General features: G+C 38.4%; 1 long non-coding RNA gene across 3 annotated transcripts; it reads right to left on the reverse strand.

The window, feature by feature from the left end:
- Positions 1–6,749: 6,749 nt before the first annotated feature.
- On the reverse strand, positions 6,750–97,453 carry LOC148114881 (uncharacterized). Of its 3 annotated transcripts, none has more exons than XR_015732898.1 (3): positions 97,350–97,453; positions 21,728–21,840; positions 6,750–6,908 (listed from the first exon to the last, which is right to left on the reverse strand). It is a non-coding gene; the product is annotated as an uncharacterized LOC148114881 (long non-coding RNA). The 3 variants fall into 3 exon arrangements; XR_015732897.1 differs by lacking the exon at positions 97,350–97,453 and adding an exon at positions 27,217–27,420; XR_015732899.1 differs by lacking the exons at positions 6,750–6,908; positions 97,350–97,453 and adding exons at positions 6,960–7,156; positions 27,217–27,420.
- Between the last annotated feature and the right edge of the window lie 46,726 nt (positions 97,454–144,179).

Genomic DNA, 144,179 nt, shown 5'->3' on the forward strand with positions numbered 1-144,179 from the left:
CTGGCATGAGATGATAGTTAACAAAAAGAATGTTTGATATAGTACTTATTAAAACCATAATGGGAGTTAAGAAGGCAACATTTTAAGTAGTGAACATTTCAATTATTAATCCAGTAGAATTGAGTGGCTGGCACACTGTGGTTATTAGGTCTAATTTTTGTCACCGACTAAGAACATATTTCCAATGTCACTGCAGTGTATTTTCCTACACTATGAAACTGAATTGTTTCACTCTCTACAGCCAATTTTATGGTTGACCTCCCTGCTACTTGTCTTCCACATCATTTATCATTTAATATACAGCAGTACAATCTCTCGCTTTCTTTCCTTCCTCTCCATCAAATTATTAAGGCAGAACTTCTGACACACCCTCACTTCACCAGTCAAGCAGCTCAACCGCCTGACAGGAGACAGATCGAGAGGGAGAAAAAAGAAAAACATTTTTTTCTCTCCAGCTTCAGAATCGCAATAGCTTCTGTGTCAACCCTTCAACTATAGGTGGAAAAAAAAATTTCAGATCAGCAAAGACACAGTAAAATAAAGTGGCATGAACAGTGGCAATCTCTTTGTAAAAGAGAAAATCTGTAAAAACCATGGATTAGGTATCTTGAAACTTTCCAGTTAAGCAAGACAATCAGATATTGTCTTTCATGCTCCATGCTTTCCCTATACAAATATGTGAAGAAAATTGGGAATGAAAATTTGCTGGGTTCACAAATCTTTGGATTTATACAATTCCTTATATGTCTTTATTTTGAAGCACTTTTGATTTTCCAGAGAGATAAAGGGTCTTGGAAGGAGTTCCGCAATGTGATACAGAGCATTGCAATAAGGTACAAAGTATGGAATGAAGACTTTACTGTCAGTATTCCTAGTTCAAGACTCCTGTCATGTACATGCAGGACCCTTAAAATATTTTAAAACTAGAACTCATACTTAACATATGCTGAAGTTTAATACTATAAATACTTTCATTTTAGTAATTTCATTAAGACATGACTGCAAATGCTAATTGTATATTGGGCAAAAGAGTGAGATAGTTACTGATAACATAACATGTTCCCTTCTTCACTGAATTTCACACAGAGAAAATTCCACTCCGAAAGATAATTAGCATTAAATAAAATACATATTCACAAAGAGAAAGATTTAATGTGATCATGAGCCGGGAAGGAAACCTTAAAGTCACATATTGCAATCTGGATTAAAATCCTGGGAATTAAAGCATGAGGTAAATATAAAATATATCAAATCTGAAAGATTGTTCAAAGCCATTTTAACAATTTTGTTTGCTGTTGTTATTGTATATCTTTAATGACACTTTTGTAAAAAAAACCATCTGTTTGCATAATGCTTATGTAACAGTCATTATGCACCTTGACAAAAACGTGGTGCGCTATACAATAAGGTATCATATCACTTCTTTGCTATATATGGAAACTAGTGCTGTTAGGAATTCTAGCATAAAGATTGCAAACTATATTACTTTCAAGCCTACATACCAATTACAATCTGGTTTTATAAAAGATATACAAATTTCAGGTAAAATTAGATACAATCAATAATAATGGCGTCATTGGATATGGAAAAAACCTTTTGATATGATGAAGATGGGGGGGCAGTTTGGTGTAGTGGTTATGGTGCCAGCTAGAAATCAGTATAATGTGAGTCCTAGCCCCACCGTAAGGACAAAGACAGCTGGGTGACCTTATGCCAGTCACTGTTTCTCAACCCTAGGAAGTGAGCAATGGCAATCCACTTCTGAAATCTTACCGAGAAAATTACAGGAACTAATCTAGACTGTTGCAAGGAGTCAATACTGACTTGAAGTCACAAACATATAATAAAAATGAGGCAGGTTTTTTAAAAAAAAAACTTGACAAAAATTGGATTTCTTTTGTTTTTATTAGAGTTTCTTGTCTAAGAGAAGAGAAAAGAAACAGACTGACAGGGAAAAAATTACATTTTCTTTTCAATACTGGCCTGCTTGTACATATTACTCTAGTCTTGAAAAGTCAGTGTTAGATGGATCCTCCCACCATTGGAAGAGAAGGAAATTAGGAAGATCCTATTGATTGATCTTTGTTCTCTTTGGTTGGATTTTTATGAAGTTCTGTTTTCTTTTTGTAGCTTGGACCAGAGTAGTTTGAAGAATAGACACTGGTACACTGTTGCTTTGCAGCTGATTTAGTGAACTAGGTTATAAAACTAGCACAGAAGAGCTGCTTCAGGGATCTAGAAAACAGTGTTTGCAAAAATCTAAGAAGAAACTATACTGGAAGAGTTCAGTACTGCTTTTGTAAGATCCATCAACTTCTTCACAGTTTTCACTAAAAGTCTAATTCAATGGAGGATCCTGGCAGGCTGCACCCATTTGAGGGTCATACTGATTAGGTTCAATTAAGCCTGGACTTAAAGTGTTCCGGGAGGACAGGCAACCCAGTCTGGAAGTGGCGCATTGCCCGTCATGGGCTGGATGCAGGCAGTGCAATCAGAGGCAGAGGTGAAGGCAAGCAGCCAGCAGTCACCCAAAGGTCCCACAGAAGCCGAGTGTGCCAGGCCCAAAAAGAGAGTGAGCCTCGCCATGTTCCCCCGAGGCGGCTCTTCAGCTGAGTGCAGCAGGTCTCCCTTCCCCACTGCCAGCATCAGCCTTACATCTGCCCGCCCTCCTGGGGCTGCCCATGACCCAGCGAGTTGCTTCCCACTGGGTCAGCAGGAAGCAACTCTCTCCAAAATAAAAGCTGGATTCCCGATGTGAGTAACAAGAAAATCTAATCAGTCCTTGGGTGGGATGGGGAGGGTTTCTCTTCCTTCCTCATGAATTAAAAACCCATGTTAAAGCTGCAGAGGAGGAGGAAGTGGGAGGCTTGCTGCAAAAAGCCCCAAAGGCCATGCAAAGTTGCAAACCTTGGGTGAGCTTGCAAAATGAATGCAATGAATCCCACAAGGAGGAGGAGAAAGTCATGGTCGCCTTGCCTTCCTCTTGCCGCTCTGAGCCCTGCCCAGCCTTGAAGCTGGTGGAGGAGAAGAGGAGGAGGGCTGTTTGGTGTGATGCCTGCATTCTCTCCCCCCCCCCCATTGCATGAGCAGTGAAGCCTTGAAGCCTTGGCCTTGAAGCCGCCATGGTCTGTTCCATGCAAGCCGCGGGCAGGTGCTAGAGGTGAGCAGAGCCATGGAGCAGTTTTGCAGAGTAGGTAGAATAGCATGGCAGCGGCTGTCCACACCCTGTTTCTTGCCAGCCAGACAGGAGAAAGGGGGGAGGAGGGAGGGAGGGGGTGTCTGGGTCTTCCTGACCTTTGCTGGTCTCTCTTCCCCCCTTCTGCTCCCCCAATCACTTCCAAAAGATGCGAGAGGCATTAGGCAAAGGTGGCAGTCGCTGCATCTCCCCCAAGGGCATGAGGGTTAGGGTTACCAACCTCGAAAGGCAAGCAGGCATGGGGGACCACCAGGAAGTCAGTGTGAAGGCAGGCATGCATGGCAGGGCTGTGGGGAAGGGAATAGGCTTCTAGCTCCCTTCCCCACAGCCCTGCCATGCTTGCCTGCCTTCCACGTGGCCTTCTGCTTGCCTGCCTTGGCAAGCTGGCCACAGGGATGCCAGGAAGGCTGTGTGGAAGGCAGGGAAGCATGGCAGGACTGTGGGCCATGGACCAGTTCGGGGGCATGGCCCGCAGTTGCTACCAGTTCAGCAAACCAGCCCCAATCTCCACTACCAGTTTGTCCAAACTGGTCTGAACCAGCAGCATTTTACCCCTAGTACAGACTAAATTATACACTTAAGCCAGTATATGTAAAATGTGTAACGACCATATGAAAAATTAGAAACTTTGAAAGTTTATTAGATTTCTCTACCGCCCTTCTCCCGAAGGACTCAGGGCAGTGTACAGCCATATTAAAAACACATAGATTTATAAAATTTAAAACCAATTAAGATCGAATATATAAAATTGGCCCTCAATTTAAAAACACACATACACCCATTTAAAATTCATATTAGGCCAGTCCGGCTTGCTGGAACAGAAGGGTCTTAAGGGCGTGGCAAAAAGTACGCAGGTCGGGGCTAAGATGAAGCTCTAGGGGCAGCTCATTCCAGAGGGCTTGTGCCCCCACAGAGAAGGCTCTCCCCCAGGGTGTAGCCAGTCGGCATTGTTTGGCTGACGGCACCCTGAGGAGCCCCTCTCTGTGGGAGCGTATTGGCCGGTGGGAGGTTGTTGATGGCAGAAGGTAGTCTCGTATATATCCATATATATCATGTCACCATGATCTTCCTATCACACAGATGGAGTGCATCCTTTCATATTTACTTTAGATATGAAAATGTCTTTTTGAAAGGAGATAGCTTTTTTAAACTGTTCTGCATTTCTGGGAACCCAGACAACCCTTCTGGCTGCTTTGCTTATAAGGTTCAATTGATAAAACTGCACTTGTCCTCCAAAAAATTAAAAGATGTCAGACAAGAGGGTGACAGGTGCTTTGATTGAGTCTAAGAAGCAGGCAACAGATGTCTATATGATCCAATTTCAAAATAAGCAGAAAATGAATATTCATCAGTGAAACTGCTGATTGAACAACTTCTTCAATCAGCCCACTTCTTCTAAAAAGGTATGCACTGCAGTGTGATAATTCACAAGATGAATGTGTATTTGTGGGGGTTATGTGTGTGTGTGTGTGTTTGCACAGAGAGAGAAAGAAAGAAAGAGGGAGGGCTTGTAAAGAACTATTATAATGGTTTTAACCGCAAAAAAGAAAATAATGATTTTGATTAGAAAAGAGCCACTTATATGAGAAATAAAGCATGTGAGTTTGAACAAGTTAGCTAAACTTCATCTGTCAGTCAACTTCCTTCCTGATTTTTCTTGTGAGTTATTAGATAGAGAGAAGTGCAAATCATCAGTTCTTACAATGAACACTTGAGGATTAGGGGTAATCCATCCAATTTTCATTTTGATATCACAAGTATTTTTGATTCTCAGAAGGGATATATTGCTGCTTTAGAATGATTTTCTATTAAAGTTGGGATTTAGCATTTATGATGAAGTTTCCATGATATTAAATAGGTTTATAACCTTATAATTCGCACCCTCTGGGTTATGAGCAAAGGCCTGTTCATCTAGGTCCTAAAATAACAGAGGTTAAAGTATTTTGGTCATTGCCTAGGAATACTCCTGTTTGTATTAGGCAATAATAGTCCTGAATCAGAACATGAGATCTTTCTCTTAATCTTTCTATTTTTCTCTCCATACATATGTCCTATTTAAGAATGGGTGCAGGGATGTGTATGGCTTAGTTCATATATAATTTTAAATTATCATGTAATTTAAAATTATTAGGCATTAGAGTTCACATTATATACAGTAACAGGTCAGACATTATAGCTTAGCATGAACCAGGCTGCATATTGATCAACAAGCTAGGTGTGATGACTCCCTCGGATGCTTCCCCAATTTTCTGTCCAGATGTCAGGTCAGGGGAAGATGAACCAGTTCCAGGCACATCTGGAAAGGAGTTGGCTAATGGCTCCAAGCAGTTGTCTGAGAGGGATTTGGCTAAAACATAGCTGCAGCAGTATAGCCCTGAGGCTTTAGATGGAGAAAGCATGCAGCTGGAGCCAGTCAGTGATGAGGAAGAGGAACTGCCTTCTGCACTGATCAAAGAGCATGTAGAGTAGAAAACCAGGAGCAGAGAAAGTCAGTCAGATTACCCGTGAAGAGAAAGACTCACCCTTCTTGATGGACTGCACTAGAAGTTGGCTATTTAGCACAGCAGAGAGAGAGAAGTGATGTTGGGAATTATGTGTTCTGCTGGTGGCTGGACAATTCATTTCATTGGGACAATTCTGGGATTTTGTGAAATGAGTTGCAGGGGAATATTAATAAACCCACTAAATGACAGTTACACATTTTTGTGTCCCACACTAGGGCTAAAACTCATGGGTTAATATTAGATATAAATATAGCCTAGGTATATTTGTGTATTAGAAATAATACTCAAACTTGTGAATAAGTTTGGTAATGGGTTTTATGAGTAAATCTAATGCCATCACTACAATAAGGAGACAGGCCAATTTTTGATCTTGACTGGTTAGTATTCCTTGCTTAATTTTACCCATGTGTATTATTATATTTAGAGCCATTTTTCACATTAAAATGGTCGTGAGAATTTACCCTTATTCTATTTCTCAGTAGCATTTTATGGTATTAATTTTTTAGCTTTTAATTCACTTCAGCCTCTACTATAGTCATTTATATTCTGAAAATGATGAAGGTCATACTGCAGAGGGAAATGAAGGGAAAAAACCAGTTTATGTCAACAAACTAAAATATCATGTACTTAGGAACAGAGCAAAAAAGAAAAGTTTTCCATCTTTTTTTATTTTGAAAGACTCTTTACATTATATCTGGAACATTAGGCAAGGCATTGAGAACCATTCAAATTAATTCCTCTTAACTTTTGCCAGATTTTGCACATTTAACAGATATCACTTCTTCAGAGTTTTCATCATCCATTTAAATAAGTTTAACCCACTGTCCCTGAAAAATATACCTCCTGGCTACATATGGTGTAGTAAATTATTTCATCCAAAGGGAAAATTGTTTTCATAGTCAACATCTTTTGTTGTTGTTGTTGTTGTTGTGGCTGTCACCTACAAAGCAAGAAAAGGTGAGTAGGGCAAACTATTTTCCAAGCCACCAAAAGGCAAAACAAGAAACAATAGATGGAAACTAACCAAGGGGAGAAGCCACCTAGAACTAAGGAGAAAATTCCTCATGTGAAAGCAATCAACCAATGGAATAGTTTGCCTTTCGAAGTTGTGAGTGTTCAATCACTGGAGGCTTTCAAAAAGACACTGGACAGTTTGAAATTCACTTCTGCTCTGAACTGAGCATCTCCCACTTCTTCAGTCACCAAATCTGTAATATTGGAATGAAGAGATGTCAGGATTGATGTAATCATAAGAGTGCTGGACCAGTGCAGCAGATGCTATGCAAAGTATGGTATGTTGTAGAGAAGTGAAGTCCTCTGATGTTTTGCTTTAAATGTTGAGCTCTACTTTTATGTGGTTATTGGAAGGGTGGCTTTTCCAAGTTGGGAATGAGGAGAAGAGTTGTTCCTTCACAATTCATTCAGTTCAGTGGGTGTTGTGACACTTCCTGTTCATCTAATCCAAAATAAATTGAGAAACAATGTTTTCCTTTCAGTCATCAGCACGCTTTCTAAGGAGACAACTGCAGTCTTCAAATGACTAAAATGGAAATTAATTGCACTACTTTGATTGACTAAAATGGAGATTAGTTGCAATAATTTATTTATTGAAATCAGATTAATGCTGGACTGTTGCCCTTTTTTTATCAATATAATTTATCCAATAGGTATTTTATTAGTCCCAACTGGCAAACTGATTTCCCATTCTTATCTGCCCTCCTAGATTGAGGAATTCACTCCCACTTCTTCAGTTGCTTGGATCAGTGGTAAAATTCTCCACGGGTTGCCATCGGTTCACTGCCCACGCATGCATGGTGCACGCCAAATGCATTCTGTGCATGCGCACATGCACAATGCATGTCAAAAACATGCTGCACACACATGTGCAGTGTGCACCAAATACACGCTGCATGCACACACATGCACAGTGCACACCAAACGCACACTTAACGCAGAAAAAGGAGGCTTAAGAAGGTAAGTAAAACAGTGAAGGGGGTGAAAACAGCTGTGCCGGGTGATTTAGATTCGTTAGAAAGCAGGATTTCCTGCTTTCTAGTGAATCTAAATCACCCGGCACAGCTGATTGTCGGAAATACTGGTTCAGACAAACCGGTAGCTTTTATTACTACCAGTTTGCCCGAATTGGTGCAAACCGGTAGCATTTCACCCAGTGGTGAAATCTAAAATTTATTACTACCGGTTCTGTGGGTGTGGCATGGTGGTGGTGGGGTAATGTAACTGGGTGGGCGTGGCCATTTTTTCTTTTTTTTTTACTTTTAAAACTATTTTTTCTACAACCTCTTCAGCGAAGAGGTTGTAAAGAAATGCTTTCAAAAGGCTCTGACGATCCCAGCTGAGTTGCCTGATCGGCAGAGGCTTTTTTTCTTTTAAAGGCTTTTTTTCTTTTCAAAGCCTTTGACGATCCCAGCTGAGCCGCACAATCATCAGAGGCTTTTTTTTTTTACTTTTAAAAGCATTTTTTCGGCCAAAGAGGTTGTAGAAAAAATGCTTTAAAAAGTAAAAAAAAAGCCTCTGATGATTGTGCTGCTCAGCTGGGCATGGAGTGGGGGAGGGATTTTTGCTAACGGTTCTCTGAACCACCTGCCTCCATTGCTACCGGATCGGACGATCCAGTCGGAACCAGGAACATTTCACGCCTGATTTCACCCCTGGTTTGGGTTGCCTTCAGTTTCATCCTCATCGTTCACAAATGAGGTGAGTTAAAGGAAAGTGAGCACTTCACCAATGGATGAGATGAAACATGTGAAGCCAGATTATCAGATTCTTTAAGTGCTAAAGCAAATCACTTCATCAAAACTGAGCTTTTAACTTCCAGTATTTCTTTTGACAGGAGATGCCTTTACTTGGTTATAAAGCATCCCTTGAGAAAATATGTATTTCAGTTTATCAAATTATTATTCACTTTAAGAGGCAGTGTGTAAATTCCTGTGTCACTCTCATGGGTTTGAAGCTTAGAGGTGAGAAGGACTCCCCCATCCCAATTCAATGTGTTTCATGTTTAATTAGTAACAGAAAATTAAAAAGATAGGAAGGTTGCACCTTCATCTTTGTGACAAATACTAAGGATCCATTCAGCAAAATGCTCAAGAGAACCATCAATATATCTAGCATTGCACACCTCATTTAACAGTACTGTAAGTTAGATGATATACTTTACCCTCAACTGTAAGTGATCTGCTCCCTGAATGTTAAATGCAGAATATAAAATTATGTAACTGAATGAAGGGGACAGGGGAGAAAAAATGAAACTAATTAAAGTTTTACTTTGGTGGTCAGATGTTTCTACAGTATACAGCCGTAATGATAATACTACTTATTATAAATATTTATGTACCATTTCATAATTTAAATCCCAAAGTGGTTTATAATGATGCTGAAATATGCAAGATGAAAATAGAATAAAATCAAATGCCAAATATTTTTTTTAAAAAAAATGTTTAAACAGTGTGAGAAAGGAATGAAAACACCCCAAAATATTGGTGTGTGGGGTTAACAGCTGAGGAAGGCCAACAGAAAAGATGATTTTTAAAAAAGTATCTAAAACTTATCAGTATTGGGGTTTGATGTATCATAAAAGGAAGGGCATTCTGTAGAGCAAATACAGAAAAGTGCTTTGCCCATATCACTATCAATACTACCCACATAAGTCAGCATGAGAACTTGGAAAGGATCTGTCAGTTTAGAGAGTGACTGGTATCTTATGTCTCTTTAAAAAAATCACCCTAGTGACTGAAAATGTCTATTCTTTTTGTTTTTGCTCTGCATATAAATAAAGATGGTGAAGTTCTGATGGTTGCTATTTGGGAGTCATGTGATGCATTGTGGGGATTTTCATTTGTACAAGAAGACATAGGCATGCTGTGTTTATCTCATGGTATCTCTAGCAGCTTCTACCCATATACTGTAGCTGTCTAACTCTACTTTCAGAAGTAAGAAAAATACATTAATTATTACATCTACATTGTTCACATGCTCTTCCGTAAGCCAGCTCCCCCACCCTGGGAGAGTCTGGGAGAACAAACAAGCCTTGAAGCTTGCCTGTAGTGTCAGCACATTCCAGGTTGATGAACAGAACAAACTCTAAAAGTTGAGAATCCCACACTGAGAATAACCCTCTGTGGGACCTTTTATGATTAAGCTAAAAAAGTTCCCAACACAAGTCTTTAGAAAGATCTTCACTGTCACAATATCCTACTTTCTAGGATTGATGTACAATCCCCTGTAGCCCAAGGAAGCCAAGTATTGTGCAGGAATGAAGGCATCAGATGTCAAATGGAAACTTATTCAGAAATAACGTTTGACACTACCCCTCCCCCCCAACCCTGTGGAATGGTTGGTGAAGATGATGGAGCTTGCAGAGATGGCTAAATTAACTTTCTGGATAGGAGAACAGATCATATCTGCATTTATGGGTGACTGGAAACCCTGTATAGACTTTTTGCAGGAAACAGAAGAAAAAAAACATACTCATGACTTGTAATTTTAAGAAATAGAAAAAAAAATAATAATAATAAAAGTCAGCTTGTTTGTAACCATAGAGTAGGACAGTGATAGCTAAACTTTTCCGGACTGAGTACCCAAAGTGCGCATGTGTGTGACCCTCAAAATGCAATGCACATGCCCCCCCTGCATGTCCCCCCGCATGCGTGCATGCCCCCACATGCCCCCTCCCCCCATGCATGCATGTGTGCCCCTACATGCCCCCTGCATGTGTGTGTGGCCCTGTGCATGCATGCCCCATGCGTGCATGTGCTACCCCTGCTCATGCACCCCGCCCCTCACGCATGCATGGCAGAGATCTGAAGACCAGGTTGCCGTCAGGAGACACACGTGCATGCGTGACAGAACTGAGCTAGGACCACAGCTCGCATGCCCACAGAGTGCCACCTCTGGAACACGTGCCATAGGTTCACCATCACTGGAGTAGAAGATAATTTTGTAATCATATTTCTTGCAGAGGAAATCAAATGTGTCTTTCTTTTTTTGTGTTCTTTCTCACTGCACTTTTGGTTTTTCTACCTTTTTCCGTCTCTCTTTCTTTGTTCTTTCTTTCTTTTTTTTTGTACAGGTAGTCCTCGACTTGCGACTACAATTGAGCCCCAAATGTATGTTCTTAAGTGACGCATTTGTTAAGTGAGTTTTGCCCCATTTTACAAGCTTTTTTGCCACAGTTCTTAAGTGAAGCGCCGCAGTTGATAAGTTAGTAACACGGTTGTTAAGCGAATCTGGTTTCCCATTGATTTTGCTTGTCAAAAGGTCATAAGTGGTGATCAGAAGACCCTGGAACACAGTAAGGGTCATAAATATGAACCAGTTGCCAAGCATCTGAATTTGGATCACGTGAGCATGGGGATGCTAAAAAGGTCATGAGTGTGAAAAACGGCCATGTCACCTTTTTCAGTGCTGCTGTAACTTTGAACGGTCACTAAATGAACTGTTGTAAGTCGAGGACTACTTGTATTCATTTGTATTAGTTCTTACGTTCTCTTCAAAACTTAATAATTGTTTTTTAAAAAGGAAACTGACTAAGGATTCAGAATATAGGCAAAACTATAATAAAACAATGATTGTTTTATTTAGCATGCGAACAGTCAATCAATCTAGGAAGTATCAGACTTGAGGTGGGAAAATATGTGTTCTGATTAGCTTTTGTTGTGTTTCTTTTTTCCCCCCAGCACTTTCTGAATTTTATAGCATCCATTGTTTAATGAAATAGCTGTCTTTTAGAGCCTTGCAATTCTATTTCCACATTTGTGTTGAAGAAACACACCTTTAGTTGTCACAACAGAATGACTGAGATTTCTAACATATGTGCTAATTCAGAACTACAAAAAGAATGCAGTTCACATGCATATAATGGCGCAATTTTCTGAATTAATAGGCATTGGAGAACTTAATTATAGGGCCGTGGAAATTACAGAGATTTTACTTACTGACAGTTCATTCATACATGCAGTTATATGAAAAGTATAGTGGGACATTCTGTCAAATAAACCTCCAGAGGGATTCGGTATTTCTGTTCAGAAATGGAAATTAAAGCATCAGAAGAATACTTAATTAGATATTAGGCTTCCTGGAAAATATGTTTCTTGCTTTACTGATTTCATGTCTGCTTAATGAAGTTTCTATATCTTAAGTATTACAGAAAAAGGAAAGAAAGAAAAGAAAATTTTATTGGGAAATAACATGGCTTTCATGAATATTATCCAAATATCTTTATACACACTGTTTATAAAGTTGTTTACTGTGCAGGTTTCAACGCCAAAAGGCCAAAACAAATGAAGCATTAACTCTTTTAATCTATTTATTTAATAAATAAATAAATAGCCAACATGATGAATAGTAAGGAATTGTTGGGGACCTCTGGACTGCCCAGAAAACTGCCTATCCTTGCACAAGTATTTTATTCACATAAGAATCTGATTCTTATGAATGAAAGTAATTTTGAATCTAATAGCACATATGAATATTGGAAGAAAAAATTGGAAGACATTCTGTACTACGGTAGTTGTACTGATTATCAGTGTGTATCTAGTTCTAATTAGAATGGTTGACTCTGATCTTTAAAGTTTTAAATTGAATGAATTTGAGCATTTATTAAAATTAATGTCAGATGTCCTTACTGATGATTTGATATTAGCAATCATAAGATTAATAAGAACAGGATTTTTTCCAGTTGTGACCCCTGCCCTATTCTGTCCAAATAGACTAATTCTAATCTAGTAACCAGCAATATTTTTGAAAGAGTTTCATTGAGATGTTACATTGGTACTGTGTCTGTCTCTGTCTCTGTCTTGTTGAGTCTGGTTTGGTTTTGCAACCTAACAAGACAGACACAGACTTCAAAGGATAATTAGAACTGCAGAAACAATTGCTACCAAGCTGCCTTCCATTGAGGACCTGTATACTGCACGAGTCAAAAAGAGGACTGTGAAAATATTTACAGACCCCTCACATCCTGGACATAAATCGTTTCAACTCCTACCCTCAAAACGACGCTATAGAGCACTGCACACGAGAACAAATAGACACAAGAACAGCTTTTTCCCAAACACCATCACTCTGCTAAACAAATAATTCCCTCAACACTGTCAAATTGTTTACTAAGTCTGCACTATTATTAATCTTCTCATCGTTCCCATCACCCATCTCCTTCCACTTATGACTGTATGACTGTAACCTTGTCGCTTGTATCCTTACAATTTATATATTTATACTGATATTGTTCCTGATTGCTTATTTGTACCCTGTGACTATTGTTGAGTGTTGTGCCTTATGATTCTTGGTGAATGTATCTTTTCTTTTGTGTACACTGAGAGCATATGCACCAAGACAAATTCCTTGTGTGTCCAATCACACTTGGCCAATAAAAGATTCTATTCTATTCTATTCCACTGAAGTGTCTGTATTATAGTTTAAGCTGGCAGGAGTAGCCTTGCAAAGCATTCAGGAATACATTCAAGAATGCAATTAGTCACCTAGAAAGCATCTTAGTTTTACAGTTTTAAGTGTATTCCTAAAAACAATAAATAACATTAGGTTACATTAAGGTGATAAATTATTACTGTACTACTGAGAGAAAACATTCCTATTCCTATTATTATTATTTCAGATATTGAAAAAAAAATCGTAGCTTAACAACAACTTTGGCTAAAATCTAGTATGGGAAATAGATAAAACATATTGTCTATTTATCATTGTCAGGTATTATAGATATACCGCCTCAGAAAGGAATACGAATTCTGAGAGAATTCTATTTCTTTCTATGGAAGTAGAATCTAGTACCGTTACTTTTTCAAAGAAGACAGAGAAGTAAATATTAAGGTCATTGTTCTCAGTTTTCCAATGGCATGCTGATCAGTTTTGTTTCCTTCCACCATATTATTTGGGACATGGCATTAAATTAAGCTTTGCTAGATGTTGGAGAGCTGTGGGGGAAAAGAATGTATCAAACTAGAAAGTGTTAAGAAAGAGCATTTTAAAAGTGTAAAAAGTGTATTAAAGGGAAGGGGATATTAAAACCAGAAAGGGGAAATAAGATACATTGCAACAAACAGAGCAGAATATGCAGCAAAAAGCAGAATGTTAGGCTGATAAAATAAGACAAAACTGCTGCTAAAATAAAACAAAGGAAAAATAACGCATCGTCCTTTATCCTATAAATATTACATGTTTATTTGTTCCATTCAGTATATTTAGCCTCACTTTTTCATAGGATTCTCTATCATCAACAGGCTTTGTGTGCATAGGATGAGGAGACTTGGCAAGGATGCTATCATCATGTGATCAAACCAAGTATATCACAGGTTGGTTCCCAGACAACCACTGGATTGAGTGTTTATCTGGAAACCAATATGTGGTTTAAAATGTTAATATAATCTATCTCTCTTTGCTGCTGTTTAATGGTCATCTGGATTTCTGCAGTTTAAACATGATTAGCTTATACAAATCTGTCCAAGGAAAGTAAAGTTGAGCTTGGTTTCTGGATATTTCATCCATATATCATACATTATGTAAATATTGCAAATAATCTTCCATTCTCATTCAATTTGATCATCACAGTAATTTGTTTAGAAATGTTTCCTAAGGACAAAGGATTTTGAAGACTTTCATGGGTGGATTGTAACACAGAGTTACAGAGTGGTCAATGACCTCACATACACTTTCAATAAGCATTCATTGCTCCAGCCGAGTTCACCTTCCACACTTTAGTCAAATGCTAAAAAAAGACATCAAGAGAGACCTTTTCCCACTAAAATATTTTATTGCTACAGGGGACTCCAAAGAAACCAACCCAATTTCTCTGCCCACAAATTTAGTGGGGGATTTGTAAGTACTTTTGTATCCAGCTCCAATATAAAAATACTACAACTCACTGCTCCAATGGGTAGCTTTTTAAGCCAGCAAGGCCTAATGAATATAAAAATAGACCTGGCAGGGACATAGGCCTCCTGTTCAAAATGCAATAATGAACAAGGGTGAAATGTCTGACAAAACAATACATATGTCAGCATTTTCCTCGCCCCTTTTCAATTCTTGCAGACCCCTATGAGTAGGAACATAACCTGACCAGTGATTGTTCTTTTCCCGCAAAAAGTCCACATTTTACTTTCTAAAATCAACAAGGTGACTGAAAGAACTCTTTCATATTTCTCTATGTTCAAAAAGCTAGGCAGGTTTGTAGCAGCATCAAGCTAATTACAGATTCTGCCCCAGCATTTAATAGAATGCAAATTAGTGAAATGATTCCTATCTAATACTATTGACACAGGCACACCCAAAGGGGCTTTAAAATGTCCAAATGGTTGCTGCTACCAAGTTATCAAAGCCCCGTGCCCATTTTTATGTATCATGCATGTAACACATGTAAAAAAGGGGTGCTACTTCAATTGTGCCATCTTGATTTTTTTGACAGCTCCCACCTGTGCACAACCCTGTACCCATGTGTGGTTCTTAGAAAGTATTTTGCTTACTAGCTTTTCAAGCTATAAAAGACCATCTACCCTTGCTAAGAAGAAATATGTATATTATGAGATAGTTTCAGTATAAATTCCTTTTTTTCCCTTTCTTCTACAGGTATCAATAAGCAAAGTGTGATGTGAATACCTTTATATTTTGGGAAGATAACATAACTGAAATGAATGAATGACAATAATTCATAATTTTTGTAGGAAAACTCTTAATAAACATAATTTTTGAAAAAGGAATGAATGGCGGTTCAACTCCCTAGAGAGGCTTACTACTGGGATTTTTGAATAAGAGAACATGACTGGAGTTGGCTATAAATTAAATATCAGCAAAAAAAAAGGCACATGAAATTGTAAGATGTATCAACATAAGCATGAATCTTAGTAATGAAAACCAATAAGTCCATGCAGTGGTGGGATTCAAATAATTTAATAACCGGTTCTCTGCCCTAATGATTTCTTCCAACAATCAGTTAACCAAACTGTTCAGAAAGTTAACAACCGGTTCTCCCGAAGTGGTACGAACTGGCTGAATCCCACCACTGACTCCACCATAGTATTTGTCCAAACCCATTCAAATGTTGTGTTCAAATCTGGGTGTCGAACTTTAAGAAGATTTCAGAGAATCTGGAATATGTTTGGGGAAGGAGCATCAGGAAACTACAAACTAATTCCTGTTAAGAGAGATGAAGGAAATGAGAATGTTTAAAGAAAACTGAGTGATATGGTGGCACACTTTAAGTTTGAAGTGATATCAAATAGAATAGGGCTGTCAAACTCAAGACCCACGGACCAGATGTATCACACACTAGCCATGCCCATGCCCAGTTTAGCAAAAAGGAAAAAAGTCACGATACGTCATGTGATGTCACCAAGATGACACGAGTTTGACACCCCTGAAATAGAAGGTCAAGAACTGTTCTTTTTCAATCCAGTGCCCATGACATAAAATAAAGGAACTAATTTATAAGAAAGCAGTTTCTAACTGAATGCTGATTAGGAGAATGGAGAACTTTCCTAGCACTAAGAGTAGCTTGACAAAATAACCAGTTACCCAAAAAGATGGTGCACTCCCCTTGATGGATGAGTTCAGATGGAGGCTAGGCACACATCTATCATGGACAGGTGCTTTAATTTCAATTCCTGAGCAGGGTGTGGCTTAAATATCCTCTGTGGACTAAGTCTAAATATTTATATTTCTTTTGTCTTAATTTCCAACAAACCTGAAATATTCAATGGGAATATGACATCAGCTGGACTCAAGTATACTGAGCTGAGCTTCTGGTTTCCGGGATGTGCATGCGTGTCGGCCAGCTGGTCTTTGTGACCCACTAGAAATTGGAAAACCAGGTGACTGGCATGCATGCACATGCTGAAAACCAGAAGCTCAGCTTCCCAGTGCACACATGCACACTAGGGAATTGCTCTTCCAGTTTCCGGTGCTCCTGCGCATGCATGCCAGGGAGCTGCTCTTCCAGTTCCTGGTGCTCCCCCACAAATGCATGCACGCTCCCATTTCAGCACTCAGTGCCAAAAAGGTTCACCAACACTGCATTAGTGTTTTAGTAGTATATACATGTTAACAATTACAAATGCCAAATTTTATGAATAAAATTAGGGAGAGCAAAAATGAGAATAGAGAACTATTCTATATGGTAACAATAATTGCAATGTTGTGGAGAAGAGGCAAAAGTGAAGGACTTCTCAATCCTCTTAGGTATGGTTGAATACCTATGATAATGGCGCTTTGCTATGACAATCTGTTCATTACTTTATGGAATTTATGGTTTCTTTTTTTAAGGGCCACAAAGGTGATTAACAACAAGCCAATCTTCCTTGAAAACATTACTTGCTCATCCACCTTTTAAAAGTTGCACTATTGTGCTTCTTCTTGTTGCTCCCCTGACTGTTGCTGATGTAGTCTAGACTAATGTATTGCACATTTGATGGTTTCAACACTTCATAACTTCATAGTTTGTACAATATTGCATAAAAAGAATTTGCAATGCTATGATTCTAAGAGAGTACAGGTTTAGAGGTTTGCTTAAAGCCTACTTGGGATTATCCTTTGGAATTATTATAGAAGTGATGAAAAGCGTATAATATGGTAAATAGATTAATAACACAAATAGGGAACCATATAAAACAAAACAATCCAGGTGTTTATATCAAACTGAAAATAAATTATATCTTAATATTAAAGTGAGACCAGTTCTTATTAAGAAGACAGGACATTCTATAATACAAAAGCAACATAATAAAAATATTTGAGTATCTTGCTAATAGGATGATGACCTCAAGAAAACATGTCATGCACATGTCCTTCTTTTACGAATAAAAGTGAGATTGAAGGATGTAATCTAAGTCAGCAGCTACATAATCATGTTTCAGCAATGGGAACAGTGGGAAAAGAACAGGAAAACCAGCAACGCTTTGCACAGTATTCTTACCATTCTTAAACTGGTTTTGTTTGAACAATTGCTCTAATTTACTTTACAGATGGGACTTAAATTCAAGTAGCAGAGTGTTGCAGAAGGCAGGCAAATCAGATCATTAATGGATTGTGTCTTAGACAGATGGAAAGGTAGAACCAATTGTGCAGTCTATATATCAAACTGTAACATCAGGGTGCTATTTTCAAAAGAAGCCAAGTAATTTAGAAACACATTTCAGAGAAGCTTTTGAAGAATTGCCCACAGGGACTATGTATCTTTTCAGAAAAGGCCAGCTTGAAATACTAACTTTGCCAAAAAGAAATGAACTTTCCATTCTCTCCTTTGCTGGAACTTTGTAGTATGAAAAAAAAAATTACTCAAAACCAATGTTGTCAGTTATTATACATTAGCCTTATTTGGGCATCATTCCTTCAAGCAATTTTTTTTATTTATTTTTTTTACAAAATGTTGTATAGGAGAAAATGAGAGGTATGCTCGGTGATCAGGTCGCAACTCTTGATGAAATTCCCACCCTTTGATTTATGGGATGAAGAAAGTAAGAAGACTAAAAGAGTTTTGGGATCTTTTTTTTTTTTAATTCCACCCTGAGAACAATAAGGAAGTATAGAGAGATCCAGGTATGATAAGCAGTCCAGCTTTCCCCTTACAGGAGGTTAATACAGTGAGGGAATAATATCTAAAGGGAGTTTTTGTAGAAGAATTATCAGAGCTAAGAGGCATGATAGATCATGAGTTTAGAGTTCCATCTAAACTCACACTCTATTTACAAAACAGCAAGCTAATGGCTTCAATGGAATTCATAATAATTACCCAAAGGGTAGTTATTTATGTGTGAATTTCTCTTTGACTATAGACTCCCTATTAGCTAACATAGTTAACAGGCCTTAATCAACATGGCCATATCAAACCTTTTTCTGCAGACCTTTTTCTACTTTATCAGATATTTTGTACATTACAGAGTTCTCAACTCTGTCTGTTTGTCTGACTGTCTGTTTGTCTAGCTAGCTAGCTATTACCTTCAGATGGAGAAAAAAAGACAGACCTTTCCCACTCCACTGACAAAGGGAGTTTGCAAACCTGAGCTGTCTTTTCTTCAATAGTCTTCTATGTGAGGAAGAGAAAAGAAAGAGGATAGAAAGAAAGGTCAGGGAGATTGTCCAAAACCCATAATAGGTGGCCACAGCAATTGCAGGGTTCAACTCCTCCATCATTAACATGAGGTACAATTCCTAGCAGATTATTCCTATAGGAATGTAGCCCTTTTAAAAAAAACCTGCTAGAAAATATTTATGCAGACTTTTAGAGGACAAAAGTATTCAGGAACAGTTATTTTATTCTTTTTCTTTGAAAAACAATCTTTTATGTTTGACCTCAGGTGGCAGAGTTTTTTCAAAATTTTGACAGCTAAAGAAATCTGTTTTGAAACTGGCAAAACTGTTATGTTGCCTTCCAATTTAAGCTATATTGCAGCCCTATATCTTTCACCCTACTCATCTTAAAATTGTGTAAAATTATCAAAGCTGAGCTTCAGGGAATCAGAATAAAATAGGTTCAAAGGGTTGCATCTTCACAAGCTTTTTGATGAAAGCAGTGGGAAAAAAAAGACTCCTGGATCATTTCTGCATCTTGAGAGTACATCAGTAAATTTCCTCTCTCCTAGTTGGTGGGAGCAGGCAACGAAATATGGATTTTCAAGAGAGTTTCGGGGGATTAGAGATACTAGACTACATAAAACATGGCCAGAATTTTACCTAAAATGATTATTATTATCATGATTAGCGTAGAATACTGCATATGGCAAGGATATGGCAAACTTATTCTTTCTTTATCTTAAGAAGGATAATGTGAAAGTCTCAACTGACCATCCTTGAGGGATGTAGAGATAACAACTCTCAGTGTATCTTGTGATGACTACAGTATGTGGAAGATTGCAAAGAGTAAACAGTAAAGAGCAGGAATTAATGAATGAATGAATTCAGTGATATTGTTAATCCAAGAAACTAAAGGGAAGTAGGAGACTGTATAAAACTGGAATGCAGACTGTCTAAACTTGTGGAGTGGAGACGAAAAATTTATAAAAGAAAGTGAGTGTTCAGGTTTAATTATGAATCAAAAACTGTATTTCAGAATGCATGAATCACTGTTCTCCAGGTGATTGTGAATGTATATGAAAACTAAAATCCGTATGCTGATAACTGGGGGATATTATGCTCAAGGGAATGAAAATAATGGTAGTGTTAGACAGGAGTTTTAGGGGAAATTGTGTGTTAACCATGGGAAAACAATTATTTTGCTAGGTATCCTTAACAGATTGGTAAAATTGATTAAATTAAACAGTCCACAAAATAGTAATTTAGAGACCTCAAAATCTATGCCAAAGACTATTTTTGTACATCAGCAAAACATTCTATTTGCCTCAAATGTGTATTTATGCATATTCACAGCAAATAAATGAATATAAATCAAATACACCTTTTTTTAAGAAGGACAGAGAGAACTAGTGAAAAAACGAAGAGGCAGGGCTTTGGGCGTGGAACAAGCCACTTGTTGATAGGATCAAGAAAGGTTGTTGAGAAAAATAGTAAAGGAAAGAAAAGAAGTGAAAGAAACAAAAGTGGAAGTAGAATGATTGCAAGAAGCAAAATCATAAGTCTTCTATGAAAAATAAGTTAAATTAATTTGCCAACAAAATTAAAGGAAAATTCATGTGGAAAATCCTTAGAACAGAGTAAAAGGAATACTTGATGGAATTTATGAAAAAGCTGTGGATGTAAGATAACATTTGCAGTAAAAAACAAGAATAGAGAAAATATATTCTATAATAATAGGTATATACAGACAGATTAGTAAAAAAAAAATAGTCAAGGAGAATAAGGAATGGTTAAGTTTAAAAGAGACAGAGAAATACACAACACTTTGGGTAGAATGAAAAAAAATATTACAGAAATACATGCAGGCAACTAAATAAAAAGCCTCCAGCAAAATAATTCAAATTAAGAATAAAAGTGATGAAATGCTTTGGGATGAACCAGAAGTGAGGAAATGCTGGAAGAAGTTTTTTACAGTTTTCTATCAGAATGATACTGATATGTTGATGAGTGGAATTCAAATGAATGTTACTGGATTTTTTTTTAGAAAAATGCATGAAAAGGCATAGCTGTGAGTTTGTTTTTTTAAAAAAAACTCCACAAATCTATATAATGTAAATAAAGAAATGTTAACATATGGATATGATTTAATTATGGAACATCTGTGAAACTTGTTTAATATGTGTGCACAAACTTCATGTGTACCTGAAAATTGGAAAACTCAACTGTTGCTCCCCATATAAAGAAAAGTGTGGTAGAAGTGAATACTAAAAAACACAAAAGTGACAATGAACAACATCTGGCAAGTGTGATAAGGTATTACAACTATAAATGGATATGCAGAAAAGATTTTAGCTCTTCAACAGGTCACCAAGAAATTTATGAATGTAAAAAAAAATAATATTGCCCATTTGTTGATTTAGAGAAAGGCTATAGGACTGAATGGAATATTTTGCATGAATCTGGAGTTGAAGTTGTTGCTGAGCATAGTGATGATGATAAAATTCAGAAGTAGATCACGTGTAGGTGGAATGGAAAGCTTGTAAAAGTTACAACACTAGGTAAGGAATAATATAAGGATTCTGCCTTGATTTCAGTGAAATGCTGTGGATATAACTTATTTGGACTTCAGTAAGGCATTTGACAAAGTAGACCATAATCTATTACTTGACAAGATAGAAAAATGTGGGTTAGACAGCATTGCTATCAGATGGAAGGCAGGATGAAAATCTAACCAAAACTAAAATATGATGCTACTTGGTTACTTGGCATATATGTATAAATGTACAAGGAATGTTTCTAACAATGGCACATGAGTGTAGCTTGGAGATAAGAGTGTACATGCAGTTTTATATTCAGATATGCCAAGCTGAGTACCTGAATGTTTTGTAGCAAATATTAGATAAAATGCATGATACTATGTGGAATATGCATCTGAAAATAAATGTTTAATGAGTGAATAGTTTAAGTTATATATCATGGGTATCAAACTCACCGTGTCATGTTGCCATCATGTGATGTTTCACAATGTTTTTCCCCTTCACAGAGCTGGGGTGGGCGTGGCCTGCATGTGAGGCATCCAGCTCTTGGGCCACCAGTTTGACATTGCTATTATATATTAATGGAAAAAAAGGTTAATTTATTTAATCAAAGCCATTATCTAATGTCATCAGCATCCATAATACTAAAAGAATACTGCTTAGCTATTGCTGTTGTCCCCTTGCAAAGATACTAGAACCAAAGGTCACCCAAACAAATTGAATCTTGAAGAATTAGTGTAGACAAACTGATATATTTATTTATTTATTTATTTATTTATTTGATTAATTTTTATACAACACATAATGAATGTTTGGAATTTGATATCATGGGATGTCAAGCTTAAAAAAAAAGGTTGGATAGATTCATGGAAGTCATGGGAACCAATGACTATTATTTTGATGGCAGCATGAGAGCCTTTGAAGGCCATCTGCTGGAAGACTATTGGGCTTCCTTGTGTAGTTAATTGGCCACCATGGGAACCCCACATTGGACTAAATGGGCTAGGGCACTGCTTATGTTCTTATGGGAGACAGCCAAGTTTTTAAGGCCTTCTGAAAGACATGATGTATGTTTGGTATGTGTGACCATATACTGGGCAAACGTTTATTGTCTTTAGCATTACATTTAGGTGCTGTGATGTTTATCAAGTTAGATTATAAACATAAAAGCAACTTTTCAGATTGCATTACAAATACTGTCAAAGTAAGTCATTTGACAAGGAGGAGCTGGAAGCAGAGCAATGGGCATTAGAACAGCTGTAGCTATTTTGCATTTTCAAAAAGCAGCTAAAGAAGGACTCTTGACACTTGTTCAAATGATCTGCACCTATTTGAAAGGTAGAAGAAAACATTGGTTGCTTTCTATCTTATATAAATGCACGTACTAAAATAAAGCTTTAGTGGTCAGAAGAATTTGTTAAGACATCAGGCTAAAAATCCCAATACTATGAGTTCTAATCCCACTTTAGGCATAAAGTCAGCTGGATGACCTTGGGCCAGGCAGTTTCTCTCAGCCCAAGGATGGAGGCAATGGCAAACACCTTTTGAAAAATCTGGCCAAGAAAACTGTAGTCTAGGTGGTCTCTGAAAATAGGACACAATTGAACAGAAAAAAGGAGAAGTGCTATGGGTTACAGAAAGACAAAATTATACCCTTTAATACACAGGCAATAAGTGCAGTTAAGGCAGTTACTTTTTTAAAAATAAACTAGTAAAGCATTAACAGATGCTAAGTTTTAAAATGTGTATTATGATACTTCCAGCACAATTGGGTTGTCATTATTATTTGATTTTTAATTATTTATTTTTATTATCTTAATTATTTATTATTTGATTTTGAATGTTTACTCAAGGCAGTATGCTTACCTAAAACTCCTGCTTTCTATTTTCCCCACAACAACAGCCCTGTGAAGTTGGTTGGGCTGACAGGACACAGGGTTAATCTGATTAGTTTATTTATTTATTGATTTGATTTGATTTGATTTGATTTGATTTGATTTGATTTGATTTGATTTGATTTGATTTGATTTGATTTGATTTGATTTGATTTGATTTGATTTGATTTGATTTTTATACCACCCTTCTCCAGCAGGACTCAGGGCGGTGAACAGCCAAGATAAAACAGGGCATGCAAAATTTAAAAAACAGTTTAAAAGGTAATTAAATAATTTCGGCCCACAATTTAAAACAACCCAATTAAAACCAATTTCAAATTAAAACCAAATGGATGGGATCAAGCCAGCCCGGCTAGATGAAATAAATGAGTTTTCAGGGCCCGACGAAAAGTCCGGAGGTCTGGTATCGTGCGTATCTCTGGGGGTAGGTCATTCCAGAGGGCGGGTGCCACCACAGAGAAAGCTCTGCCCCTGGGGGTTGCCAGCCAACATTGTCTGGTGGATAGCACCCTGAGGAGACCCTCTCTGTGCAAGAGTACTGGCCGGTGGGAGGCTATTGGCTGCAGAAGGCGGTCTCGTAGATACCCCGGCCCTAAGCCATGGAGCGCTTTAAAAGTGGTCACCAACACCTTGAAGCGCACCCGGAAGAACCACCGGGAGCCAGTGCAGCTCGCGCAGGAGAGGTGTCACATGGGAGTGCCCCATCGTTCCCATAATCCCCCGCACGGCCGCATTCTGGACCAGCTGGAGCCTCCGGATGCACCCCAAGGGGAGCCCCATGTAGAGAGCATTGCAGTAGTCCAGGCAGGAAGTGACGAGAGCCTGAGTGACTGTGCGTAGGGAGTCCCGATCCAGAAAGGGACGCAACTGGCATATCAGGCGGACCTGATAAAAAGCCCCCCTGGCCACAGCTGTCATATGCTCTTCTAAAGACAGCCGTGCATCCAGGAAGACGCCCAAGTTGCAAGCCCTCTCCGTGGGGGCCAGTGATTTGCCCCCAATAACCAGCGATGGCACCAGCTGGCTATATTGGGATGCCAGAAGCCACAGCCACTCGGTCTTGGAAGGGTTGAGTCGGAGCCTGTTTCTCCCCATCCAGGCCCGCACGGCCTCCAGGCACCAGGACATCACTTCAAGGGCATCGTTGGGGTGGCCTGGGGTGGAGATGTACAGCTGGGTGTCATCAGAGTACTGATGAAACTCCACCCCAAAGCCAAGGATGATCTCACCCAGCTTTACATAAATGTTGAACAGAAGGGGCGAGAGGACCGACTTTTGCGGTACCCCACAAACAAGGCGCCTCAGGGTTGACCGCTGCCTCCCTGTCAACACAGATTGCAACCCGTCAGAGAGGTAGGAGGAGAACCACCGCAAAACGGTGTCCCCCACCCCCAACCCCTCCAATCGGCGCAACATGATACCATGGTCAAAAGCCGCTGAGAGATCTAATAGGACCAGGATAGAGGAGCAACCTCTATCCTGAGCCCTCCAGAGATCATCCACCAACGCGACCAATGCCATTTCCGTGCTGTGCCCAGGCCTGAAGCCGGACTGGAGCAGATCTAGATAGACAGCTTCATCCAGGTACTGTGGCAGCTGCTGCACCACCACACTCTCAACAACCTTTGCAATAAAACGAAGGTTGGAGACTGGACGATAGTTAGCCAAAACAGCCAGATCCAGAGAGGGCTTCTTGAGGAGGGGCCTCACCACCGCTTCTTTCAAGGCGGCCGGTAGGACACCCTCACTCAAAGAAGCATTAATAATCCTCTGGAGCCAGCCTCATGTAACCTCCCGGGAAGCCAGCACCAACCAGGAGGGACACAGGTCCAATAAACATGTGGTTGTGTTCAGCCGTCCCAGAATCCTGTCCACGTCCTCGGGAGCCACAGAATCAAACTCCTCCCAGATAACACTCTCAAGACCTGCCTCAATCATCCCGTCTGGACTTACCCAGTCAGAGGCCAGACCTTCCCGAATCTGAGCGATTTTATCATACAGATACTGCACAAAGTCCTCAGCTCGACCCTGCAAGGGGTCATCCCACACTCCGAGATGGAGGAGGGAGCGGGTCACCCTAAACAGGGTGGCTGGGCGATTATCTGATGATGCAATAAGAGCAGAAAAATAGCTAGATTTTGCCGCTTTTATTGCCACTAGTAGGTCTTAATATGAGACCTCACCAGTGTTCGGTCAGATTCGGAACGGCTGGTCCTCCAACCGCTCTCCAGGTGTCTTTTCCGGCGCTTCATCTCCCTCAGCTCCTTGGAGAACCAAGGAGCTAGGTGAGTTCAGTGCCGGGTCAGAGGCCGCAAAGGCATGATGCAGTCCAAGGCCCTGGCGGCCACACTGTCCCAGGTGGCCACCAAGTCCTCAGCCGAGTCATGAGCCAGAGTCTCAGGAATTTACATACCCATTCAATAATAATTTCCCAAAGAGGCAGAATTCTATGAGAAATTCAATCAATCAATCAATAATAATAGACTGGAAGGGATCTTTGAGGTCTTCTAGTCCAACCCCCTGTTCAAGCAGGAGACCCTATACTATTTCAGAGAAGTGACTTTTCATTCTCTTTTTAAAAAGCTCCAGTGATGAAGCACCCACAACTTCTGATGGCAAGCTGTTCCACTTCTATCACTCTTATATCTTCTATCACACTTCTATCCACTTCTACTCCCCTTTCATTGCTCATCCTTTTGTGACATGATAGGTAGAGGAATAATGTAGTCTCACCTGAATGGTTTCATGGGTTATGCACAAGCATAAAATATACTCATGACATACCAATTTAGTAGAACACATTTTTCTTTGAAATGTTGAGAATCCAATCAAAGTTTGACAACCATTTATGTGTATTTTAAAACTGATTATGGTGAAAAACTGGTTTACTATTCATAAACCTCTTCCACAACATGCAGTGGCCTCTTCTCAACCTGAGCTCCCAGCAACTTTAAATTACCATATTTTTTCAGAGTATGAGATGCACTTCCCCCCCCTCTAAAAGACGCTGAAAATTTGGGTGTGTCTTATACTCTGAATGTAGCTTTTTCAAAGCTTTTTTTCAGCCCTAATGAGGCGCTAGCAAGTGAAGCAATCTTCCGTGCTTTGCCTGCTCCCTCTGAGGCTCAGCTGTGCTTTAGAGCTTTTTTCAGCCCTAATGAGGTGCTAGCAAGTGAAGTGATCTCCATGCTTTGCCTGCTTTTCTCATTGCTTCTCTCTCCAAAGATCAGCTGTGCTTGAGAGCTGTTTTTTATCCCCAAGGAGGGGATAAAAAATGTGCGTGCATGCTCAAAACTAGCAAACTAATGTGCTGAAGCTGACTAAACTAAGGACGCTAGTCAGATGAATACCTGGTAGGCAGATTCCCCCCCCCTATTTTCCTCCCCAAAAACTAAGCTGCATCTTATGCTCCAGTGCGTCTTATACTCTGAAAAATACGGTATATTTTTATGCACCCTAGGCCAAATCTTACTACTAGAATACACTCCTGATAGGATTCACTAAATGTTGAGAGACCCACAGCTCACAACATAGGCTGGATATGGACAATATTTTGTTGTTGTTTTTAACCAGGGTGTAATTGTTTTAGGAATAATATTAGTTATTGGAAGAGTAAAAGAATCTGGATGTGGTTGAGAACTCTTTTTCTAATATCTGGATTCACATGCATCAAAAGTTTTAGGATATCTCAAAAAGTTTCAACAACACTCTTAAGGATATTGTTGTGTTAACAACCAGCAGAGCATAGAGCACATGGAAACGGTGCTGAGAGCAACAATGAATAAAATACATATAAACTGGTTTATCAAAGTTTTTACTTTGTAGTGAAAAAACAATCTCATAGTCTTTAATCAATCCAAGTCTTAGCCAGTCATAATCAGTCCAGAGATACAAAATTCTTCTTACCAGTTCGTAGTAAAAGGATCAAACAGGAACAATATAAATAGTTCTTAAAAACAGAATAAATAAACCATGATCACATTAGACCATGTAAGAGATCAAGTAGAAATTACAAAACAGCAGTAGGTAATAAATAGTAGCAAGCTCACGCTGATAACAGGTCATGATGGTGGCATGTCCACAATGACTACATTCAAGCTCTCCTTAAATACAGTTACTACAGAGCTTATCCAATCAGGATACAATGACTCAGCATTACAATGACTCAGCAGTACTTCTTAAAGTCATAGAATACATATTCATCATGTTAGCTTATATATTGCCTGGACAACCTGTTAGGCATGCACCATATCCTAACATATACAATGGGTTCTTAATACATTATGTTTATTAATTGATATGGTATTGTAATATTTCTCACACGTAACCTGTATAAATACTCACCCTTCCCATCCTAATTGCACCTCAAAAAAGTTCAGTCCTACATTAGTTAAACCACTCTGTCAATCTGATAAACTGAACTGTAGTTCACAAAAGCTTAAATTAGTTAGTTAGAAAAGTTCCTATCAGACTCTTTCTGAAGTTCTGCTACCACAGACTAACATGGGGTGCCTCCTGCAATTTGCAACATTTCTTCCCCCACCCTTTTTGTCCTCATTCCCTTTCTCTGCATTCCTTTTTCATTTCTCCCTTCTTTTTCACATAATCTCAGGCTGTAGAGAAAGGACAGGTTGATCTCTCCCAAGATGTGAATTGATCTCTTGAGGAATTTAAAAATTAGTCCAAAGATCACTCACCGCATTAAAGTAGGATGTGTCAAAGCACAGTAGCATAAGGCAAAGTTTTATGTTTCTTTGCTTTATTCAGAAAAAAAAACCTTGCCTGCTACTTTTCCCCCCCAGATAACTCATAAACACAATGCAACCACATATTTTAAATCTGCTTGAAAATGTCAGCATCTGTGGTCACCAACCATAGGCATTTTTTAGAAGGAGGAACTTAGATGGGGGCCACAAATAATAGGTTATTATCTCCCTTCTTCAGAATAGGGCCTTCGATATTCACAGGTACCCATATGCTGGAAATTGGATTTTCAGTATAACTTTGGTATTTATTACTTTCAATTTCATTGTATAAAACACACACACACACATTTGTGACAGAGAAGGAGCTTTGACAAAGATATAAAAAATCAAATCAGTAGTTCTCTTGCAAAAAAGAGAACTGCTCTACTTGCTAAAATATAATAGAAAAAAAATCAATTGTTCTTTTATACTGTTTTTATTCCCACTCTCCATCCTTCATATGACAATAAAGCAGAAACAGCTGATACGTCTGGCACTTGAGCAGCAAGTTAACTTGTCTCTATATTAATTATGTTATTCCTAATCCAGCCAGGTTATTGTATCTTGATTCATGATTGCAAAGTCACAATGTTACCCTTTTTCAGTAGTAATAGTAAGAATAATAAAAACCCAAAGAATAGTTGTCCTTGACTGCCATTCTATATTTCCAATAATTAGAACTAAGCACCAGGAACAATGATTAAATAAACTTTACAGATTAAACCAGACTGTTTTTTTCAAACATACGTTCATTCTCACTGCTGAGTCTATTCAATTACTAATTTTCACAGATCTTTCATACTGTTATGCTGAAAAGTCATCACTCTGACATAATATTACTTGGTAAAGGTTCCCCTCGCACATATGTGCTAGTCGTTCCTGACTCTAGGGGGCAGTGCTCATCTCTGTTTCAAAGCCAAAGAGGCAGTGCTGTCGAAAGATGTCTCCATGGTCATGTGGCCAGCATGACTAAATGCCAAAGGCACACAGAACACTGTTACATTCCCACCAAAGTGGTCCCTATTTTTCTACTTGCATTTTTTAGGTGTTTTCGAACTGCTATGTTGGCAAAAGCTGGGATAAGTAACAGGAGCTCACCCCGTTACATGGCACTAGGGATTCGAACTGCTGAACTGCCAACTTTTTGATCGACAAGCTCAGCATTGTATTACTTGGTACATGCACATAATTCTGTTTCAAAAGTTCACTTGATATTACTCTTGAATGTGTGCACTTTGCTTTATATACTCACATGCCCTAACAAATTCATATACAAATGCAATATTTTTGAAGTCAGCCAGAAGGAAGATGAAATGCAGAATCTCTTGGGCTTGCATAGAGTGAAGGCTTTTGAGCAAGACATTTATCTTGTAGCCATTTATTGTTAATGATTCAGACTGTCTTCCCAATGGATCACTTTTTTTGCACAGATTTTTGCTGTTGAAAATAGCTTGACGGTAGCTTTCAGCTTGAATTGGCCATTTTTGCATGGTCAAAAGCTACAGTGTCTGCCAGAGGGGAGTTAAAAAAAGTGAAGGTGGTAATTGTGGCAGAGAAATCAGTGCTGTGCCCTTTTATAGATACATGCAACATTGACAGATATATGAAAGGAGTGGGGCTTCAGTCATATGTTATGAATGCCAACTTTTGAGGGCCCTGCAGACTCTACTGCTCACAAGCTCTGCTCAAGGACCATTTCAACCTAGCCTCGCAAGTAGAGTGGGTGACACAGGGGCTCAGCAGTTAAGACACTGGGATTGTCAACTGGAAAGCTGAGAGTCCACGTTCGAGACCCAAGCGACACACAATGGGGTACGCTTCCATCCTTGCCTCAGCTCCTGCCAACCTAGTAGTTCTAATGTGAGTAGATTAATAGGTACCACTTCAGTGGGAAGGTAACAGCACTCCACAATGTCATGCTGGCCACATGATAGCAGAAGCATCTTCAGACAGAGCTGGGTCAATGGCCTTGAAATGGAGATGAGCACCATCCCCTATAGGAGACAACAACTAACAGAGTAAAATCCACAGGGACTCCTTTACCTTTACTTTTAATTTGCAAGTAGAGTGGGGAAAATATATATAACATGTGCAATAGTGTGGACAGTAACAGTTTATATTCTCATGAACATTTTCAATGTTGGACTGGCAGAAGGACTAGTTTGAAAGACTATACAGAATCAGTGAATCCTGTGAAAACAGCACTGTATGCATGGAGTCATATCAAGAATTCAAGTCAAATATCACACACATCTTTGTGTCTTTTCTTTAAACTATGCAGATACTCAATTCATACGGCTATCATATGATTCTGGGAAAAGAGAGTAGCTCCTTTAAAGAGCTGCACATAAACCCTATGTTCAGGCCTCTGCTCACCCTAGAGCGCTCTTTGGCAACCAAAAGCATTGCATAGCCCTAATGTATAAATTTGAACAAAACATGATTTCCTTCTTTTTGTCAAGCTGGTCATATCTTACTTTTTTTAAAAAAAGTCATTGGTTATACAATTTCCCCTCTTTAGGCAAGACCTTGTTCTTTGGAAACAATGCTTGGGGCTGGGAACTCAAAACCAGTTTGAGGCTCTTTTTGTACTCAAATATACTGTAAATATTGAAACCTTTTTAAAGGCAAGTATATAGAAGCAGTCTTTAGGCAGAGGTATCATAGGTTATGTCCAAAAATGCCTTCATCTTTTTTCTTCAAAGAAAATCAAATTGTATTATCTACGGTTTAGAGATCTATGTGCATGAATTCTCTAGAAACCATGTAGTACACAAAGGCAAAATAAAATTTTCTGTCAAGCATCTGTGCTCTTCTTACATTCCATCTGGTCAGCAACCACTGAGCCATAGAGAGCAGATATAAAGAAACAGTGACCTTATACAAGATCTTTCGGGGAATTTCTCTTCTCAGTAACCACAATCACAATTACAATTTACTTACTGCTTTTGGCAGTAGAACTTTTTTTGTCTAACAGAATCACTATGAAGATAAGGATTTTGATCTTGCCAGATTTAGCAATCTGTCTGTATAAGAATATTGTCTACTATTGACAACTAATATCATTATTAGCTGTCAATAGTTTTCACTGGGGAGAATAGTTGTAAGCAGTTCCAACTCAAAGGCAGTAAAAAAAAATTGGCACAACTGTGTGTGGGGGGGGAGATAGTAGGGATAGAGCTTTGTGCAAATCAATTTACACATAGGGGACAATAGACAGACATTTGCCTCATCATCTACTTTTGTCATTTGCCCTTCTTTCCTTTCCCCCTCTGCCTCCCATCAATTTCCACAGCAAGTGGAGATGAGTATGTCTCATTTGAGGAGGGTCTGAAATATTCTTCAATGTCTCATGCAGCTCTTTACACACACACACCCCAAAAAATTGACTACTCCGAGCCAGTCTGCAGTCTAAGCACACAAACTGGGGTAAAGTCCCACTTAATCAATATTACCAGTAAACATAAATGAATCTTTGTACTTTCTTCCTTGAGAATAAAAAAATGTCAGTGAGACTTATTCCTGAACTAAATCAGATTGCATGTTGTTTAAACAGATCCAATAATTTCAAAGAACTCTTTAAAAACACCATGTTCTCATTTTTGATGCAACCAGAAATCATCTATCACTGAGCATTTCATCATCGCAAGAATCCTGTTGGAGATTTCTAAGCTAGGCATTCTCAAATGTTAGATATCCAACTGTATAACAGGGAAATGATCCCTCATATTGAAAATGAGGGAATCCAAGAATAAAAAGGTCCATTTGTATGTCTTGACTGATCATGTCAAGCAAAGGAGAAGAATGTTCTCATTCAAAAAATTCAATGAAGATTAACTATGAGGCAAAATGATATGAAGAATCTGGCTGAGATTTATTTTGTGATAGAAGTTTGTTGATGAAATAAATGAATGAATGAACAGGTTATTGAAAGCACGGCAGGAGTGTTTAGTGGTGAAAATAGATTTAGATTCTAAATGATTTATATAAGGGGGAGACAGAGATTAAAATCACACTGTCCTCAAATCTGAATACTTTACATCAGGGTTTAAAACTTGATTTCACTGATGGCCGCATCAGTGTTGCATTTGACTTTGGGGGGCGGAGTGGGTGTGGCCAGGATGGGCATGGCCTGATCAACATCACTCATGTCGGGAATACCTGTGGTGGCCCAAGCACTCTGCCAGAGAAAATGGGCTTCCGATGGCCTCCTGTAACCTTCTGTCAGCGAAAACGGAGCTCAGGAGGGCCATCGTTTTCAGCTGTGACAGCCTCCTACCATCCTCTGCCAGCAAAAATGGAGCTTGTGGCCCTCCCAAGCTCAGTATTGCTGGCAGAGGCACCGTGGGCCAGTCCTTTGCTGTTTCCAGGGCAACCCCATGGGCCAGATTTAAGCACCCCATGGGCCAGATTCAGCCCCTGGGCCTTGAGTTTCACACCCCTGCTTTACATTGTTATGTCAGTAGTATTTCCCAGGAAAAAGGGGAGGAAGCTAAATTCTTATTATAGTGACAAGAAGAAGAACATATAAGCTTTGTTATCAGGTACAAAAGATCAGGTCCACACATAAAGGTCCAGTTAACCTAATTTATTGGTAATCATGCCCATACATAAGAATCTTCTCAACTAACAGTTAACACCTGCCTGGGGTTAGATAAGGGTCCATAGAATTCAAGGGGGGGAATTGGACTTAAGTTCATTTGTGCCAATGTAAATTCCAGGTTAATCTCTCTTTTAATTCTGCCCCAGGTTCTGCCACTCCCTCTCCTGGATTTGTGTTACTAATACAACTTTATTTTATTCAATATTTTCAGTTCAGGGACCAAAGGAATTGCAAGGAGAGTGAAGGAAGGGAAGTGACAAAAGTAGCAACACAACATCACGATGCAAGGCCCACCTTTTGGGATATACATTGTGATATCACACACTTGTACAAAAGGGGGTGGAGGTTGTGTCATGATATTATGATATTTTTATTATCTTGATCCTGTGGCACTTCTGGAACTGAAATGAAAATAAACACTGTGTTGAATGGCCACAACTTGTCATGGTCACTCACTTTTTACATGGCTTCAGTAAGACGTCACCACAAAATAATTGCTATTTGGTGTTTCCCTGTTTTGATAGTATTACATTTTTGCAAAGAGTAGAGCACTTGTACAAAAGGCTATATCACACTTTGTGTTGGTCTTCCACTCTTGTAAAAAAAAAGTGTGTTTTTGACTCAGATTAGATAAAGGTTGCAGGTAAGTTTTTAATTGATACCCAAGGATATCAACTCAAGGTAAATCTGAGAATGAATCTCATTCTGGAAAAAAAAGAAAGAAGATGGAATTTTTGCTTGTCCAAACAAGGAATTAGGGCAAGTTATCAAGCATAGGTGATAAGAGTGGGCATAAAGTTTGTGGAGAGAAAAATACACATACCTACAGAATTTGAAGTGGAGCTTCTAGACCAGTGATGGCTAACCTTTTTGCCATTGCGTGCCAGGAGAGGGGGGGCGGGGGAGGGTCGCGCATGCATGTGCCAATGCGCATGTGTGTGCAACCCCCTCCCCCCTCCCCCCCCGCTCCTGGCACATGATGGCCTGGTAGGCCCGTTTTTCTTTCTTACCTGGTTCCAAATCCTCTCTGTGTATCTGGGAACAGCGAAAACAGCCTTTCCCACTCCCTTGGAGGCCCTACGGAGGCTGAAAGGGCCCATTTCCCAACTCCCGGTGGGACAGGAAGTGACATTTTTTGCTGTCCCCAGCCTCCAGAATCTCTCTAGGAGTCTGTAGGAGACTCTCTAGGAGTCTGTAGGAACCTCTCTAGGAGTCTCTGAAGGCTGGGGACAGGAAAAAAGTCACTTCCTGTCCTACCGGGAGTGGGGAAATGGGCCCTTTGAGCCTCTGTAGGGCCTCCAAGGGAGTGGGAAGATACACAGCCGTTCCCAGATACACAGAGAGGATCTGGAGCCAGGTAAGAAAGAAAAACAGGCCTTCCCCACCCACCCCCAGGCCCTCCAGAGGCAGGAAACAGCCTGTTTCCCTACTTCTGGTGGGCCCAGAAGGCCCGAAAATCAGCTGGCCGGCGTGCGCATGCGCCCCAGAGCTGAGCTGGCGTGCCCACTAATATGGCTCCGCGTGCCACCTGTGGCACGCGTGCCATAGGTTCGCCATCACGGTTCTAGACTGTAGATGCTACTAATAAGTGGACATGGAATGAGTTATTTAATATAAGAATTCCAGCCAGTGCCTTGAGTGTAGCTTGAGCAAACACTCTCAAAGTTGCCCCTAAACCAGGGGTCTCCAGCTCTGTTTATTGTCCGAAGTGCAATGCTCAGACATACCATTCAAAACCACAGCTAGTTTAAAAGAACTTCAGTATTGTTACTCTGATGAGCTAGAGAAAATATAGGGAGATGCAGGAGGCTTTGAACACAACTTTTATAAATTGGATAGGAGCTTATGGAGAATAAGCAAATAGAGAGTTCTTCAGTAGTCTTTCCAAGCTGAGTAAAGCCTGTTAAAGCTTAAGATCCCAGCTGATGGGTGTGAGTTTCTGGTCATTGAACGGGAAGGGATTTTGGAATCGGCAAGGATAACTCTGTGAACAGACTGAATTACTGCGTGATCACTAGAGAAAAAAAAATCTACATTAGGAATCATAAAGAAATGTTGCCATACAGTATTCTAGACAAAGCTGCAGCACTTGGAATTCTGTGTGCATCTTTGATCATTGGATTTTAAAAGACTATAGGAGAGCTGAAAAGGGTGAAGGAAAGGGCAAATAAAAGAAACTGTAGCTGCCATCTAAAGAACAATTTCAATAGTTGATGTTTTTTAGTAGAAAAAAGTCAAGCAAGAGGGGGGGAGCTAGAGGATTTTCTAACATTATGCAAACTATAGCAAAAAATGAAAAGAAAGCAATTTTCTGCTAAGCACATAATAACAGAACTTAGAATTAAACTGAATGGTGAGAGAGCATTAACAGGCGAAAGGAAACAGTTCTTCATGCTGCACACAATTAAAGTATGGCATTCACTAGCATAAGACGACCAACAACTTAAGTGGTTTAAACAGAGGATTATTTATACCAGTTAACGGGTCTTTACAAACTTTTTGGAGGAGCTCTTGATGTGTTAGGTGAAGTACTTCCACAATCTTCACTGCTTAGAGTGAAGTCTTTCCTCAAAGGCTTAGGGTGGCTACTTCAAGGACTCTTTCCACATATATTCATGTGCAGAAGGGACTTCCATCACTACTGAAGTGGCAGCTATTCTCACTGGGGCTGGAGAAATTCAAGCCTGGAACTACAGAAAGTTACTTTTAGTTGGTGGCCATATCTACATTACCAGACTACTCTTCAAGAATATCAGCTATCAACCATTGCTGAAGGGCAAAAATGGACATTGCACTCTACTACCTCACAGCCCATTGCAAAGGTTTTGTTGCTCCAAATTGAAAATAGTATTTTCCAGGTTGTGCTGGCTCAATATTTGCCTTTGCTTGTTGTTCTTCCTTTAAGGCAAAGCTCTACACATTAGGTACTCTGCAGAGCCAGGAACCACTTCACCTACGATAATGACACTCATCCAGTATCTCTCTATGCTGTGCTACCATTGATATTGTAGAGAAATGCTGATTATAACTTGTCTGACCTGCAGAGGGCTATTATGCAATTCACGAGCACCGGCTCAAGGTTGACTCAGCCTTCCATCCTTCCGAGGTGGGTAAAATGAGGACCCAGATTGTTGGGGGCAATATGCTATTTAGTCTACTGTCTTTGGTGTAAGCTGCCCAGAGTCTTTGGAGAGTGGGCGGCACAGAAATATGACAAATAAATAAATAAATAAATAGGCTTGAAATGTATGATGGATGATGATGATAGAATGGAATGGAATGGAATGGAATGGAATGGAATGGAATGGAATGGAATAGAATAGAATAGAATAGAATAGAATAGAATAGAATAGAATAGAATAGAATAGAATAGAATAGAATAGAATAGAATAGAATAGAATAGAATAGAATTCTTTATTGGCCAAGTGTGATTGGACACACAAGGAATTTGTCTTTGGTGCATATGATGATGATGATGATGATGATGATGATGATGATGATGATGATGATATTATGTCTCTCCCTACTGTTTTTTTTTTTAAACGCATACTAAGTTCAGCAGTTCATTGTTTACTGGTGTAGGTTTTCAAGGTTGGCATTCTCTGAGTAGCACTGGGCTTCAGGATTTAGTGATGATGGTCTAGACAACAAATGTCCTGATGTGGTTTGTTAGGATATGGTATAAGCCTAACGAGTTGTCCAGGCAATTTATGTGTGTTATAACTTTAAATGAGTTCTGTAACTTTAAGATGTAATGCTGAATAATTGTACTGATGAGTCATTGTAATGACTAATGACTGCTGACTGACTGCTGACTGCAATTATTCTAATTGTACTATTGAGTCATTGCACTGCTGACTCCACTTATCTTAAATGGATAATTACTAGTGTAAACTATATATAAGGAGAGAGCCGAGCTATAGTCATTGTTGATCAGAATTGCTTGACTTATTGCTTGACTTGTTGGTTGGAACTGTTACCGTCGTGTGTGAAGAAGTGGATGGATCTGCTACCATTGTGATTTGTTACCAGTGTTGAATTGCTGTTTATTACCTACTGCTGTTTGTATGGTAAGAAGATATCTGTAACTTCAGACTGATTTGAATGGCTAAAGACTTGGATTGACTAAAAGACTATGCAATTGTTTTTCACTACGAAGTAAAAGCTTTGTTAAACCAGTTTGTATGTATTGTATTCATTGCTCTCAGTACCATTTCTCTGTGCACTTGCTCTGCTGGTTGGTTAACACAAAAATATCCTTAACATGGTTGGCATCTTCAGAGGCAAGATATCCTGCTAGGCATCTGATGCTTCTGTAGATGCAAGCCACAGTTACTGGCAAAACCTCAGGGAATCTATTCTCAATCAGCCTTCCTTTAAGATTTCTGGGAATCAGCTGGGAATACTTACATGCGCACCTATACTCTCATTTCATTATCAAAGCATATATGCCAGCAGCACCCTGTTTTACATTGCTTTCAGCATTTCAGAAGTACAACAGCAGTTCGGCAGAACAATTGTTCACACAATTTGCCATGTTTAAAACAGTGGCAAGAGGAAAGGTTGGCTTTCTTTTATCAAGACCTCTTGTCATTCTTCTCCTCCCTCAGCTCTCACATGCTCCAAGGAATACATGAAATCCGGTTCCCAACTTGACCCTTAACAAAGCAATGGGGCTGATGCACAGACATTCTCTCATCAGGGAATTCATACTTCACTTTTAATACCTCATGTTCCTTTCTCATCTCCAGGTACTATTGCTCTTTCTTTGGTCTTTCCCAACTCATCAGCTTTTTTTCTTCCTCTTTACTTTTATTTTTATATTTCTTTATCAAAAGAAAAGGAAAGAACAGCGCTAAGAACATTTTATGGCATTTCAAAGCGCAAATACATTATTTGTGTTTCTGTTTGGTGAAGGCTTTAAGGAAGCACAAATTAATATAATTACAACATTTATATAATGGGATTAATTTGTGCATATGTCCAGGAATGTGATGGGCTGGCCCCTTTAGTTCTCTCAAATCAAGTTCCTTAACCTCGTTCCTCACAATTCTAACTGTTATAAGGTAAAGGTAAAGGTTCCCCTCACACATATGTGCTAGCCGTTCCCGACTCTAGGGGGCAGTGCTCATCTCCATTTCAAAGCTGAAGAGCCAGCGCTGTCTGAAGAAGTTTCCGTGTTCAAGTGGCTGGCATGACTAAACGCCAAAGGCGCACAGAACATTGTTACCTTCCCACCAAAGGTAGTCCCTATTTTTCTACTTGCATTTTTTATGTTCTTTCGAACTGCTAAGTTGGCAGAAGCTGAGACAAGTAACAGGAGCTCACCCTGTTACTACGGCACTAGGAATTCGAACCGCTGAACTGGCGACCTTTCAATTGACAAGCTCAGAGTCTTAGCCATTGATTCACCCTGTCCCCCTGACTAACTGTTATTCTTCCCTATAATTTCGGAATCCTTTTCTATTACTTGTTTGGAACTTTCATTCTGCTAAACTAGCCCATGTTGGTGTATTGTCATATGCTTATTATTTAGATTTAACATAGCCTTCCAATTTAGTGGACTCTGGGCAGCTTACAAAATATACTAATTAAAACATCAACCACAAACAAAATGTAATAAGAGAGCGTAGATTAAAAATAAACATACCGTATTTTTCGGAGTATAAGATGCACCTTTTTACCCCCCAAAAGGGGGTGAAAATTTAGGTGGGTCTTATACACCTGCCCACCCACTGGGCCCCACCCTTTGGCCTGTGCCTCGCAGTAGTTACCTCCTTGCAATCAAAGAGCAAGAAAAAACAGCTCCTTTCAGCTTCAGCATAGGCTAATTAGCACAAGTTGATTAGATCGGCCTCCCGAATCTCAGCTGATTTGCTCTCAGCTGTTTTGTGCAGGGCTCTGCTGCTTGCTGCAAAGAGTGCTGGAGTAGATTTTTTCCTCCTTGTGCTAATCAAGCTATGCTGAAAAACGAAACTGAAAGTTTGCTGCAACATGGCAAAATGAGGCAGAGAGAGATTTCTTTTTCTTTTTCCTCACCAAAAAAGGTAGGTGCAAACAATGGGAAATTTATTTATTTATTTATTGGTTCGATTTATATGCCGCCCTTCTCCGGATGCTCAGGGAAGCTTACAATGCGTTAAGCAATAGCCTTCATACTTTTGTATATACCTGCTTAGTAGGGCTTTCGGCCCGCCCTAAGTGGTGTTCTTTTTTATACAAAGTCAGCTTATTGCCCCCACAATCTGGGTCCTCATTTTACCTACCTGCTATAATTAACCAATGTGAGGATGGATATAAAAATAGATGACAATGGGAAGGGGTATAATATAGAATAGAAGGGAAAAAATTGAATTTGATTAAGATTAGAGATGAGAATGAAGGGTAATATTGGTTTTTTTAAAAAAATAGATGAGGAATAAATATGGCAAAAAGGAAATATAGAAATTGTAAATTTAATTGAAATGACTAAACACTGTTTAAATTTGTGAACCAGCCAAATACTCTGTTCAAGGAAAATACATTGTATGTTTGTATGTGTGTTTGTCTAAAAATTAAAAAAAAACTTTTTTTAAAAAAAATCAACCAAAAAAGGTAGGTGCGTTTTATACTCCGGTCCGTCTTATACTCCGGTCCGTTTTATACTCCAAAAAATACGGTAATTTTTAAAAGAAATTGACCCTTCCAGCAATGCATTAAGCCTAGGCCTAGCACCAAAGATATAATTTAAAGGCTTTTTGGGACCTCAGATGAGATGGTACTGTCCAAATCCTTGGTAAAATCCAGAGGCAGGAGCTGCAACAGAGAAGGCACATTTCTGAGGTGCCAGAAGATGACAACTTGCATTAGAAGGAATCTGGAGCGCACTCCCTCTGCCCTTTACAGAGAAATGTCTTCTTGGCACCTTTATTCAGGAGAGTGGAATTGGAAATCTTTCAGTTTTTACTTTCATGAAATCTATAGAAAGTGGAGTAGCCAGGATGTATAGAAGTCTAAATTCCATATCAGAATGAGACCATCGATTTCAGAAGAACACATAGGTTTTTCTTATGTAGACTAAGATGAGGGAAGTAATGGAAAAATAAATAGGAGAAAGGAAAAGGAAAAAAAACAAGAATCCTACAGGCTTTACTTCGTGAAAATCTTCCAGATAAAAATACATTTCTTCACATACAAAGAGTACAAAATAGATCTATTTCTTTTCTAAAAAGACACAATTCATATCAATTCATATTATAAATATCTTAAAGCAATCCCAATTTAAATCTAGTTCTATTTTCACATGGCGGTTTCGGGCCTGACTATTTGAGGGACTACCTACCTGTTAGCCCTGCAAGGTAGTCCAGACAAGAGTCCAAGGGCTATTTTTATTGCAAGGTTGTATTAACAGAATCTTGCAAGACTTAAAGCATCTTTCCTTTCCTTTCCTTTCCTTTCCTTCCTTTCCTTTCCTTTCCTTTCCTTTCCTTTCCTTTCCTTTCCTTTCCTTTCCATTTTTAGAAAAGTTATTTGCCACTCATCTCATATCCAATGACTTTGGGCGGATTACAGCATAAAACATTAAAGAATAAAAGACATTTTTACTTTCTGAAAAACTAGAGAGAGTATCTTTTGAAAAGTTTCCCATATTCTTCCTTGTTCTTTGGGTTGAGATATCTTTTACAATCTGGTTGTCCCATTCATGGGTTTCCCTCCTGTCTTCCAAGGTCATTCCTTTATGCTGTTATACTGTCTCCAGTTATCTCTGCCCATCTGTTTCAGTCCAATGAGTGTGCCTCTACTCTGCTGTAGTTTCTGCTCCAGAATGACATTTGTGTAAATTTAACCCTTATTACATTCAGGAAACTACAGTATTGAAGATCTGGTTGTTCTCCCAAGCCTTAGAATAGTGTGATTGTGGTGTCCTCTTTTGTCCTTTTGCTTATTTGTTTTGGTCTTGTTTTGAATATTTATATATATAAATAAATGACTGCCCAGAATCATTTGGGGGAATCAGGTATTCTATAAATAATATGAAATGGAGAGGTAAATTTCCTTCTGATTCTCCAACCCTACTTTAAGTAGGGTTTCTTACATGATGGGAGTCAGATTGGGAAGCCAAAAGTCTTGTACAAAATAGGGCTGTGTCCTTTCTCTTTTGTCAGAGACGGGAAGGTTCTTTGCTTAAAGTAAAAGTTTTCTAAGTTTTGCTGGGCCCTGCAGATTATCCAGACTGGCAGATTTAGATTTGATTGATTAACATTTTTTTCCTAACTGAATCTCTTGGAATGTCTTCTCTTCTTCATAATAGTGCCTTTGGGAACGCAGACACAAATTCTACATGAGCTCAGTCATGAATGGTAGGTATTGCTTTGTTAGAAACAAAAACCTTCAGGCAGATTGAATATTCCTAATAAAGATTTCTGAGCCTTCAGGGAAGCCTTCTGATTGCAAGGAATACATTTGCACTTAACTTATATTCAGAACTTTCCTTGGCAGTGGCTTCTGGGCAAAATTTCCTATGTGAAAGCTGCATTACATGAAATGGCCAAATGCTCAGATAATTTCATTTATTTATTTGTTGATTTATTAAACTTATACAGCTACCCACCTTACAATAATCTAAGACAACTCACAATAACAATAAATAAAAACATAGAAATAAAACGGCATCTCCACACTATACTAAATAATATATCCCAGTTCTTACTGTAGCACCATCACATTACCATATCAAATCCATATTTGAGGGGCTCACTCCCATCCTAATCCAGTGCTTGAAGAAAAAGCCGGGTCTTCGTGTAGGGGCCTACCAGAGCTTGGGAAATAGCTGTTCTAAAGGACTGGGCCTGCTTCAGAAGAAACATGCCTCCTAGGTTCCATCAGGTGACATTTGAGAAATGAGACATTTGACGATGGCCAGATACCATCAGAAAGAGGCAGTCATACAAATAACCCACTTCATGACATTCAGGATTTCAATAAGCAGCACCTTGAATTGACATTCAGAAAGAAACTGGAAACCAATACATCTATGTAGCAGCAGTGTAGCACAGGAAAAACACAGATAATTAGGACTGCACAATGGACAAGCACCTGAATGGCATCGCATGCCCTACATGGGATAAAGATGTAGAGCAGTATTAACCATATACTGATGATACTGCACTGCATGCTGCTGAATTATCTTACCCAGAGGCTTTATGCAGATGTTAAATTGGAGAAATCTGAGATTTAAAGCAGCCTACTTAAGAGGAGCAGGAAGACCATGGATCCAAGACACCTGGTAATCTCTCAGCAATAAGGAGTCTGTCTATTTACTCAGGTTCAACCAGATTGAGCTCTTCACAGATAACCAAGCTAGGATGTGTTTCAATCACTTCATAGGACTTGCTCAGAGAGAATCCAACTCAAAAAGAAAGAAGCTGAACAACTTTGTCTTACAGATACCTAGAATAGCCTACACAGAGACTTTAAAGACCTGTTCTCCTAGCCCCTCCTTACTCAGAAGGTATGATTCCTACTGTGAATTTTTTTTTTAAATTAAATTTTTATACCGCCCTTCTGCTAGACTCAGGGCAGTGCACAGCCTAGAATAAAAAACATAAAAATACTAAATTTTAAATTTTAAAAGAATTAAACAAATTTTGGCCCAAAATTTAAAACCTCCCGACTAAAATCCATTTACAATTAAAAATATCTAAGGGGGGGGGTTTACGCCAGCCCAGCTTGATGAAATAGAAAAGTTTTGAGGGCACGGCGAAAAGCACGGAGACCTGGTATCGTACGTATCTCTGGGGGCAGGTCGTTCTAGAGGGCAGATGCTGCCACAGAGAAGGCCCTCCCCCTGGGGGTCGCCAGCCGACATTGCCTGGCTGATGGCACCCTGAGGAGTCCCTCTCTGTGGGAGCGAACTGGCCAGTGGGAGGCTATCAGCGGCAGAAGGCAGTCCCGTAAGTACCCAGGCCCTATGCCATGGAGCGCTTTAAAGGTGGTAACCAACACCTTGAAGCACACCTGGAAGACCACCGGAAGCCAATGTGCAGGAGGGGTGTCACATGGGAGCGCCCCATCGCTCCCATAATCCCCCGCACAGCCGCATTCTGCACCAGTTGGAGCCTCCGGGTGCTCTTCAAGGGGAGCCCCATGTAGAGAGCATTGCAGTAGTCCAGGCGGGAAGTGACAAGTGCCTGACTGACTGTGCATAAGGAGTCCCAATCCAGAAAGGGATGCAACTGGCAAATCAGGCGAACCTGATGAAAAGCCCCCCTGGCCACAGCCATCATATGCTCTTCTAAAGACAGCTGTGCATCCAGGAGGACGCCCAAGTTGCGAGCCCTCTCCGTGGGGGCCAGTAACTCGCCCCCAATAGCCAGCGATGGCACCAGCTGGCTATATCGGGACGCCGGAAGCCACAGCAACTCGGTCTTGGAAGGGTTGAGTCGAAGCCTATTTCTCCCCATCCAGACCCGCACGGCTTCTAAGCACCGGGACATCACTTCAAGGGCATCGTTGGGATGGCCTGGGGTGGAGATGTACAGCTGAGTGTCGTCAGCGTACTGATGGAACCCCACCCCAAAACCACGGATGATCTCACCCAGCGGGATCACATAAATGTTGAACAGAAGGGGTGAGATGACCGACCGCTGCAGCACCCCACAAACGAGGTGCCTTGGGGTCGACCTCTGCCCCCCTGCCCCCCTGCCAACACCGACTGGGACCGGTCAGAGAGATAGGAGGAGAACCACCGTAGAATGGAATTGGGCCCTTAATAAATTGGATCAGGTCCATGGCTGCCATAGTTACTATGACTCCCAAGCCATCTTGGCCCAGGGAAGTAGATTGAATTTCCCAAGAACCATAAGTCTGTAGAATTACCCATCCTTGGTGTCAATGATTTCAGGCAGGGCACCACTACAGTTTAAGGAGGAAAGTAGGTGAAGAGCAAGCCCAATTTATTCTTATAGCCCACTTTCACAAAGACACATTACACATCTCAATATATTTGAGGCACCAGAGATTCCTGAATGGCAACAGGCATAAGTTTACCCCAGAGTCCTACCATTAAATCCACACTTGAAATCCAGAACAGCATATGTCTGACAGATGCCAGCCAGGTTTCAGTGACACCTGGTGTGTTCTCCCAGCTACAATCAAATAATGTACATGGTGAGCTTTATTACAGGTGACTTAGCATAAAGTAACAACAATCAGTTCAGGGCCTCTGAGGCTCAGGCTTTGGACCTGAAAACACATAGTTGAGACACGACAATATTAAATATTAAACCCTGAGGTAGTTTTCCCTTGGAAAAGGAAATCTCCCCATGCCCATCACCACCTCAATGCTACCATTCACTCTTTCTTTCCTGATGCTATTTCCACCCCCACATCTCACCTTTCCATGCCATGTGTTAGAATAATGTCTTTCTTTTAGTTCATTCTTTACTCAGATCAAAACCTAGATGTTGTAATTCACAGTTCAAAGGTTTTATTTGGCAACACAAAGCAAAAAGCATCTGGCACGCCTAGCTCCTTACGAGTGGTGCAAAGGCATTTTATAGTCTGTGCATGCCTAATTCTAGGACTGTCAAATTTTATTTTCCTAATAAGGAATAGCCTAATTCCTCCTACTAATTGGCATACCTTATCTCTATTGCTATGAGCGTAACATTTGTTCTTACATTCCTTCCTAATCTATGTACATGACTTTCCTGCTTCTGTATAATAGCAAAGCACCAAATTCCCTTTTAAAATGGCATTAATTTAGTTTTTTTTTTAATAAAACATCTAAAAGAGCCCTCCACACTGGTTGGGGAAAGGTATACCCAGCTCAAGAACTTGAGGCTTCTATCTTGCAGTCAACACCTATGGCTTGGGTAATTAACTTAGCCCCCATGCCCCTATTGTTATCTCCCAACCACTCTTCTTTCGCATGGGTCAGAGGGGGAAACCCAACATTTAAAAGCCCTGGCAGACAGGACCTACCTCTTTGCCTTTACCTCTTACCTGAGGGCAGTAATCTAGTCCAGCCTCACCAAGTTTATACTTCCCAAACAGTTTTATTGGGCAAAAGACTTATTCTCCTTCAAGCTACCAGACTCTGAGATGAAATCCTCTAAGATCTGCCTAACAAAAGAGATGGAATCATGAGAAAACTATATTGTGACCTGGTGAGACATTTTGAAGGCTTGGAAGCATCCTTGTTACCCTCAGTAAATAAAAACTGTTTCATAATTTTATATGCTGAGAGTTACCTCTTAAAAGTATTATAATGTAAACAAGTAGGTCAGGCGCATACTGCTGCTACTTTGCATTCAGCGGAAGATGGCTATGACTGTTCTGTTAATAGTAATAGCTAAGATGGAAGCAATCAAACTGTCAGTCTGAAAATGCCGAGTGGGAGAAACTATTTTTTTATATACATATGTGGACTTGCATAAGAATAAAGTACAATTAATATGGGCAAAGGCAACATATGTGATTTGTAGCTTGACCATTAAAGGAATGCCATTAGGGAAAGAGTCAGATAGGGATAAGCATTTGATTAATCAGGTCTTTAGACCCTAATCGAGCAATAGCTCAATCAGTTGGGGGCAATTGATTGAGGTTTAATAAAGGTTCTGAAAATCACCATGGCTGAAGGGAGTAGATCTCAGAACAGAGAAAAATAAATTTACAATTTGTAGATATATGAGCCAAAAGAAAGGCTGAGGTCAAAATTGCTTCATATTGCTAGGAGATGCCAAATATAATTTCACATCAGATTAACATTGAGAACTCCAGCAAATTATCCTTGAAAAATCTGAACTATCCAGGAAGCCAGAAATAGCCAGGAAATGTTCAAAGCAGAGGAAGATTGCTACACACTATTCCTGGTTGTAAATATGAAATAGTGTGAGCTTTCACCAAAAATGCAAGTAGTCCAATTAATCATATTCAAAACAGCTACTGTACAAGTTGCCTAGAAACTCAGGCATGGAGTGTCTCTGAATTTGGAAGAGAAATTCTGTCCAAAGTAGCTTTTACAAACACACACATACGGTATATACACAACCCTTACAAACCAGAAGTATTTCAGACAAAGCAAAAAATACATTGATTAAGGGGTGGGGAATGTCATATATATGGTACAGAAACTTACATAAAATTGGCATATGTGATGCATCAGAAAGCAACTAATCAAAGAATAAAAAAAGAAAAGAAAATTGAACAGTAGAAAAAATTGATTCTAGATAACTTGCCACAAATGGCAAATTTACAGGTTTCATCATTTCCTTTTGCAATCAGAATATCTTTCTTTCTTAACACTTACAGGTGAATTCAGGGAGTTTCTGAATATGCTCCCTATTGTTTAGTTACTGAAAAGGCTAGTTTTTGCATATCAAAAGAAATGACCTTGGCTCAGAGGGGGAAAAATGTGATTTTCTGAAGTTGGAAAAAAAAGGCCTAGACTGTCATAGCAATATTTATTTATTTATTTATTTATTTATTTATTTATTTATTTATTTATTTATTTATTTATTTATTTATTGCGATTTATATGCTGCCTTTCTCCCTAGGGACTCAAGGCGGCTTACAAAATGACAACTTCAATACAAATCACAATACAATACCAAATTAAAATCAGTAACCCAATTAAAAAATGATTTAAAATTATACCAGTGTACCCCCAAACGGATCAGTTTAATTGGCGGAAGAGCCACGTCTTCAGCTCGCGACGGAAGGAAAGAAGGTCGGGGGCTGTCCTGAGCTCAGTGGGCAATCCATTCCAGAGGGTTGGGGCTCCCACAGAGAATGCCCTCCCTCTGGGGGTCATCAGCCGACATTGTTTGGCCGATGGCACCCTGAGGAGGCCGACTCTGTGAGAGCACACAGGATGATGGGAGAACGGCTGGAGATGGTCCTGCAAATACCCCGGGCCTAAGCCATGAAGGGCTTTATAGGTGAGCACCAGCACCTTGAAATGTATCCGGAGTGCCACCGGTAGCCAGTGCAGCTCACGCAGGAGAGGTGTTACACGGGAGTATCTAGACACCCCCGTAACTACCTGCGCGGCTGCATTTTGGACTAGCTGAAGCCTCCGGACACATCCCAAGGGCAGCCCCATGTAGAGGGTGTTACAGTAGTCCAACCTAGAGGTAACAAGGGCGTGAGTGACCGTGGCGAGGGCATCCCGGTCTAGGAACGGGCGCAACTGGCGCACAAGACAGACCTGTGTGAAGGCCCCCCCTGGTTATGGCCGTCAGATGGTCATCTAAAGATAGCCGAGAATCCAGGAGGACACCCAAATTGCGGACCCTATCGGAGGGAGCAAGGGTTTCACCTCCGATCATTAAGGATGGAACCTCCAGATCCCGGGATGCCGGCATCCACAGCCACTCAGTCTTGGAAGGGTTGAGTCTAAGCCTGTTCCTCCCCATCCAAACCCACACTTCTTCCAGGCAGTGGGACATCACGGAAAGGGCATCCCTAGGGTGGTCAGGGGTGGAAATGTAAAGCTGGGTATCATCAGCATATTGATGATACCTCACCCCAAAACCACAGATGATCTCACCCAGCGGTTTCATATAGATATTAAAGAGCATAGGAGAGAGAACCGAGCCCTGAGGCACCCCACAAGTGAGAGGCCTCTGGGAGGATCCCTGACCCCTGCCCAAACAGACTGCAGACGGCCCGAGAGATAGGAGGAGAACCACTGTAAAACAGTGCCTCCTAACCCTATCCCCCTGAGCCGCTGCAGCAGGATACCATGGTCGATGGTATCGAACGCCGCTGAGAGGTCAAGAAGGATCAGGATGGAGGAGCAAACCCCATCCCTGGCCCGCCAGAGATCATTTACTAGGGTGACCAATGCCGTTTCCGTGCTGTGGCCACGCCTGAAACCAGATTGGTAAGGATCCAGGTAGTCAGTTTCCTCCAGGAATTGAGGGAATTGCTGTGCCACCACGGACTCAACAACCTTCGCTAAAAAGTGAAGGTTGGAGACTGGACGGTAGTTGTTAAGTACATCAGGATCCAGGTTAGGCTTCTTAAGGAGCGGTCGAACCACCGCCTCTTTAAGCGCTGCGGGAAAGACCCCTTCCTTTAGTGAAGCGTTGACAATAGCCTGGATCCAGTCTCCAGTCACCTCCCTGGCTGCCAAAACAAGCCAGGAGGGACAAGGGTCCAGTAAACATGTGGAAGACTCCAGCCTACTCATAATCCTGTCCACGTCATCCAATGAAACAGGCTCAAACTCAACCCAGATGTCTCCACCGAGACTAGGCCCTGTCACCTCAACGGACTTTGTCCAGTCGGAGTCCAACTCGGTCCGAATCTGAGTGATTTTATCTTGCAGAAACTGTGCAAAGTCCTCAGCACGGCCCTGTAAGGGGTCCTCCCTCGCTCCCTGATTAAGGAGGGAGCGGGTCACTCTAAACAGGGCTGCTGGGCGATTTTCTGCAGATGCAATGAGAGTGGCGAAATAGTTACGCTTCGCTACTTCCATCGCCACAAGATAAGATCTAATATGGGTTCTTAGTTGTGTTCGGTCGGACTCGGATCGGGAGGATCTCCAACCACCCCCCAGGCATCTTTTCCGACGCTTCATTTCCCTGAGCTCCGCGGTAAACCAAGGAGCCACCCGGGATCTGCGTTGGATCAGAGGCCGCAAAGGTGCGATTCGATCCAGGGCCCCCACCGCAGCCTGTTCCCAGGCCGCGACAAGGGTCTCAGATGAATCGTGGGCTAAGGAGGCGGGAAATGACCCAGGCTCCATCAGGAAACTTTTGGGTTCCATCAGGCGCCTGGGGCGGAACCATCTTACTGGTTCCGCACCCCTGCAATGGGGGATGGTGGAAGAAAAGTCAAGTCTAAGGAGGGAATGATCGGTCCATGACAGAGGGTCAATAGATAGAGTCCCCTCCCCACAATCATTTATCCACTGTCCAGAGAGAAAAATAAGGTCGAGTGTGTGTCCTCCAATATGAGTTGGGCCCTGTACAATCTGAGTCAGGTCCATGGCCGTCATGGAGGTCATGAACTCCCGTACCAACTCAGATGACTCACCGGCAGATTGAAATCTCCCACAACCAAAAGGTTGGGGAGTTCTATCGTCAATTCGGCTAAGACATCTAGTAGTGCGGGCAGGGCTGAGGCCATGCAGCTGAGGGAGAGGTACGTGATCAACAGCCCAGACTGAACTCCAGGGTCCCATTTCAAAAGGAGAGATTCACACCCGCCAACCTGAGGAACAGTGACCTCCCTAGGCCTAAGACTTTCCTTAATAACTACCGCCACTCCTCCGCCCCTCCCCTGGAGTCGTGGCTGGTGTAGTATCCGGAAACCTGGGGGACACAAATCCACGAGAGGGACACCGCCCTCCGGCCCCAGCCAGGTCTCTGATACAAGCCAGGTCCGCGTCCTCTTCGTCTATAAGATCTCAGACAAGGAGTGTCTTGTTCACCATGGACCTGGCATTTAAGTACACCAGTCAGAGTCCAGGGCTCCGCACTCTGTCGCCGTTGGGGGACTAGGATGAGCTGAGGGGGCAGGAGGGCGCCACCACTTGAATGAAGCGGTGGCGCCCTCCTAGCCCCCCCGTCTCCCGACCTCTGTGTTTCCCAACTGTCACAAGGATTGGAAGACCCTCTCTCCGCTGAGCCTCTTTGTTCCCTCCTCCTCCCTCCCTCCCCCCACAACCATCCAACGGGCCCAATTGCTGAACCGTAGGAGCCGCCCCCGGCTCAACCCTTACCACCCGCCTCCCGGTTCCCCTTAAAATTTGATTAAAAACATTAATTAAAAAACCCCTCAAACCACGCTTAGAAGCATGCCACCACTCGGGGTTCCAAAACCCGTCCTTGAGGTAGGCCTTCAATAAATTCGAAGGCCATGTCTGCGAGAGGGGGGCATCTCGCAGAGCAAGGAGGGTCGCCGAAGTGTAAGCCATAATAAATATGAGAAGTGGGTGGAAAATAGCAACAGGAAACCGAGATGATAAACAAGAGGGATAATGATGGTAAAATAGGAGTCAACCCAGGCCGGCATAACCACCGCTCTCTCACAGCGGTGGAGAATCCAAGGCTGCAACAAATGAGTCCCACGGAATCATCCGCAGCCACCCTCTCAGGGTGACTCGGTGGGGAACATCCACCGGCGGAGTCATAGAGCAGTTCCTAGGAACATGATGCAGCAGCAGTCCACCAGGATTCATAGTTCATCAGTCTGTAACTCCATAACTCTGTCCAATACAACGAGACCAATAAGGCAGTAATAGGGGTGAAAAGATAAGATGTAACACTTTACGGTGTGAGAGGAGCCAGGAGTCAGATAGCAGTTCAAAGAGGGGAGATGACAAAAGTCCCAACAGACAACTGAAGATGAGTAAAACAAACAGGCCGAACCAGGCAGGCAACAGTCCGGGGGGGGGGGACAAAAAAATGGGGGAGAGAGAGACCCCATGGAAGAGCAAGATGGATAATTATCACTTCCCCTCTGGCCAACTCCCCGCCCCCCAGATCTTCTTCAGGACCATCCACCCCGCAGTCATAGCCTGCCCTCGCTGGGCAGTTACAGCCCAGATCTTCCCAGCCTCTCATCTCCAGTGTGACATTCACCGCCATCGACAAGGCTGCCACAATACCCGCTGCCTTAACCTCAGCGGATTCATCGGGGGGGGCTAACGATCTTACAGCAGCCATAGCGCCTGTAGCCTCCCCCAATTAGATGTAAAATCGCAGAGTGTCTGCAGCGTTTAATAGCGCAGATCCAGCCGGTAAAACTCCAACGGCCTCAGCATGATTGCAGGGGCCGACGCCGCCCTCCCAGCGGCGCCCAGCTGATGCAATCCTCTCATCGCCATTCCTGGGTCATCCGAGAGCCGTCTTCTGTCAGAGACGGCTCATTTGAACTGTCAAAGGCTCAGCATATCGGGCAGGGGGCCGATGAGTGGAAAAAACGGCCTTCCCCCGGTTTCCTGTCGCAACTCTTTCATCCCGATCTCAGCCGGCACTTCGGGAAACCGCCATCTCGCGCATGCGCAGCTAGGAATCTTATCTTTTAAAAATGCTAATAATGAAGCTTAAAATTTTAAGTAACATATACATGCTTACCCTAGATTTATTTGACATTTAAACAAGTCCATCCCTTCAGTAAACAAAACAAAAAACAAAACAAAATGGCATTAGAACTGTACCTGAACTGTCAAAATATGTCAAAATTCAGATGATCACTAGATGACAGATGAGAGAGAAAAAGCACAAAATGTTGCTGCTATGTAATGATCATCTGGGTTGTGGCAGCCCAGGGGTAGTAGATCTAACTTTATTCCAGCATGAAAACAGCTCCTTCAGTATACACGTTAAGTATTTTTATTTCATAAACTTATTTACGACAAGGTATTGTTCTTATTTTGACAGTATAAGAACCAAACTACTGGTTTTTCATAAAGTATAAAGAGTTGGTTGATTTTTTTTTTTGATTCCACAACTTATTTTAATTATTTTAATGTAATAGTTATTGAGAGGTTTTTTAAAAAGTACAACTGATAACAGCTGAAAATAAAACTGAACACCTTTCATTCTGCACCATTCAAGTAAAACTATATATTGAAAAACTTTAATGCAAACAAAAAAGAGAAAGGATCCGAGGGTATACATGTGTACATTTATAGATATGACAAGACCATCAGCTAGATTTAAGCAAGACTAAAATGAATAGAATGTTATTTGCATAAAATCGGTCAAATAAAACCTATACATTTTTATAGGTTCCAAGTGAGGGACAGATGACTGGAACAAGTTCCAAGAAAAGGAGAGAGATGATAGAGAGATAGTAGATAGATAAATAGATAGATAGATAGATAGATAGATAGATAGATAGATAGATAGATAGATAGATGATGGATGATAGAGATATAGAGAGATAGAAAGGGAGAGGGAGAGGGAGAGAGAGAGAGAGAGAGAGGGAGAGAGAATAGATATTGCATTCAATATGGTTTAGGAGGAAAAACATATGAGAAATGTAGGCAGAAATAATATACAGTTCTATCTCCTTCTTCCCGAGTCAGCTATCCTCCCTTGAAACCTTAGTCCATACATCAGACTGAGTGGCTTGAGATTTATGAAAGCTTAAAAAGCAATAATGTGTTACCTCAGTTAGATGCAAGACTCCTGTTTGATTTGGTTGGAAGAGATAAACAAAGCTACCTCTTTCATGTTAAAGAAGAAACTGCAAAGATAATTATATAAAGTTGTGAATATTGTACAGAAATTTGTACAGAATATTGTACTTGGCATTTTTTTTTTTTACTTTTTTCTTTATTTGCCTTTGCAGAAGAAGGCTATCTAGTAGATATTCACTTGGGATTTTGTAATGTTTTTTGTTTCCCCATCACTCAGTCTTTTCTGCAGCCATGTTTCTTCTTTGATGGCTGGCTGCCTCTTCCCTTGATTTGTCAGTCACATGATGCTGCCTGTTAAGAAGCACTTCAGGGGATGGATGACTTTCTCTGCAACTGGTGTTGCCTCAAAGATATGTCCGTGTGGGAAATGAGAAATGTCAATATGGAAGCATCAGAATTCACTGAAAAGAAAAGGCACTTTTTGACATTGTTCTTAAGTGTGAGTAGTTTCAGCTCAATTTAGTGTCAGATTTATGATACATGATTTTTTTTAAAAAAAAAATCTTAAATTGTATTATATATCAGAAGTGATTTCCTGCCAACTTGTTTAATTATGTAATCATAATTGAAGATATATTAATATTTGATAATTGTGATAAATCCCAATATGGGGCTTGTACCTGTTAGCTTACTCATGGAAACCAATCAGTTCCATAGTCAGATTAGCTCTCTGAAAAGAAACAGAAGTCGGTTTTGTTAGACCTCTACAAAAGTCTACAATGGAGTTCATTCTGAGAAAACAGCTTTTTGCCATAGGCAAATGTCCTCTGACAGTGGGAAGAGAGCAATTACATGACTATTCTATAGTCTCTCTCTTTCTAAAGAGAGACACATGCAAATTTATATGAAATCTGGGGACCTATTGCAAGAGTAAGCATATAAAAAGTGCAGAAAAACAAAAATGGGTTTGAGATTAATAGCGTAATAGAGATACGACTTAAAGGACAGCTTCATATCAAAAAAGCATACAGTGGATCAGACAACCCACTTATTCCACTATGAATCATTCTTGTGAAAATTGGCCAATTCTATACAATAAAATACATGGTCCTTGGAAAATGACTTTTCTCTCTTATCTGAAGCTCTGTAATATGTTTTCTGTCTGCATCTTGAATATAGGTAGCCCTCAACTTATGAAGGAGCCTGCTCATTATGGGCGTAAGTTGTGATGGCCATAAAGTGGACCACCCACATGACTGACATGACATGACTCTGTATATATACACACCAGTGGTGGGTTTCAAAATTTTTTACTACTGGTTCTGTGGGTGTGGCTTGGTGGGTGTGGCATGGCTTGGTGGGCATGGTTTGGTGGGCATGGCAGAGGAAGGATGCTATAAAATCTCCATTCCCTCCCCATTCCAGGGGAAGGTTATTGCAAATCCCCATTTCTTCCTGATCAGCTGGGATTCAGGAGGCAGAGAATAGATGGGGGTGGGGCCAGTCAGAAGTGGTATTTACCGGTTCTTCAAACTACTCAAAATTTCTGCTACCGGTTCTCCAGAACTGGTCAGAACCTGCTGAAATCCACCTCTGATACATACACATACACACACACACACGCACGCATTGCAGCAGGCACCTGTGGTCATTGAGCAAATCAATTGTGTGCTATGGGCCAGTTTAGCCAAGTAGAAATAAATGCTGGTTTTCAGCAAAAATGTCATAAAACATGGTCACATGATTGTGACCATGCAAAGAGCTATAAATGTGGGTCAGTTGCTGAGTGCCTAAAATGTAGTCATATGCACACCATCAGATCTTTGGATCTGAGTAATAAGTATCCCCAGGGAGGTTCATTGTAATTTCAAATAGTTGCTACCTGACAAGTCATAAGTCAAGGACTACCTGTATACTAATATGCTTATAATATCTGACATAGGAAGAACCTGGCTAAAGAGAAATACACATAAAGACCTACGAAAAGAAAAGAAAACAAATATATATATTTGTTTATAATTTTATATATATATAAGGTTTCCTTCCAAAGAGGAGGGATAGAGTGGCAAGCTTTGATGGCAGACTTTTTTTTTTCTTTTTTGCTAGTTCAGGTTTTTGTGTGTAGCAGTTTTTAATTTTTATTTCTTCAGAAGTTTTTAGTTTTTGCTTCGGTATAGCAGTTAGACACATCTGTCACTTGCAATTTTTCTTCCCATAATTATTTAACATTTCATTCTCTGTTCTTTCCATCCTATTTATGAAGATGTTTACGAATCCTGAAATAATCTATTAAAATGTACTGATTTTAATGAAATGATTCTTAAATTATTTCCATTTCAAAAAGGCCCAAATTCTACCCACCTTGCCTTGTTACAATGAAATAAAAGGAAAGATTGGAGAGGCAATGCACATGTAACCATTGGTTAAAATGATCTATTTTAATCTTTTAAAGCCACATTTGAATTTTGTACCAGTTATTTTAAACCCCAGAATAAAACACTTCTTTTATGAATGACAAAACTAAAGTTGCTTTTACTACTGTATGCACTTGAAGCAGGGGTGAAATGCTCCCGGTTCGGACCGGCTCGGGCGAGTAGGTAGCGATGGCGGCAGGCAGTTCAGAGAACCGGTAGCAAAAATCCCTGCCCCCGCCCCCCATGCCCAGCTGAGCCTCGCGATCATCAGCGCCTTTTTTTCCTTTTAAATGGCTCTGACCAGCCAAGCTCTGACATCCCAGCTGAGTTGCCTGCTAATCAGGCAACTCAGCTTGGATCGCCAGAACCATGTAAAAAAAAAAAAGTTTCTTTTTTTCTCTCCCCCCTCTCCCAGCCTCCAGCTTGCTTACCTTAGCTGCTGATCGCATGACGATTGCAATCCATGCATCAGCAAGCAACTGAATCTCCCTGCCTGCAATCAAGCTCATCGGTGAGCAGCTCTTTCTGCCTGCCTGTCTTCCTGCCTAGACTTGTGGACTTCAACTCCCAGCAAAGCTGGTTGAGGAATTCTGAGAGTTGAAGTTCACAAGTCTTAAAGTTGCCAAGGTTGGAGACCCCTGTTCTATTGGGTAAGTTTTTTTTCCCCTTTGGGAGCTTTAAAAAAAATAGTTAATTGGGGGTTTTTTCAGTTGTTCTTTTTTTAGACCTAGCCATTTAAAGTTTAGGAAGTTTTAAATTTAGCTGCTTTTATATAAAAATAAAAATAAAATAAAATAAAATAATATTTGTGCAGCTTTCTGAGATTTAGTGTGTTTCTGTAGTGTTTCACTCTAACTACACAAACACACAAAATCTCACAAAGCTGTATGTGAAATTTTGTGTGTGTAAAGTGTGAAAGTTGGTTTTTTGGGCTTTTTGTGGCAGTGTGAGGTTCCTGCTTGTTGCAGGGGCCATTTTGTGTCTAGCACAGCTGCTTTTACATTGTGGGTGAGCCAATTGTGTTGTGTTGTGTTTTGTAGGTTAAAAAAGGGCAAAGAAGTGACATTGACTTGGCCACGCCCACCCAGTCACCTTACCACCAAGCCCCACCCACTAATTAAACCACGCCCACAGAACCAGTAGCAAAAAAATTTAGCTTTTACCCCTGACTTGAGGTAAATAACAATAAAACCCCAAATGTTTTTTTTTATAATATTTTGTCAGAATGGAGAAACATTGAGATTAGAAATCTTCAGTGATCCATCTCCCCTTTGTGTTTTGGAGGTTTATGTGCCTGACATGGTAATGTTCTTTACACTAATGCATTATTCTATATCTAGAAAAAGTCCTAGTTAGTAAAATTGTTTCACAAACAGCATGTTCTGTTGCTGAGCACAACAGTCCTCTTTTCCTTCCAACTTTGGAGAAAATGATTGGCTCTATTTCATCAAAGTGCTTCAGAGGGACACTCTGTCTAAAATTCTAAAGAAACGAACAGCCCCTTTAAATATCTGCATAGATATATTACAGCAAAGTCTTAATAAGTGCCACTGATGTAATCCAACTTGCTTCCAAACAAATATGCACAATATGGGAATTTAAGTTTCTGAGCATCTGGCATTTCAGAATAACTAGTTCTCATGAAGTTGTTCACATATGTTATAAAGTGCAAAACATGAATTTAGAATCAATGAGAGTGAACAATATATGCAGATATAGGATCAACAACTCTTGGATGAGATTAATGTAATATTTCATTTGTATTAAGGGAAACTATATCCATATATAATTAAGAATTTGTTATATATGTGAAGAATAATTAGCAAATTGTTGCCTGGTGTATGAATATTTGCAATTCTCAAAGTTACAGCTTAGCCAAAAATGTTACTTGGTTTAAAAAAATAGTCTGATTTATTTTTGGGGACCGAGTAAGCATCAGGTGTTACACACTGGTAATATGCATGTCCTTAATCATGAGAATAAAATGAAGACTCACATGTGAATGTAACATGGTTGAACTAGGAGATAAAATAGTGTTACTCTGAAAGAAATGTGATTTCAAAGTTGGTGGAATTTTTGTTTTCTGTAAATAATTTTCTCAATAAGAGATTCTGATGTTGTTCATCTTGTAAACCTGTCTGTTTTGATGATGTCAGTGCAAATCCCATGGCACAGAAACCAAATTATGAGGTTTTGTGATTGATTTATTTCAGTGTAAAGGCTGAATCTTTATGGAGGATAGAACTTTTCCTAGTTATGAGCCCTGTCTGAGGTAAAGTCATATACCATAACCTCAGATTTCTTTTTTTTAAGGCATAAAATAATTACCCACACAGTCCATCTTTTGAATTAATGTACAACATGGTTTGCCTTGTTTTTAAGCAGAACTGATTTTGAAAATTATTTAATGGCAATATTAGTATTTCAAAGATCAGCAGAAATAAAGATAAACCTACTATTCTCAGCCAAGCCATAGGATATGTAATATTCTATGATCTTATAATAGTAACAGAGCCAGAAGTAATAAGATTATCTTCAGTAGCATCACTCAGTTTGGCAGGTAAAAGTAAACTTTTTTTTTTATTATTTTTTATGGGGTGCTGTGTTCTCAGAACACAGTTCTGTAGTTATTTAAACCACCTGTTTTCCCTTCGGTACAAAGTTATGTTTTGAAGGCTGATTTATCAATAAACAATAGTATAATATATATAACATTTACCGAGTAAGGAAATTGGTTCATGAATGTTCATTCATACATTCAACTATTTCTTTTTTTTCCAGCTACTTTAAAAAATGACAAAAAGTATACTTGTTTCTTTTCTCAGATGTATTTCTCTTTCACCTTTCTTACTATAGAGTTCTGCTATCCTGAAATTCAAAGTTCACTTCAGAGTTTAGAACAATGAATTGATCTTTTCTTTCAGTTTTCATATTGGCTTGGTGTTGTGTCATGTTCCTTAACTATTACTTTAATGCTCAAAGTACTAAAATCTATTTTAAAATGCAAACTTGTTTATCAAAAGTTTGAAAATTCATTGAAAGACAGATAGCGGTACTGAGATCATTTTAAAATACTGATATCTACAGAAATATTGTTGTTTCTATAATGATTGGTCCCCAATTTCACCTACAGAGTCCCAAAATTAATTGGAAACCTCTCAGTTGGAAAATAGTAAAGCTCCTGATAAAGACTTAATCTTGCCAGAATTCTTAAAATTAAATTATTCCACATGCTCGGCATCTATGTATGCTGCCCTCTTCACAGTCATAAATAATTCTTTCTGTCTCCCCTACAACTTGGATTTACTCTAATATTATCCCAGTTTACAAGAAAGGTGATAAATGTGATCCAGCAAATGACCAAGCAATAAAACTTCTACCTGTAATCAGCAAATTATATTATTGATTTCTATATTGTAAACTTTTTTGACTGGATGTCCTCTGAAAACACGCTTACCCAGAACAATGTTTCTCAACCTTGGCAATTTTAAGATGTGTGGATTTCACCTCCTAGAAGCATGGCTGCCTGGGGAATTTTGGGATTTGAAGTCCAGATAAAGTTGCCAAGATTGAGAAACACAATCCTAGAGCCAGCCAGCTTCAGGTCTGAATACTCATCCATGGATCAATATACTATACTATACTGCATCACTAGCTGAGAAATACTTACAACCAGCATAAATGTGTCCTCTATGAAACCTTTATTGATCTGAGGGGAGCCTTTCAGGGGTGAAATCCAGCAGGTTCTGGAGAACCAGTAGCGGAAATTTTGAGCAGTTTGGAGAACCAGTAGCAGAAATTTTGAGTAGTTCAGAGAACCAGCAAATACCACCTCTGACTGGTGCCAGAGTGGGGTGGGAATGGAGATTTTGCAGTATGCTTCTCCTGGAGTAGGTTGGGAATGGAGATTTTGCAGTATCCTTCCCCTTCCCCACCCACCAAGCCACACCACGCCCACCAAGCCATGTCCACAGAACTGGTAGTAAAAAGAAATTGGAGTTCACCACTGCAGCCTTTGATTTTATCTACAAAAATGATCCTGGGAGAAATTAGCCTACTGTATTAGACCAATAGACCACTGTCTTCTTAAGCTAATAATGCTATTATATCATGATATATCTATTCAAGTTAAGGATAACTTTGGTGTTCTAAGCTATTTTGTGTAAAATAACATGCTAAGTAAAGCTGTATCCTCACCCCAGTATTATTTAACTTTTACATTAATAATATTGCTGAGATGTCTGGTAAGTCAGAATTCCAGCTTCCCTTCCTCTCTCTTTATTTCCCTTTATGCTAATGACATGGCCTACCATCTGTAACCCAAGTATTTGAATGACTTAAATCTCCATTGCTTTATTGTTCTCTACTCAAAATATACCATTCTAAAACAAAAATATTCTCTAGAGTTTAGGAAATACTAAGGCCCCCATTAAATAGATGATGATTGGCAAACCCATTGAGCAGATAAAATTCTTTAAATATCTAGTTATCTCTATTTATAATTGTCTATCGGTCTATTCCAGTGATGGCAAACCTTTTAGAGACCGAGTGCCCAAACTGCAACCCAAAACCCACTTATTTATCACAAAGTGCTAACACGGCAATTTAACCTGAATAATGAGGTTTTACTACCTAAAATAATGATAAACAAGGCAGAGTTCAGCTAATTGTTCTAAGAAAATTGTGATAAATGCACTTTTATGCCCCTTCATTTTTTTCTGCTTTTGAAATATTACATTTAGCAACAATAAAAAAGAAAAACTTTTGTAATATTATTTCTCTCTTTCCCTCCTGCTCTCTTTCCCCCCTCTCTCTCTTTCCTTCTTTCTCTCTCTTTTCCCCTTCTCTCTCCATCTCTCTGTTTCTCTGTCTCTTTCCCTCGCTCCCTCTCTCTCTTCTTTCTCCCCCCCCTCTTTTTTTTAATTTGGATTTATATACCTTCTCCCGAAGGACTCAGGGCAGTGAACAGCCAAAGATAAAACACATACAATATAAAATTTAAAAACAATTTAAAACATATTAAACAAATTTGGCCCATACTAATTAAAACACCCCTTTTTTAAAAAAAGCAAATTAAAATTAAAATTAAAAAGAGTTAGGCCAGTTCAGCTTGTTGGAATAAAAAAGTCTTGAGGGCATGGCGGAAAGTGCATAAATCCGGGATCCTCTGTATCTCCGGGGGGAGCTCGTTCCAAAGGGCAGGTGCCCCCACAGAGAAGACTCTCCCCCTGGAGGCCATCAGTTGACACTGTTTGACTGACAGCACCCTGAGGAGCCCCTCTCTGTGGGAGCGTACTGGCCGGTGAGAGGCTACCGGTGGCAGAAGGCGGTCTTGTAGGTACCCAGGTCGTAAGCCATGGAGTGCTCTAAAGGTGGTAACCAATACCTTGAAGCGCACCCGGAAGACCACCGGGAGCCAGTGCAGCTCGCGCAGGAGAGGTGTTACATGGGAGCGCCATGTCGCTCCCATAACCACCTGCGTGGCCACATTCTGGACCAATTGGAGCCTCCGGGTGCTCCTCAAGGGGAGCCCCATGTAGACAGTATTACAGTAGTCCAGATGGGAAGTGATGAGGGCATGAGTGACCGTGCATAAGGAGTCCCGATCCAGAAAGGGACGCAACTGGCAAATCAGGTGAACCTGATAGAAAGTCCTCCTGGCCACAGCCTTCAGATGTTCTTCTAAAGACAGCCGTGTATCCAGGAGGACACCCAAGTTGTGAGCCCTCTCCATGGGGGCCAATGATTCACCCCCCAATATTCAGTGATGGCACCAACTTGCTATATCGGGACGCCGGAAACCACAGCCACTCAGTCTTGGATGGGTTGAGCCTGAGTCTGTTTCTCCACATCCAGATCTGCATGGCCTCCAGGCACCGGGACATCACTTCAAGGGCATCATTGGGGTGGCCCGGGGTGGAGATGTACATCTGAGTGTCATCAGCATACTGATGGTACTTCACCCCGAAACCACAGATGATCTCACCCAGCGGCGTCACATAAATGTTGAACAGAAGGGGCGAGAGGACTGACCCTTGTGGCACCCAGCACACAAGGCGCCTCAGGGTCAACCTCTGCCCCCCTGCCAACTCAGACTGCGACCGGTCAGAGAGAAAGGAGGAGAACCACCACAACACGGTGCCCCCCACCCCCAACTCTTCCAACCGGCGCAGCATGATACCATGGTCGATGGTATCAAAAGCCGCTGAGAGGTCTAATAGGACCAGGACAGAGGAACTCTGTCTATTTCTCTCTCTATTTCTCTCTCTCTCTCTCTCTCTCAAACACCAACAAAGCCAGTGAACTCTTCTTAGAAGGATTCAGGCAAATGGAGGACAAACTGAACTTTTGAGAGCGACTGCAAACTTAGGAGAAGGGAAGCAAGCTGAGTGTTTCTCTCTCTCACACACACACACACTCACACAGTCTCTCTCACTCTCACTCACTCGCTCACTCTCTCTCTCACACACACACACATACCCCATCCCATGATGGCTCTGCCGTCCTCGTCCCTGCACTGGGTCAGCCAAGCCCTTCTGGTGAGGAAAAGTCTCAGCATCTTCAGGGTTCCCACTGCCACCCTCCCCTCCCCATGCCAAGTCTTTTCCGGACACCCTGCCAAAGTCCCAGGGCAAGGTACCTCCCTTTACCTGCTGCTGCCGCTGGTCTGGGGAGCGGGGGGGGGGCGTTTAGGAAGAAGCAGCAGAGCTAGGCTAGCCTTAGAAAAGAAATCAGGTGGGCTCCTGAAAGGAAACGGGGGAGTGGTCCTTGTGGGAATGCAGCAGGGAAGTGGGATGAGTGTGAAGGATTGCTGCAGCACAGGAGGGCTTTCCTCCTCTCCTTTCTATTGCTCTGGTGAGGGCTGAAAATTTGCAGGGGTTGATTTGAAAGGCACTCTGCATACGAAGGCACTCTGTACATGATCTGAGACAATCCTGTCCTGGAAAGAACACACCAAGGGTTCTTTTCAAGCATGGGGTGAGGAGGTGGGCACCAAGGGATCCATTATTGCTGCAGAGATAAGAGAGTGGTGTGCAAGATCCCTCTAGTCTAGTCTTATCCCAAACCCCTTTTTTTGCAATTAGGTCTCATCAATGCACAGGTTATTTGCTTGTGTATCTGTGTAATTTTTGAAAGAAGGCAAGCAAATGACAACTCTGGAGGGAATTGGGGGTGGAAAAAGCGAAAGGCCAGGGGAGGATTTTTCGAAACAGAAGGAAAGAAGCAGGGACCATTCCCAAACAGGCCCCTGGCTGTCTATCAACTTAAACGGGAGATGCGAAATGAAACCACATCCACCAATCAGAGACCTGTTATGCCCATCACTTGTTTTGATGTGTGTCCAGCAGCATTTTGTCTGTGTTGGGGCAACAGCGCACATGCCCAGACAGAGGGCTCTGCATGCCACCTGTGGCACGCATGCCATAGGTTCGCCACCATGGGTCTATTCAAACAAGGGAGCTTCTAGAAAAACTCCAAAAGTATTCCTTGCACTTGCTAAATGTACAGGTCAATTTGGTAATTATTATGTCCCAGCAGCTATTAAGCTATTTAAAGTCAAAGTTCTAGGTTTGATGCTATATGTATATATAAGGAATCTCTTATGTTAAAAACTATTCAATCCAAATTCTTGAAAATATTATAAGTATCTTACTCAACTTCTAGTGTTCTGACACAGCTGGAATTCACATGCATTTCCCTTGGGGCCTAATTAAGACTTTGCTGATTTTGATTCTGGTTGAAGCAATTCTATAAAGAAGTTCCTTAGTTCATTTTATCTTGCCTAGGTTCTATTCCAGTCTAAAAAGACAAATTAATGATGATTTGGCCTATTTCATATGTCAGCACTATCTGCTTTGGAACTTGATAAAGTCATGGCTGAACTAAAGCAGAGGATTTGGTATCTAGATATTCAAAAGGAGAGAATCAATGTTTTGTATTCCTTTTATAGCACAATTTTTCCTCCTTCCAGAACTTTCCTTAAATATTTCTTTAACATTTTATATACTCCATGTAGATTATTTATTTAGCCCAAATTCTGGTGCTATCTATTAGGGCAAAAACTGGTAGATATATGAGTCTGCCATATGGAAGCCAAACTTATTTTTAGTCAGATTTTTTGGTAGTAGATCTTGTGTGTGATTCTCAGTAGTTAAAGATACTGAGCTTGTCAGCTGAAAAGCTGACAACCCAGGTTCAAAACTGGAGTGCTGAATGACAGGGTGAGCTCCTGTTACTTGCCCCAGCTCCTGCCCACCTAACAGTTTGAAAGCATACAAATGCAAGGAGATCAATGGTGGGAAGGTAACAGCATTTCATATACCTTAACATATAGTCATGCTGGCCACAATGCCATGGAAATGTTTTCGGACACCATTGGCTCCCTCAGCTAAGGAACAGAGATAAGTACTGCTTCCTAGGACACGACTGGAAAGGGGAAACCTTTACCTTTACTTTGTCTTTTATGCTATTAAAATGACCGTTATACACTAAATGGCAATCATGTTAAATGTTTCCAATTGTTAAGAACTCTAATAGCCATTGTAACTAGGAGGCCACAACCCTTCTCCCAGGTGACCACTCTTCCAAAACCTTGAAGTACTGTGGTTTACAAAATTCTTATCAATGTTGTGGTCTGCCAGCAGCCTGCAGACCTGGCAGCAGAGTCAGACAATGAGGAGGCTGGAGAGGACAATGCGCCAGTCCTGGAGTCAGGGGAAGGCCCAGACGAGAGCTCTGCGTCGGAGGCAGGGATGGGGCCAGGGCCATCTGGGAGCGATGTGCAGAGTCTCCAGAGGTGGGCAGCAGAGAGGCAGATGAACAGGAAGAGCATGTTCCTAGTGTACGCATGTGAAGAGCTGCCAGAAGGCAAAAGCAGCTGAAGCAAAAAGGACAAATTGGGAGTAAGGCCAGAAGATGATTGGCCACTCCCATAAGGCTTAAAAGAGCAGCAATGAGCCATTGGGTTCTTTGTAGAAAAGCAACGTTGATTCCAGTGCTTCTTGTCAGCGTCTCTTAAACTTTGTGGGGGTTTTGCCAAGAAAAGCCTTTGGCAGGTTGCCAAAGACATCAAAGGTTGTTGATAAGGCCAATGGGCTGGTTATGAAGAATTTGTTTTGGACTAAGCTGAGAATGAATTAATTCTCAGCGGTTTTAATAAAATAAATTTGTTCAGGACTGAATAGTGTTGGTAATCACTGGGCCTTGGTCACAACAATCAACGGCTATTAGAAGTCATCTGATTCATCCTTCATTCTATTCATTGTTAGCTATTAACTGTTTTAGGATTTTCTCACAATGTTTAAAATTCCTTTTTATAATTATATTGTATTGCTGGTTTCCCCCCCTTGTGTTTGGTCTTGGAAAATAAATAAATTTGGAAACTAACTATAATGGTTACCAAAAAGCAGCAGATTGCCTCTCCTTGTCTCTTTTCTCCCAATATTTTCAAATTTCAAGACATATCTCCCTCTAGTGTTTTGTCATTTGGATTTGATGACGTTTTTAAATTTAATATAAATATGTTTTAAACTTAGAGTCCTTGGATTTAATGCAACTCTCAAAGTTTCCTGCTTTGTGCCCTGAACTTTACAGTCATTGTTTCCTTCACTCATTACTGCTGACAATCATAGCTAACATGATGCTCATCATTCTTTCAGCCACCAGAAAAATCCAGATGTATAAATTGTGCTTGTTGCCCCTATTGCTAATCCCTGTTCTTCCACAGTAATGAGGTTGGCAAAGAATGCTTATTCTATTGCAGGCCAAGTTAAGGAGATTGGTGAATATCCAGGGATTCACTTCATCCCACAAAATTGGAAAACAAGCACCCATAATTATCTCTAGAGTGGGATGAGATAGGTGACAGGAGACAGATGCCAAAATTGTGGGGTTTACAGCTTGTGAAGTTGTCTGATTATCAATATGTGGAGGGATGCTTAAGGTTAAACCATGCTAAACAATAGGAATCACTCCTAGTGCTATTTGCATATGTCTGTTATGCATCTCATGTGTCAGTTGGACCATTTCTAAACATGAGTTTGTATGAGTGAGCATCACATGTTCATAAACAGCTTGATCAGCTGGTGAAAAAATAGCTTCCCTTGTCATCTGTCTTATGTAGCTCCACCCACATTGCATACTTGTCAAATTGACTGGGACTTTGTTATTCAGTGCAACGCTTGGTTAGCAAAATATTATTTAGTCTTCCTAGCATGAGGTGAAGGCCATCTTTTCCCATATTTATCAATCCCTATTTAAGTGTTTCAAATAAGAAAACTTTTCAGTTGTGGTCTTCTAAAAAGCTTCTTCTGAGGGATTGATATGATGCCTGCATTACAATTTTTGAAAGACTACATATATTTCTACTTTGTAGATTCTTGCATAATATTATCATGAGCGCATTTAACTTTGTGTTTCATTATATGGAACATTTTTTTAGTTGCTGAATTTAACTTTATTTCGATTTGCACAGTTTCATGCTAATTATTGTTATTTTATATTTTAGACTTTTTAATTAACTCTAGTCTAATCACCCATAGAACTTCAATAATCAGGCCATCTAAAAATATAACAAGTAAATGAGTACATATAGGTTAGGGCTCTTAGAGTGAAATTAGCACCCAGAACAAACCTGTCATCCTTAGTCAAAACAAAAATATCTTCTTCGTATTTTATGGCCTTCTAATTTATCTTTACTGGATGCTATTCCTGGTAAAGGATGCCTGAGCCTTGGCTTTCTGCAATCTTTTTTTATTTTGTTTTGTTTATCCCTTAATATTGTTCCTCTGATATTTTTTTTTTTACAAAGTTGCTTTCCTCTCCCTTTTAGAACATAGAGGTAGGGTGATATTAAGCCTAAATTGTCATGGTTTGGGGCATAACCAGAGCTTTTTACATATAATTTCTAAGTTTGCCCTCCTTGTTTTCTTTTTATCAAGGCAACAGGTTTTTTTTCTTGATACAATATGAGACTTCTTGAAAACCATATATGGAATCTCTAACTGGACTTAATAATGTGTTCTTAAACACATTATTAATGTGTTCTGGGGGAAAAAAATGAAATCTGGCTGATGACTTAGTCACAAATATGGACAACAGGATGATTTGGCCATGCCCTAAGAAATTTTCTGTCTTAGCAACAGTGGTTGTAAGAGCCTTGGTGGCGCAGCAGACTAAAGTGCTGTTAAGTAACACCAGCTGCCTGCAATTACTGCAAGTTCAAATCTCACCAGGCTCAAGGTTGACTCAGCCTTCCATCCTTTCGAGGTAGGTAAAATGAGGACCCGGTTTGTGGGGGCAATAAGCTGACTTTGTATAAAAAAGAATACTACTTAGGGGAGGCCGAAAGCCCTACTAAGCAGGTATATACAAAAGTATGAAGGCAGACTTCCAGCGGTGATGTCATCGCGAAAGGGCAAGGAAACGTAGGTGCCATTTCTGAAACTCAAAAATTCTTCATTAGTTGCTCTTTAAGAGCATTCCCGAACTTGGAGGGATCGGGAAATGAAAGAGGAATTCGCGAAGACTCCTGGCATTGCGCTAGTGTCAGGGAGAACGAGCGATCAACCTCTTAAATTGGTGGAGAAGAAGTCGGCCTTTTCGGCGGACAGGAGTGATGGCGCCCACCTAGATTGAAGCAAAGAGTGGAAAGCAATTTCAAGTGACAGGCAAAAAGATCCTCTACAATAAAGGTGGTAAGCAGGAGACGTGCGACTGAAGTGGAGGAGAGAAATTAGAATTACGACAGCGGCGATATAAAGGAGAAAGGAAAGTGGATGAAAAAATACAGCGCGGAAGAGAAGGGATTCATAGAATGACTAAGCAAATATAAGAGACGGAGAAGGAGCGCTTGAAGAAGACGAAGGTAGTTGTACTTGAGCGGAAGGAACAGGTTGCGGAATTCGTGAGCATAGAAGCTTTGTTTGGACTCTGGATTTATAATGATTTAAATTTAAAATTTAAAATTTGAAAATTGAACACAGAGATTGAAATACCAGAACTCAAATGGAAGGAATAAGTTGTGGAATTTCTGAGCATAGAAGATTTGCTTGGACTTTGGATTTATAATGATTTATAACGATTTAAACTTAAAAAGACTTGAAAATTGAAGGCAGTGATTGAAAGACCGGGACTACTAAAATTGATATAGATGGACATAGATCATGATTTAATCTAAGAGGGAAGTGAATACTATTCTTGATGGAAAAAAAAGTTAATACTTAAAAACTAATACGTTTAATATTTATAGAATTAGAATTATATATAAGAAATAATTTATTTATAAATGTAAATTATATTGTGAAATTATAAGTGGTGATAAAAGAAAGATAAGGAATTCTGTTAGAGTGATTGATTGGAATTTTGATATGAAATAGTGAATGAGCTGATTATACTCTTGAGATAGATAAATTGAGCGATTGAATAGATTGGTAATCAGAAAATTAAGAAAACTAAAAACTGTGATTGATGAAATAAGTATAAGTAAATTGATTTGTATTGTGAATAGAAATTAACTGACTAAGTGGGGTAATTGGGAAATAATAGAAATAAGTTGTGTGGGGAATAAGTGGTTGTGTGGGGGAAAAGGAAAATATTAATAATCTAAAACTTTATGTTAAGATGGGAAAGTTTTACACGAATATTGAAAATGTCTACAACATCCACTATAACAAAAACAGGGGAAAAGCCTATAACAAACACGACAGTAATGACTGCCTCCCCATTACAACAAAAAACAATAGATAGCATGGTAGGAAAAGAAAAAGAAAAATTGGAAATGTCATCAAATATAATACAGAATATGTTTCAAACGATTCAGGAATCACTACTCAAAACACAAGAAAAAATAGCGGAAAATCAGGAAGAAATGAGAACTTTCCATGCAGAGATTAGAAATGAAATAGGAGAAGTTAAGGAGGACATTAAGACCATGAATGATAAAATTGGGGGTATTCAACAATCCATAGTAGAGAATGAACAGAGAATTAGGAAAGCGGAAACGAAAATAGATCATGTAGAACTAAAAGTAGAAGCAATGGAACAAAAAACTTTACAACTAAATAAAGAAACGTCAGATTCATTAGCTATGCTCAAAATGGAAAAGGCTTCATATTTTTTGCGCTTTCAAAACATACCAGAGGAAAAAGATGAGGATCTAGAAGGAAAAATGGTGGAGATCAACTCAGGAATGAATCAAAAAGACCAAAAGGAAATAAAAGGACAACTGGAGGAAACATATCGTGTACAAACAAATTATATAAGGAGGCATAGATTGGTGAAAGAAGTCCACGTTAAATTTTCAAAAAGATCTACTCGGGAGGAAGTCTACAGGAAATCCAGAGAAGAAACAGTGACTTATAATGATAAGGAAATCATAATCTTAAAACAGATACCCCGAAGAATAAGAAACCTATGGCAAGAATACCAGTTTTTAACATCATTATTGATCAAGTATAAATAATGTACAGATGGTTGCCAATAGAGGGATCTTAATTACGTGGGAAGATAAAAAATATAAAATAGACACTCTAGAGAAGGCAAGGGAATTTCATAGCACACATTTTAGGCTGGAAGAAGAGCAGGAAAGTAAGGAAGAAACTGATAGTAGAAGTCAAGAAGAAGAGCAAACAGAAACGAACCGAGAAAAAGAAATAAGAAACAGGCAAGAAAAAGAAAGGGAGGAAAGAGAAGGTGCAAAGGCAAAGTCACGGATGGAAACAAGACACACACAAAAACAGCTACAATAGGCAATGAATGAACCAATTAAACTCTTTTCGGTAAATATTAATGGATTAAATGCTCCAAAGAAAAGAAATCAAACATTTACAAAACTACGAAAATTAGAAGCAGATGTGATATGTCTGCAAGAAGTACATATCCAAAAAGAGCATCAGAAAATTTTAGAAAACCCCAAACTAGGAAGACTATACACATCCCTGTCCCGAAAAAAGAAAAAAGGAGTAGCGATTTACATAAAAGAAAAAATACAATCTAAATTAGTCTATGCTGATGAAGAAGGTAGAGTGGTGATGGTAGAATTAGGAACAGGAAGGGAAAAAATGTTAATAGTAGTGATATATGCACCTAATCAAAAACAACAGGAATTCTTTAAGGATCTACATATAAAATTAGCAGAACTAGAATATGAAGATATCTGTTTAATAGGGGATTATAATGGAATAGTAAATGTAAACAAGGATTACAAAACTGATAAAAAAAAGAAAGAAAAAGGATATATTTCCAAAAGAATTTTTTTAATATGGCTGAAGAATTAAACTTGAAAGATGTATGAAGGGAAATTCATGAAGGTGAGGCCCAATACACTTTTTACTTTCACCCATACAACTCGTGGTCAAGACTGGACATGGCATGGATGACCCCAAATATTAAAACAGCGGTAGAAAAAATTGAGATAGGCATAAACCAATGGGCAGATCATAATCCATTACTCATAAACTGGAAAGGAGAAAAGAGGTTCAGGAGATGGACGATGAATCAAAGAATATGTAAAGAAAAAGAATTTAATCTGATGTTAGAAAAGGAAATAAAAATATTCTTCCAGATAAATAAAAAAGAGGAAACTTCCTTACAAAATACATGGGATACTCTAAAAGCATATATAAGGGGCCTGTTAATTGCATATACGGGGAAGAAAAATAAAGAGAAGAAACAACAATTAGACAAATTAGAGAAAGACCTAAAACAAATAGAACAAAAATTACAGAAAGAACCCCAAGATAAAACAATAAAAGAAGAATGGAAAATAATTAAACATCAACTGAATCTGATAAACCAAAAAGAATTAGCCCAAAAAATAAAAATGGCGAAACAAAATTATTTTGAATATGCAAACAAGACAGGCAGATGGTTAGCCTATAAATTGAAGAAAGAAAAGAATAAAAGAATGATACATCAATTGAGAGACGATAAAGGGGAAATCCAATATAAAAGAGAGGCCAAAAAAAGAAATTATTAAGAAATTTTATGCAAATTTATATAAACAAGAAGAAGTAGAAGAAGAAAAGATAAAACAATATATAGAAAAATCTGACATGCCAAAAATTACAGAAGATCAAAGAGAAATGCTCAATAGGTCAATAACTAAATTAGAATTAGGTGAAGTACTGAAAAAGCAAAAAAATAATAAAACACCGGGACCCAACGGGCTACCGGTGAAAATATATAAAACAATGCAAGAAGTACTGGGAGAAAATATGTTGGTGTTATATAATGAAGCCATGGAGAAAGCTAAAATTCCAAAGACATGGACAGAAGCAATAATCACAATCATACCAAAAGAAGATACAGATCTCCAGCAAATTCAAAATTATAGACCTATCTCATTATTGAACACCGATTACAAAATATTCACAGAAATTCTGGACGAAAGAATTAAATTAGTACTAAATACATATATACATGCAGACCAAAATGGATTTCTGCCGGGACATCAAATAAAAAACAATATGAGAATAATACGTAATACTTTAGAATATTATGAATCACATTTGGAGAAACAGGCCTCATTGGTTTTCCTTGACGCCCAAAAAGCTTTCGATAACCAAACTGGAAATTTATGATTAGACAATTACAAAGTATGCAAATTGGGGAAAAATTTGGAAAAATCATAGAAAAAATTTATACTAACCAAACAGCAAGGATAATTATGAATGACGACATAACAGATAAATTCAACATAACAAAAGGAGTCAGACAAGGCTGCCCACTCTCTCCTTTATTGTACATACTATCATTGGAAACTCTTCTGAAAAAAATTAGAGAGGATCAAGGAATTGAAGGTTTAAAAATTAATAAAGAAGAATACAAAGTCCAGGCTTTTGCTGGCGACCTAGTGTTTATAACAGAAAACCCCATGGAATCTATACCAAATTTGTTTCAAAAAATAGAAGAATTCGGAGAAGTGGCCGGACTAAAAATTAATAAAAGCAAATCAAAATTAATTGTAAAAAATCTTACGAAAAATCAAGAAAAAGAATTAATAGATAGTATACAAATCCAAACAACGAAAAAAATAAAATACTTAGGAATCTGGCTGTCCACAAGAACTTTAGCAGTATAAGAAAATAATTATGACAAACTAATAGAACAAACAAAGAAAGATTTAGAAAAATGGAAAAACTTACACATCTCATTTCTAGGAAGAATTTTGGCCATTAAAATGACTATACTGCCTAAACTTTTATACCTGTTTCAGGTTACCCCAATAAAAATAGACAAATTGTTCTTTGAAAATTTGAATAAAATGACATCTAAATTTATATGGCAAGGAAAAAAGCCACAAATAAAATTTAAGCTGCTTCAGGAAACAAAAGATAGAGTAGGAGCTGCACTTCCAGATTGGGAGACATATTATCAAGCAGCAGTACTGTCTTGGGTCTGACTGGATAGAATTAAGACTGGATAGAATTAAAAAATCTTAGAACTTTAACAATTGAGGGACACAAACTTCAAATTGGCTGGCACTCCTTTATGTGGGATGAAAGATACAAAACACATTCATACTTTAAAAGACACACAATAAGAAACTCATTATTACAAATTTGGCTTAAAATTAAAAACAACATTATATGAAAATACCAAGTTGGTTATCACCGGTAGAATCAATTAGACACCCAAATCTAATAGATAAGACAAAAATAATTAGATATAAAGATTTAATTGACTATCAAGGTAAATTGAAGACAAAACAACAATTGGAGACAGACTTAGATAGGGAAATAGATTGGTGGATTTATACCCAAATACAATCTAAATACAGAGAACACATAAAAATATATGAAATTCATAAACAAAAACAAGAAATAGATAAAATTATACTAGATTCAGAAAACAAACTAATTAGCAGAATTTACAAATTTCTTTTACGCTATAAAATGGAAGAAGAGACAGTCAAGGAAACGATGATTAAATGGGCTCAAAACATCAAACATATGATAAATTTGGAAAAATGGGAAAAGTTTTGGCAAGTAAATATAAAACTAACAAGAGCAGTGGCATACAAGGAAAACCAACTGAAAATGTTTTGTAAGTGGCACATGTCTCCAACCAGACTAGCAAAAATACAGCCTAAAAACAGTCCGATCTGCTGGAAGTGTAAGAAGACACAAGGAACCTTCTATCATTTATGGTGGACATGCCCGGCAGCAAAGAAATTTTGGTATAACATCAAAAAATTGGAACAAATAACAGACACACAGATAGATAAAGAACCAGAAACGTTTTTACTAAGAATCTTTAATAAATCATATTCTATAGATATTAAATATCTCACAATTCACATACTAACAGCTGCAAGAATAATATACGCAAAAAATTGGAAGCAAGAAAAAACGCCAAACGAAACAGATTTAATAGAAAATTTTTTAGAATGCGCTGAAATGGATAGGTTAACCAAAGAAATACAAGAAAGAGAAGAATCAGATTACTATAAAATATGGAATAAATGGTATAATTGGTTAAAAATTAGAAATAAACAAAAAACCTAGAAGGGAAATATTACCGATATAGAAAATGTTATTACACTAAGGAGAGTTGAAGAAATATATAACAAGCAGAATGTCACTTTGAAACAATGCTTAAGAAAGAAACATAATTTCTTTTGTTTATATGTTGTATAAATGTTTGTTGTGTGTATGTTATGTTATGTTTTTTTAATATTTATACTCTAATAAAAATTTATTTTAAAAAAAAAAGTATGAAGGCTATTGCTTAACGCATTGTAAGCCGCCCTGAGTCTCCGGAGAAGGGCGGCATATAAATCGAACCAATAAATAAATAAACAATAAATAAATTATCCCTGTAAAACAGGAATCCAAGAAAGAGTACAAAAACAAGGTCTTATCTGAAAAATCTAACTCAGACCACTGTGTTCGAAACATAGGCACAGTCAAGTCCAGAAACCAACCTGAAGTGACAAGAACCAATCAGAAGTGCAGAAAAGCATGACAAGGAACAGTTTCATTAAGCTGAACATTAGCTGCTTCAAGACCCTCAACACAGGGGTGTCAAACTCCTGGCCCGTGAGCCAAATGTATCACGTGCTGGCCACGCCTATGTCCGGTTTAGCAAAGGGAGGAAAAGTCTCAATACTTCAGGTGACGCTGTCGTGACGACATGAGTTTGACACCCCGCTTCAGCAGATGAAATGGCACATGAATATATTATATGAATAATACATAACCAGTTGGGAAAATCAGTGAAAGATTTTCAGGTGTAGATTATCAGCCTTATGAAGTATCCACACAGGAAGCACACTCAAATGAAAGAATTCTACTTTATTGTAATGTCACACTAACATAAACTTGCAGTTTAAACATGCACTCCTTGAAAAAAGCATGGTTGCTTTATTACTGCAAACATGTATTTCATTTGTGCTCCTGCATATTCTGAAACATTTCTTTTGAACCAAATCAGAAGCATTGCACAATACTAACTCAGAATCCATCAACGTGCCATTGTGATGTGCGATAATGAAAATTTCAGAATGTCTAAAGGTCAGTGTAAATCCAGGGCAGACTAATCCAGCAGGAAACAGGTGAAGCAACCTGACAATATAGATCCTAATTTTTTAATAACGTTTTGATTCTTTGTGCAAATGCTTCCTATTTTCATTTCAGTTGGGGAACATCAAAATCTGTCTTCCATTGTGCTCCCCACATGAAACAAACTTTTGTTTTATAGTCTTATTCAGGGTGCTTGAGAATTTCTCCAGGATTACGTTGGGAATAGATTTTTGTGTCAGTTTTTTTTTTTAGCTGATGCTCTTATGCAATATGCATTCCTATTACACATCTTTCCATCACTTTGCCACGTTCCTGACAGCAATTGCTTCATGGGATTGGATACCAAGAGAGATTATTGCAAATAAAAGAAAATATATTCATCTACTCATGACAGCTACTTCCGAAGTATAATACACCAACATGTAACTCTCCTTTGAAAAACATTTCAAAAGTAATCTATTTCCCATCAAATTAAGCAACCATGATAGAAAACAATGCAGATGAAATTTGCTTTGCTGGTGCCAATGGACCATGACTGTCATCCTAAAATAAAATCAGAAATGACACCATTAAACTAAACTCTCTGAAAATTTAACCAGATGTATCAATTCAATCAAATTGCCTTAACCAATTGTGTTATGCAACTTTTTAAAACCATTATGTTGTAGTTCCATCTTCAGAATTTTCAGAAAAAGGGATACTGAGAAAGAGAATAAATAGTCTCAGTGGCTTGAGACCTGCGACACAATTCTGCTTTAAATAAAAAGAAATTAAAAAATAATGTTGATATCTTCAAGATGTAAAGATTGTCACTATCAGAGAGAGCTTTCAGGCAAAGGAATATAAAGATGGAGGAACGGGCAGGGTAACTTTTCAATAGTTTCATACATTTCCTTCAGCAAAAACGCAGTCTGAATCAGAATTAGAAGCATTAACATTTTATGAGAATTCATTTTCTTGCCCCCTGTGGCTTGCCAAGGAAAAAGATGACACTATTGTCATAACATTTTTGCAACAATTACTCATCTTAGGACTCACCTCTATAATAAATTTGGCAGTGAAGCATAGATATTTGGCTAGAGTAGAAGATCTCTGTGAATTCTCTCTTCCCCCCAGCCCACAATAACTGCTGAGACAAGGTAGATTCATAATTATTCTGGTGTAACTATTCAGGATATGTGTGTGTGTGTGTGTGTGTGTGTGTGTGTGTGTGTGTGTGTGTGTGTAACGGAGAATCAAAAAAACCCCTTCCAACACCTGTAAGGTCCTTTAATCATAGATGATTTTAAAAAATCATATTGAGCCTTGTAAATCACACATTTATAGGGCAAATTATCCTCATAGATTCTTACATTATTCGCTTGGGATTTTTTTATTGGTCCTATCATAGATGTGTTTCACACTATCCATCCATTTGGCTTATCCATCTTAAGGAATGAATTGTCACTTAGAGTAAAACAAGTCTGCCATTATTAAGGTTAAAGCAGGCTCAAAACATATTTATTTCCACAGGCCCTTTACACTCTTTGCTGTTTGTTTGTTTGTTTGTTTGTTTGTTTTCTTTCTTGCATTTTTTTTCACTTTTTTGTTTATAACTGTGACACTGTTTTTTTATGAATGTTTTTATTGTACCTTATAAACCATCCAGAACCATTAAGGCAGTGAGTGCCATTAAAATTTTCTAAACAGACAAACATCTAATATATATACAAACTATAGCCAATGATATATTTCTTTGTATTATTTTTAATTATGATAGAAATCCCACATTCATTTATCTAGAAATACATTCTATTGGACTCACTGAACTTATCTCTTCATAGAAATTCATAGGAATCTCTAGTCCAAATAGGGTGGTATCCAATGGTGGGTTTCAAATAATTTCACCACCAGTTCGCTGAAAATGTGAGCATGTGCATGCATGCGCCCATTCGCACAGCTTCCACCCAGGCGGCGAGGCTTGACCAAGCAGCCTTTCGGGGCCTGCTCCCCTCCATGTCTGCTCTCTGTGGCAGCAGCTGCGTCTCTCCGTACTGCTGGGAGAGCGTCTTGTGCAATTTAGCAGTTGTGCTGTAAATTTTTCATCTGGAAAGCGCGGCAGCACAGAGAACAGCAGCCATGTTGAATGCTGTTTCTCTCAGAAACCAGATTTGCCGGTTCTCTGAACTACTCAAAATTTCCACTACCGGTTTGCCCGAACTGGTCCGAATCGGCTGAATGCCACCTCTGGTGGTATCCATTTATGTGATGATACACAGAATATTAGAATATTTCATTAATAAAGTTCACAAGGACTTGGCAACATCTTTGACCATCTTTGACACAACTATGCTTCTAATGAAAGGTAAATGACAATGTGAATTTATCTTTTGTGTGGTTATGATTTTTTTTGCTTCAGCTCTTGTGGTTTGAATTTTTTTGATAGTGCTATTTCTTATGCATATGTCAGATAAGGTAGCACTCATATACAGTCTTTGTGCATTGGAAGGTAAGGTGGTTGAAAAAGATAGAAATATATAAATCAGTTAGAAATATATAAATAAAAACTCTAGCATGTGAAATATATCAGTATTAATTGGACCTACTTAAATGAATTGTTATATAATATTTGTAGCATAAATGTATATCAATATTTGAATATTTAGTTATATCTCTGAAAATTCAAATATGTTAGATGTTTTCATATGTTTCCTTTAGCATTTAATAAAAAGAATGAAGGGAACAACAAAACTCTTGTAGCATTTATTAATTATTGTTAAATTATTATTCTCACACAAAAGCATGTTTTTGAAAAAATATATTCCTACTTGGAACAGTTGAATCCAACTGGTACATTACTGTGTGTGCATGAATCTTTCCTGAGTATATGTATCCATGTGTGTATGTGCATGTATGTGTATTTGTGTAGGTGTATGTGACTCATACAGTATAGAGACTATTGCTTACAAAATTACATAGAATCTCATGCAAGACAAAGTCTATATTGGTTTGCCTTTTTTAAAGTTCTCATAACTACTTATCAACTTATATGTAGGCAGATTACTGAAATTATAATGGCACACTAAAAAAAAACTGCATAAACAGATTGAGGGGATATCACACTTAAACCAAATGTGCACAAAATTCAGGAGAGATACCATTATTTGAAGCTAGTATCTAAATTTAAAGAGTGATTACGGATGGATTAAAATGAGTTTATTCTGTAGCATTTTTCTATTGCTTGTGAAGTCCAGTTATTGAAGAGATGCAGTCTACAAACAGTTTTCAAGATATAGAATATAGAATAAAGGATGAGTATTAAACATTTAAACATTTCAGTCTCAGCTGTGATCTAAATGGCTCTAAAGCAAATGCAGTGATAATATCTGAAGACTAAAGGAAGAAGAGAATTGCATGACAGGACAGCTGCAAAAAGTTTGAATTATTTTTGATTCCAAGAAAAAGAATAATTATGAAGAAAAGTTAAAAAAAACCCTGCCCATCAAAAAAGTAAAACTATATACATTGAAATACTGTCAGTAGTCACAGTATTAAAGGAGTATCATATTCAGCACCAGCTGTTGCTAGCTAGCCTACTCTTTTAGTGCATTCTTTGCTGTTTACAGAGATGTGGAGGCTCAGTGGCTAAGATGCTGGGCTTGTCTATTGAAAGGTTGGCAGTTTAGCATTTCGAATCCCTAGTGCCACGTAACGGGGTGAGCTCCTGTTACTTGTCCCAGCTTCTGCCAACCTAGCAATTCGAAAGCATGTAAAAATGTAAGTAGAAAAGTAGGGACCACCTACTGTGGTCCCTACTGGTTCTGTGTACCATTGGCATTTAGTCATGCCGGCCACATGACTACGGAGATGTCTTCGGACAGCACTGGCTCTTCGGCTTTGAAACGGAGATGAGCATAGACCCCTAGAGTCAGGAACGACTAGCACATATGTGTGAATTGAACCTTTACCTTTACCTTGCTGTTTACTCTTGGTTTTAATTGGTCACCTTCAGCTGATTTCCACAAGCTTAAAATGAATTGACCTTAATCTATTTCTCAGGAAATATCCAGGTATTTTTGTTGTTGTTGTTTTTGAACTGGAAATATCAATGGTTTGTTTTACACAGCCTAGCTCAAAATGTCTCCCAATCCACCTTAAATTCCTTTTATGGTTTTTCCCAGGTTTGATTCCTTAATTTATACTGCAACTACTATTTCGGCACTCTTCAAGTGGCATAGTAGTTAAACATTTGCTTAACATGCAAAGGGTCACCGATTTGAAACCAGTTTCACTTTTAAATTTATTTACCATTTTTTTTTTCCTTTCCCTGGGCTACAACTTCACTGTTCATTTGTTTTTAACAGCCACTGATTCATTGTTTCATTGTTTTTGCTGTCACTTGTGAGGCAGAAGGGTTTTACTTCTGTTCCCAAGGGCTTCACGGTACTTAATCATTGGGGCTATTTTTGAGTTGGATAAACAGCAAACCAAAACCAAAAATAGAAATAGAAAAAGCTCCAGCATTAGTGCTCAGGTAATTTTTTTTTTTTTTAAAGAGTCAGAAGTGGTTATTTTAAGAGAAAGAAAAAAATGGTCAACATGCTTTTCCCCCCCTCAGATATTGCATTAGTGAACTTCTACATGTTAGGAAAATGATACAACCATCGTACTACTGAAATATTCAACCAGTGGCAGAAGTCAGAAACCTGGGGAAATGCAAGTGAGGCATTCCTATCACGGTGCCCAGTAACCAACTAAATTGCAGAGATTTGTTTAGAAGAAATTAAAGCCCAACAGACAACTGGACAGTTGCTAAAGCTGCCAAAATATGGAAGATGTTAGTTTAAATGAAAGGCATATTAATGTAGGCAGAAGTCCCTTTCACAGTGGGCTGGAGGCATATAGATGACAGCATTATCTCTTCCTCCTTTCTAGAAATACTTGGTGACCTGTATTTGCAAGGGGGTAACCTGGTAATGTGGATATGCCCAACGTAATTTAATGCAAATTTATTTTCCAAAAGCAATTTGTTACTTTTTAAACCAAGGGGCACAAACATAGCAAAATCAGAAGAAGCAGCTGTCTTTGGAGCCACAAATATAGGGGCAATCACTGGGTTTTTCCTTACTGTTCAGTTCTTATCTGATCACATGAGGTAAGGTTATAATATCTGGTCTGAAAAAATGTAAACCTATAGACGGCAGGAAAGAATTATAACTTTCTGTTCCTCTTTGCTACTTTGACAACTAGACTTTTGCAGCCCAGATATGGTAGCCCAAATAGTGAGGTGCAATAGCACTTAGACTTATATACCGCTTCACAATGTTTTACAGCCCTCTCTAAGCAGTTTACAGATCACCATATTGCCCCCAACAATCTGGGTCCTCATTTTATCCAACTCGGAAATAGTCAACTTTGAGTCAACTTTGAGCTGGTGGGAATTGAACTGCTGACAGTCGGCAAAATTAGCATGTACTACTGCATTCTAACCACTGTGCCACCACGGCTCACCGCACCACTACATGATTGTAGTGAAAGGCTGGTGCAGAAGAAAGGACGAAGTGAGGTGGCTGCTACATTCCCCTCTCAATTTTGAGCAAGCTGTTGTATTGGCGACAGCACCATGGGTGGAAGATGAAGTGCTTACTCATTGCTGGCTGCTTCTGGCTCTTCTTTTTCAATGAATGAATGAGGGGGGAAATAATAGGCATTTGATATCTATGCTGCAAGAAAACATAGGACCACTAGATCCATTTTTTTTAAAAAAAAGATACAGAAATCTGTTTTGTTTCAATCTATTGATCAGATTGGGTTTTTTCTCCAGCCCAGTTATATTCCACTTTTCCTAAAACAAGGATTTTTAGACAACCAAGTGTAGAAGGAAGGGATGTGAGTTTTGGAGGAAGTTGAAGAGGAGGAAAAAGGAATATTTTTGGAGTACTGAGAAGGTGAGGGGAGACACCCATAGGATATTCCAATGTAATGGTAGGAGAAAAATGTGACCGTGCAACCTTCTTCTACCCTTTTTCTTCCCAACCATAATTTGCCACAGACTCATGGAATAGGTGGTTCTGAAACCAAATTTTCTGCTATTGGAACTCATCTGATAGATTTGCTTTGGGATCCAGACAGCAATACTTATGTCAGCGTTCCATAAAAACCCCAACTCCAAGTAAAGATGCAGAAGCAAGCATTTTCCAAAGTTCTCTTTACTAGAATAGGCAAACTGGCACATCTGGGAAAACCCGAATCTGAAAAACCTGGGTTTTACCTCAGTAAGTCAAAACCCCCCAAATCATCCCCTTTCTCCCCAATCGATCACATGCTCCAATCAACGACCATTCCATCTCGACCCAGCCCCCTGACCACTCCTTCTCCAGATGCTGGATCGCCCTGACCTTGACTGACAGGAAGAATGCTATTATGTCTACTATCAACCCCTCTCCTTAATCCCCCCTCCTACATTCCCACACATGAGAAGGTGGCAGCATTGAAGCTTCCGGCCTAATATGGCTTCCAAAGCTGCCAATTTATTAATAACCTAGTTTGCTCCCTAGTAGATACAGGTATATCATATCTGGGCTGGATCATTGAAAAACATCTAGATGTGTTGAGGGGAGACTTAAGAGTTCCTGTATTTCTTTCTTCTAATCTAGTAGTTATCTGGAACTATGCAACTCAGATATGGCACACCTAAATACCTACTGATGCACAGTAGTACTCATGTATCTTTTGCTCCTGTGATATAATTCCTTGGAATAATAATGCCAAGATACAGGAACAACCACCTCTTTTCAATTGACTTATCAGAGATTCTTCTCTGGGTTTTTTTAAAAGACCTGGGTGTGCTGGAACCTGTCTCCAACTATAGAGCATTCTATGACTCCTGTGGTTTAAAATTATTTAAAATCTTCCTCGCTAACACCAAACCCTGAGAATGAATTCTTCCCTCTCTTCCGTCTTAAGGCTCAGACTTGGATGCCACATTTTTACCAGTCAGCCTGTCTCTCTCTCTTGCTACTATTGCAATTCTTACATTCTATTTTCCCTCCAAATCCTCCTACCTCCAAATGACAGTGTAGCTTTGGAATCAGTGTTGACTTTTAGCGTAACCACTATACTGTTCCTTTTAAGCCCTTACAAATTTAATGTGAACATTTTTAATTCATAGCTTTTAAATCATCTGAATTTCCATTTTTAAGGTTTGCAAAATACTTTGGCTGAGCCATTCCATCCAGAACACAATCCACATATCCCTCAGCAAGATGGTGCTTTACAGAAAATACTCCATCATTTGTAATAATTAACTTCATGAATGAAAACCAGAATTGAAATGCCATTCCATCTCTCTTTAAAACAACAATAACAACAAGGAAGAGGGGGAAATGGGAGAGTTATCTACATCATCATTACCAAAGGAGATTTCAGAGCACACATGTCAAAGTGATTAGTTCACTGACATTAGACACAATTTTTTATCCTGTACCATATTTTTCACCCAGGTGCTGTTGCTCATCAGTCTGTGTGTCATATTAAGTGCTTTAAAGACATGTTCTAATTCCTGCCAGGCAGCCTTATGTGATGTGAAATATCACTAGATCCTCCATGAAGGTAATTATTTGATCAGCACCTGAGTTTTTAGTTCCAGTTGCCTTTCTTTGCTTGAGGGTAAGAGAGTTCAGACACCCGATTAGTAAATTCAATCTGGATTCTTCTTAGCCATCTATTTTAGAGAACAATTGAGTGAGAGACAGAGACATCTCTTTTCTTTACCAGGCTACTTCCTTCTATTAAGAAGCGATGATTAAGAAAACTAAGATGGAGCATCTATCTTTGTTTCATTTGAAAGTAAACACCTACTTTCTTTTTTAGAATTTCAATTTTGAAATCCATAGGACTAACAAATCTGGATATTTGCCACTTGGATTGCTTGTTATTATCAGAGGTGGGGGGAAAAACTAAGATATTGAATGCTGAAGGATCTTAGAAATTGTAATTCAGTAATATTGTGAAGATTCCCACATGGCTGAAAACAGACAGTCAGCCCAATATTATACAATCTTCTTCTTTAGAAAGTTGAAAATGGTACAAACTGGTCATTGCTGATTACATTGCCGGATACCGATTGCTGATACAACAAATGTTGCATTATGTAGGACAAATAAGAAAACCTTCCACTAAAATAACGTAAGACAAACCACAAGGCTATATGGGCAAGCCATATTCTTGTTGACATGTTGTGACTGATTGTACAAGGGGCAAGTCTACAAGCATAGATCAGCATATTATTGAACCATTTCCAAATTATGCCAAAAATCTGTATAAATAGGGAATGTTAGCAGGAATGTTACATGGAAAAGGGGGTGGAGATTTAATTAAGTGGCTACCATCTTGATTTTTTTTTTTATTCTCCCCTTGGATGCCAGATATATGACTGTTGGGTTTGGGTTAGATTACATAATCGTCCAAAGTCCTGTGCACTTTTCAGTTTTGTTGAGATATATTCTCATTAATATTTTGTTGAGATATATTCTCAATAATTTTCTTTTTAAAATTCCAGGAAGAAACTATTTTAGAATAAGCAAATTAAAGTATAATTTCCTCCCACAGATTACCAATAATGTAAGTTAAATTTCAAAGCAAAAATTGTTATATCTCTGTACTCTGATATATTATTATACTCATTAATTTCAAGTTCAAGTCACCAAAACTGTTTTTTTTTTAATAAGAGGAGTAAGTTCAGAATGCAAACCCTGAGCAATTTAAAGCTAATTATTATTATCTACTTGTTCTTCACTTCTTGACAGGAGCAAAAGGCAGTATCAGTTCCCCTCTGGCACATTAGAAGTTTCTTTTCAAAGCACTTAGAGCTTTCTGAGGACCATGGAAGGATTCAATAAAATCATAGTATCAAAAGGCTTAATATTAGATAAAAGTTTATTTGTGAAATAAAACTCTATTCAGTTTAGCTTTCATTATATTTAGTGGGGCTTGCATGCATGTGTTTCCATTTAACATTTCTCCATCTTCCAATTACCTGTACTAGCCTACAAGTTGAATGGGTATAACATAGCTTCTCACTCCTACAGTAAGTCAATATTTAGGTTTTCCTACAGAGACATTAAGGATGCGGTGGCTCAGTTGCTAAGACACTGAGCTTGTCGATTGAAAGGTCGGCAGTTCAGCGGTTCGAATCCCTAATGCCACGTAATGAGGTGAGCTCCTGTTACTTGTCCCAGCTTCTGCCAACCTAGCAGTTTGAAAGCATGTAAAAATGCAAGTAGAAAAATAGGGACCACCTTTGGTGGGAAGGTAACAGTGTTCTGTGCATTTTTGCCATTTAGTCATGCCAGCCACATGAACACGGAAACTTCTTCAGACAGTGCTGGCTTTTCAGCTTTGAAACAGAGATGAGCACTGCCCCCTAGAGTCGGGAACGACTAGCACATATGTGCGAGGGGAACCTTTACCTTTACCTTACAGAGACATTTTGAAGGAGAGATGGAAAGATGGAAATTGGAGTTGTTCACCACTGCCATACTTTGAAGTTACAGCTAGATAATTGAAAAGATATTGCCATGGATTTGAGCATTGAATATAGCTTGCTCAATATGAAAGTAAGGGTGTCTGAATATATAACTTTTAAACTCAGGGGATTCTGGGTAGTATCAAAAAATAAGTAATAATAACTAATAAGTAAAAAATAAATAATAGCAATAATGTTTATATATTTAATGGCGCTGGTAGGTCATAGGTATTTATATAAAACTCTTTTTAAAAAACTAGAACTTCAGCCATTTTATTTTTAAAAAAATATTAGGGACAATATCTCTTAGTTAACTTCTAGACTTACACCAGAATATAGCTGATATGAAGTCTTGATACACTTAGAACCATATATCTTATGTTTTAGCAAACCAAGTATCACAGGAGAAACAGCTTCGTTTCTAGGTTCACTATTGCAAAATAATGAAGTCATAACTGGCTCAGCTGAAAGAATTATGTATTGGTTTATTGTTTCCTCCACTTCATTGGTGTTCCACTATTATTTCCTCTGACTCAGATTTCAGATTGTAATCTTTTTGGAATACAGTCCTAGTTCACTGCTTAAAAAAAAAAATCTGAAATATTCTTACAGTTTGGTTTTATTATTTTATTCAGATAAACGGTGACCCACTTTGGATGTTAAAATTCTGTGGAAAAGCAAAATGAAAATAAATTAATATATCTTGATTGCAAATGGCAACTGAATTTTAACAGCTATTGTCACTACTTGACACCAATAGGGAAACTGGAGTACATGTCATTCCACATGATACCTATAACTAATTATGTCAATTTCAATTAACAAATAAATTAGGGGTACTCACATGAGGCTAAAAAAATAGTGAATAAAGTGGCTGTGACTGATGGTAAAAGCACTGTCCCCTTTTGTAATGTGTATTGTAATGTAAAATTTCAAATCTAATTGCTGAAGGCTACAATGGGATAAAAATGTGCTGTCCTCTCTCTGTGTGTGTCTCTCTCCCCCCCCCACCCAACACCAAAAAAGTTATAGTTCAGTCTTTCATGCCAATGCAAAGCTTAAATTATTCCCTAGCCTGTGGTCCTCTGGATTTGTAAGAATTTTTATAGATTGACTGACTGATTATGCAACCATGTAGGTAGATAACTCATAAAATACTCCATCAATATTTCCAACAGCTACCCTGATTAGGAATTCTGGAAGATATTTACTTTAAACTTTAATAGAAGAATTTCACAGCATATTCTCAACAGCAAATCCCAATCTTTTCAGGCAGACTTTTCCAACTTTATGGCCCTAAGTGGATTAAATTCAGCTTCCATAGTCCCCACCTCCTGTGGCTTTTGGCTACAAAGTCTAACACATTTAAGGATACCAAATTCGGAAATTAAAATATAAATAATATGCCTTGAAAAAACCACACTTAAAGAGAATGAGAATCTTAACCACAAGTATCAAGAATGTATTCAACATGAATAAAAATCCCTTCAGCTAATTTATTGCAAGAATTTGTTTTAAACACAAAAAATAGGGCATGAATTAGTTATTATGGTTTATCTACGCTCTAATTGGCAAAGACAGTTCAGTACCAATCTAATAATTTAATGTTACATATCTTGTGGGAAATTAAAACGATAATATTTCTTTTTAATGTTGGTACAAGACAAATGAAATAGAATAACAAATGTAGGTGGTCTCCAAAATACAAATATATTGATCAGTCTTTAAAAAGCATTATCAGTTATGGAGCAGACAAAATACCTACTTTTGGCATGTAATTATTTTTCTTGTTTATTTATTTTGTCCCTTTGAATCAGTTTTGACATGATTGGACAGAAAGAAGAAAAAAGATATATAGTAACTGCAAATTATCATAATCACAAAGATGGAAGAATAGCAATAGCAATAGCAATTTACACCCCTGTCTAAGCGGTTTACAGAGTCAGCATATTGCCCCCAACAATCTAGGTCCTCATTTTACTAATCTTGGAAGGATGGAAGGCTGAGTCAACCTTGAGCCGTTGAGAATTGACTGCTGAGCTACTGGCAGTTGGCAGCCAGCAAAAGTAGCCTGCAGTACTGCATTCTAATCACTGCGCCACCACGGCTTACATGAAATACCCACAGTAGATTGAATTATATACAATAGAGCTTGAGGAAATGGTAAAGCTGACCACTTTGGTCAGGGAAAAACCCAATAAGACTTTTAAAAAAAAGATTGGAAGCCTTATATGCACTAAATATGAAAAAAAGAAAAGTCAGAACTGATGTTTATGGATATGAATTAATAAAGAGGGTGGGGAAAGAGAAAGATGGCAATTTATTCAATCAAAAGAAGGGCAGAAGTTAAAATTTGATATTTTCTTTTTTTCATTTCATTTTCTAATATCCTTTTTTTTTCATTTTTGTATTTCTATGATACTGTAAAATTCTAAGAAAAACATTTGTAAAAAGGAAATCTCAGGCCTGTATTCTTTAAAACAAACTACAACTCATTTTAAGCTGTACTACAATTGTTCCATTTTCTTTGAGCCTCTTCCTTTGAAATACTATTTCCAAATTGCCATGACATTCTATGGCTTTTACATGGCAGAAATTCCTATTAAGTGCAATCAAGCTTGCTCTCAATTACACTTAATGGACTCTCACTTTCAAGTGCAGTAAGCACATAAAGAATTACATTCTGGCATTGTATTTGTTGACCCAGAAACTGAATTCACTGGGCTTCCTCTCTAAGATAAGTGAACTTACGGTAACAAACTTAGACGATTTGTCAAAATTTGGAAGCAAAGGATCAGTTATTTTTCCACTCCTAAATACTGGGCAGGAAACTGCTAAACGGCTATTAAACATTACTGTTAATAATGAATTGAAATTGAGAGCTAATTCTTTCTTTTAAAAAAACCAGGATTACATAAATTAGATGTTGGATTGCTTTCTCTTCTCTTCTCTTTCTAAGAATATCAGCTCTAGGGAAAAGCCAACAGTATTTCACACAATTTAAAAGGTGATTATCATGAAAGAAACACTAATGCTTTTTTTAAAATAAAATAAATAAAATAAAACATCCTATGTGCAGTATACAGATACTTCATGTGCAGCTTGGGAAATTACCTTTGATTTACATGGGAATGGGTGGGATAATTCACAATATGTGCCTCTACACCAGTAAACAATCATTCCCATGGTAATTATACATTCCGCTTTCTCCAATACTACTTAAATTGCAAGTTTTCCTTTGCTGGGATTTGCAGCAAACTATGGGAAATAAGAGGTTATTCCAGACACTTAAAAAGATAGGCAATATCAAAAAGTCAACAACATCTCAATGCCCACCCTCTTTTCATGCCACAGTTCCTCTGTGTGTAACATTTTGCTTTGGGCTGTGCGTGCAGGATTGTGTGGTTTAATATCTTTGAATTTCCAAGTGCAATCAACTTTGAATCATCTTCCAGAAAGAACTCTTTTCAGCAATTTAAATAGAAAAGCTGCATGACTGATATATCTGTTAGCTTTATAATGACCATAAATTACTCTACAGTACAATAGAAATATAGTATTAAGATATTCATTACATTTATAAGATTGTGAGGTTGATTCTATCTTATTTCTTAACTAATCTTTCATAGTATTAACTTATCTGAAAATGCAATTAGAATTGGTCTATTATATTTCCAATGCTTAGTGTGACTATAATTAGGCAAAAATTATGAAAAGATATATTCTCCTGTAAAATTTATCTTGTTGAAAATGTATTGTGAAATCAAGAAAATCAAGAAAATAAGAAAGTCACAGGTTCTAGTCCAGCTCAAAGATGATTCGCATGTTGTATTAAATAAAATTTCCAACAGTTTAATAGGGCTCAAGTAATTACAGAAGGGATATGGACATATGTAATAAACATTTTTCTCTCACAACTTGGCCTGGACCTGGTTTTTCAATGGTATAAATTGTAGACTTTCATTGTTCTCCTTTCTTACTCAAAACTTATTTATAAGGCAGGGCCATGCCACTCATATATTTTAATACTATACACTGAGCAACGTCCTTGCAAAGAACATTATCACATATAGCTGCATCTATGCATCATTATGTCCTCACATCCTGGACATAAACTGTTTCAACTCTTTTATATACACTGAGAGCATATGCACCAAGACAAATTCCTTGTGTGCCCAATCATACTTGGCTAATAAAAAATTCTAATTCTAATTCTAAAAAAAAATTCTACATATCTGCCAATAATCAGTGCAAATGGGTAACTTTGCCTTTTCTTGTCCATTAGTTTTTTTAAAAAAGGCATGCTAAATATTTCCAAGTTTGTTTGTTGTTGTTTTTTTTAAAAAAGATATATAATTAATCTGCCCAGTGCAACAGATTCATCAGCAAGTGTTTTGAAATCTGCAGTATTGTTCCTTGTCGAGTTTTGTTGTAGCAGATACTCGGTTAAGTTCTTTCGTTCATTTTTGTGTGGCAGGCAAAAAGAGTGTCAATGGACCTCAAATTACAAGCTATGCAACAAAAATAATATTTAGAATTTATTGAACATTGTTACATTCATATAAAAAAAGGAGAGAATTTTGTTGGAGAGGTAATAAGGATAATGCTTCTTTAAAACACAGTTTTTTCCAATGTTGTATATATTTACTAAGTTTGTGGAGAAAATGTGATTATGCTAAAAGCTAAAATTTTCAGTAGATACTGTTCTCTTGAATTATATACCTAATACATAGAATTTGACAACTGCAGAACATAAAAGGATTCGCGTGTTCTTAAAAAAAAACCTTGATAATGAAATATTGGAAGGACAAATATAATAGCTCATTTTACTCAGTAGATTCAAGACCTGATTACACTTGCTATCTACAAGTAGATTACCTACAGACATAGACTTTGCATGGCTAAGTATAATGAAATATGGAACTCATACAAAATACAGCAGGTTAAAAAGCATGACAATTATATCAGTTATAAATAAAATTATATATGCATAATCTTTGTATTAGATAATTGTATGTAGAATTGTAGCTGTTTACTATTTTAACACAAATATAGCTTATATTTTATTTTTAAAAAACATTTTTTCTGTTGTTTTTTTCACTTATTTTTAAGCACTTATTCTGTACTCTTTTTAAATAATGTATGTATTTTTGTGCTTTGTTATTTTTGTTTCTTCTGCTATTCTGTTATTATTTTAGTCATTATATTATCAATCTGCTATTATTTAATGCAGTATTGCAGGCTGACTGTGCCCATTGTCAGAAGTTTGATCCTAACCGACTCAAAGTTGACTCATCCTTCCCTCTTTCTGAGGTCAGTAAAATGAGGACCCAGATTGTTGGGGGCAATATGCTGACTCTGTAAACTGCTTAGAGAAGGCTGTAAAGCTCTGTCAAGCTGTATATAAGTCTAAGTACTATTGTTATTGCTATTATTTTAAAAGTAATTCATAAAAAAGGCAGGGACTCACTCAAATGATATTAATAGATTGCCAACTATGAGTTACACAACCAGACAAGGCACTCAAGTGATCAGTCTGACTAGCAAACAGATTATAATAAAAAATATACCACTTTACTGGTTAATATTTATTTTCCCAAAGCTTTACAGAAGAAAACAAACAGCTCAAGTCTTTCATTTAGTTTCTGGCCTTATAAAAACATATATGACTTTTTAAAAAAATGTGTGGGGAAAGAATCATCTATGTATTGAATCATCTATGTTTATGTATTGAAAAATTATAATAGGGCGAGATCAAAATTGTATTCATCATTACCAGTCATGGTTTCCCAGTGTCAGGACAGAGAAAAAGTGATAATATCTCTGAAGGCAAGCTCCCAATGATATCATTTATGATAGATAATGATACAATTTCTATCGCACCATCAATCACTCTATCATTTTTGTTTTGCTATAAAACCCAGGAGAATGCCATTTCATAGCCTCATTGCTCATCTCCTCACTTTTGTTAGCCTCTGAAGTTTGCCATTTATGCCCCTTTATAAATCAAACACAATTGACCACACTCAGTCATAAGCAAAATAATACACTTTTAAAGTGTACTGCATTTGTGAGATTAATCTGTCTAAATGAAAGCTGATTTCCAATATGAAAATTCACAGCAACATAAATTATTTAATGTGTGTCAGCTTTACCAGGCTGACCAGACAAGAAACATGACTGGATGAGGTAATTCTACTTTATTGTAGAATTAACATTACCACAATTTTGGTTAAGCATGAAAGTACAAATTTCCAGTAATCTCCTTTATGGTCTGACAGACTATAAAGTATCTCTTCTGAGTTCTATTGAAGGCCCAAAGATGTTTTTCCAAATGTTTTTCCAAAAGGCAACTGGACTTTCTTGGATCTGATCGAAAAGCTTCTTGTATGAGAAGTGAAACATTTTCCAGGAAACAACCAAGAAAGTCCTCTTCCCTTTTGAAAAAGCATCTTTGGGACAATCATGACCTGGATGATTAAAAATCTCCATAGATATTCAGTTATGCTCTCTCTTCCCTAGGCAGCATCTCTTCATCCCATCTCCTAAGAACATTCCCATGTACCGTTACAATGTGCTATTGTTCCTTGCCTATATTTTTGAAATGTGTACTATTCATGAGAACCATAACCTTGTTCAGGCAATACTTTGACCTTATGAGCAGAATTGAGCAGCATCTTTCCTCTTTAAAGACTGAATAGAGAATATGTTGGCATCTGAATCTTTAAAAAGACTGAGTGGAGGAGTTTTGGTTGACAGGATGATTATTTAGATCAGGGGTGTCGAACAGGATTTCTTTGAAGGTAGGATCAACATTATGGTTCTCTTACAAGGGCTGTGGGGGGAGATGGGATAGACACCTCCTGCAGCACCCTGCTGGCCAAAATGGGGTGTGGGGCAGGGGTGGTTCTACCCACCTTTACTACTGGTTTGTAATGGGGCTGCGCATGCACCTGAGCTTTGCTCGTGCATGCGCGGGCTCTTCTGTATGCGTAGAAGCGTTCTGATGATGTCGGGGTCAGTGGGCGGAGCCTGGTTTAGATGGTGACACCCCCTGATTTAGATGGTAAAACACACTTTTTCAAATTGTGATTGACTACTTCAAGTTTTTCTGAATGTCATTTCTGAGTTAAATTGGGAACAATCAGGCAAAAACTTTATAACTTATTGTTTATGGCTGCACAGTATCTATTGAACAGGAAGTCCATGAAATGTTGAAGGTCTGTTTCTAACAGCCTTTTTAAAAAATGACAGTGCCTCATCAAATATCTGTTGCCTTGAAAACAGAATCAAGAAGTTCTGTCCAATAGAATAGCGGTTCCCAACCTTTCCAGTTCCATGGACCACCAGTAGTGGTGGTGGCAGCAGCTGTGGCAGCAGAAGGAGGGGATGGTTTCATATGTGTGCCTGCTGCTTGCACAAATGGAGCTTTGTGTGCTTACTTACCACTTGCACAGCTCAGTTACCAACAGGCCATGGACCAGTACCAGACCATGGACCAGGGTTTGGGGATCCCTGTGATAGAAGATAGGAGAAAATTTCTAAGGTGCATCATCTTCAAGTTACACTAGCAAAAGTGAAGAATTTTCTCATCAGAAAGTTCTGTCTGACATCAATGAATGTTAAAGCAACAGTAAACTTTAAAAGAGACTTCCCAACTTTTCTTCCAAACCAATACATGATTTTGCTAAATCAAAAGCCTTTTTGCACTCTATAAAAGCAGGCACTTACAAGAGTCCTTTCAATATGCTTTCTGTAGATGACCCAGGATTAATAAATTACTCATGAACCTTGCCATCATCATTTATTGATATCCATCAACCTCAGAGTCAGTTCCCCAGGACTATTTTTGTGAAAATCTCAGGGTAGAAGACACAGACATTTCATGAGTTCTTTCTTTTTTCTTTTCTTTTCTTTTCTTTTTTTTTACAGAGCAATATACTGACTGGCAATTGGCCGGAACTGTGGATTAAGAAAGAGAAGCTTCTGCTTCAAGCGGCTGTTTTTCTGCTTTGCTATCAGAAAAGATTGGCCTAAATCCAAGAATCCAGCTTAATAAGGTTGCAGATTTGGACAAATATGTCAGCCATTTATTAAAATTTTATCTTTCCTTTAAGCCCTGAAAGCACCTACATGCTCCTTTAATTTATCCTCCTACAAACAAACAGTCTGAAGTCACCTAGTGAATTTCATGGCTGAATAGGAATGTGAATACCATCCTTTAAAAAAAAAAAAAACAACCCTCAGATAAATGGGACTTCTAATATGATGTTTGACATTAGTGACAATTTTACTAATTTGTATAAAATCTGACAAAAAGGCATTTCAGAACTGGACCCGGACCATTCTAATAAGAATAAATGATATGGATGTACATGTATGTACTTCTTATAAAACCCTTTGCTATTCCCAACGTATGAAAAATACCAACTAATTTAATTTAATTTAATTAACATTTAATTCATCTGCCACTCAGTTAAACTGAACTGCTTTTCTTTGAGACATAAATGTTGAGCATTTTGGGCTCGCCTAGCACATTCTGCCCTGCCTGAGCTTCTTAGTTGTTTGATTATTTTAGAAAGTTAAACATTTCCTCCATTTTAAAATGTCTTCTATATTGTTATTTAGTGTGCTGATTTATAAAACTGAACTGAGCATCATTTGGGAAGGCTACCAACATTTTAGTAGAAATAAGATGGCACTTAACTCTTTTTTTTTTTTTTTGCTTTCTAATTGGAATTAGCATTAGTCCTCCAATGACATCAACAGCTATATTTTCTGCTCCTTGCTCTGTTTTGGCACAATCAGAGCAAATCAGAAACCTGGGAGATGGTTCAGCTAGCTCTTGGGCAGAATGGCAATTTTTAAAAACATTCATTGATACAAAGCCATTTGCACTTATTAAGGAATAAAAACAGGCCCTTCTTCCTGCAAAACATAATTAAACTAAAGAATCTGCCGCCCCAAAATGCAATCTTCTTCTTCTTCTTCCTAGCATACAAGTATTCCCACAAGGGCAGGGTCCGCTTTTTGGATCACTGAACACCACTTTGCACTGTCAGCAGTACCTCCAGGGTGCAGGCCTGCGGCTTGCATATCTTTGTTGATGGTGTCTTGCCATCTGGCATTTTAGACCCCCGTGAGGTCGCCAGCCCTTGACTTCTAGTTGGTAGGCAGTCTTGGCAATGGTGGAAAGTGCTGCTCTCAGGACATTCCATACCAGTGGAGCCGGCCTTCTCTCATCTTCTCTATAATTGGTGCCACTCCAAAATGTTGTCAAATAGTGTTATTTGTGATGTGATCAAGACGGGAGATGCCCGATATCCAATGAAGCATTCGCACTCCATGGCATGGAGATAGCTTTCGGTCCCTTTTGTTGCTGCCCAGCATTCAGTGCCACACAGTGGAACATGGTGGATGGTTGTCTTGTAAATCTTATATTTAAGATGGGTTGACATTCATCTGTCACATAACACACCAGTGAGTTCTTGCCAACGCATCCAACTGCATTCACCCTTGCTTGCACTTTGCCATTGACGTTGCCGTTGCCTTGGAGGTGGGATCCCAGATACTGAAAAATGTTTATCTTCTTTCGGATTTCTCCATTGATTTGAAGTGTTCCAGGGGTGGTGACAGTCTCTAAGTACTCAGTTTTCTTGATTTTGAGGTGGAGTCCAAAATGGCTGAGGCAATCATTCCATGTATGAACGTGCTGCCTCTTGTAGTTTTCCTCTAGTGGTGGCGAACTACACTATGCTTCTAGCCGCCACAAAATGCAATGATAACCACTATATTGAACAATAAGATAGTGCTATCAACATTATCTACTAGTTAGGATGGCAGTATATGGCTTCCATGTAGTGGTCTTGATGCTAGATCCTGGAGAATATGAATGAGACTGTGCAATTGTGGTAATGTCCTCCTTGTAAGCTTAATATAGACATCTGGTGGGCCGCAGTAGAAATAGAAGAAAAGAAGCAAATTAAATAACAATATAGAAGAAGTTTTAAAATGAAAACAAGGACTAAGTGTGACATGATAGCAATGTTCCAATATATAAGGGGCTGCCACAAGGAAGGGGTGGGGTGTCAACCAATTCTCCAAAGCACCTGAAGGCAGGACAAGAAGCAATGGATGGAAACTAATCAAGGAGAGAATCAACCTAGAAATAAGGATAACTTTCCTGACAGTTAGAACAATTAATCAGTGGAACAACTTACCTCCAGAAGTTATGTGTGTTCCAACACTGGAGGGTTTTAGGAAGAGATTGGACAACCATTTATCTGCAATGGTATAGGGTTTCCTACTTGAGCAGGGGGTTGGACTAGAAGACCTCCAAGGTCCCTTCCAACTTTGTTATTATTTTGTTATTTTCAAGATCTCTTTCGAAGAGATCTGCGAGAGCATTGCTTTTTTATGTTCCTGCATGTTTTTGTGCTCAGTTAATCTCTTTTTGATTGTGGGTTTTCTCTCCATTAAACAGAGATCCATCTCACCCAAAAACATAGTCACACAACAAAGTAATTACAGCCACAATCCTTTAACTTCGTACCAGAAAACAGCCCTTTCAAACTCCAGAAAGGGCTTCTTTTTCCTTAACTGCTACAAGTTTCCTTTCTAATATTCATAAAGTTTACCAGACTGGTTTGTATGGCACTAAAGCTAACAAACTCCTTTTCTTCAGATGCCTTTTGCTTAATATAATTGTCCTGATGGTTTCTTTTTAACAACTCTTTTAACAACAACTTCTTTTAACAACTCTATTACAAGCATTGGGAAAGGCATGCTTAATATTTATTTGACTTTTATTTGCCTCACTAGTTCTGATGAAGATGAATAGTAGTCTGCAGAAAACTTTCTCCTAGAGAAAGTTGAAAAGTGCTTTTCACCATCTAATCAATCTAAACACGGCATAAAGTATTTGTAATTCCCAGCATTATTTCAGTCCAGCTCTGACACACGATGAGGGAAATGACAAGGAATCCCAACAGACAGATTCACAATGACTTCAGGTTCCCTGCATGGGGTGCAAGCAATAAGTACGTTGCCATATTCAAAGCTCTGCTCTTGCCCATTGAGATTTCTTTTAAAGGTTACCTCAATTAAAATGCACTCCTCTCTATTCATTTGTTTTCAAAACAGTGTGTGCAAAAGAGAGAGAAAAGTTCAACCTGCTCTGCAAAGACCGCTGCTAAATACAGATACCCAAATTTGGTCCCCAAGCCCCACCGTCGGGAGCAGGCTAAGTCATTGAAATCCAAAGCACTGACAGCAATGTACTTGCGATAGGTCAAGCAGAGCCACAATTAAATTGGGATGATCTGATCTTTGATGTTCAATTGCATTTCACTTAGAATAAACCTCAGACCTTTCAGGGAAATGTCTTTTCAGAAAACGCTTAAATCAACCTTTCATAAGGACAACTAAATTTAGGGTGACAAGAGGAGGGACTAAGAATGGTCTTGTTTGCCTAGGAATTTAGAAGAGTTACTCCCTTCCAGCTACCATAGACAATTAACTCACCCTACGTACCAAAAATGCATTTCTCAGAGATCCTGTCAAGCACAGAACACCCGTTTTCTAAAAGTTCCTCTGTGCTTCAAAATTGGTTGGGAGACTGTCACTACTTCAGTTGTTAAGGTTTGGGGCTCCAGTTTGGGGTAAAAGCAGGGGTAAAATTCATTTTTTTCCCTATTGGTTCTGTGGGCGTGGCTTGGTAGGCATGGCAGGGGAAGGCTACTGCAAACTCCCCATTCCCTCCCCACTCCTGAGGGAAGGATATTGCAAAATCTCCATTCCCACCCCACTCTGAGGCCAGCCAGAGGTGGTATTTGACGGTTCTCCGAATTACTCAAAATTTCTCCAGAACCTGTTAGAACCTGCTGGATTTCACCCCGGGTAAAAGGCACAAATATTTAAAAATCCACAGGCGTACAATTAGATTTGTGTGTGCCAGTCAATTGCTACATTTAGGTCAGAGCAAGTACTCAGGCCATGCAATACATGCAGTGGTGGGATTTTGCCGGTTCTAGGTGATTTGGCCGAACCATTTGTTAAATTGCTGCCTCGCCCTGCCCCTTGCCCCGCCCCTTCGCAGCACTATTTATTGCCAATAAATAGTGGTGGGCGAGGGGCGGGCGAGCCAGCAATTTAACAAACGGTTCAGTGGGTTTTTTTTATTTTATTGGCCCACAGAGCTTCAGCATAGGCTAATTAGCCCGTTGATTAGATGGCCTCCCGACTCTCAGCTGATTTGCTCTCAGCTGTTTTGCGGAGGGCTCTGCTGCTTGCCTGCAAAGAGTGCTGGAGCAGATTTTTTCCCCCTAGCTATGCTGAAAAACGAAACTGAAAGTAAAGCAGACTGTTGGCTTTGCTGTTGCTGCAACATTGGAAAATTAGGCAGGCAGATTTCTTTTCTTTTTCCTCACTAAAAAAGGTAGGTGCAACAATGGGAAATTTAGGGGAAAAGAGGAGAGTTCAAGATTTTAAAACACAAAAGAAAAAAAGCTCTATTTAACTAGGGAATTGTAATAATTGAGATACTATTAATTGTATATTGTGTTGAAAGCAGAAATGGTTAAGTTGTGGTTTGGAGGAATATATGGGGGAAATTATTTGGTTTATTAATATTGGTAAATATAATTAATTGATTTGTAAGAAATTGGATTGCATGGAAATAATTGGAATATTCATGTTCATATTGATTAATATACAAAAAAGATAGTTATATAACTAATTGATTTATATTAAAATGTTGAATTTATATTAAACAACTGTAATATTACATAATTAACCAATGTGAGGATGGATATAAAAATAGATGACAATGGGAAGGGGTATAATATAGAATAGAAGGGAAAAATTGAATTTGATTAAAATTAGAGATGAGGATGAAGGGTGATATTGTTTTTTTAAAAAAAATAGATGAGGAATAAATATGGCAAAAAGGAAATATAGAAATTGTAAATTTAATTGAAATGATTAAACACTGTTTAAATTTGTGAACCTGCCAAATACTCTGTTCAAAGAAAATACATTGTATGTGTGTATGTGTGTATCTAATTATTGCTATTTATTCATATTTGTTCTCTTTTATTCTTTAAAGTTTAACAATTCATTCTTTATCTTAATATCTTTATATTTGTTTCGGGTTGCCTTTCTTCCATTTCATCTTTCTTCCATTTCATCTTTCTTCCATTTCATCTTTTTTACTGTGCAGCAATCTTTCTCCTCAAACCTACCACCTCTCTCTTTTCTTTCCTTCTTATTTTCTCTCCACCCCTCTTCTTCTCTTCCCTACTTCCTCTTCCTTTCTCCTTCTCCTCCTCTCTTCCTTCCTCTCTTACCCTCACTTCTACTCTAATTTCCCTTCCCTTCCTTCCTCCCTTCTCTTCCTTCCCTCTCTCTCCTTTCTTCCATCTCTCTTCTTCTTCCTTCATCCCTCTCTATTGCTGTATCCTTTTGTGTATATGGATTACTCAGAGGGCTGAAAAAGTTATTTTTGACTGGTCCTCGCACTTTTGACCACTCCTTGAACTTACGACTGTCCTCACATTTTACGTTTTTCGCCCTATCTTGTCACCATGGTGAAGAGAAGCAGTTGTGAAATGAGTGACAAGGTTGTTAAGAATGCTACAATGGGCATAAATGATGACTAGTCATAAGGGTGAGGACCGGTCAAAAGTGCGAAGACCTGTCAGAAATCACTTTTTTCAGCCTCTGGGTAGTCCTTTTGTGCATATGGACTACTCAGAGGGCTGAAAAAAATATTTTTGACTGGTCCTCGCACTTTTGACCAGTCCTTGAACTTACGACTGTCCTCACATTTTATGTTTTGTACCCTATCTTGTCACCGTGGTGAAGACAAGTAGTAGTGAAATGACTGACACAGTTGTTAAGAATGCCGCAACGGGCATAAATGTGAGGAAGGTCATAAGTGCAAGGACCGGTCAAAAATGTGAGGACCAGTCAGAAATGACTTTTTTCAGCCCTCTGAATAGTCCCTATGTGCATAGGGACTAGTCAGAAGGCTGAAAAAGTTATTTTTGACCAGTCCTCGCACTTTTGACCAGTCCTTGAACTTACGACTGTCCTCACATTTTACGTTTTACGCCCTATCTTGTCACCGTGGTGAAGAGAAGTAGTGGTGAAATGACTGACAGTGTTGTTAAGAATGCCACAATGGGCATAAATGTGAGGATGGTCATAAGTGCAAGGACCAGTCAGAAATTACTTTTTTCAGCCCTCTGAGTAGTCCCTATGCACATAGCCATGCCCACCCGGTCACATGACCACCAAGCCATACCTTCAACTAAGCCATGCCCTCAGAACCGGTTGTTAAAAAAAATGAATCCCACCACTGAATACATGCAATGCTATAAAAAACTATAGGGTGGCAATTATTAAAGAAGTAGAGAGGAAGAGAGGGAGGGAGAGAGGGAGATGATCCACAAGCAACAGGGTAAAGGATTTAATAAAAACGATCTACATTATCTATCTATAAATCAAAAGGCACAGAATTTTCCAGAGCCACTGAAAACTATATTCTGGGTAATTAACATGGAGAGTCCCAAAGAGAATAGTCTTTGGTTACTTATTTGTCTCTTAACCCTTTCACATACACAGTAATAAAAAAATAGAAATGGAAAGTAGGACACCAGGTGATCCCCCTCTATTCTTCACTAGGAAGAAAACAATTTGGTAGATAAGGATGGTGCATCCATCAACATCTAGCATATAAGATTTCCCTCTCCCCCCTCTCTTCATTCGTGTACAGTTATAGATATTCTTGAAGACTGACTAGCTTTGTTCATGCAGTTTCCTTGGCAAGGTTTTTCAGAAGTGGTTTGCCATTGCCTCCTTCCTAGGGCTGAAAGAAAGTGACAGGCTCTAGGTTAGTCAGCTGGCTTTGTACCAAAGACAGGACTAGAACTCATGGTCTCCCAGTTTCTAGCCTGATGCCTTAGCCACTGCACCAAACTGGATTTCAGCATATAGTATTTCCTTACTAAATTTAGCAGGACTTCAAACAAGTAGACTTTAATCTGAAATGTAACAAAGTAAACTGAGAGATATTATGCAAAATTCCTGCAGCTTACTATGAATCTATTTGACTATTTAGGAAGACATTATCAAAAATTGTTGGAAGCTGTATTGTAGAGCAGCATGTAGAAGTTCACAGGATTTACATTATAAGGCATCAACTTCAAAAATCATAATTCTAATTCCACCAATCAGTTCTAATCAAAGGGCAAAACTACAAGAAGGTAGTACAAGCAAAAAAAAAAAATGATAGTAGAATATAACTTACCTTGGTCTTCAATAATCTCATTCATCAGTGGAAAAACTATACTGTAGGTAACATAAATAGGTTCCATCATCCTTTGTATAAAATAGTCTTTCCCCCAAAAAAATTTGTCTTACAGAGCTGGTGTTACAATTGTTCTCAACAATTCTGTGGTGCTGATAAATACTTGTAGCTTGGGCTCAAACTTATTGAATTGAATTATGGGACCTATATAAATCTGGCCTGAATCAGTACAGCTTTTAATTATTAGTCTGTACAATCTATGAATTCAGTGATTTTTTTTTCTTAAAAAAAAAAAGCCAACTAAAAAAAATTGGCAATCATTGTTACCCATAATTTCATCTAACAGAAACTTTTCGTATGCCTCATTCTCTAATTAGTACATTTTATAAGCTGTCTGTGAGATAATATACATTTTGCATGTAACTTTTCAGAGTGTGTAGTTGGTTTTATACGTAGCTGAGAGAGAGAGAGCGAAAGAGGGAGACGGAGAGGGAAAGAGAACTTTTGGAGCCAAGTAACTTCAAGATTAATACTAGCAGACATTATGATTATGTGCCTGTTTGGGATGCAGTAGATTCCTTTTTTGGCAGATCACATCATGTCCTCTAAAAAAAAATCCTGTGATGGATTATTTCTGCATCTCTAAGCAGCATATGAAAATTTTTCTCACATACGATGAAGGTCTGGTGGCAAAATCATTTGCACAGCAGGATGCCATTCACCTCAATGGTCTTTACAGCAGCTTGTGAACAAATCACAAGGTGCCTGTTATTTATGGGCAATAAATGAAGTGTAGGAATCTATATTTGTAAAATAAGAAGTAAGGCGTATGGAAGTCGGTGGGATTTACTTCCAAACCTGTTATGTTATATCATGTTATCTCAGCCTGGACAAAACATGCAGGGTAGGTACACATGTATATAAAGTTCTATATAAACATTTCAGTACATAGAAGCCGTATTTCATTATAATCATCCATAGTTCATCTATGCCACTAAGTGATTCATTTGCAAATTGCTAATAACATTAACTCTGCAATTGATGTTTGACTAGTTGGGGCCATATGTTTATTTTTCTAATAGGTCCCTTCGTTATAAATTTTAATTATAAGTGTGAAAAGAGTCAGTCTTTTTGTCCATATCTCAGGAATATAGTTCAAAAGAATATGAGCATCTGAAAATATTAAGTACTGTCTCAGTGCTCATGTATATAAAATTTTTCTGCACCAATGGAACAATTAAGAGGACACAATTTTATGACAGTTGGTATATTTTGTACAAAAAATATACACTTTACTAGGAAATTTACATTGGTTACCTGATGTGGTTTGCCCCTAGAATGCAATAAATAGTAACCAAAATTTCAACTCTTGGCTGCCATCTCATGGTCACCTGGATTTATGCATCCTTAATTTTCATTGAATAGAAATTGTTGAGAGGCTCAAAGAATAGTTTTCATGTATATTTCAAGGTTGCCAAAGTGTCATGTGAATAAATGCAGAAGACTACATTTAATGCACCGTTTGGCTTATATGTTGTAGTTGTGTAATATAAGCTGTATAATAATTTAAAGAAAATGATGTCTGTGTTTTGTGATTCTATTTATTGCATTTGCTTGGATTAACTAACAGCCAAATGTATGAGATTATTTGCTGAGAGTCGGGAAAGCTGAATTCTAACAGATTGAAATGAACCAGATTGAGGTGGCAAATTTAACAATTCAAAACTTGTAAATTCAGCGATTAATCTCACACATTATGGGTATTTATTTTGCTGCCTGGATACACCATGTTTAAATATGTAGACATATATTTGGATATCAGGAATATGGAGAATGGGAGCAATTGCATAATTATTTCTCTATTGGAGTTTATTGGCCTATCATGTAATCATAATGAGTCTTACTATAGGGTGCAACTTTGCTATATTTTTCCTCCATGCTAAATTGTTCAAAAACAATCTGATCTTGTAGAACAAAAGTTGGCCCTTTGTAAAATTTCATGGTGGTATTTTAATAAATATGAAAAGTATCTCAAACTGAAAACTGTTTCCAACTCAGCTTTGCTATGCAAAAAGAAGCTATTAAGACTGGTCGTAGATTCTGTTCTGTGTTCAGCAAAATACCAGATGGTTTTGTTAATAACCAGAAGAAAACTACATACTATACATATGTTTGCTGCCAAAAAATTGTCTTTCTGCGAGTTGAGAAATGACCCTCTTTATCAGAAATGAATTTCAAGGCTTCCAGGAAAAAGGGGAAAACATGCATCTTTTTAATGGGATTTGGAAACTTGTAAAAACTAGTAAAAGATAATCTTCCATTCATTTTTGTGCAATGATTAGTATTAAAGGATTATCACCATTATCATAAGGAATGACTTTAAAATTTGGGGCATTTGGTAACTTATGGCATTTAGTAAAACTCAAATAGTTGTCTGCATTCTTGCATTCAAAGTACAGTAGACCTGGGTTATGATCTGGATCTTAATAGATCAAATCTACTGTTTTAATTGTAAATAATGCATAGCAATACAATAATGCAAGTAAGAGTTCTGGATTTGAAATCATGTTCAAATTTCCATCAGTTGCTGAGCTTGCTAAATTGGTTTAGACTGATTATATTAAGCCATAAAGTTATTTGTTTGGTTTTATCCTAACATGTTATGTGACCCGAGTTACTCTCTGGTTTATACCTCCATGCATTGTTTAAACACATCCAATTGTGATTTATTCAGCAAAATACTGTACACCTATCATGGAGCAACATCACCTAGCCTCGGCTCACATTTGTTGGAAGGATATAAAAAGTAGCAAGAACATTATAAGCTTTTTTGATCTCTGTGGAATGATCACAGCTAATTTGTAACAGCTAATATTTTTAATACTAATTACACAAATACAGTATAGTGTACAGAGAAAGATTATCTTGATAGAGAGAAGGAAGATCTACTATTTTTCTACCCTCACCTGGGTATAAACACAGCTGAGGAAGGAAAGTTATGAAAATGTTTGAGCCCACCCTCTTTATTCAAATGATATATAAAAAAGGGAAGAAGGGAAACACATTCAGATTGCAGGATTCTGTTGCAATAAAAGGTAAAGGTAAAGGTTCCCCTCGCACATATGTGCTAGTCATTCCCGACTCTAGGGGGCAGTGCTCATCTCCGTTTCAAAGCCAGAGACCCAGCACTGTCCGAAGATGTCTTCATGGTCATGTGGCCGGCATGACTAAATGCCAAAGGCTCATGGAACGCTGTCACCTTCCCACCAAAGGTGGTCCCTATTTTTCTACTTGCATTTTTTATGTGCTTTCAAACTGCTAGGTTGGCAGAAGCTGGGACAAGTAACAGGACCTCACCCCGTTACGCAGCACTAGGGATTCAAATCGCTGCACTGCCGACCTTTCTATCGACAAACTCAGTGACTTAGCCATTGAAGCACCACGTCCCTCTTCTGTTGCAATAGCCAATCTTAATAAAAAAAAGTTTTAGGCCATCATTTGTTCTTAGTCTACCTTATGAGGTTGCAATATAATGGAATTTGCATGTGTTGGTTTCTGTTACAAAATTGAATTCCTTCCCTTTTTTCAGGTTTTCTTCAGACAATCTCTCAACCTTTCAAATCAGATTTGAGAAGTTACAATAGCTTCGGTAGAAGATGATCACAGCTCCCGATCCTGTTGATGGGAGTTTTCCATCAGTAGAAGCAGTACACTTGATGGTGCCTGACACACAAAATTACCCACTTGATATATTTTATATTATTAACCTAATACCATTGCCAATCCTACTAGCATGGGATGGTAAATATGTCTAAATATATCATGACCATGTGATAACTTTTTCTAGAAATGTGATGCCAACATATTTTTTTACATTTTATTTGCTTTACCTCAGAAGTCACAGAATTTTTTTTTTTATCTTGGCTGTACACCGCCCTGAGTCCTCAGGGAGAAGGGCGGTATATAAATTCGAAATTAAATTAAATTAAATTAAATTAAAATTTGCCAAGAGTTTCAAGGCAGCTCAGATTGTGATTCATGCTAAATGAATAATGGTTGTTTATGGTTATAAAGCTGTGATACCTTCCCTATTTTTTTAAGTTACCTGCACTCAGAAAAAAGTTACTTGTGACATGAATGGTTCATTGAAAGATTTGATTCATGCTTACCCTTCTGGTGAGTGCAGGGGCATTTGGGTGCTGTCATCCCTATCCTTTCCTCTTTTTTCCTCCTATTTTATTAACAGATATTGAACTGCATACTCCTCCTCCTTACCAGTTCTGATTGGGGCAATTGAATGGCAATAATATTCACTTAATATTACCAACAGAATAAAAAGTAACGTGAGAATTACACTGGTGCTTTATGAAAAATGTGTCATTTACAAAATGAAGCACTTCACCAAATGCATTAAATCTTTCCTGGGCTGAACAGGCTTTGAAAGCACTGGAATATTTGCAAGGCATATCTAGGAATGATAGAATTCTCCTCCTTGAATGGCAAGCCTTAAAACACCCAATTTTTATATCACCCACATGCATTTAAAAAGAGGAAAAGGGGGAAGTGTAAAAGGGAAAACATAGCAGCCAAATAAAAATTAAACTACCAAGTAAGCATCTTGGAAATGCTTTTACTTAGTGCACATTGCACATAAAGTTGCATTTTTCTACTTTCAGTTGAAAGATTATAAAATATTTTAGATCTTGAGACCGTTAGGCCATTTTATTATCAATGAAGTTAAAATTTATTTTAGTCTAGAATAATACAATACTTCTTATCATGTAATATGAAGCAAAAGAGAGACATTTTTAGATCAAATTTAGGCTACCTTCTAACTTTTTCTTAGCTACTGGCTCAAGTGAAGACACTACATGAAAATATCCTTTGTGCAAAAAGTAAAAGCCCTTTTTTTTCCTTCACTGACAATGAATAAGTGGACAGTTTAAATCTTAATTCATTTTAAGAGTTTCAGCAAAATGGATAATGGAATGACCCTGAAAAAATGAAGCCTATTATATTGAAAGGAAACTATTTTAATGTGTTACTACAGCATCTGTGCCAATTTAAAGATACTATTTAAAGAAAATGATAGCAGTTGCATTGATTTCAAATAAAAGACTCACTATTTGCATGTGTATATGATGAGGGCAAAAGGTAAAGACTCTGTGAGCCTTGGAAGCCATATTAGCACCAGAAGCTTCCACGCTGCCATCTTCTTGTGCTTGGGAAAGTAGGAGGGGGGGATTTAGTAGAGGGTTTGTAGTTAGATATAATAGCATTCTTCTTTTGAGTCAAGGTCAGGTTGTTCCTGCATCTGGAGGAGGAGGAGTTGAAGTGATGGCTCAAAATGGGACAGATGGTGATTGGGCCATGTGATGGACTGAGGGGTGCAGGGGCTGGATTTGGGATGATTTTCTGTGGGAAAACCCGGAACTCTCAGATTCGAGTTTTCCCAGATGTGCCAGTATACCTACTCTAATAAATTGGACTTTGAGGAAATGCCTCTCTCAGAGTTTTTAATTGGAGTTGGGTTCTTCTGGAATGCTGACATTAACCCGAATCCCTAAAATATATAACGGCACCCTGAAAGGGGGCTATCCGGGGTGCTGAGCCCCAGCAACAGACTCAAGTTGAAGTGTGGACATATGATTCATACACACTTTTGTAGAGTTTTCTTGGCAACATAAGTGATATATCTCAGATTTTGTTTCCACTTTTCAGAGCTGGATATAGTAGGGCTGAGATAAGGATACTTTTAGTGAGGAAGATTTGAGACAAATGCATTGAGTAGACCATTTGTAAATGGAAGGAGCTTGAGGAGATGAAGTTTTCTTTCTGTCAAACATTGCTCACTGGAGATCAGCTTGAGCCCAAAATAAGAGTGTGAGCATCATAAAACTACAATGGACAGGATACTAGAGTGTGACCAAAGCATAATGTTGATGTAGCTGCTGCTTTAACATAGATGTTCTGAATTTGTTCCTATGATAAGGTGACCAGACATCCCGCTTTTGGCAGGACAGTCCCGATTTTTAGCAATTTGTCCCGCGTCCCGCGGCACTTCAAAAAAGTCCCGATTTTTCATTCTGCCTCCTCAGTCCCGCTGCCTCTTGAGCCCCAGCTGATGGCTAGAAGAAAAAAAAACTGTTTAAACTCTTGCCCGGGGCTTCAAAGGGCCGCCCTACAGGCAATCAGTGTAAAGAGTTCCTGAAGCAGTTTTTTTTTTCCCCTAGCTAAGCTGCAGAAACGAAACCGAAACCAGGATCTTTGGTGCAACGTGACAAAATGAGGCAGAGAGAGATTTATTTTTATTTTTATTTTTCCTCCCCAAAAAAGGTAGGTGAAAAACTGCAAACAATGGGAAATTTAGGAGGAGAGTTCAAGATTTTAAAACACAAAAGAAAAAAAAGCTGTATTTAACTAGGGAATTGTAATAATTGAGATACTATTAATTGTATATTGTGTTGAAAGCAGAAATGGTTAAGTTGTGGTTCAGAGGAATATATGGGGGAAATTATTTGGTTTATTATTATTGGTAAATATAATTAATTGATTTGTAAGAAATTGGATTGCATGGAAATAATAGGAATATTCATGTTCATATTGATTAATATACAAAAAAGATAGTTTTATAACTAATTGATTTATATTAAAATGTTGAATTTGTATTAAACAACTGTATTACATAATTACATAATTAAACAATGTGAGGATGGATATAAAAATAGATGACAATGGGAAGGGGTATAATATAGAATAGAAGGGAAAAATTGAATTTGATTAAGATTAGAGATGAGGATGAAGGGTAATATTGGTTTTTTTAAAAAAATAGATGAGGAATAAATATGGCAAAAAGGAAATATAGAAATTGTAAATTTAATTGAAGTGACTAAACACTGTTTAAACTGTTTAAAGGCCAAATACTCTGTTCAAAGAAAATAAATTGTATGTTTGTATGTGTGTTTCTAATTACTGCTATTTATTCATATTTGTTCTCTTTTATTCTTTAAAGTTTAACCATTCATTCTTTATCTTAATATCTTTATATTTGTTTGGGATTGGCTTTCTTCCCTTTCATCTTTTTTATTGTACAGCAATCTTTCTCCTCAAACCTTCACTCCTACTCTAATTTCCCTTCCCTTCCTTCATCCCTCTCTATTGCTGTATCCTTTTATGCATATGGACTACTCAGAGGGCTGAAAAAGTTATTTTTGACTGGTCCTCGCACTTTTGACCAGTCCTCGAACTTACGACTGTTTTCACATTTTACTTTTTTTGCTCTATCTTATCACCATGGTGAAGAGAAGCAGTTGTGAAATGAGTGACATGGTTGTTAAAGATGCTGCATGGGCATAAATGTGAGGATGGTCATAAGTGTGAGGACCAGTCAAAAGTGCGAGGACCTGTCAGAAATGATTTTTTCAGCCCTCTGGTTAGTCATTTTGTGCATATGGACTACTTAGAGGGCTGAAAAAGTTATTTTTGACTGGTCCTCACACTTTTGACCAGTCCTCGAACTTACGACTGTCCTCACATTTTACATTTTTGCCCTATCTTGTCATCATGGTGAAGAGAAGCAGTTGTGAAATGAGTGACATGGTTGTTAAGAATACTGCATGGGCATAAATGTGAGGATGGTCATAAGTGTGAGGACCAGTCAAAAGTGTGAGGACCTGTCAGAAATGACTTTTCAGCCCTCTGAGTAGTCCCTATACACATAGCCATGGCCACCCGGTCACATGACCAGCTAGCCATGCCTACCCAGTCACATGGCCTTCAAGCCACGCCCACACAATAAGTCACGCCCACAATGGTGTCCTTCTTACCAATGTTAAAATCTGTTCACCTTACCCTATACACATAGCCATGGCCACCCGGTCACGTGACCAGCTAGCCACGCCCACCCAGTCACGTGACCAGCTAGCCACGCCCACAAAATAAGCCACGCCCACAATGTCCCTCTTTACCAATGTTAAAATCTGGTCACCTTATCCTATGAGGAATTCTCTAGCTGTTTAATCTCTAACAAGCAGGGGAAATCCAAAGATAATTTCCCTCCTTCTCTTCTCTGCAAATCCTCTAAATGCACTTCTGGCTATTAAAAAAAAGTAAAACAGCTTTACTACCACCACACAGAGATATAGAGAGTATTACAAAGATACAATGATAACTCTAAACAAAAGCTAGTTTTTTTATCTCAATGGGAGTCTTGTAGAGAAGGCTTGCTCAGAACTAACTTCTATCTATCATACACACATGCTCATATATGCACGGTATACCCAATAGATGATGATGGTTACAGTGATTTGTATGCTGCCTACATGCTGGAGTGTAATGATTTACAATTTCCAAAGGATAAAAATACCATACAGAATAAAATCAAACCAAAATAAACACATTTTCCTCCACCACTATTAACTGTTGAGAATCCTCATTTCTGAAGGCCCTGGTTGGTGGGGGGGAGGGAGGAGTGGAAAAGTTAAGTGAAATGAACACCTAACATTAGAAGCATCATTAAAAAGGCACAAAGAAGAATGTTCTTCCTGCACTAACTCAGAAAGTTCAGACTGTCCAGGGAACTGCTGATACAGAGGAATAATTGAGTCTGTCATTTGTACTTCTATAACTGTCTGGTTTGGTTCAGCAACTAAACTGGACAGGTACAGACTTCAATGGATAGTTAGGACTGCAGAAAATACAGTTGCAACTACCCTGTATTCCACTGAAGACATCAATACTGCATGAGCCAGAAAGAAAAAAAAATATCTACAGACCCCTCACATCTTGGACATCCTGTTTCGACTTCTCCCCTCAGGACACCGCTATAGGGCATTGCATTGCAAAACATAATTAGACACAAAGACATTTTTTTTTCCCCATGCCATCACTCTGCTAAAAACCTAATTCCCACAGCACTGTCTTATGCCTAAGGATACCTAACAATTTAGTAAGGCTGTATTACTATTATCATTCTCATCTTTTCTATTACTTCCTTTTATGGATATCTTATAACTATCACTTTGTTGCTTGAATCTTATGATTTATGATTGTACCTTATGATTTATGATTTATCACTTTGTTGCTTATATGTACACACAGAGATTATGCACCGGAGACAAATTCCGTGTGTGTCCAATCACATTTGGCCAAAAGAATATTCTGTTTTGTTCTGTTATCAATAACGTTCAATTCTGAAGGCCCTGGTTGGCAGGGGACTGGAGGAACACAGGTTTCCTTCTCTGAAAGTAGCAGAATTACTGATGTCAGTTTAAGCTTGCATGGTTTTGTATCATAGTGTGAGACATCCATGGCAAGTTTCCCATGAAATGTAGATTAGCAAGTTTGTAATGAAGGTTGCTCTTCAAACTTCTACTGTTTTGATTAAACGACATGATACATGGTATAAATGGTAAGTGACAGAAAATAGTTATTCAATTTTAGAGCAATTTTAAAAAATCAGTAGCTTTAAGGTGACTACTTTAAAACAAACCTAGTCGTATTTTAACAACGTTGTTTTCTTATTATTATCTGAGATTATTCACTTGGTCAAAAATATTTTTAACACTTTCTGCATCTGGCAAATTTAGCTTTTTAAGTTTTCCTAGCTAAAACTTAATTTTTACCTGTGTACCCTGGAGTAGGTGGGGTCTTAATTAGGGCTTATTTTGGGGATAGGGTTTATACTGGGCACACGTGTAAAAATCAAGCTAGGACTTACTTTCTGAGTAAATCATATTTTTGGAGAAACATGGTAATAGAGACGATATGCTACAAATAGTCCTCAATTTACAACAATTTGTTTAACAATCATTCAAAATTATGATGGTGGTGAAAACAGCAATTTATATCCAAGCCTCACACTGTGCTACAGCCGCCAAAAAAAGCCAACACAGTCCTAGGCTACATTAATAGACGGATAGAACAAGTGAAGTGTTAGTACCCCTTTTTAATGCCTTGGTAAGATCACACTCGGAATATTGCATTCAGTTTTGGTTGCCATGATATAAAAAGATGTTGAGACTCTAGAAAGAGTGCAGAGAAGAGCAACAAAGATGATAAGGGGGCTGGAAGTTAAAACACATGAAGGTTGCAGGAATTGGATATGTCTAGTTTAATGAAAAGGAGGACTAGGGGTGACATGATAGCAGTGTTCCAATATCTAAGGGATTGGTACAAAGAAGAGCTTCTCCAAAGCATCTGAAGGAGGAACAAGAAGCAATGGATGGAAACTAATCAAAGAGCTAACCAACCTAGAACTAAGGAGAAATTTCCTGACATTAGAATAATTAATCAGTGGAAAGACTTGCCTTCAGAAGTTGTGGGTGCTCCAACGTTGGAGGTTTTTAAGAAAAGATTGGACAACTATTCTGAAATGGTGTAGGGTTCTCTGCTTGCCAGGTGGTTGGACTAGAGGATGTCCAAGCTCCGTTCCAACTCTGTTACTCTGTTATTCTGTTACTTACAATCATTGCAACCTCCCCACAGTTGCATTATCAACATTCAGACATTTAGCAACCATCATGTAATTATGGAAGTTGCACTCTTCTAGAGTCATGCGATCACCCTTTGTAATCTTCCCAGGTGGCTTGCAACAAGTAAAGTCAATGGGAGAAGCCAGGATTCGGTTAACAACCATATGATTTGCTTAATGACTGCATGTTAACATGGCTAATCTGGCTGTGGCTGCTAGGAGATGTAGTTCAGTAACAACTGTAAAGGCTCCTGTTCTCTATGTTAATGAAAATGTTCAAGCCATGTTTGAAAAAAAAATGTGTGTGCTTAAAAGGGTTGTGGGTTTCACTTTCTCAGTGTCACATTTTCATGCTACATGTAAGGCTACCTTTTAAAAGTGTAGGAGATTTCATAAATCATGTGTGAAGACTGTTATTTCACCTTACCTAAAGTAGTTTTTTGGATCCGATCTGTGTTTATGAGCTCCAAGAATATATCAATTGTCAACAAGGCCAAAGCAGTTACTGAAGAGTATTACTTTTGCTGAATCTGCTTCAGTAAGAGAATGTTGATGGCATTTACTAGATCAATCTTATTTCATCTTAGTATAGCCATAAATTGCTAGAAATGACATACCAGAAATGGCAATGGAAGAAAATTAAAATTTATATAAATCTATTTTTTCCAAAAAAAAAATCTATATTATTTAATGTTAAGAGTTGTCAGTCCAATTGTTGTACATAGTTAAGAAGTTGTAAAGAGGGACTTCCGGTTTCCTTGTCTTCGGCGACGGCGGCGCTCTTTGAAGCTCCGCCAGCCCCGCCACCTGTAGAGCCGCTTCGCGATCGAGAAGCGGCTCGAAAACTTCAAAATCCTGAGGATTGTTGGAGGAGAGCTAGCAGGGCACAGGTCGAGCCCCTGTAACCCCCCAGGGAATCGTTTCTGGGGAGGAAACAGGCGCGGCTCCCTTCCAACCTGCTGAGACTCCGGGCGGCGTGGGACGATTCTGCTTCTGCAGAACAAGCCGGCTGCAGGAAACTTAAAGCGAAAGAACCAGCTTTAATAAACAGCGAAACTACCTGAATCCTGAAATTTGGAAACGCAAGTATTAGCACTTTGTTGACTTTTCAATCTGAGAAAATGCGAATGAGTGAAAGTGCTTTGAAAAAACATGGCGCCTAGCTTCAGAGTTAACGAGCCAGCGAGTGTGGATTGGTGAAGTTATTTTGTTTTGCTACAAAGTTTCCAAGTTGCTACTAAGCTGCCTTGCTTGTTATAAGAGAAACAACTGGGAAATTTTTTTCCTTTCTCAATATTGGACTTTGCTTTATTTTAACCCTTGTTTGATCAAATCTGGGGGACTTTTTTAGAAGTCTTTGTGCTGGAGGGAAAGGAAAAGGAACCTCCCTCTTTAGAAAAACTAGATCACGAGCCAGGATGGCTTCAAAGAAGCAGGAAGGGAAGGCATTAGGGGGGGGATCCCCCACACACAAACATCAAACGCAACTTCCCCCTGCTCAACAGCTACAAACTCAGAAAAAAGAATTTGATGTGGGAGATTTAAAAGAATTTATTTCTAAAACTCTGGATGACAAATTTCAAAAATGTCAACAGGAGATAGATGATAAACTTCAAAAATCACATCAGGAATTTATGCAGGAAATTAATGAAGTTAAAGACATGGTGAAACAGAATCAAAATAAGGTGACCAAAAAAATATCAGAAGTGGCGTCTGGCCTGGCAGAATTTATTGGGAAAGTTGATTTTAAAGTTGAAGAATTCAAATCAGAAGTTAATGTTAAGATGAAAGACAATGATTATAAAATTGATGAAGTTGACAATAAAATGCAGAGAATTGAAGATGAGATTGTTATGATACAATTCCGGGCGATGGAATTTGCCATACGGCTTCGGGGAATTCGAGAGGAGGAGAGACAGGATTTGAGACAGGTTTGCTCTGAAGCCTTGGCTAAGATTTTACAAGCTAATCCTGATTTGGTATTTCATAAAATAGATAAAATTTACAGAGTGAACTCTTGGGTGGCCAGACAAAGACAATTGCCTAGAGATGTGGTCATATACTTTACTGAGAGAGAAATTAGAAATGATATCCTGCAAAAATCTTTTCACACTTCTGTACAAGTGGGGGGCTCACGACTTGAAATTTTTAAAGAATTACCTCCCAAAATGCTGAAAGCTAGAAAAGAATTTGGTTTTCTTGTTAAGGAATTGAGAAATTTACAGATACCCTTCCGGTGGGACGCACCAGCTGGGATAATTTTTAGATATAAGGGAGAAGGATATCGGTTGAATACCGTAGAGAAGGCACAACACTTTTACAGTACTATTCTTAAGGAAAGAACACCATCTCCACGTACATCTACAGTTTTGGAGATTAAGGAGATCTACTTGTTAAGACAAAAAGAACAAAGATTTGTCCAAGAACTCTGACTGACCATAGCCCTGTATGGATAGAAATTGAGATGGATAAGGTTGAGAGACGTTCTTGGAGATTAAATGAGAACTTGTTTAGATATGAAAAAAATACAATAGAACTTAAAAAGCATTTGAAAGAATTTTTTGAAATAAATTTGAATAAAGGTACCCCAATTGAAATTGTTTGGGATGCAAGTAAAGCTTATATGAGAGGGGTACTCATCTACATGAATTCTAAACATAGACTGTTCCGACAAAAGAAAAGATTTGAGTTGGAAATGGAAATAAAGAATAAAGAACAGTTACTTATTAAAAACCCAACAGATGAAAGAATACGAAGTGTTATAAAACTTTTGAAAGACCAATTTCAAATGCTTATGGCGGAACAAGTTGCAACAAGTTTACAATACGCGAAGCATAATACATTTTGCAACGCTAACAAACCGGGCAGATGGTTGGCTTACACATTGAGGAAAAAACAAAGTATACGGACTATTGATAGTATTGATATTGGAGGGAAAGAAATCTTTCAACAAAAACTAATTAAAGAAGCTTTTGTGGATTATTATACTAAATTATATGCCAAAGAAGAGGTGCAGAATGGACTTATAGAAAAATATTTAAAGGATAAGAGAGTTACAAAAATTACTGATCAACAAAAGGAAAGAATGAATTATCCTATAACAGAGGAGGAGATAACAGCAGCAATTAAACAGCTAAAAACAGCCAAAGCTCCTGGCACGGATGGTTTGACCGCAGTGTATTATAAAACTTTACAAGCTGAAATGGTGGGACAACTTAGAGATTTATTTTGCAATATTCAACAAGGGGGCAAAATACCCCCATCTTGGACAACTGCTTATATATCTTTGATACCAAAAGAACAAGTTGGTCCTAAAAAACCAGAGAACTATAGACCAATATCTCTTTTGAACACAGACTATAAAATTTATGCGAAGGTATTAGCCAACAGGTTGATGCCAGTAATCCAAAAGGTGATTCATGTGGACCAAGCGGGATTTATTGAGGGCAGATATATGAAGGACAATGTAAGGCAAGTAATAGACTTATTGGAATATCTTGACAAGAATAAACAGATTTCTGCAGTGCTGGTTTTTTTGGATGCGGAGAAGGCCTTTGATAGAGTGGATTGGAATTTTCTACTAAAGACTTTAAAAAAGATGGGCTTTGGGGACCAATTTATACAGGCGATCTCAGCAATTTATCAAGAGCAAAAAGCACAGATTATTATTAAAGGAAGTTTGACGACAGAGTTTAAAATTGAAAAAGGAACAAGACAGGGATGTCCGTTGTCCCCACTTTTATTTATTTTAACATTGGAAGTCTTGCTAAATACAATACGGGACTCAAAAATTTTGAAAGGCATAATGATAAGGCAAGAGGATTATAGAATAAAGGCATTTGCAGATGATCTGGTGGTTACCCTATCACAACCAATGGAATCAACAATCCTGATGAACGACATTATACAAGACTATGTAGAGTTTCAGGTTTTAGAGTGAATTCAAAAAAGACTAAAATGATAGTCAAAAATATGACACAAGATCGTAAATATGAGCTTGAAAGGAGGGCAGGTTTTGAAATTGTACCTAAGGTAAAATATCTTGGAGTTCAGGTTGCAGAATCAAACATGAAATTGTTTCAAAATAATTATGAGGTGTTGTGGCGAGAGGTTCAGAAAGACATGGAGACTTGGAAAAAGCTGCAACTGTCTTTACTTGGAAGAATAGCAGCAGTTAAGATGAACATTTTGCCAAGATTTCTGTTTTTGTTTCAAATGATTCCGGTGCTTAAAAGTGATAAACAACTGAAAGTTTGGCAAACTGGACTTAATAAGTTTGTCTGGAACGACAAAAAGCCGAGAGTGAAATTGAAAATTATGCAAGATGTTCCAGAAAGAGGAGGCCTTAAACTTCCAAACCTACAGTTATATTATGATGCAGCAGCTTTAACTTTAACAAGTGATTGGTTTGGAAGTAAAAAGGCTGGAATATTGAATGCAGAAAGTTTTGATCTTGAATTTGGATGGCATGCTTACCTATTTTATGATGACAAAGTTGATAAAGTATTTAAAAGTCATATACTTAGAGACTCTTTGATGAGAGTTTGGAAGAAGCACCGACTCAAATGGGATTATAAAATACCGCTATGGCTGGATCTTGGTCATACCTTGTGGAATACAAATATAATGTCACTCGGGGGGTTTTTATACAAAGAGGTTCTTTTTACAGATGTGGGCAGATGGCAGCTGAAGACATTGCAGACACTGTTGGACGAAGGGATTAATTTAACTTGGTTACAATATAATCAATTACAATTGAGATGGAAAGAGGACCAAAAAACTGGTATTATGTTGCATGAGGAAGAATTGGTTAGACATATAAAAGAGAAAGGTCCAATGCATATCAAAAGGCTTTATAATGTTTTGTTAGAAAGGGATTCAGAAACTGAATTAGTTAAAGATTGTATGATTAAGTGGGCACAAAATTTTGAAGAACCAGTGATGTTGGAAACATGGGAAAAAATTTGGGTTCAGAATGTTAAATTTACACAGTCGCAGAATCTGAGGGAAAATTTTTATAAAATGTCTTATAGATGGCATTTAGATCCTAAAAAGCTGTCATGTATGTACCCTAATGTTCAGCCAAAATGTTGGAGATGCGAATGTTTGGATGCTACGTATTATCATGTTTGGTGGACCTGTAGGAAAGTTAAGGCTTTTTGGATAAAAATATGGTGGGTCATGCAGAATGTTTTGAAGAAAAAAATTCAATTTTCTCCACAACTGTTTTTATTGGGTATAGTTAACGGTTTTACACGGGGTGAAATAAAATTAATATTGTATATGATAACAGCAGCAAGATTGTTGATAGGTAAATATTGGAAGAATGAAGCTTTGCCTACTATCGAGGAATGGACTTTGAAGATGGCCAGTTTTGCAGAGATGGCGAAGATTTCAGCATATTTAAAAGATTGTTCACAAGAGACTTATGAATGGGAATGGAAAAGGTGGATAGAATATGTTCAGAACAAATACCAAACTAGAAAGTACCAAATAGCTTTTATTTGAAAATAATGTATTAGAAATATCTTAATGTAAAGAGATAAAGAGGGAAAATAATATAGGGGGAGGGATGGGTTCAGGTATATATATCAGTGTTATTAGTTATGAGTACATAATAGGGAAGTCTGGGGAGGAGGGTTAGGGAGGGTTAGGGAGGATGGGAAGTTTGGGGAGGGAGGTGGGGGGGTGAAAAAAGGGGTGAAAATGTAATTGTAAAACTTTTGCAATAAAAAAAAAAGAAGTTGTAAAGAGATAATCTTTACAGAGACTTGCAGCAATAATTACTAGGCAAAAGAGATTAGAGCATTTTTTGTAAATTGAGAGCAGCTATAACATTTGGAAGTAGTTTATGCAGATGCTTCCCTAATTCACAGTAAGAAGGACGATCAAATTTGCAAAATTCTGTTATTATAACCAATCTCTATAAATGTAGCTTTAGCCTGTATTTGAAGCTGATTTCTGGTCTGAGGTTGACATCAATCTTGCAAGTGTGATTGTCCTACTGACCTTCTTCAGCATCTTATACTGTAGTTCAGTAAATTGGGGGATTGTCTGCCTAAGCTACTTTCAAATTTTATCTCATTGTTCTGGACTTTTAAAAAAATACTTCAGGGCCTTTTGGCTATATAACAATTACAGCAACTCTCATTAATTTCCCTTACTCTTTATAGATATCTTTGTGATAAGAGGAGAAAGAGAGATGAGAGAGAGAAGGGGAAGGGAGGGGGAGAGAGAGAGAGGGAGAAAATATTTGAACTACTGGCGAGATTACCAAAGATGTTTAAAAGCATGTCCACCAAATGCTGGAAATGTAACCAGACAATGGGCACATATTATCACATGTGGTGGTCATGTGTGAAAGCAAAGAAATATTGGACAAAAATATATACATGGTTAAAAAAAATGTTAAAGCTGCATATAGATTATAAAACAGAAATATTTTTGTTAGGTGTAATAGCAGAAAAGTATAATAAGAGGAATTTATATTTAATACTACATGTTTTGACAGCAGCAAGGATTGTATTTGCACAGTACTAGAAAAATGAGGAGACACCGAGAGAAGAAGATGTAATTTTAAAAAATATTAGATTGTGCAGAAATGGACAGACTGAAATTAAAAATAAAAGAAAAAGAAGATACAGAGTATTTTTGAACATGGGATTTGTTTTATAAATGATTAGATAATAGAGGTAGAAATTAGGAGCGGGAAAAGTAGTATTATGTAAGCAAATTGACCCAGACAATACACTGTCCACAAAGCACTTCTATATTTTAAATGAAAATGCATAAATAAACTGTTAAAAAAATATTTGGAGGAATTGTAATTTCCACACTGTCAACTAAATGTGATCCATCAGATCTCCCAATCTCAATTGCAGTAGTCTATACTGAGGTCCCAATGTGTGCAGATATCCACCTTTCTAAAGTTCTGTTTCCAAGATGAACCTCTATTGGGGTTTATTTTGAAGAAGACCTAGAGCAAAAAAACATTACAAAGAAAGAAAAAGAATAGTGTTTTTAGGGATATAAACTAGTATGTGGTCTAGTCCTCAGATTCCAGGCAAGATTGATTCACATTAGTTAAAAATATTTATTTCAATGCTTTCCATAGCTATGTGTCAATATGTCAACTCATTTATTAATTGATTAACACATATTAGGTGAACTTTTTTAAAAAAAATCTGAGCATAGGAAGCTCTACCATTTACAGTTACTTATTAAAAAAAAAAACACCTGAGAATAAAACTAGTTCATCAACTAACATCAGGTTTTATGCTAAACTAAATATGATATTCAATTAAAACATTCTTAATGTGTGCATAATAATGTTATGTATTGAACTGATGCAACTTTCTGTTTCAGCATCTGCAGGGAGTGTTTTCAAAATATCCAAATTGACAGAAATGTATTTTAATTAAGATAACCTTTTTAAAAATATCATCCAGAAATCTCACAGGCAGGAACGAAGAGTTTATTATGGAATGCATGCTTTGTAGAAATATCACACCAGCTATAATAAATGTGAGCTTAATTGTATCTTGAGAACCATGAATTAGAGTACCTCTTTATCACTTCTTTTTTAAAAAATAATTAGATGTTTTCCAAACCCATAAAATAGCTTTTTCCTTATCAAGAAGGCTTTGCTATGACTGATAATTTAAAAAATGATTAAAACAGAAAATAAGAAAACTACTGTGCATAACATCATTACATACTTACTTGGAGTTTGCAGATGTTATTTTGAATGCTCCATGTTTAAAACATGCCTTGTGGCTTTGGAAAAACCTGTTGAAGTGAAAATAGAAGCAAAATTAACAAAACTATTGGGCATGCTAGACTTGCTTTAATAAAACAAATATTGTTGTTTTTGTCTTACTGTGCTAAAGAAGGCAACAAAGACCATAAGAAAAATGTGCTCCTTTTCAAGATTTAAATTTGGTTACAGTTGTGCTAACATGGTGATGATCTGAAATATGTCATTTTATACTCTTTCTATCCATATTATACAGCATTTAAAGCCATGATAAGATATAATGTTGGATTTTATGTTGGATATAGCAAACATGGAAGTTAATAAAATGTCAAAAAATATCAAAAATGTCAAAAAATATGTCTAGTCTATCCAAAACCTTCTGAATGAAAATTAAATCTCATACTAAAGCACGAATCTCGGTATTAGCTATACATAAGAAGGTCTAACTCTACTGGTGGGGCACTATATCAAGATATCAGTACCCCATTGTTATTAATCATGAGTATGATTCAGAGATCCATGACCCAAGATGGAAGCATTGAGGGCTGTAAATTGACAAATATTATTCTTTTGATCCTGAGGAGTCTCTCTTAAATCTGGTTTTTTTTTTAACTTGACTAAATGTTTCCTATTATTAAGATATCAGTTTGTGTTCTTGAGATATATGACGATTAGACTAGACTAGACTAGACTAGACTAGACTAGACTAGACTACAATAGAATAGAATAGAATAGAATAGAATAGAATAGAATAGAATAGAATAGAATAGAATAGAATAGAATAGAATTCTTTATTGGCCAAGTGTGATTGGACACTCAAGGAATTTGTCTTTGGTGCATATGTTCTCAGTGTACATAAAGAAAAATAAAATACATGCATCAAGAATCATAAGATACAACACTTAGTGATAGTCATAGGACCGGCCCACGGTGACTCTGCCAGTGAAAATGGGGTCCCAATTTTCAGAGATTGGGAGCCTGTTTTCACTGGCAGAGCACTCAGGCTGCCACAGGTGCCCGACACGAATGATGTCAAGCTGACCAGAGCCACCACGGCCCTCCGAGGTCAAACATAACCCTGATGTGGCCCTCAAGGAAATTGAGTTTGACATTCCTGATTTAGGTGATCTTCAGGATATCACCATCCTCACTTAGCCTCAAACTTCAGTCTCTTATCCTTTTCAGCTAGAGTTCTTCCTTACCTGAGCCAGCACATATCCTTCGATCCTTCCCCATTGTCAGGCCAGTGTACTGTAGAGATTATTATATAGGACCTAGATATCTTCGAGACCGCCTGCTGCTACCGACGGCCTCCCATCGACCTGTGCGCTCCCACAAAGAGGGCCTCCTCAGGGTGCTATCAGCCAAACAATGTAGGCTGGTGACCCCCAGGGGGAGGGCCTTCTCTGTGGGAGAACCTACCCTCTGGAACCAACTGCCCCCAGAGATAAGGAGAATCCAAGACCTCGGTGCCTTCCCCAGTGCCCTTAAAACTTTCTTTTTTCAGCAAGCCGGGCTGGCTTAACACTTTTAAATGTTTTTAATTGGTTTGTCATTGTTTTTTAATTACGGGGCCAAATTTATATATATCTTTTTAATAGTATTTTAATGTTTGTAGTCTATGTTTTTATTTGGCTGTACACCGCCCTGAATCCTCAGGGAGAAGGGCAGTATATAAATTTGATATAAAATAAATAAATAAAATAAAAATAAATTATATAGAATTAGGACCAAGGGAAAGAGGGTTACAGTCAATACCAACCACAGAAGCTCACTGGGTAACTTTGGTTCTTTCAGTCTTCTTCAGTTTAACTTTCCTCACAGAGTGGTTCTTGGGGGAAAATAAAGAGTTCTCCTGAATGCTACCTTGAATTCCTGAATGAAAAGTAGGATACAGATTAAATGGTTATGTCATTTTCTATTCAAGATTTGGTTGGGTCCCCACTTACACATCACCAGAGCACAATGTCATCTTTTTCTGCTGGCCTTCAACTCATCTCTGGCTCAGATGTGAGATGGACTTGAGTTGACTTTATCTGAACAAATGTTAACCTAGGACATTCCTCTGATTCCAGCACAGCTTAAGGGCAGTCTCAAAGTATGTATTAGCTCTTGTTAGTTTTTATTCTGTTTAATACAGTTTTATTTTACAAATCAAAGTGTATAAAATCTGTTAAGCTTTGTCATACATTACTTTGGAAGAAAGTCAACTGTATTCAATGACTTGGAACAGAGACAGTAAAGGTAAGATAGGGATCAGCAATTGAAATAGCAACTATTGTGTCAGTGTAAATTTCTGTCAACTTAATTGTAAATGGATGGCACTTCAGCTCAGCCCCACAGTAAAATATGTAGAAGGATCCCTCTCCAAGCCATTTTCTATATCCTGCCCTCATACACACATTTCTTCAACACATATGCACTATTTTCTTTATTACTACTTTTTAAGAATAAAAGAAAGTAGACAATGGCAAAGAGTGATAAAGAAACATGAATGGAGTCTACTTACCTTATGATAAGTAGACTGTAGTCAAAAATCAAGACTTGTTTCTTGATTTATCTTTTTCAGTTTTTGCCATGTGCCATGGTGCTAAAGGCTTTCATCTTTGAAAGCATCAGCAAACAGATTGATTTTAAGCATGTACATAGACAGAAAGAACCAGCTGCCTTTGCACTCTTATGAAACAGGGTTATATCTTCTTGCACTTACTTATACTGCTTATCTTCACAAACTTCAGGGAACTATATTGCTTATCAAGGGACATTGTGAGCTATCAAGTAATTAGTGTTAAGAGTCAGCAGACAATCAGCCACCTAAGGTTGACCCAGCAGAAGGTCAGCAGGGGCATTTGTGAAAAGAGCTGAGTGACAAGGGGCAGATCCTGACAGAGTTCTCAATCCCAGGATGTCTTGTCAAATTCTAAGGGCCAAATAGAGATGACCAGTTCAGCTTTTTGTGAAACAAAGGTATCAATAACCAAAACCGAATCATACCTGCCATCTAGTTTATTTAAAAACAGATTATAATCACTCCCTATCTTGGATCTGATTTCTGTAATATTGCTTCTGGTTCTTCTGTTTAATTCTCATCTCTTCTATTCCACCATATTGACAAATCTTTATGGTGTTTGATTCTTCAACTGTCATTGACCTTCCCATCCTCTATTTGGGTCAGGATTGAAACTCCCTAACCTCCTAGCTACCACATAAATTCTCATTTCTCTGTATTTTCCAGAACTTCAACAGTTTATTTTCCCCTTTGTAGCTTATTGCAATATTACTCATCAGTAAATCAATTGTAAATCAAGTTGGCATATGTGTGCACAGTCCAAAACAGAAAAGAGGATCCCAAAAGTCAGGGTGGTGATTGCAACCATGCAATTGGAGCATTGCTCTTTTTTATGTACACCCGTACTCACAAAAGGCTGGGATTTTGATCATACTGTCATGACTATCATTTTGACTTTTTTGGAATTTCATGGGTGCACTGGTTCTCATCATTTTACATAATGGCTGGGGGTGGTGAGAGTTGTGGTTCCTTATTCTAGAACATAGTTTTTTTGGATCAATTAAAATCTGCAGTTACCCAGTTGCTCTGCCAATGCTTTGAAACTGCCACAAAAAGTTGTGAGAAAACAGTCTGTTTAGATAAATGGGCTGTCCATCACCAGCCAATATACCCCATAACTGTGCACAGCATGTCTAAAACTAATGAAGTGATAAGTTTCATTATCTTTTAACATAATCTATCAAGCAATGATTCAAGAGCCCAACATCTTTCCTGTCCTTAAAGTGTGATGTAAAGTTAAGCACCCTCTAGCATTTTCCTTGCTACATCTTTACTGGGGTACCATTTCCCTTAATGAAGAAGTAAGAGACTAGACATGTGAGAAATTACTAGATTTTCACTGAGGTGTTTTTAGCAAGTTGTGAGCTAATATAGGCTAAATGCTTGGGAATAACCAAGTTATATCTTTTAAAGAAGGGATTGGACAATCATTTGTCTAAAATGGTATAGGATTTCTTGCTTGAGCAGGGGGCTGGGCTAGAAAACCTCCAAGATCTCTTCCAACTCTGTTATTCTATTTTTATGTTAAAAGTTCTGAATCGAGAAAAGTTTGGTTATGCAATACATGGTAAATGCTACGATTGCCATTTCCTCCTCAAAAAAATAAAGCAAATTACTTTTAAAAAAATTATTATTGTAGTTTTGTACCTGTTAATAGGCAATTAGATAAGTTTACTAGAAACTTAAGGCAGTTTCCAGAATGAACTAAGTCAAAGAGTAAAGAGAAAGTTCTCTTGTAGGATTTGACTAAGCTCATCATGGAAGAGGTGTGAAGACAGAGACATTTACCAGAATAGCTCATTGCTAAGTAGCTGCAAAGATCAATTCACTTGATTACTGTTTGTGCATTCATATCACAGTTTCCATTTGACACAGTTAATGACAGCATCTTCAATTCTCCTACTAAAGAAAAACAATCACTTAAGTTTTTCCCCTTTGTTTACTTTTTAACTGCAATAGTTTTCTCTTTGAACACATTCACAGGCATGAATCGAAGAAATTCAGGAAGATTCACCTTATGTCAATTTTCATCTTTTTCTGTATCTTACTGTAGATACAGATGGAATAGTACGTGGTCTTTAGTTCAATTGCTGTTGAAGGAACATATTTAAACTGATTTATTTTGGTGGATTGCCTATGGAATAAACACTACAAATGTGATGAAATCAAAATGTTTGTTAATAAACAAAATAAAAATCAGGAATTGAGCATACAGTTCCATTGGCAGGAAAAACATATATGTGTAAATATAAGGAGGAACAAAACAAAGATATGAAGAATGGTTGCAGGAACTGGGTTTGAAAAGAAGGAGTAGGGTGACATGATAGCAGTGTTCCAATATTTGAGAGGCTGCCACGAAGGTCCACTTATTTTCCAAAGCACCCAAAGGCAAAACAAGAAACAATGGATGGCAACTAACCAAGGAGAAAAGCAACCTGGAACTAAGGAAAAACTTCCTAACAGTGAGAACAGTTGACCAGGGGAATAGCCTGTCTTCAGAAGTTGTGGGTGATCCATCACTAGAGGCTTTTAAGAAGAAACTGGACAGCCACTAGTATGGAATGGTATAGGGCCGTAATGGTGAATCTATAGCACGTGGAGCCGTATCTGTGGGCATGTGAGCAATGCCCTAGCTCAGCTCCAGTGTGCATGCACGCGCCGGCCAGCTGATTTTCGGGCCTTCCGGGCCTACCGGAAGTCAGGAAATGGCTGTTTCCTGCCTTCAGAAGGCCTCTGAGGGGTGGGGAAGGCCATTTTTGCCCTCTCCAGGCTCCTAGAAAGCCTCTGGAGCCTGTGGAGAGTGAAAAATGGGCCTTCCTGTCCCACCAGAAGTCAGGAAATGGGCCATTTCCGAACTCTGGAGGGCCTCTGGGGGAGTGGGAAAGGCCATTTTCGCCCTCCCTAGGCTCCAAGAAAGCCTCTGGCCCACCATGTCATCATGGGCCAAAAGCGGGGGGAGTGTGGGGAGCATGGGTGGGTTGCATGCGCATGCATGGGGGGCGGGGTGCATTGAATTATGGGTGTGGCCATGCACATGCACGACCTCACCACACTCCCCCTGTTTTTGGCACACAACAGCAAAAAGGTTAGCCATCACTGATATAGGGTCTCCTGCTTGAACAGGGTTTGGACTAGAAGATCTCCAAGGTCCCTCCCAACTCTATTATTCTATTATTTAAATTATTAGGTCTTGTCATGCTGTTATAAAGTAATTAAATGATAAGATGCTTTATGGAATAGTGAAGGAAATTGGGAAGTATTTATAAAATGGATGATAGGATAGGATGTATATAAAATTTGGATTTGGAGTTATTTTTCTTCTGGTAGAATCTATAGAAATGTGTAAGGAAGATTTACTTGTGCTTAGGGATGAAAGAAATAAGTGACATTAGTTCAGATAAGTGGTCATTAGATATATTCAAGTATCCCATGAATACTGTCATGTTTTATAGGCTTTTCTTCCCTCTTAATGACAGGATGCTTCATTTTTCAGAAACAATTGTTTCATCTACAAGATTGTAAAACATTTCATGAACATGTCATTCTTTATATAAGGACCAGCATAAAAAATAAACAAATCTGCAAAGCGAAGGAAAATTATATTGTATTTATAAAAAAATGATAGAGTGTAATGGTAGAATGGAATCAAAAACATGTATAGTCAAACCCTAGATCAGGGGTCAGCAACCTGTGGCTCCAGAGCCACATGCGGCTCTTTGGGCCCTCTGCTGTGGTTCCCTGTCAGGTGTTCCCACCACTGGCTGGCCCCACCCCTCGCCCTTCCCTCCCAGTCACTCCTCGCCTGGCCTGAGAAGGTAAGAGCAACTGTGGGGGATGGAGAAATAGTAGGGCAGAGACAGGGAGATACAGAGAGAGGGGGAGAGAGAGACACACAGAGAGATACAGAGAGAGAGAGGGAGAGAGGGAGGGAGGAAGGGCGAGGGAAGAGAGAGATGTCAAAAGGATTTTGTGGTTTCTGGTGTTTTTTAACAACGGGTTCTCTGCCCTAATGACCAGCTGGGTAGGGCATGGCTAGGTGGTCATGTGACTGGTGGAAGTGAGTGACATTGAGTTGGCCATGCCCACCCAGGTTTTTTGGCTCCCGGAATTTTGGCAACGGAATATTCTTTGAGTATTTAAGGTTGCAGACCCCTGCCCTAGATTAATAAATTATTTTTATGGAAAGATTTTACAAAATTTTTGAAAACTATAGAAAAAAGAAAGATTTTATCAAAAGGTTAAAAAAAAGTGAAGAATAACAAAAAAGCAAGAAAAAAAGATTCTAAAGAATTTATTTCTTATTTTCTTTGCAGCAATTGGAAATAGCAATTATCATCTCCACTGTCCCATACTGCATATCACATTTCTGTTATTTCTATAAACAAACCTTTTTAATCAATAAATCCCCAAATCAACAATTCATTTTTATGCATTTTCAGCAAGAAGTCCGTACTTATAAAAGTTTCCAACTTATAAAACTTGTAAAAGTTTTAGCTCCTTCCTTAATGAAACTAGTCAATTTAACAATTTCTGCAAACTCAGCCATCTTCACAATCCATTCCTCCATTAAACTAACCCCTTGACTAACAGACTAAATGATATTAAGACTAACAAAGGCTTGGAAAAGAATATGAAGAAATTGAATTGAATGAAAAAATCATTAGCTCGGGATCTACATTTATTGCAAGCTGCTTTCTCAGTGTATGAAGCAGTCATTTAAGTTTAAATCATACTAGGTTCTTTCCTTATTCCCTTTTAATCCTTATTGCTCAGCCCCAAGATATCTTTCTTTAGCTATATAATCATTTTTTCAAAAAATCCAGCAGTCTAAAATGGATAGGAATCAAAAGGATCATAGCAATAAATTTCATCCAGTTGCATTTCTGTCTCCATCAGAACAGCATGTTTACTGTAGGAGATTCTGCACATTTTTAATGAATGAGAATTGATTATGGAACATTTTGTAATAATGTCAAAGTATCATTATTTATTGTAAAGACTTAGACTATCTGAAAAAGATTTCAATTTCTTATTTTGTAAATGGTTCATAACTCAGCTGCACTTTACGTTTAAAATAAATGTCACCAGCAGAAATTTATGAAATATTTCTAAAAGAACCGTTATTAATATACTATCTTCTATTATAAGTCACAGAAGTTCTACTATATTTGCATTATTGTGATAATTATAACCATTAAGATTGTAAACTCAGTTTTAATCAGACTAATTAGTAGGTAATTTGCATTTTTAAACATTGATAATTGAACTGAAGCTAGAGTCTTGATCTGTTTCTTTTTTTCAAAATACATTAATTTCTGTTTTAAAAAACTAAAGCCCTTCCTTTTAGAAATAAATGAAGTATTTATGTTTACAAGTTATTTCTCTTGGGAACAACTATTATGCAATAGTTGAAAACTCAGGTTCAAATTTCTAGTCAGTTGCGATATTCAAGTGTAGTGTTGCTAAATTTCCATTCTCCTAATGTCTTTCATGTATACTGCGACTAAAGTTCTCAAAATTCCTAGCAAGCAGAATTTGGGGTGATCTGGGCAGCTATATAAATTAGATGCATGCATACATGCATGCATGCATGCATACATACATACATACATACATACATACATACATACATACCAGAGGTGGGTTTCAGCAGGTTCTGACCAATTCTGGAGAACTGGTAGCGGAAATTTTGAGAAGTGGTAAATACCACCTCTGGCTGGCCCCGCCCCCATCTATTCTCTGTCTCCCAAGTCCCAGCTGATCGGGCGGAAATGGGGATTTTGCAGTAACCTTCCCCTGGAGTGCGGAGGGAATGGAGATTTTACAGTATCCTTTCCCTGCCATGCCCACCAAGCCACGCCCACAGAACCGGTAGTTAAAAAAATTGAAACTCACCACTGATACATACATTCTTGGATTGAAATTCTAAGAAGTGCATTCCCAGGATATAGGGAAAGTATGCAATTGCAGAAGTCTTCCTTTAAGTTTTAGTAATAATCTAATGCTTCTTTCAAAACATTCAAAAATAATTTTAGCAAGCAAATGCATTAATAGGAGCATGTCAATTAAAAGCAGACAGTAAACTGTCATATTCCACAGCTACATGACAAACAAAGCAGGTCTAGCTTCAAAGATAAAATGGTAGATGATGAACTAATGACAAAAATATTTCAAGGCACCTCTATTTCATTTCGGGATCTGCTTTTTAGTATTCCAGGTAACTTGACTAGAGGACTGAATGATCAAGCTCCAAATTATAATGGACAAGACAAGTATCCAACAATTTATGCAGAAACAGTGTACTGTTAAAGCTACACTTTTTTCTTTAGAAACATCTCTGACTTCTAGCCCCCGCCCCCACCCTTCCTTGCTTGCTTTATGGTCTCTCTTTCTCAAGTGGCAATTAAATTGTCATCAGAACAAAGGAACACACACTGGTACCTGCAAACATTTTTAGACATGAATGTTTAATATCTCTTGGCAGTAGTGGTCTTCTGAAAGGAGCCAACTATTGCTGTGAGCCAATAATTTATTCCACAAAATCACCAACCTGAGGCAATTTAACTTGGAAGTGAGGGCCAGACAAAACCTGCTCACTTGCTTGATTTCCTCTGTAGTTTCATCTGGCTTCCACTGATCCTTTACTTACTACATAATATATTCTCCTTCTTTAGTTTCGTGTTCTTTCCCCCCCACCCACTCTGCCAAACTTTATCAGATGGAAGACTGATCTCTCATATGCACAGTAATGTATAAAAGGGAAATCAGAGAAAAAGGTAAGTCGCCTGCTTTCAAATCTTTTTTTGCACAGATAAATTATAAATTCCCGAAACATATTTTTTAAAGCTCTGCATAATGGCATGAACACTCATAAGCTTGAGATGAAAAGGAAAAAAAAATACTAAAGCATCATTTTGTTCCCAAATTTGGAATTTGACTGGAACCTGCTCAAATATTCCTGCTTCTTGATTTTTAGAGTGGGCTACTATACAGCAGATTTAGTCCTTAGCATATTGATATGGTGCCAAACTTCCATTTTGGCTACATGAAACCCAGATGCTTGTTCAGATGTGACTACCCTGCCTATATACCTGACTTGAGCACTCACGCACACACACACACACACACACACACACACACACAATTGATGTGTAAAGATACATTATTCATACATAAACATGCAAAGCTCAAAAAGCTCTTTACTTGACACTGCTTAACAACAAGATGAGAGATCTTCCTTTCACTCATCTTAAACCTTTTTTTTAATGGAAAAGTAAATTCACTGAAAATATATCTTTAAGATACTGATGAAATCAGTTCTATCCACCCTCTTTCTCTCAGGGCGTGAAAAATAAAAAGTACATAAAACCTCTAACATCTGCTATTTCTATACACCAAAAACAGAATGCAGTGTGTTGCTACTGGAAATTCCTCTAAGAAATATAGTTTTTCTTTGACTTGGAATAGTCATCCCCAAATCCGGCAAATGGAGTGGTGAAAGTCAAAACCCAAAATTAATGTTTTGATTCAATGTATTATATTGTCTTTGTATGAGTTTGGTTGAGTCTTCTTGGGAGTTTAAGGACATGCATTTCAGTTTCTCCCCTGTAAAGACACATGTGGGGATTTTCTTTAAAAAAAATGAGCACAAGTGCTGATTTTAACACAGAATGGAAGAAACCAAGATTTAAGTGTGTCGTCTCTTCTACAAAATTGGCAAACAATCTTCTCTCCAGAATGCAAATAATGACAGGAAAGTAAAAAAGCTGCTGATTCAAAGTAGATGTCTCTTTTATACTATTATTTTACTATGATGCTTTTACCGTAATTACCATAAAAACAAACAGAAACCTCCTAAAAAAACATAATAGATAATACATTAACATTCAACATCACAACATGATGGCTAAATAATGAGATTCATTTTAATCTCAGAAATAGATACAACTAATGATGGGAAACAACAATTTATTTAACCAAGATGCCACCATGGTGTAAAAAGGCATTATTTTTTTCCCAAGAGTTCTTCAGTTGAGCTCTATCCATCATATCCTCCCAGGAGTATTAATCCATCTTCACAACATTACTTCAGGCACTGAGAAGTAGCATGATGAATTTTTGAATTTTTCCCTGTATGGCTCAAGGTTGACTCAGTCTTCCATCCTATGCGAGGTTGGTAAATGAGGACCCAGATAGTTGAGGTCAATATGCTGACTCTGTAAACTGCTTAGAGAGAGCTGCAAAGCACTGTTAAGTGGTATATAAGTCTAAGTGATATTGCTACTTATATCTTCGTATTTTGCTTTTATCAATTGTTTGCTCTATTATTTTACATTGATTTATGCTATTTATTGATGAAGTATGCTGCCCTGAGTTAGGTACTGGGGATGGGAGTGCGGGGTACATAATTGATTGGATGGATGGATGGATGGATGGACAGACAGATGGACGGATGGACAGACAAATGAATGAATGAACAAACAAATGAATGAAGTACAATGCTCTTGATGAACTAAGGTACCTCTTTTCATTAAATGAAATTGTAGAAGGAATGAAATTCTACTATATTTTAGTAGTGAACCTGAGTTAGATAATTATTAGATAATTATTAAATTATTAAATTAGATAATAATCATTAGATAATCCATGCTCTTTTGTGTCAGCATTTCAGAGATATTTCCTTACTAAACAGAGAAAAACGATGCAGGCAAAAAAGCAGTGGGAGCAGGAGTAGCTTGGGTCCTCCATTGAGTTTCTTTGTGAGAATCTGTCAGGGAGCATTGGAAATCTCTCTTCCCTTTCCCTTTCCCTTTCCCTTTTCCTTTCCCTTTCCCTTTCTCTTTCCCTTCCTAGCAGGTAGATTAGTGGCTACTGGTGGTTGGGGGAGTGAATGAGGGATTATAAAATGGCTGAAGAATTATAATGGAATGTTTAAAATGATGATCATGTGTCTGAAGAATTATAATGGAATGTTTAAAATGATGATCATGTGGCTGCAGCCCAGCAGCAGCCAGTAGCACTGTAGCTTGCCCAAATCCCATTCCCAGGGTAAGATTTTGTAGATTTTGAATGCATTCTTAAATTACCCATTTGAGGTTACTTTTGTTCAAAAATTGTTGCACCGTTTTGTCCAGTTAAAAGTCATGACAATGAGAATTTGAGTAGTACATTAGTCTTAATTTTGGACTTTTAATTGTATTCTGTCTCAACCTATTCTATTCTTAGAATAGAATGACGTGTGACTTGTATTTTGTAATATGCACACACTAGCTATACACTATACACAAAATAATTTTCCTTGGAACTTAATTTCAATGAAATCAACTTGAAATAATATGGACTTTGTACTGATGTATTCTCACTAAAATGAATGCTGTTATTTCATAGATTTAAAAGTTGGGTAAAATTATTATAAATGCTTTTAAGTATTCTGTATATTTTTCCAAGATAAAACCTCTAAGGTTTTACACACCTAAAGTCATCAGGGACTTTTTATAGCTGTTGTAAAATATATGTGAATATATTTAGCTATCTATCAAGATTTCGCACACAGCTTGCCTATATCTGTGTATTATCTTTTATTTATATTTCTTGTGCATTCATGTACATTCCATCTATGAGCATTAGTTTATTTAGAAATACTTACAGATTAACAATTTCATATGCAACTCTTCACTGAAAGATTTGTTGCACTGAAGGATAATTTGACCCATTTCAAATGTTGGCTCAAAATCATTCTTTTGAGTGACAAAATCAATGGTCAAATAAGATCTTAATTGGTCACCTTGCACTGAATTTGTTAATTGCTGGCTTTGCGCTATTTAAAATTATTATTGCAATAAATGGTGCATTACTTATCTTATATTTTAGTGGTATAGAATCTTCAAAAAGACAACATCTGGATATAAGTCCTAAAGGGGTTTTTCAAGAGGCAACTGGACTTTCTGTTTTTTTTCCTTTGAAGACGTTTCACTTCTCATCCAAGAAGCTTTTTCAGCTCTGGATATAAGGATTTAAAATCCCAAAATTCTCAGCAATAGATATGCTGGCTATTAAATTCTGGGAGTTGAATTTTGTTGCCTGGTAGGCAGCAAAATGGAAAAAAGACTATTGTAGTCCACCAGAATGCACAGAATGAATCTGACAGAATAATAATGCAATCAATTATATTTGTTTATATGACTGTAGTCTACAAATGACAAATGAGTAGGAGGACAAGGCTTCCTGAAGCAGTTACATTGATTATCCCAGCCAATTAGAGATCATATGGTGATGGAAATAATGACCTAATACTAGGTCATTATCGACAGTTTAATTGTACTGGTGTAATTTAACAAATCAATTTAAAGGAAGAAAAATTGTGATTTGAATAATTCAGCCTTCTCTAACATTACCAAAGGTTGGAAAAAGCAGAAACTTCATAACCGAACACTCAGTGGAAACAGGAATGCACACTTTTCAATTGCCACAGAAAATGTTCAGGAAACGGCAACAAAGCCTAAAATATTTTCATCTTGATAAGCATTATAACCCATAAAATGTAGTCTTCTACTGACAAATTCCTTTTTTTTTAAATTTGATTTATATGCCGCCCTTCTCCGGAGACTCAGGGCGGCTTACAATGCGTTAAGCAATAGCTTTCATACTTTTGTATATTTTATACAAAGTCAGCTTATTGCCCCCACAATCTGGGTCCTCATTTTACCTACCTTAGAAAGGATGGAAGGCTGAGTCAACCTTGAGCCTGGTGAGATTTGAACTTACAGTAATTGCAGACAGCTTGATGTTAATAACAGTTAATAACAGTGCTTTAGTCTGCTGCGCCACCAGGCTCCTTTTCATGGCATTGCTAGGCGATCTTAAGAGTTAAAAGCCCCGTGGCAGATGGTAATTTTTAATATCTGACCTAATTGCTTTATGGGATGATCCTTTGTTAGCATAAAGCTCTAGAGGAACTAGTCTATCTGAAAAAAAATAACTTGGGAAAAGGCTGAATATATGCATAATAGTGCAATTTGTTGAGGTCAGCTTAATCTCTAGTGCACAGCTGTCCATATCTCAGAACTATCGTAAGTCATTAGGGAAAATTGTCAGCCTGAGAGAAGAAAGCAGAGAAACACCTTCTCAAGCTGTGTTTATGTATTTGTTTGCAAGACACAAAGAAAACGTGGCATTGCAATACATTAATATCTTCTGTGGCTAACATAACTGCCCATATATACCTGTTTTTGAATGCAAATACACCTAAAATATTTTTTTTCTAAACATACCATTCCTTAATGACATATTTTTCCCTATATGCTGATTTTTTTTTTTTTTTATAAATGTGTCTTATTTTACTCTATTCTAGCAAATTTAAGGGTGATGCAGGTTAGCAGTGATCATCTATTGTTGTTTGTCTGTGGAACAGGGAACATGTTTTTTGGCAAATTGTGACCAGCCTCAGGGGATAAGACTATTATGAAAACACTTTTGCCTCAACAGAAAAGAATCCAAGTTCAGTCTCAAAGATGTTTTTTTTCAAGAAGTAACTGGACTTTCTTTGTTTTCCCTTGAAGATGTTTCGCTTCTCATCCAAGGAGCCTTCGAACTGAATTGAAGAAGCTTGAAAAAGCACCTTTGGGACAACCAGGACCTGGATGACTTGAGAATCTTCATAGACCAGGCGTGTCAAACTCAAGGCCCGTGGGCCGGATCCAGCCTGTGCAGTGCTTAGATATGGCCTGTGGGGTTGCCCTGGAAACAGCAAAGGATCAGCCTGCAATGCCTCTGCCAGTGAAAACTGAGCTCAGGACGGCCTCTATTTTCACTGGCAAAGATTTGCAGGAAGCTGTTGCAGCCGAAAACAAAGCTTGGGAACCCTTGGTCCACCACAGGCATCCCTGACACAAGTGACATTGAGCTAGCCACACTCACCCTGGCCGTGCCCACCCTGGCCCCCCAAGGTCAAACACAACCCTGATGCGGGCCTCAATGAAATTGAGTTTGACACCCCTGCCATAGACAGTCTAAGTTCAGATGATGGCAACAAAAATAGATGACTCATGGATACATATTCAAGCTTCCTACTGGCCTTGGTCCTTGTTGATCTGCATAACAGTATACTGTAGTATGTGTGTGTATGTGTGTGTTTCAGTCAAAGGCCTAGTTTGTTTACCAGTTATTATCAAGAAAAAATGCTATTGTGAGCAAGCGTCCTGTTCTTCTGGCTGATATAAAAAAAATGAAGTTCATTCCTGCCAATCTGCATTCAGGTTTATCACAGCAGATAAGAGAATGATCATTTCAATGGATCTGCTTTCAAGTGACCTCTGTAATCGAGTAGGTTGTTGCTGCTTAAAGAATCCCGTATGTGGATTGCACATGTATTTTAAAAAGTAATAAATTTAGAAATCCCATATGTAGATTGTACATGTATTTTAAAAGGTAGCAAATGAAGAAATTTTCCAGCACAATTGAAGAAAGAATGCATAGTCTTCATACTACAAACAAACAGTTAGCATGTCTTGCTAGAGTAATGGTTACTAGAATCAAGGTAACTGCAGTAAAATGGTTAGTAAGCATGAATATAATACTAGAAATTATTATGAATACTAGAAAATATTAATGTTCTCTGTGTCTTTTCTAACCTGAAATTTTACAGTTAATCTTATGTCATTTTACTATTTCAAGAACCATGTCAATATTTATGACATTATTTTCTCTATATATAACATGCAACATTTTAACATTCTTCATCTCAATTCAGTGCAAAGGTGATGCTTTCCATAGAAAAGTTACTCAAATCTGCCCTCCCAGTAAACAAATAGAGTCCTCTGATCTTTGGGAATTTCACTTAATAAAATCCATGATAAAAGGCTGAGCATCCTGTAGAATGAGGTAGAAATTGGTTAGATCAGGAAGGAAAACAAAAGTGTTGCATAATATTTTCGCTACCTTTGTTTTCTGTGAATGTGTGTTTTTGTGAGAATACATGTTTGATCTGGCTATGATAAATTGAACAGGAACCTGATCCTAGAAGATAGTACTAAGAACTTCCATTTACATTTTGGCAAAACTTCTGAAGGTAAGCATGTTAACTCACACCATTGAAAGACCAAATCAGGAGTAGAAAATCGAGAAAATCGATTTGTGTAGTCCCAAGAGTCCCAAGAGTCAACATGACTTGGCACATAATTTATCAATGTTATCCAAGAAACTAAATTAAATTTGCTGTGTTTCCAGAAAAGCTACAAAATAGACCCCAAATAATGCTTTATTTCTTAACTAGTTCCAAATAATACTTCGAAGGAGAAGATTTTTCTCAAGGTAAATATTGCCTATGGCTTCTGCTAATGGAGTTCTTGTAGTACCTTACTTCATTCATCTAACATGCTTAACAATCTGTGAACTGTGATTGGTTAACACTATTAGTGTACTTATTAACTCTGCAACTAAGTTTCGAACTCCTCTAAGAGCAGACGAGAGATCAATATACATGCTAATTAGGTTTCATCTTGCAATGTGTGCACATCATATGAAATTTATAACTTACTAGAATATTTTACATTCGACAGAATCATTTTGCTTTTTGTCAGTTCCTGTAGAATTTCCTTAAAGATAATTGTCACTGATTAGTTGTCTACAAATTACATTCTTAATTCACATTTATTGAGTAAAAGAATGTAGAAACCACTGTGAGTTATTACTTCTAAGAGTTGGAACAGAATTCTATTGATTATATAATTGCTGAATGTCATTTTTATTTGTTTCTTCCTATTGGTGGTATGATCTAGATATTTTGTCATCTGAACAGATGTTTCTCTGTAAAGATAGGTGAAACAGAAAGGCTAACTTACTGATACTTTGCAAAATGCATGCCTTGGGTTATAGTCATACAGCCTCTTGAAGAAAATCTGAAATAAAGTATTTTTTTTTTCAAATGTCTTTCCTTCAAAACTAGAGACAGCTTTGACCTCCAAGAGCAAAATCCATTACCTGATTACATTCAGGTAGTGTGAACATCCATCAACTTCCAATATCAGATTCTTACAACACTGAAATGTCCTGCAGGTGTTCATACATTTCATACAGCTTCTAGCTAGTCAGAGGTTAGAGTTAGCAAGTATGTTGGCTTGCAAATAATCTGTACATTACCGATTCTAATTTGGGGAGAATAGCATGAGTTTCCATGGGCTTAAAGCTGGAATTAATTCCACTTGTAACATTCTAAACATACTGGTTATAATGTGCCACAACGGAAAGGTGTTTTTTTTTTTCACCATTAGTGAGGAATAGGAATAGTACTTAGACTTATATACCACTTCACAGTGCTTTACAGCCCTCTCTAAGTGCTTTACAGAGTCAGCATATTGCCCCCAACAATCTGGGTCCTCATTTTACCGGGCTCGGAAGGATGGAAGACTGAGCTAACCTTGAGCCAGTGAGACCTGTACTGCCAAACGTCTGGCAGCCGGCAGTCAGCAGAATTAGCCTGCAGTACTGCATTCTAACCACTGCACCACTGCAGCTCTTTAACATGCTGTATGTGGCATGGGTATGGAACAAGCTATACCTCATCTAATCATTCCTTCTTACAAAAAATATTACATGGAAACTTTGATGGACCAGGGCTATAGTAGCTCACAGTGGTCAACATGTATGGGACTTTATGTTGAGGATCATGTAATATGAAAGGTTGCAACTTGAAATGAAAGGATATCCTGTTTCCCCCAAAATAAGCCATATCCTGATAATAAGCCCAATCAGGCTTTTGAGTGCATGGCAATAAGGCCAAGCGCTTATTTCAGTTCAAAAAACTATAAGACAGGTTCTTATTTTTGGGGAAACTCGGTAAATGATAACAAAGGTAAAGATTTCATTATGAATAAATATAGGCCAACATTATGAAATGTTACTGTTCCTATTTCAATCATGGGTGGAAATGAAACAACCACGGATGCTTTGGGGAGAAAATATGCAATATCCTGAAGTCTGTGGGAAAAAGATTACTGAATTAGCACATATGAATGAATCAGTGGTGGGTTGTCTCCGGTTCACACCGGTTCTATAGAACCGGTAGTAAAACTGGCGAGAGGCTCCACCCACCGACCCCGATGTCATCAAAACGCTTCTGCGCATGCACAGAAGAGTGTGCACGTGCACAAGCAAAGCGAGAGTGTGCACGCGGCCCCACTGTGAACCGGTAGTAAAGATAAGTAGAACCCACCCCTGGAATGAATGGCTATTCAGATGAAACTCTTTCGTTCATCAGATAAAATCAGATGAAAGAAGACAAAATAGTCACACTGGAGAATGAGTGTTCCAACGTACCTATTGCTGAGTCACTGTTCCCAAATAAATGGTTTGCTGTATCAGTCAATAAATAAGTAAATATGCAAACTGTACAGTATGAAAAACCTAAATTCTAAAAGATTTAGGCTGAAAAGAAATTTAGTCTGAAAAAAAAATAGGCTAAAAAGAAAAATTCTAAAGAACAGAGACAAACAGAATGCAAGGCATTCACAACAGGCAGGGAAAATCTGCTTTCTTTCACTGATGGTAATTGAGACTTTGTGCTACTTAATATGACTAAAGTTAAATTCATATATAATTTCACATTTAACAAAAAATAATTTGAACAGACAGTAGATTTCCCCCTTTTATATTTCAGCTAAATGGAAAACTTACACATGATGCAGATTTTCTTCAAACTTTGAGCCATTTATGAGCTGTGGGTGGTATTTTCAATATCTAAATGCAATTTTAGATATCAGCATGATCCTTTTTTTATCCTTCTTAAGTTGGCTTCAGACATTATTATTATTACATATTGTTAGATTTATTAAGTGACACATATATGTCATTGTTACTTAAAATCAAAGCTTTTGATTGAGCTTTGATATAAAAACAAAATGGAGTTTCATGTGATTAGTATACTCTGTGTTATGACATAGTTCAACCTATTATTTTTATGTGGCCCTCTATTGAAAGGCCTACTGTACTTCCAAAACCCTCTCCCACTATTTGTGTGTAAGTTTTCCCTCTCTCCCTTTCCCTCCCTCCCCTCACCAGTCCGCAACGCTGGAATTGTTGGGCAACCCTGACCTAGATAAAGGAAATGGTTCACTTTTGCCCCATTATGACCTTTTGTAGTCTTTGATACCATTAATTATGGTATCCTTCACACACACACAGAGAAGAATTATGCAATAAAGCATGTTAAAGTAAGAAGGATTAAAATAAACATCTTCGTTTCCAACAGAGCAATCCTAAGAAAGGGTATATGTGCTATGGCACCCCATTGGATGCAAACCAACATGGCAGAAATAGGGGACATTGGCATATTTCCAGCTTGTCTTCTTTAAGCAAGCGTACACATGAAGAAACCAAAATCTTTCACAACATAAGTAATAAGAAAGAATTATTTAGACCAGTCATATAAATTGCTAACCTAGTCAGAATATGGAAAAAGAGGGAGACTTACAATTCTTTGGGTTATCTGTTCTTTTATCCCTCTCTCTCTCTCCAGTGAAAATATCAGAACGCAAGCTCTGCTGACCCAAGATGGAAATCGTTAGCTTTTTGAAAAAGGGAATATGTTATTAGAGTCCCCACTCAATTTTTTGTAGTCTATCTCCAACTTTGGAGAAAGGGGAATTGAGCAGATGTATTCCCTTGGGATTGCACTTCAGAAATCAAAGGAATTCCTAAGTGAGAGGAATGTGGGTGTTTATGTTTCCATAATGTCACAATGATTCGGGGGGGGGGGTATCACTATTTTCAAACAGCAGACGGAAGCTTATTAATTGGGGGGAAAGGCCAAACTTTTGGAAACTTTCTGGAACTTTTGGGGTATCCTTGAAAACCTTACTTTCAACACCTGAGTTTATGTTTGTTAATTTTGAATGGAAAAATTCAGCCTTGTTTTCCCTTGATGTCACAATGAATTCCTTCGCCTGAACTTTTACTGTCCTCTAATGTCTATGTTGCACCTGAGTGTCAGTGACTTTAATACAACAATATTGTAGTTAGATATATCAAAAAGAAAATGGAATATTAACAATATTTAAGCCACTGTACAATGCCATTTTAAATGACACACGTTTGAACCACATCACTCTTGATTCGGATGCAGTAGCTGTATATATAATGTTTCTATAGCATAAGACATTTATTTAAAATCTAACAAAAGTTCATTGTGTTGATTTTGGTCAAATACTTCAAGCACTGGGATTATAGATATATTCTATATAATAAGAATCCTTTAATATGTCTTCTAATATTGTCTTCTTTAAAGATAGAACATTTGGTATATTATCAATTTACTACATTTTCATCATGGCTTTTTAGATATTTTTATTATCTTGGCTGCTGATTATCTTTGAAACCATTTTTCTTTTTCTTTGCACTCCAACACCTCAGTTTTATTAGCCTACATCATCATTAAATCCAAGTGAAGATGATGACACATTATATCAAATTCTAGCATCGCTGACACCATCCTTTTAAAGTGCCGTAGCATTGTCGACAAATTCGTGCGGAACTTTGTATACATATTAAAATTATAAAGTAGTTACATGAGAAAACTAAACAGAAAGAAATGTGAAAAATAGAAGTGGAAAGAGGCTAAAAGAGTGGTACTTAGTCCCCCAGATTCCATTATAATAAACATTGTGTTCATTTGTGGCTCATGACAAACAAAACTGATTAGCTAAGAAGTTTCATCTTAGTACATATACATTAAGTAATATATTAACTATTTTTCCATAATTCATGCAATAGATTGATATACTTGTGTCATATGTTTGTTTCTTGGCATAATAAACCATAACAGTGGGTCATAACAACAGAATAAAAATTGCTGAAGACTTTACAAGTCCAAGACTTGTAAATCTTGGAGGACTTTACAAGACCTCCAAGATTCAAGGGCTATGAGAAAGGTAAAATAAGGTATCTCTGTCTCTGTCTTTATTTCTTTCTCTCTCTCTCAATCTTTCTCTCTCTCTCTCTCTCTCTCTATCTATCTATCTTTATCATCTACATCTATTTATGTATCTATGTATCTATGTATGTATCTATCATCTATCTCTATATATGTATGCATCTATCCATATCTATCTATCTCTCTATATCTATCTATCTATCTATCTATCTATCATCTATCATCTATCATCTATCATCTATCTATATCTATATCAATCTACATCTACATCTACATCTACATCTACATCTACATCTACATCTACATCTATCTATCTATCTATCTATCTATCTATCTATCTATCTATCTATCCATCCATCCATCCATCCATCCATCCATCCATCCATCTATCCCTTACTTTACCATCCTATCCCAAGCCATTGATTTACCAATGCTATTTTTACAAGCTAATTTTTCAAAGTGTTAAAGAAGACTGTTCCAGTTCTTGTCTCTCTACTAATAAAGTGTTGGCAAATTATTCACTGCAGAGATGGGCTGTTATTCTTTTTGTCCCAATTCATCAAGCCAACTAGCTCTAAAAGGCTAATCTAAATTCTAACATATTGACAGAAAGGAACTCAAAAGTAGTTCTTGATCTCAGTTACCTTACAAAAGCAAATCCTGTTGTTTTATTTTTCTTTTTACTACTTCTTAACAAAGAGAAATAGAACAGCTAGCTTTGTAGAAGGATGGGCACGTTTGACATTTTGAAAATAGATTGTGAATGCCATCATAAAATGGTTATGGGAAGTATTTGCCCATTCGCAAAATGACTGCCACTGAGAGGGAGGTCATAATAACTTTAAGATGACTAACTGCCATATTGTCAAGACACTCTTCCTTGATTAGCCCCCAAAGACGGGGCTGTGGGGTTTTTTAAAATCATCTTTGTTTAATCTTTTAAGGGGTTTGGGGAGGGGAGAGGGGAGGGAGGGTTATAGGCCAGGCTTGTCACAGGGGCCTGGAACGGGAGGCAGGGGACGGGGTGTGGAGGGTCTCACTGTTGAGAGGGAGGAGGGTGATCCCATCAGAGCTGTAGTTGGGAGGGGTAGATATGGCGGGAGCAGGGGGCCATATCATGTGTTGGGGGCATGCACCCGCTGTCTTCAAGCGGTGGCGTGCCTCGGCCCCAGGACTCTTCTCGCTCCCCAGGTGTCTGGGCCTGAGGCTGATGTTGTGCAATGCTAGGTCCGTGGTTAATAAGGCCCCCTCATTTGCGACCTTATTCAGGAGGGGGCGCGGACCTGGCAGGTATTACAGAGACCTGGTTGGGCCAAGAGGGGGGAGTTCCCTTCATAGAGATGTGCCCGCCAGGTTTCTGCACATTTCATCAGCCAAGGGCCCAGGATAGAGGTGGGGGGGTGGCAGTCATTATAAAGGAAAGTCTCGATCCAAGGGAGGCCACTGTACCTCAGATAGCTGGATGTCAGTCTCTCCTGGTGAAGTGGGACCACGGAGTGCAGGTGGGCCTGCTGATCACGTACCTGGCTCCCTGCCACGTGACAGCGGCCCTACCTGACCTCCTCAACGTTATTGCCGGGGTGGCAGTTCATACCCCCAGGCTTTTGGTCATGGGGGATTTCAACGTGCCGTCTGCCGGTGAGGCATCTGGGTTGGCTCAGGAGTTTATGGCTTCCATGACAGTCATGGACCTGACACAACTAATTCTTGGCCCTACTCACACGGGAGGACACACTCTGGACTTGGTTTTTGTCTCTGGTCAGTGGTTGAATGGCCTGGATGTTTGGGATATAGTCATCGAACCCCTGTCATGGTCGGACCATTCTCTCCTGAGGCTAGACTTTCTGACCGCCGAACCCCACCACAGGGAGGCGGAACCGACTAGGTGGTTCTGCCCCAGGCGCCTGATGGATCCTGATAGTTTCCAGAGGGAGCTTGGGCCAGTGCCTGTAACTCTGGCTCACGATTTGGCTGATGGCCACCTGGGATAGGATGGCCGCCAGTGCCCTGGACCGAGTCGTGCCTTTGTGGCCTCTGACCCGGCGCCTAACCTGCCCGGCTCCTTGGTTCTCTGAAGAGTTGAGGGAGATGAAGTGCCGGAAAAGACGCCTAGAGAGTGGTTGGAGGGCGAGTCGATCTGAATCCAACCGAACACTAGTTAGGTCCCATGTTAGGACCTATTTAGTGGTGATAAAAGTGGCCACTCTTTCCGCTCTTATTGCATAAGCAGATAACCGCCCAGCCGCCCTGTTTAGAGTGACCCATTCCCTCCTACATCAGGGAGCACAGGAGGACCCCTTACAAGGGCAGGCTGAGGATTTTGCACAGTATCTGCACGATAAAATCGCTCAGATTCGGGAAGGCTTGGACTCTGACTGGGTAGATTCCGGCGAGGTGACTGAGGCCAGCCTTGAGAATGTTATCTGGGAGGAGTTCGATCCTGTGACTTCTGAGGATGTGGACAGGATTCTGGAGAGGTTAAACGCAACCACATGTTTATTGGACCCGTGTCCTTCCTGGCTGGTACTGGCCACCCGGGAAGTTACATGAGGCTGGCTCCAGAGGATTATAAATGCTTCTCTGAGTGAGGGTTTCTTGCTTGTTGCCTTGAAAGAGGTGGTGGTGAGGCCCTCCTCAAGAAGCCTTCTCTGGACCCGGCTGTTCTGGCAAATTACCGTCCGGTCTCCAACCTTTGCTTTATTGCGAAGGTTGTTGAGAGTGTGGTTGCATGACAGCTCCCGCAGTACCTGGATGAAACTGTCTATCTAGATCCATGCCAGTCCAGCTTCAGACCTGGGTACAGCACGGAGACGGCATTGGTCGCATTGGTGGATGATCTCTGGAGGGCTTGGGACAGGGGTTGCTCCTCTGTCCTGGTCCTGTTAGATCTCTCAGCGGCTTTTATACCATCGACCATGGTATCATGCTGCGTTGGTTGGAGGGCCTGGGGGTGGGAGGCACCGTGCTGCGGTGGTTCTCCTCCTATCTCTCCGACCGGTCACAGTCTGTGTTGGCAGGGGGGCAGAGGTCAACCTCGAGGCACCTTGTTTGCGGGGTGCCACAAGGGTCGGTCCTTTCACCGCTCCTGTTCAACATTTATGTGAAGCCGCTGGGTGAGATCATCCGTGGTTTTGGGGTGTGTTGCCAACTGTATGCTGATGATACTCAGCTGTACATCTCCACCCCTGACCACCACAATGATGCCCTCGAAGTAATGTCTCAGTGTCTGAAGGCCATGCGGGTCTGGATGGGGAGGAACAGGCTTCGACTCAACCCTTCCAAGACCGAGAGGCTGTGGATGCTGGCGTCCCGATATAGCCAGCTGGTGCCATCGCTGGCTATTGGGGGCAAGTCATTGACCCCCACAGAGGGGGCTCACAACTTGGGTGTCCTCCTGGACACACGGCTGTCTTTAGAAGAGCATATGATGGCCGTGGCCAGGGGGGCTTTTTATCAGGTTCGCCTGATATGCCAGTTGTGCCCCTTTCTGGATCGGGACTCCTTATGCACAGTCACCCATGCCCTCATCACGTCTTGCCTGGACTACATGGGGCTCCCCTTGAGGAGCAGCCGGAGGCTCCAACTGGTCCAGAATGCGGCCGCGCGGGTGATTATGGGAGCGACGTGGCGCTCCCATGTAACACCTCTCCTGCACGAGCTGCACTGGCTCCCGGTGGTCTTCCAGGTGTGCTTAAGGTGTTGGTTCTCATCTTTAAAGCGCTCCATGCCTTAGGGCCAGGGTACTTACGAGACTGCCTGCTGCTACCGATAACCTCCCACCGGCCAATACGCTCTCACAGAGAGGGCCTCCTCGGGGTGCCGTCGGTCAAGCAATGTTGGCTGGCAGCCCCCAGGAGGAGAGCCTTCTCTGTGAGGGCACCTGCCCTGTGGAATGAACTACCTCCTGGAATACGACTGATCCCAGACCTCCGTACCTTCTGTAAGGCCCTGAAGACTTATTTGTTCCAGCAATCCGGCCTAGCCTAAAGGGTTTTTAATGGGATTTTTATGATTTAATCTTTTTTAATTATGTTAACTTTTGTATTGTATGTATTTTAATTTTGGCTGTTCACCGCACTGAGTCCCCTTGGGAGAAGGGCGGTATACAAATTAAATAATAATAATAATAATAATAATAATAATAATAATAATAATAATAATAATAATAATAAAGCATAAATTCTCTTACCAGTCAATAGTTAATCATTGTCTTCTTCTAGGATATATTTTTCTGCTGATCTTACATTCAACTGCTGACCAGGTCTGAAATCAGACAACTCTGATCCTGTGCTGTCTCTTTTGTATGGTATATTATCTAGACTTATCTAGGCTTCCAAATCCTTTTTGGAAGGATTTTTGCGATTATATTTGTAATCTTTCAGGTTACAAGTTAATAATAAGTAGTATCTGCAGCCCTATTGGCATCTACTGGTGCCATGTTAAGACTGTCCCCACAAAGACTTAGGAGAAGAACCTGGAGCTGACACCTAATATCTAATTCTTCTGAATGTTTTTCATCAATCAGTTGTTTTTTAAAAAAATACACTCTAGCTGCTAAATTTATTCATATTAAGAGAAACTGGATAGCTTTTTAAAAATGCAGCATTTATTTGATAAGGTTTAATGAAATATAAAAAGCTTCTTCCTCCAAATATTATCTTTTCACTAAAAAAAGAGAAATAAAACCCCCATTTCCCCATCCACTCCACCTGTGAGGATTAGGTAGGGTGTATTGGTGTTTATCTCTTCTGACTTGAAGATGGAGAATTCTGCAATGTATATTAATATATTTCAAAAAGGATTTGTGAAACACACTTCATTGGGTCACCTTTGGAGGGCATTTGCCAATTACCTGAAATGAGATGCATAGAATATTCCCAACAAAATTTCACATTGGGCTTCATTATGCCTGAGAATAGCAGATGGGGCGGAACACTGCTACTCTAAAATGCAGGATTAAAGTCAGGCATTTCTGACATATTTTCATGGGATGCAATCTGCTGTTTTCCAAAAGTGTAGTCAAATCCCTCTGCCTTTCAGAGAAAAGAAGAAATGGCCCTGGTATTTTTTATGAAGTTGGAACATTGTTACTATATCACTTAGGGTTTAACGAATCAGGAGGCAAAGCAACTAAGGTAATGGTAAAGGTTCCCCTCGCACATATGTGCTAGTCGTTCCCGACTCTAGGGGGCGGTGCTCATCTCTGTTTCAAAGCCAAAGAGCCAGCGCTGCCCAAAGACGTCTCCGTGGTCATGTGGCTGGCATGACTAAATGCCAAAGGCGTGCAGAACGCTGTTACCTTCCCACCAAAGTGGTCCCTATTTTTCTACTTGCATTTTTTACATGCTTTCGAACTGCTAGATTGGCAGAAGCTGGGACAAGTAATGGGAGCTGACCCCATTATGCGGCACTAGGGATTCAAATTGCTGAACTGCTGACTTTTCGATCAACAAGCTCAGTGTCTTAGCCACTGAGCCACCATGTCCCTTTAAAAAAAAGGGACTTTTAAAAAAGCAACTAAAGACTTCCTATATTATCTGTATAGAGAAAAAGACACACAGAGACATACACACAAATTTACCAAGCAGGCACAATCTGATAAATAAAACAGCTGAAACTCTTTTTTAATAGGAAATCTTTTACCGGGCTAGGAGTAAGACTTTTGTCCTTTAATTTAAAAATGCATTTAGAACATGTAGAAGTGTGATATTCAGAATTTGGGCATATTAAATAGAAATCAAATTAAGCCAAGTGGGAGACCATTCTTACATTTAAAACCTGCACAATTATATCAAAAGTCTTTCTGAATAAATGCTGGTTATTTTTGTTGAAAAGAAAATTCTTGCAATGTAGGTTCATAAGTTACATTCATATCAGTAGATATGCCAAATACTAAATGATAATAATATATTCTTCCCTCTTGCCACATGTTCTCTTATACATTCTCATGCCACAGTCCATCATGTTATGATGCTGCTGATGTCTTATAAACCTCAGCCTGGTGAGAGAAAGAAAAACACTCTTTGTAATATTTGATGGCTTCCTCTTAGAGAACTTATTTCTCTTTACAGAAGAATCTTTTCTGTCACATTTTATTCCATATTGATACACTAACATAAGACTAAGGCAATAACACTTCTGGTTTTGTTGTATATTTATTTTTAGCACCATTCTTTTTTTTTTACATGTGTTGCCTAAATCATCCCAGAACCACTAACAGTTTGTGACTGACAGTCAATCTTGACAGACAATCTGTGATTCTTTCAGCCTCTTACTAATAAGCTCATTAGGATAGCCTAGTTGAAAATACTTTGCAGGATATAGCAATGAAGCACAGCAAATGCAGTGCATGTTTGACCATTCAGACTTTAAAGAATCAATCTTTCTTCAATCAAATCTTTGCCAGGATCTGCTGAATGTCTGCTGAAGGTTACTACTATTTTTTTTTTTAATAAAAGCTTCTGAGCAAACCCACAAGCTTTATAAATGAATGTAAGGTCAAGGCAGATGGAGATGAAACATACAGTAATTTCTAAAACTCCACAAACAAGAAAGCAAACAACATTGTTAAATGCAAAGGTTTTCCAATTGGGGAATTTGCATGTACATTTGCATGATAATTTATTCTATTTTCCATTGTTATAGACTAATTCACTTGAGATTAATTTTGTTTTGTTTAATTTCACACTTGATGCTGGTAAAAGACCAAAATAAATGCATCAACTGACTTACTGTGCACCTAGGAATTCGTACAGTGCTGGCATGATGGCAAGAACACTTGAACTTTCATTTTTAGGCTGACATTTTTCTTCTTCCAGTGGCACCATTATAGCTGGTAAAAACTGCTGACCACTGCCAATTTCTGCAACTACATCAGTGGACATGGCAATTGTTAATACAGAGATCAAGAAGCCAAGGTCTTTGAATTTATACACCTGGCTCATGAGCTCACCTCTAAGGGCAAAGTTAATTTGTGTGCTACCAGTTGACCTGGCCTCCATTATTTTTACATTTATCTATAGTCCAAGCCTCTCTGCTGTATAACTTATGACATTAAATAGCTCCTGAGACTTTGGTTCCAATTCCTCTATGAAAACAACATCATAAGAGCTCTTGTACACCCACTGAGCTTTTCTCACTTTTATCCATGCCCTTGACACACTCCTAATATGACTGTGAAGGGTCTTAGTTTGTCATCATGTACTTTAACTATTCAAGAGGTGCCATCATTAAGTGCAGAAATGGCTCAATGGCTTTGCTTTAAAGTTCTTAATGAGATGGAGTACTGGTGGCATCATGACAGACATTTTTGAAATCAATAAACATAGCAATAGTTTTCCATACCATATACACATTTATACACTTGTCTGACATGGAACATTTAGTCCACACAGCTGTGTCCTAATCTAAAGCCATATTGATCTTCCTTGGCTTTAGACTCATGGCTATACCCATGGCTGATCATCTAGGGAAGGACCTTTCTGATTGTGGACAGGCTGATTCTTCAATCATTTTTACATTTTATTACCCTTTTTAAACAAAGCACAATTGCAGCATTTTTCCAGTCAACTCGGATGCATTCTTTTCATAATACTGAGCACAGACTGTGAAAATAATTAACTACCAGGCCCCTCAAACTTCAGCACTTCCACAGTGACTTGGTCAGGTGCTGCAGCTGTCATTGTGATCGCTTCACCAATATCATTTTAGCTTTCCTTCACTTCATACACAATATTAGGTGGACCTGGGTCATTTGGTACCTGGTCTAATGCTGCTGGTGTTCAACCATTTCAGAATAAATAATAATGCTGTTGAATTGCTAAGGTGCATTGTAGAACTTCAGTTGTCTATGGAGATTCTCAGTCATCCAGGTCATGGTTGTCCCAAAGATGCTTTTTCAAGAGGCAGCTGAACTTTCTGTTTTTTCTTTGAAGATGTTTCACTTCTCGTCCAAGAAGCTTCTTCAACTTCTTGGATGACAAGCAAAACATCTTCAAAGAAAAACCAGAAAGTCCAGTTGTCTCTTGAAAAAGCACCTTTAGAGCTTGTCATTAAGCACCTTGCCATGTTGCATTCTGGATGCTTGTGCTGACTCGGCTGTGTTCATCTAA

This window comes from Pantherophis guttatus, chromosome 3 (assembly GCF_059756535.1).
Source record: "Pantherophis guttatus breed Tessera chromosome 3, ASM5975653v1, whole genome shotgun sequence".
NCBI classification, from domain to species: Eukaryota; Metazoa; Chordata; class Lepidosauria; order Squamata; family Colubridae; genus Pantherophis; species Pantherophis guttatus.